General features: G+C 39.9%; 2 protein-coding genes across 14 annotated transcripts; both read right to left on the bottom strand.

The window, feature by feature from the left end:
• Window positions 1–39,624: 39,624 nt before the first annotated feature.
• On the bottom strand, window positions 39,625–41,092 carry LOC145806284 (uncharacterized). The gene is made up of 2 exons (XM_082902812.1): window positions 40,217–41,092; window positions 39,625–39,807 (listed from the first exon to the last, which is right to left on the bottom strand). The coding sequence occupies exons 1-2, from the start codon at window positions 41,090–41,092 to the stop codon at window positions 39,625–39,627; spliced, it is 1,059 nt and encodes a 352-aa protein (XP_082758938.1).
• PGM (phosphoglucomutase) lies at window positions 41,046–93,113 on the bottom strand. 13 transcript variants are annotated; one of them, XR_014336746.1, is made up of 24 exons: window positions 92,695–93,073; window positions 92,534–92,599; window positions 92,382–92,426; window positions 92,191–92,283; window positions 92,019–92,071; window positions 86,064–86,166; window positions 79,689–79,760; window positions 79,540–79,608; window positions 79,113–79,181; window positions 66,140–66,262; window positions 65,964–66,016; window positions 63,458–63,536; window positions 63,309–63,373; window positions 63,148–63,215; window positions 50,457–50,575; window positions 50,296–50,370; window positions 50,057–50,172; window positions 49,491–49,632; window positions 49,282–49,363; window positions 49,153–49,199; window positions 49,004–49,031; window positions 48,670–48,775; window positions 48,469–48,597; window positions 43,101–43,220 (listed from the first exon to the last, which is right to left on the bottom strand). XR_014336746.1 is itself a non-coding variant. In XM_028233598.2 (23 exons), the coding sequence occupies exons 1-23, from the start codon at window positions 92,920–92,922 to the stop codon at window positions 48,530–48,532; spliced, it is 2,019 nt and encodes a 672-aa protein (XP_028089399.2). In that variant the 5' UTR covers window positions 92,923–93,073; the 3' UTR covers window positions 48,240–48,529. The 13 variants fall into 13 exon arrangements, 3 of the variants coding, with proteins under 3 accessions (XP_028089399.2, XP_028089400.2, XP_082736936.1); XR_014336739.1 differs by having other exon boundaries at window positions 48,954–49,031; XR_014336738.1 differs by lacking the exon at window positions 43,101–43,220 and adding an exon at window positions 47,192–47,299 and having other exon boundaries at window positions 48,954–49,031.
• Window positions 93,114–144,179: the final 51,066 nt, after the last annotated feature.

Below are 144,179 nucleotides of genomic sequence, written 5' to 3' on the forward strand. Positions count from 1 at the left end.
TCAAATCGAGGAATCAGCAAGTCCAAGGTCTGGTGGTAGATTCTTATCTTTTCTTCTTTGACTTTCCAATCTCTTTTTGCTTGAGATACAACAAGGTTCGAGTCCCCGGTGACGTCCAACTGTTTTGCCCCTAGTTCCAAAACTGCTTCTAGTCCAGCAATACACAATTCATACTCTGCCTTATTTTTCGAGACTTTGAACCGGAGTTTGAATGCTAGAGGAATACGAGAATTATTGGGTGCTATCAGCAACACCCCTATCCCATACCCGTATTGGTTTGACGCTCCGTCAAAGTACATCGTCCAAAATTCTTCTTTGACATGTAGAATGGCCTCGTCTAGGAATAGGTACTCAACTGCTTCATCCCCTTCCACTGGGTGATCGGCTAGGAACTCTGCTACCGCTCTCCCCTTCACTGACTTGCGCGTCATATACTTCAGATCGAATTCGGAAAGCAGAAGCAACCAACGAGCTAGCCTACCCGTAAGTGTCGGTTTCTCGAAGAGATATTTGATGGGATCTAATCTTGAAACCAACATTACAGAGTGAGCTAACAGGTAGTGCCGCAGCTTCCTGGTAGCCCATTCCAAGGCTAAGCAAGCCTTTTCCAGCGGAGTGTAACGGGTCTCGTAATCCAGCATCTTCTTGCTTAGGTAGTAGATAGCTCTCTCCACTTTGTCCTCAGACTCCTGTGCGAGCATGCAGCCCATTGTAGTTTCAGTTACTGAAAGGTACAAAATCAACGGTTTCCCCGGCTTAGGCAGTGACAACGCGGGCGGGTCCTGTAAGTATTGCTTGATCTGTTCAAAAGCAGCTTGGCATCGGCCGTCCCATTAGAACTTCGTTCCTTTCTTCAGGAGACCAAAGAGTGGTTCACAAGTCAAGGTTAATTTAGCAATAAATCGTCTTATGAATTGCACTTTACCCAAAAAGCTTCGCACCTCTTTTTCAGTCCTCGGTGGTGGCATTTCTAAGATGGCCTTGATTTTGGAAGGGTCGACTTCGATACCTCTCTGTGTAATCAAGAACCCCAACATTTTCCCTGCTGTAACACCGAACGTACATTTCTGAGGATTCAACCGCAACCGATATTCCCTGATCCGTTGAAAGAATTTCTGCAAGGTGGTGTAGTGGCCCTCTCTTTCCTTGGACTTAACAATCATGTCGTCCACGTATACCTCAACCTCTATGTGGATCATGTCATGCAATATCATGGTCGCGGCCCGTTGATATGTAGCTCCAGCATTCTTCAGCCCAAACGGCATCACTTTATAACAGTAGGTCCCCCACGGGGTGGTAAAAGCAGTCTTCTCTCGATCTTCGGGTGCCACTACAATTTGGTTGTAGCCTGAAAAATCATCCATAAATGAGAGCAATGCATGCCCCGCTGTGAGGTCCACTAACTCATCGATATGCGGTAGAGGAAAGTCATCCTTCGGACTGGCTTTGTTCAAATCTTTGAAATCTACGCATACTCGAATCTTGTCATCCTTCTCCGGTACTGGAACTGTGTTGGACAACCAAGTTGGGTACTCAGATACCAGCAGGAACCCTGTATCAATTTGCTTGGTGACCTCTTCTTTGATCTTGATAGCCCAGTCGGGGTGGATCCTTCTGAGCTTCTGTTTGACAGGTCGGGCCTTTGGGTCAAGAGGGATCCGGTGCTGTACAATCTCAGGATCGATTCCAGGCATGTCTTCGTAGGACCACGCGAAAACATCTTTGAAATCTTTTAATAAAGTGACTAAGCGTTCGCGCTTCTCCGAAGACAGCATGGACCCGCTCTGGACCAGCCGTGGGTCCTTCTCAATACCAACATTAATTTGGATGATTTCGTCAACCAACAGTTTTACAAACCTCTCCTGCTCTTGTTCTAGCAAATATTTCAAAACCGGAGGAATTTTTTCCTCGCCGTTTTCATCGAAGTTTTGAAAGTCTGAATTAATCCAATAAATCAAGGGCACCGAAAAGTACTCAGAAACCACAGCCATTCCATTTTCATTAATCATTTCCAAGTCGCCTGATTCCTCTGTTACAACAGACTCAAAGGAAAAAGAAAAGGACGACCTAGACAGGACTGTGGCATCCGAGCTGTCACCCCCAGGAATATCGGACTTAGACTCAGACGAGCTGAAACCTGATTCCGACCCTACAGACTCGGTAGAATTAGATTCTGGCTCACTACCTGACCCGGTGCTGCTCGATAAAAAGCCTTCCTCGTACTGCCAGATGAGGGAAGGTGTAGTGGATGCATCCAAAATGTTTGAAAGTGGGCTCACAACCGTTTCATTCCCAATCATGGACACTGAGAGATCATCCCCCAAGCACTCATGTACAATCGAAGGATCTGAAAGTAGACTAGCCAGTGCTACCCCCATTTCAATCTCGGTGCTCTCGAAATCCACTTCCTTACACTGCTCAACCTCAGCTGATGGGTCTGTCTGCTCCTCGGCAACATCATCCCCGGACAATTTCAAGTCAAAGAAGATCTCAAATCCCCGCAGGCGCCTCTTCTCGGCACTCAACCATGGCTTTGGGAGGCCGCAGAATGAAAAGTCTTTCCCCCTCCCGGACAAAGCGTCCGTTCAGGGTACCCTGAATAGGTCGGTGCATCAACTCAAAATGCTTCCCTGCCTGCGTAGCTCTGGCTCTCCCAGCCATCTCCTTGCCTTTCCTCACCCAATCCTTTTTGGTGGGCAGATAACCCAGACCAAAGGTATGCGGGTTATGCGGCACTTCGACCGATACTGCAATGCCTTTCTGGCTGTTTTTTCCTAGTCCCATTCCAGGGATATGCTGAAGCTTATTCATGAGGTACACAGACTGTGCACTGACATGTAACCCCTCATCAACAGCTAAGATGTTCTGAACGACCCGGGCCTCGGCTAGGGTAAAACCTGATAGGAACACATCCTCCGTGCCATGCTCGATTTCCAAAACCGGTGTAGACACTTCTGGCGGTGGATGGATTGATAAATTCCCAAAAACTATAGCCACCCCCTTCCTGTGGGGGTATTTTAACATCTGATGCAGGGTGGAAGAGACTGCCTTTACCTGGTGCTGCCAAGGTCACCCCAGGAGTAGATTGAAGGTTGCGAGAACGTCCAAGACATGAAAGTCAATCTCATGTTGTCCTGGACCAACCTGAGTGTGAATCCTCACGGTCCCCATTGCCTCTCTACTTGTATTGTCATATGCCCGTATCACCTGGGCAGTTGGCTCAAAGTCCACGGGCTTCAACCCGATTGCATATGCTATCCTTGATGGGCACACGTTAATAGCGGATCCCGTGTCGACAAGAACTACCGGTATCCATTTGTTTCTACACTCCACAAAGATGTTGAGCGATTTGTTATGGTTTGCGCCCTCAGGCGGCAGTTCCTTGTCAGAAAAGGTTGACGTCGGGGAAGATCCTCCTGGAAAAACCAATCCTACCAGCTGCTCAGGCGTGGTGTCTATTCAGAGTTTGGCTTTGTCCATTGCAGATAAGGCAGCTTGTCTATGTACTCTTCAAGCCATCAGCAGTCCCCAGACGGAGATGTCTACTTGTATTTTCTTTAGCTGTTTTAGCATAGCCTCTTCTTCGAGTAGCTTTTCTTTCTTCTTGTCTGCCTCCCTGTCCTTCTCAGACGCCTCTGGTTGATCTAGGTGTGGGGGTTTGAAATATCACCCGCTCCTAGTCATGTGATCAACTTCGCCAATGTACCAGGTATCATCTGGCTGGTTACCCCCGTAGTCTTCATCTGTGTGGGCAAGACATAGATCATCATCTTCCCACCACATGCCATCGGCGGCCGATAGACACCTGTCCGGCTCCATCACAACTATTCTTGTGCTCACAGCACCTTCTGTTCTCGTGCCCGCAGCATGCTCTGCACCTATGCACACATCACGTTCTGTCCCCGCAGGGGCCTTGGCCTTTCTAACCCTCTTAGAATCTTCGATCCTTTCCCGCTCAAATTGCTTCAGCGCAGCTCGTTGTTCAACATCTCCTATATTCAAATTGCCCGGATCCTGCGCGAAATTCTTAACACCGGCGCTCTCCGGTGATGCATCCAGATTCTTGGCCCTTCCGGCCACAGTTGATGTCCCCGTCCTTAACGGACCTTGTTCTAGTTAAGGTTGTTCAAAAACATCCGGCTGGTCGTCAAGCCACCGAGTAGACTCCGCTGCCCTATCCGAATCAAACCTATTGACTGTCACGTCTGCCGAGTCTTGTTCGTTGAAGAATTGAAGGTTCGCGATGTCCTCCTCCAGATCTGCTAAGTCATCTAGCCCCTGATTGAGTCCATCCTCCCGGACTACACAAATCCCTGCCCCTACTGGCAATTCCACATTCGGCCTAGCCTGGCCTGCTAATGTAATGTAACTGCTCGGGTTATACATGATGCTTGCAGACCTCTCAGGCTCTGTATTTGCATTCTCATATGCCTCCGTAATGGACCCACTTTTATCTTCGACAGCTACCACCACCGTTTCAGGTTGGGTTTGGGAGATGTCCAACATGTACAAATCAGTGCTGTCAGGAATGAACACCTCCGACTTAGGTAGGTGAGAAGGGGTGATATATATACTAGGGTCGTATGGCACAACCCCAATTTGGATCATATTGATGCATTTGGGAGGTAGAGCTTGGTTATGTGGTGGGAGAGGGTTGGTTGTGACATTCGGTTTCTCCGGAGGCACGATCATCCTGTTGTCGACGAGATCCTGAATCTCGTGACACAATCTATAGCACCGATCGGTGTCATGACCATGTTGTTGGTGAAACGCACAGTACTTCACCGGGTTATGGGGGGGGGGGAAGTTTTTCTGGCAATGGCCACGACTCTAGGGGCTTCAAGTGCCCGTTTCTAATTAAAACCCCCAAAGATTTGGACAGGGGCATATATAGTGGAGTGAAGGTTCTTTAGCCTTTAGGTGCGTATCTGGTTGTTTGCGAGCTACTACCGGATGCACCAGTGAATGGCGTAGCTGCAAGGGCTCTTGGGGTAATGGTGGTGGTAACCATACTCACATCTGAAGATCTAGCAGCTACAGCACTGCTCGTGCCTGCATCCGTACTGCGGTTAAATGTTCTCTTGGGCTGTTCTCTCTCATTATCAATGAGGCCCTGCTTCATAGCGTCTGGAATCTACACCCCTATCTCATGTAAATCTGCAAAGGTAGAGAGGGAGAGAACGACCATCTTCTACATAAGCTTGGTCTGGAGGTTGCGCACAACCATTCGAATCTGATCTTTGTCAACAGGCCTGATGGTCATCATCGAGGCCTTGGCCCTCCACCGGGTCACAAAATCGGAGAAGCTCTCCTTCGGTTCTTGCCTGGTGGTCTCGAGATCACGAGTTGTGACCTCGATCTGTGTATTGTAGGAGTATTGAGCCATAAAGGCCTCGGCCATCTCCTCCCAGTTTCTCTTGACGGAATCTTCCAATCTTCTGCAATCTGGATAAGCCCATCGACCTCAATATATCTAAAAACAACCGTAGATGCACCATAGGATCCCCAGACCCGTCAAAGCGGTCGATGTGTGGCATTTTAAACCGATCTGGCAACGTCACGGCCGAGTCGGTATACTCATCCTCTATATCTGGAATGGACTTCACACCCTGGGATTTCTTGAACAGCTTTTCAAGCTTGCTCACTTTTAATGTTGTGGGGTCCACCTCAAACTCAAAGGGAGAATTTGGTAGGTTGGTAGGTATTTTGGATAGCTGGGGTAGGATTGGGGGCAGAGCCGGCCCCATCGGAATGTCCGTATCTCCCTGGACATTTGGTGTCTCCCCGGGTATTAGAACTCCTAGTGGGGGAGGAACTTGGTGTGAAGCAGATGCTCCGGTTTGCTGCTGTAACCTGGCGAGCAACTCTGCCTGTTAGGCCATGACCTTGGCCTGTTGTTTGGCAAATTCTGCTTAGTGGGTAGCATCCTACTGCATAGTTTTCATGCTTTTCTAGAGCTGACGCATCATCTCCTCCATTCCTGCCATGTTATGCTGATCTAGCTGAATAACTAGTATATCTATCCCTACAGTAGAAACTAAGACCTCAGCCTCACTGTCTACTAATGGGGTAAACCACTGATCTGGCAACCGCTGTACCGATACACTGCGTCCTCTTGACCTCTGTCTGGTAACCGGGGGTAAAGAAAGGAACACTGCTTGCCGTCTATTAGATCCCTAGATCGATTAAGCCTACGACCTCGGACCCAAAGTGCTTGGGGGATATCCGCCTGGTCGAAATCAATGATGCTAAACTACCTTGCAAAAAGATAAATAAAGCATAATAAGGAAATAATGAACAGAAAAACGGGCAGCATAACAGCTTAAATAAAGACAACACACAGTTGGCAAATATAAACTGAACGGACTGTTCTCAACCACTGATCATTGTTTCCAAACCACTGCCCCAAATTTGAATCTGATACCCACGGATATAACTGATTCTTAAAACACTGATGCCCGCAGGCCTGATACCTAGACTTGCAAACTGATACATGCAACCCTGTGGAGGCACACTCTAAAAAGCACATAGTAGGCAAGTGAGAGCCAAAACACCCCTATGGAGCGGTAGGGTTTTCCTGCCCTAGTTTCGTCAAGAACTAGGGTTTTACTACGCACGCAGCGGTTTCAAATAACCTACAATCGGGCAAGCAACCTGTCCTAGTTTGAATGGAATGGTCACTATGGATTCCGAATATGCACTAGGTCGAATGGTCAAAAAGGGTACCCCGGTAAAAATCGGGGTTTGTGTTCCCATCGTGGCAGAGCCCGTAACCGGTTAGCCTTATGGCACGCTTCTCAAAGTGAGCCTCCAGCAAACCGTTCAAGAATAGCAAATGGCAAACACGGTGTCCTAGGCGCACCAATGCAAATGTAATGCAAAGAGACACATAAGTGTAATCAAAACAAGATATCATGAGTTCGAGTCAAGTTCTCTAAATCTCCAACAGAGTCGGCAGAAATTGTAGACGCGCCCCGAGGGCTTCATGCTACTACAGTTTGGACTCAAATGTCACGGTTCTTAATCTAATCCCGCAAAGTGCAATGCGAGACTGATAAATCACCATAGAGTCCAAATCCGGCAAATCGTTTTGGAAAACTAATTTTTAGGAAAGAAGTGTCAAACATGGACTGGTTTGCCAGATACAGAGTCACCACCTAAATATTTTATTTTGGAAAATTTAGGAAACCCTGACTCGTTGCCTAAGGCCACGTGTCTGTCATCACCAAAGTTGCCTCGGCTCCGGAACTTGGGTACGATTACGGAAGGTCATCTGCGAGCACCCCTGCTCGCCCGATCAAAGATCGGCTACTACTAAACATGATATTTGTTTTTTGAAAACACATGCGTTCTTATTCCGGTTATTAGCCTAGAATTACTATGTGATGCGCACAACACAAAAGTATAGACTAGATCGCCAAAGTCGGAACACGACATTTCATGTTTGTTTATTTGAAAATGGTTTGATGGTGCTACTCGTAAGTAGGCTAAGATGTGGATTTGCCACCCTCAAGTGGGCTTAGAAAAAGATTTTGCCACTCTCAAGTGGGCTTAAAACACACATTTTGATGAATTGTTCCAATTCAAGTAATCTAACATTCACCCACAGGCATTCAGGCAATTATATCACATAAGCAATTAGCCTCATGGCAAGCATGCTATCATGGTAACACTCACACTCATGCAAGATGCTAAAGCAAAAGTACTTACCTAGTACTCCGAGCCAAAACAAGAAACTAGTTAGAAATCATGCATGATCCTAGTTCATATTAAGATGGCTAATGCAACACATGCAAAATGCAACTAGAATAGGCTCGGCTAATCTAAGAATGGCATGTGAAATGTGACAACTCGATACACGTATTCAAGTTGGAATTGAAATACTATGAAATTAGTATGATACGCCGAGCCCGATGCGAGCAATACGAATGACTGTATGCAAACATGCTAACATAAGTATGCTAATTGAAACATGACCTAAAACTATCCATCAAGAGCGGGTAAGTAAAAGGGAGAAAGACGTGGGGTTGGAAGACATTCACACACGCACGCACACTTATTACATATTCGCCCTCTCGACGGAGGGTCCGAATAAATAATACAAACCAAATGATTAATCAACTATCCTAGCTAATTAATTATTACAAACCCTTGATTAATTAACAAATTAATTACAAAAGGAGGCCACCGCAGCTCCACCTCGGAATGATTGAATGATGCATGCTCGATCGCCTCACTCGAAAACCCGTTGCCATGCCACATGTTGCCTCTGTTTGCACTGTTTTGCTCCTCTGAAAACTGCACAAGTCCCAAGGATGTTTCTGAACCACTCCCCAAGCACTGTGGGATGTCACCGGCCAAGAGATAGGACCACCGACCATTGGAAAATGGTTATTGACCAATTGTAAGGCTCTTGGCCAGATTTTGGTAGTCAGCCGGCTCTGAAGATGGCCGACCGGCCATATCTTCCTGCAGAATTCTGTTTTTGCTACAGCAGAGGACAGACAGTGCATGGCAAGGCATTTACAAGATAATGTGTGCACAACCACCTTCCCTATCATGCTATAAACTCAAGGGAGTATGGCTCTCGACCCTTGGACCACCAATCACGCATTTCAATGCGTGATGGCCCAAGGAGCCAAGTGTGCGAATTAATGTGGAATGAATGCAACAAAACACATGAATGCCTAGAACTCTATCATGTTGGATCAAGAGTGTCGGGGACCGAGGATTGAGGCACGTTTCATCACTTCGAGAACGAAATGTCCCTTGGTCCTCGTGTTTGGTTTGACACCCCAAGCCAAACACAATGCAATGCATGCAACCAAGTACAATGCAACATGGGAATGTAAGGCAATGTAATATGAGCATGCCAAGTGCAATGAGATACAACCTAACGTGCAAACAGCATGGCAATGCAACAAGTATGCAATACTACAATGCGACCTAGATATGGAAATACACAAAGTGATAGGCATGCAACAATGACACCAACCATAAGGATGCAACAACATGTAATGCGATAGGCATACAACAATACACAAATGCATGATCCATGGACTTACACTAAAGATGGATAGACCTCAGCCGTACCAAAAACAATAGCCAAAACACCCAAATTAAGGTACCAAAAAAAAGGGAGACATGCAAGCACATACATGGATCCTTAAGTTAGGCAATGATGCACAATCCTCAACCATGAGCAAAATGGGATAAACATGAGAACATGACAATGCAATGGGCTCTAAAATCATGTGAAGAATGATGCCAAATCATATACACAAGTGAAGCATAGCATGCTAATGGACTCAATGCCCAAAGCTAGTCAAGGGGCTCTCACCATGGCCATATCAACCAAGCCCCAAAGGGCCAAACTGACCTAAGACAGTCCTAGGGCAGGCCAAAACAAGGCTAGAACATGCATGGAATGAGGCCAAAATATGCTAAAAAAGATGGGCACAAACAAGGGACATGCAAGGCTACAAAGGGAGCATTACACTACGCCTATCACAACCAAACATGGCATGAATTATGCAATGAAAAACAGAGTTATAATATGTCAAAATAAGCCCCAAAACCCAATGAGATGGCATCCCAAAGACCTAATCATGGAGACGTACACAATGACCTAATCTTAAGGCACAAAACAACAACTCTTCAAAGCATTGAAAAGATGGAAAACATAAGTGTGTGGCTACACTACATGGACTGAAATTGTGATTTCAAATGATGCCAAATCATGAGAATAGTCAAAACAATGCATGCTAGCAACTTGGTGCATAAAGCTTAATAAGCTAGGATGAACTAAGGCTATACAAAGCAATGCATATATGATCAAATCAACACCAAAAAGAGCTTAAACATGGTGAAACATGACTAAAAGTTCCCTGGAGTTGAGCCGAAATATGCAAGCATGATGGTCCAAACGCAAGATACGTGTTAAGGCAATAAAAGGGATTACAAGGTAAGTACATGGGGCATGAAAGAGATCAACAAACCAACTTAAAACAAAGGTATATCATGCCAAAATAACACCAAATACTTGCTGAAATGGGGGCCAAAACATGCTAAGCAAACATGCTACTATGGTGAGCCAACAATGCAAGCAAATGAGACACAAAGGGAGGGGGTGTCTCTTCCCTATTCAAGACTTCAAAACCACTTCTCCACCAATAAAAATCCTCTGAATTTCAGTGGTAAGAAGGTCAAAACAAAAGGGTTTCAAAGCTCAAAAAGAAGGTCACAAAATGAGGCCAAACAAGGCCTAAGAGGGGGTAGACAACCCCCAAACCAAAAGTAACCTTAAACAAACATATTTAGCATACAAAATAGAAATTTTTTCAGTATTACACTAAGCTTAAAATAGTATGCAAGTATTGCTGAAAACTTAAGCAAAAATGGAGAATAAAACAGTAGTTTCTCACCCTTGAAGATCACTTCATGAACACCAACTCCAGCACCTCCTTCTGATCAAAACCAACTCAAAAATTTTGAAATCAACTCTTTAGCACCTCAGTAACTAAGGAATAGTGTACCACTAGGTGCTTGAGTGCAAAAATATGAACAAAAACACCCTTTAGAACACTATTACACACACAACTATAGAGAGAGAGGAGATATAGAGAGAGAGTGATATATATCTTCTATATCAGTTGGCTGAACCTCTGGAAAGGAAGGGAAGGCTCTCCTTTTATAGGAAGTCCAATTCAAAGCTTCCAAGAGAAACTAAGTGTTGGTTCAAATCCCACCATACACATGTATGGAGGGCAGAGTCTGTGCTCACCAGTTGGCACAGCTGGCATGCACAATACCTGAAAAAGGCAAAAGAAAGGCCTCGGCCAGAAAATGTGGCCAATCGACCAAAACAATGGCCGGCCGACCCAAATACAGTACCGATCGGCCAACACTTTTAGCCGATAGCAAGAAAATAAGGCCGGTGGCCTCAGGCCATGGCTGGTGGGTTAAAGGGATGGCCAGCAAGCCACTTCCTACCCTTAGGTGCAAAAACCACAAGTCCTTGGTCCACAACCAAGCACAAAACAGTCAAGTTGAGAGATCCTAAGGCAAGGCGCGCAGCCGAGACCTTCGGGAACTCAAAACGAACACGAGCATGGATGATCATCGAGTATTCAAACGATGACGTCCAAGTCTTAAGGATGGTAAAAATGGGGTGTCTACAAGGGCATAGTGTATCAACATTGTTTAAAGGTGCTTAGAGAGATAATCAATGCAAAGGAACTTCCTGCACAATACATACTCAAACGATGGACTAAAAAAGCAAGGACTGAAAGTGTGAAAGATAGGCACGGGTATGACGTCAAGGCCGATGTGAAACTACATCAAAGCGACCGATATAGGTCATTGATGAATATGTTTAGAGCAATAGCAAGTAGAGCCGCCGAAAGTGAAGAAACTTATCATTTGTCACTTGCAAAAGGTGAAGAACTGAGTGTCATGGTTGAAGACAAATTAAGTGTGCACACTTGTGGTCAAGTGGAGATCACCGAATTGAGAAATTCCTCAGCTAACACATGCCCACAAAGTGAAGAAGTAGATTGTCCAATCCAAGCCAAGGGACTGAAGAAAAGACAAGAAACTAGTAAAGGAAGAAGGAGGATCAAGGGCGGGATGGAAAAATCTATTGCAAAGAATAAAAGAATGCAATCTAATCAGATAATTACACAAAATTGTTGCATATGATTAAATGATATTTTGCATGTGTGTTGGGAAACTAATGAATTAAAGAAATTGGTCATTTGTAGGGTGATGCTTTTTGTACTCCCGAAAATCAATCTGAGCCTCGTACCACCATGGGTAATAATTGTATTAAGGTAATATTTACTTTGTGTGCAACCTTGTATTAATCTTGTTGGATTGGTTATTCTTGTAATCTGGTACGGTGATATTTATTATTTTGGTATTTTTTTATGCATGTAGGATGGTTCTTTTTGTGCTTCCCAAGGTCAATCTCAACCTTCTTCGGCCATTGGTAATCATTCAATACAGGTAAACATTTTGTGCTTCCCATGCTTTGAGTTAGTTGCTTATCACATATTTTTTATTATGAGAATTGTGTAATTTGGAAGTGATTTTTAGATTCTTCTTATAATATGAAATCATGGGTTTGTTCAGTTTTGTGTAGTATAAAATTTCATATTCTTTTTTCCATCTTACATGAATGGATGCTATACTGGTTTTAGTCAACATGCTTCAATGATGTTATCCAAATACCTTTTTCTTCTATTGGGGAAGAATGAGTTGAATCATCATACATTGTATACTTTACTGATGTTGTTTTACTTTCCTACATTGGTTGTATAGGGTGTTACTGTTTATACTCCCCAAGTTCAATCTCAACGTCCTTTGGCCATTAGTAATCATTCAATACAGGTAAATTGAACCTTTGACGTGCATAGACCTTAGGGAAATTGAACCTCATACGAAACCATTGTTTTACTTTATTAATGTTGTTTTACTTTCCTGCATTGGTTGTATAGGGTGTTATTGTTTATACTCCCCATGTTCAATCTCAACGTCCTTCGGCCATTGGTAATCATTCAATACAGGTAAATTGAACCTTTAATTGAACCTCATACGGAACCATTGTTTTACTTTCCTGCATTGGTTGTATAGGGTGTCACTGTTTATACTCACCAAGGTCAATCTCAACCTTCTTTCATCATGGGTAGTAATTATGTTGAGGTAATGATTCATATTGTGTGTTTTTTTTAAAATGAAAATGCATTAATGATTCACATATGCTTATTTGCTTTATGTTGGTTTATTTTAGGGTCATCCTCATGGTGTCTATAGTACTCAATCTCGACCTGTATGTCAATCTCAACCTCCCATGGTTCGCTCAAGTGTTCATCATGTCACGTATCCTACATATGATGTGAGTTATAATTGCTTACATACTTACTTTGAAATGGTAGTACACATTGTATCAATATTTTAATAAATTTAGCACTATTGCAGGGAAGTAACACGCCTCAGTTAATGCCTTCAGCCTATCCCAGTCAGACATCGTTTCAGGAGTTGCTTTGAGGCACTACAGTTCAACACTTTCCAGTCCAAATGTCACAAGCCTCACATAGTCCTGCTAATAGTCATGTACATGGACATCCTTGAACGAACGATGATGTTATTATATTTTTTAGATTTGGGTGTATTTTTTTATGTTGTTCAAATTTGGGTCATTATTGATGTTATTTTTTGCAATGAGAACAATGTTTGGAAAGGATATGTTTGGGAACAATGGAAACAATGTTTGCAATGGGAACGATGATGTTATTTTTTTATGATGTTATTTTTTGTGTTTTGATTATGCACTGTAATGGACAAGTTACACTTAGTTTCTATTTGATTAGACCCTGTAATGAACAAATTATGCTTATTTCCTGTTTTCATTACACCCTTTAATGGACAGATTATACTTATTTTTTATTTTGATTACACCCTGTAATGGATAGTTTGCACTTAGTTTCTATTTGATTACACCCTATAATGGACATATTACACTTATTTCCTGTTTTTATTACACCCTGTAATGGGCAGGTTGCCCTTAGTTTCTATTTGATTACACCCTGTAATGGACAGGTTACACTTATTTCCTGTTTTGATTACACCTTGTAATGGACAGATTACATTTATTTCCTATTTTGATTACACCCTGTAATGGACAGATGTTAGGAGAGGTTCAACATAACCACAACCATACAAAGTGAACAACATAACCGTACAAACTGATTACACAGATTACACAACTCTGCTGGACAAAATGAACAACTTAACCATATAACCATACAAAATTAACAAGTCCAGTTAACTATACAAAAAAAAAGTTTACAAACATAACCACATAACCATACAAACTGCCATCACCTCCCATGGGTCGCAAAGATTACAAAACTATTGCATTTTTATAACTAACACGATACCAATTACAAGCAAGATACACAACCCATAAATACGACACGAATTTTGATTTATGTATGTTTCCAACTTAAGCATCTTCGCCCTCATAAATTGAAGTTCTTCGCTTTGAAATCGAAGTTGTTCGGTCATAAGTCGAAGTTGTTGTTCGGTGACAATTGACATATTTTCCATTTGCACTACTCCTTCACCTTTAACTTGTGAATTTGTAGGCAAGCACCATCCAATAAAATCGCCGCAATTTTGACAACAATAAAATAATTTGTTTCTGTTTTGTTTCGTCTTCGAAATTCGAATAGTTGCTTTCTTATGACATTTAGGACAATTTATGTTGCAATACGTCAACTGATCTGAGGTACCTCCATTAACACTTGAACTTGACATCTGCAAAATTATACACCCAATTCATAGGTAAAATTATATACACATTCAACTTCAATCATATCATTCCTACATACTGCTATGTAAATTGGTCTATGTTACACATGATAGATTGATAAGCCTTTTATCTACTCTTGTTTCGATTATAGTTCCAACTCAAAACAAATTGCTTTATAAACAAATTGGTTTCGTTACATTCGCAACAGTTCATCTTCATGCATATGATTATAATGAACATCAAACAAAACAAATTTGAAAATCACCATAACCATAAATGTTAACAATTCCTGAGCGACTTTGAAAGCAAAAAAAGGGCCGATCAAAATCACATTGAAACAAGAAAGTTTCTAGTGGCAGCTCATCTTTTCGATTGAATGAGTCTTCAATGGATTTGAAATCAACAACATCTGATAAATTTTCTATGTATATATGTACATTCATATATACATACCATTCTGAGAGAGAAAAAAGAGAGAGATTTGAGTTTGAAAAATAGGGGTCTAAGTCTTGAATCATCTCTCCCTTCTTACACCATACAAAGTCCAAAGTCCAAATAGTTTTACTTGTATTGCAGTCCTATAAATATGTTGTTTTACATGCTCATTTAAGTAAACATATGGGCATGCTTCTTCAATAAGTTCATCTACAATTCAAAGTAAAACGAAACTTAGTTCAACTATTTAGTGGCTGATCTGTTCAAAGGAATCTGGCATACACCCAGATACTTACACCATACACCTAGATTTTCCAAACTTAGTTCAACTTATGAATGTCTTGTTTATTAGCTTTTTCCAAAGGAAGAAATTCTGTTCTCAAGTAATTCTGTTCTCACATTCACAAAACAGATGTCTGCAGCAATCCAGCATTCACACATGAAGAATATTTGAAGCCAATTAACTCATCACAAAGATTTTCCAAAGCTAATTCTATTCTGAACTAGAAGAATATTTGAGAATTAAATTTAAGAGAACCAAAGGGATTAAGGATCACATTCTATCACATTCACAAAACAGATGTAGGGATCTATCATTTGGAGTTAGTCAAATGAGAATTGGAATTATGCCAAGCAGATGTAGGGTGTTCTCTGTGTCCATTTTATTTGGCTAATGATCATCATCTGTTTTATATGGCATTACATGGAAAGTTTCAAACTTTAACATAATATTCTCTTTTCTAGTAAGTGTTTTCCTACATTTTCTCAGGAAACAAACAGAACAATAGAAACCAAACTATTCCAAATCTCTCCATTCAAAGAAATCGAGTACAAAAAGTTAAATACAATTCTCGTTTGACTAACTTCAAATTCAGAATGTGGCTGGTCTTTACACAAATTTACCTCATCACCCGCTCCTCGTCTCTCGCCGACTCTGTCTGTTAGTCTCTCATGCTCTAGTCGCCTCACCGCCGTCTGTCCTCTATCGCCTCTCCAATCGTCGCCTCGCCTCGCCTTGCCTTGCCTCCGTCGCCTCTCCGTTCATCGACTCAGACTCTCATCCAAATCATCGCCTCCGTCGGTCTCTCGTTCAAATTCGTCGCCTCTGTCGATCTATCTAGGGTTCAAAATAGGAACGGGGAAAGCAAAATAAGAAACGAAGGAGAAAGAAAAAAAATACAAAATGTCGTCGTTTTGTAGTGCGGCAGGGAGGGCCGCAGGCTTGTGCGGCCGAGGATCTAGACTCATAAATGGAACTTATATTAGACAACTTATCTAGTCTAACTCGTGCTTATCATTTTTTATTGGAGAGAATCCAACTCCTCTCTATATATATATATGGGTGTGAAAACCCAACTTATGTAAGAAGATTGCACCTAAATATGTGATAAGTTTTGAGACTAGACTATCTCTGGTCCATTATCAAACTAGATTGTTCAATCCGGCCAATTAGGCTAATTTTTTAGCTCCGTTTCAAAAATTTGAACCGTTCACATTTTAGGATTCATCGAATACATCATTCTTGTAAAAAATCAAGTCGATCAGATAACGGAAACTATGTGTTCGGATTAATTTTATATGAATCGTTTATTTTCTCACCGTCTATTTTTTTTCCTATAAAATTGATCCGAAAACATGATTTTCTTTACTGATTGACTTTATTTTTTGTAGGGATGATGTACTCAGTAAACTGTAAAATGTGAACGGTTCGAATAATCAAAATAAGACCCAAAAGTGAGCCCAATTGGCCTAACAGTACCTCTCCAGTTTGATTTGAGACTAGAAAGAAACCAAGCCCATAAATTTTTCTGTTTTTAATTTTTTTCAAAAACATATATTACCCATTAAAAAATGTAGGGTGAAATACAAAATAGTGGTACTTTTAAAAAAATAAATTACAAAATCATGAAAAGGTTTAAATTTTTAATTATTAATATTTATAAGATTTACCATTGATTTGTAATAGTTTTTAAAAATACCATTGATATGATATTTTCCAATATATATATATATTATATTAATGATTTTTTTTTTAAAACCACTAGACACAAAAATAATGATGTTGACATTAAGAAATATATGTGAAATCTCTTTTTCTTTGTCTAGTATTAAAAAATTTTAATTTAATTACTATTATTATATTTAAAAACACACATTTGTAAATAGAACAACAATGTACGTCACACACATGCGTGTGCACAAACCTAATTTATCTATTAACTTTGGGAATGTTTATGGAAAAATAAGTATGTGAACAGTTATTGGCATGAGATGGTGGTGAATGGTCAATGCATAGGTGTAGACATTTTATTTTGATCAGTGTTACCATTTGGGCCTTTTTTTTCCAAACATTTGATGCCCAAGTTAGAATGTGCTATCTTACGAATTCCTTATCAGGAGAGCCAGGTTCAAACTTTAATCCCAACTTTATACCCGGTTTGTTCAAACTATTTTAGACATTTTTAAAAACCTCTTTCAAAATATTTTTTTTGTCGTGTGGAGCCAAACATTTCTACAAAATTTCGTGACCTGCAGTTTCAAAATTCAAGTGTTATTTATTTATTTGTTTGTTTTTCAATAAATTGAGTAAGGACAAAGTGGAATGAGTGGAAGTGTAGACGTCCCCGAACGTCCCGGGAGGGAGAACCCCCGTTCTGTTCAATTAGGCTCACTACAGTTCAAGACTCTCAAATTGTCACGGTTCTTAATCTGATCTCACAATGTGCAATGTGAGATTGATAAATCACCAAAGAGTCCAAATTCGGCAAATCGTTTTGGAAAACAGATTTTTGTAAAGAAATGCCAAACATGGACTGCTTTGCCAGATATAGAGTCGCCACCTAAATATTTATTTTGGGGGAATTTAGGAAACCCTGACTCGTTGCCTAAGGCCACGTGTCCGTCATCACCAAAGTTGCCTCAGCTCGGGAACTTGGGTACGATTGGGGAAGGTCAGCTATGAGCACCCCCGCTCGCTCGATCAAAGATCGGTCTCTACTAACCATGATATCGAGTTTTGAAAACGTTATGTGGTCTTATTCCGGTTTATTAGCCTAGAATTACTATGTGATGCGCACAGCATAACAAGTATAAACTGAGTCGCCTGAATTGGGACAAAGCATTGCATATCCATTTGTTTGGAAATCAGTTTGAAATTTGCTACTCGCAAGTAGGCTAAAACATGGATTTCGACGAGTTGTTCCAACTCAAACAATCCAACCTTCACCCACAGGCATTCAGGCAATTATATCACATAAACAATTAGCCTCATGGCAAGCATGCTGTCATGGCAACACTCACACGCATGCAAGGATGCTAAAGCATAAGCACTTACCGAGCACTCCAAGCCAAAGCGCCAAGCATAAGCACTTACCATAGGGTCATCGTCATCTTCCCTATGGGGAAGAAGTAGAAGGAGTTGGTGGTGTCCCACCACCTCTTTACCAAAGCGCCAAGTAGGGACCGACTCACTTGCAATTGTGAGAGCCCTGAGAAAAATAAGTCGAAGCTTGCCTCATCGACCAACTCTCAAACTCTGGCAGAGAGCTCCTGGTACCAATCCCTCGCCGTCACCGTCCTATAGCCTTTCCAAGCAAGAGCATCATCCTCTGTTGAAAGAGGAATTTGTTAAAATGCATGGCAGGTGAAAGATTGTAATGCATGTCAAAGAAAGCAAAGTGCATAAAAGAAGCAAAGGTCCTTACCTTAAAGGCATCATGGGAAAGATGTAATGCATGCTCCCTCAAGAGAAAGTCCTCGGGCGCACCCCTAGCAAACTCTTCGAACGACAACATGCTATCGAAGCCATTGCGTGTGTGCATGGATGGTAAGTGGCTGGGTCGAAAGGCCTCACCCTCAACGGCGATAGCTCGGGCTCAAGCTTTGGAGGGTAGATCTCCTCCACGGCAATGTCAGTGGCAATGTCTCTTGCCGTTCCGTTCTCCTCCTCAATCATCGGTTCCCCCACACCCATAGCGGTTGGAAGCATCGGCACCTCGGGAGGGGCACCATTATGTGGGATATCGTTAGCCATAAAGAATATAGTGGGTGATAAGAGAAAAGCAAAAAATGAGGGAAATGGGCGAAAACACCAAAACCCAAACCCTAGGAGAGAGAGAAAAAAAGTGAAAAAAGTCAAAACTCGGAAAAGAGAACAAAAAACCAAGAAAAATTCGTGAGAATGAGCCAAAAACAATGAGAAACCCAAAAAACTCAACCAAATCAAAATCCAATCGTTTCAAAATGTAGAGGGCCAAATGGGTTTCTTGAAAAAAGTTTGCATGGGTCGTTGGGTAAAGCAAGTAGGATGAAAATCTAAAGAGAGAGAGAGAGGGAGGGGGTTTTCAAAAAGTGTGTATGTGAAATGAGGGCCCAAAGATGAGTTTTAAAGAGCCACAAGTTGAAAACCTGTAAATCCCCCCGACGTCGGCATGTTTGCCCCGCCGGCCAATATGTTGTATGGCCGACCCCTTTGTTTGGCCGGCCGGTTCTTCAAGTGGTCCTGATGTGTTTTTTGATGAGATCTTGCTTATTCTGTGCATATTTGATCCTATATCCATCTTAAAAGTAGAAGAATTTGGGTTTGGTTCAATTACAAAAAATTCTAAAATGTCATTCTAGATGCATCGTTCTAGGTCTCGCCACTTCTCTAAGGTATGAATGTGTCTCGACCTCGAGTTCGAAGCAAGTTTTATCCTCTTTTCAGTATGTGAGAACTTTTGACTATGAGTTGAAGATAGGAGTTTGAAAAAAAAAATAAAAAAGAAGAGAAAGATCTTCGGCAGAACAAGGTTGTTCATCGCCACTTCCCTCATGAGGTGTTTTCAAAACCACCGCTTTCTATTTATCTTTTCGATTATGTTGCATGAAACATGCATTGCATAGTATTTCGCATCAACTACAACAATTATATCACGTCATGTTGAATCCATGTGCATCGTGCCCATTCATCTCATTATGTTTATCCTTATCACTCGACGGTGGATTTGGCTAGTTGCATGCTTTAAGCTTGTTCATCCTTTCTATGCGAGGCATAGGTTGGCTTTTACTCCTCCTTTTCATATCTCTCTACGTGAGACGTAGTTTGGTTTTCACCTTTTCATCCCTCTCTATGTAAGACGTAGTTTGGTTTACACATTTTCATCCCTCTCTACGTGAGAGGTAGTTTGGTTTGCCCCTTTTCATCCCTCTGTATATGAGACGTAGTTTGGTTTGCACCTTTACCCTCTCTACATGAGACATAGTTTGGTTCGCATTTTCATTACTCTCTACGTGAGACGTAGTTTGTCTTGTTCCTTTCCTATTTACATGAGACGTAGTTTGGCTTGCATCTTTAATCCTCTCTACATGAGACGTAGTTAAGATTGCCTTTCTCACACCCACTCTACGTGAGATGTAGCTAGGACTACATCTTTCACCACCTCTCTACGTGAGACTTAGTTTGGTTCGCATCTTTCATTCCTCTCTATGTGAGACATAGTTAGGATTGCATTTTTCACAACCTCTCTGCATGAAACGTAATTTGGCTTGCATCATTCATCTACGTGAGATGTAGTTCGGTTTAAACCTTCTCTCTCTCTCTCTATGTATGAGATACAGGTAGATATGCCTGTTGGTTACACTATCTTTCCTCATTTCACGTGAAACGTGTTGGGAATTGTTGTTTGCTTACTCCTTTCATGCGAGACACAATTAGACCTGTTTTGCTTTAAGCTCGAGGCTTTTTTCATTCATATGATGTCATCTTATTGCATATGCTGTCATCTTGTTATTACTCATTGCATTGTCTTACATGATTATGGGTTTTCAAAATAATCGACTTCGCGAAGCGTGTAAGTCCAGCTTCTAAGTGTAGTCTTGAGCATATCATTTGCATCTTGCCCTTGAACTACACTAGTTTGATTCCTTGCAAAGGGATATGTAGACAACTTTCAAGTTCAACCAATTGCATTTGCATTTTGTTTGCTTGCCCAAGTCTTACAGCCTTGTCAAATAGGTCATCTTCGGGCTTTGACATTCACTCACGTCATTTCATGACTTCGAGCTTTGCTAAAGAGAGGCAATTGTCAACACCCCATTCTGACCACCCTTAAGACTTGGGCACCTCACTCTGAACGCTCGATGATGAAATGTTACGCTACGCAATCGTTTGAAACTTTGGCAAAATGATTCAGTTTCAAGCTTTAAAACCTAAACCTTGTACCCCCTTTGAAACAAAACCTTATTCTTTTCTAGCCTGACCACTAAGAGAAGAGATGGCCAAACAAATGGCCGGCATGCCATTTTTAGAGGGCCGGTTGTATAACCTCATGGTCGGCCGGCCATGTTTAGCATAGGCAAATATTTTACAGTAGCCAACTGTCCCCATGTGCATGCTTTACACCAACTATCTCTTTGTTGATATTTCCGACGTGAGAACATGTTTTTCTATAAATACAAGGCCCTCCCTCATGGTTTAGGGTTAGAAAATTTTGCCAAGAGCTATAACTTGTCCAACACACTTCCCTCATCTCTTGCAATATACATACACTATACATACATGTTCTAAGCTTAAACTTGAGGCTTTTGCTAAGATTCTTGAAGATAATTTCAGATCCTAGAGAGTGTTAAGCTTACGGTTTGCCAACCAAGAAGAGCATCCTCTCTTTAAAAGGGTAATCTTTAAACTCTTTAGCCATCTTTTCTCCCTCTTTTCTTGTATTTTTATACTAATTTCAGAGCTATTTTAAGCTTAAAAATGTGATTTAAAGTCATAAAAAGATGAAGGGTTAGCCACCATTCCTTAGGCCTTGTTCTATAGCTTGTTTCTTTGCCATTTTCTACTTTGTTTCTTTTAGTTTTGGCCACTATTTTTTGGAGTTTAGGGGCTGTTTAGTATGTTTATTTAATTTATGCTTTGAATATTATACTTGTGTTGTTGTAAGTCCTCATGGGTTTGGTGCATAGGGCATAGCTTCCAATCTATTTGAGTTGATAGTCTTTTCTTTCTCTTGTTTATAGCTTTCATATATATTTCATGTTTTTGTAATCACCCACTTTTCATTCATAATCTGCAACCTCCCTCATTTCTTTGTTTCTTTTGATTAAGAGTTGTATTTGTTTGTGTACTAATGTAGTGGTATTAGTTAGTTAAGACTAAATCTATAAAATTACCTAAAAACCCTCTGCACATATAGTATAACTACTGTATGCCCATGCCTGAAGGCACGGTATAAATAATGTTAGGATCAAAATGCAATTGTAATTTATACATATCATGTTGAAATTTGTGAAGTTTGTCATTTTTTGATAAAGATACTGAAAAAATTATATTGAAATATTTTTCTTCTTAGAGAACTTGTAACAATTTTACTTGTATTACTCGCTCTACAAAACTCAAATAAAATAACAACTCTCCCTAACCTTAATGCAAATTAAGAGACAAACATATAGTATTTATAATGTTCACCAATATTGCAAATCAAAATATAAGAGCAAGTAAAAAAAATTGTAAACACTGAACAAAATACAGAAATCAAAAATATTGTATACTTGTTAACGTTGTATAACAAAAAGAAAAAAAAAAGTACAAAATACCACATAAAGCACATCAGTAAGTGCTCTGCGATCTTAATAAATTAAATTGAAAATTAAACATCAACCAATGCATACTAGCCTGTACTCTACAATTCCGAACAAATCAAATATATAAAAAAAATTAAATATCAAAAAATGCACACCAGCCAATGCTCTGCAATCTAAAAATAAATAAAATTGAAATACACACCAGTTAGTACTATTGTTGCCAATCAAATTATAACTACATATGAAAAACAAACATTATATTGTCATACACTAAAAGAGTGGGTTAAAACTTTACAAAAAGTGGGTTAAAGTTTTCCAAAATATGTATGCTTTACAAAAGATGTGTCAATAATATATCTTCAAACATGTGTTTGCCCAAACTTCATCCTCATTACTTTCCAAAAAGTCTTTGTATCAACTTGTATGTATCCTCAATGAGGAACATGCACAACAATCTGGTAATTTGTGGAAACAAAAAAAATATAGATTAGTACATTTGTTGGGAATATATTTTACCTTGTTACATGTCTTTAACAATTTGTGTCATCTTCTCCACTTTTGCTTGTATTTTACCTTATTACATCCCCATCAAAGCAAGATGGTCGTATTTCTCCTTTTAAATTCCATAGATTTTTCGATCCAATTCTACAAAAATCCATATTTCCAATTATTATTAAATTGAAATTTTATAAAAGGTTACATAATCAATAGAAATAAGTCTAAATTGTTACCTTTTGATAAAACGTGATTTAATTTACATGGAACACTACAACAACATTTCAGGATAAACAATATTTGTAGAAGAATCCAAACTATCTTTAAGAAGGAGAATACTTATACGATCAAAGGATGTACATCTAGACAATGTCACATATAATTGCCTATGGCTAAACATTTGTATGCGCAAATCAACCCCAACAAATTTCACAGATTCTCCTTGAGATTTATTAATGGTCAAGGCATATGCTAATCGAACTGGAAATTGACGTCTTGTCATTTGGAAAGGCATTTTTGAAGAAGATGGTGTCAAAGATATCCTTGGTATGAATACCAAATTGCCAAACTTTTCTCTAGTTAAAATTTGAACTTCAATTATGCGAGTGTCGCACCTAGTAGCCATCAATCTTGTACCATTACATAGTCCATCTTTCGGTGCAATATTTCTTAACAATATTATAGGACAACCCACTTTTTACTCTAACTTAAAAGTTGGTAGCCCAGAAGGATCCAATGAATTTAAATATTCATTAGGATATCTATTTGTAATTGTAGGATCAATTTCATTATCTTCAGACATTTTATCTGCTACAACATAAGTATATAATCTCCTTGGAAAGATATTCAACGTAGTAGTATTAATGTCATTGACATCATCGTTACGCGCAGATAGAATTGTGCGTTCAGTTAAAAATGTTGGGGTCAACGTCTTTATCATATTCAACTGTGGGTAAACTATAGAGAGTAATTCATTCAAATCTTGACATTTGTGTATTGTTGGTGGAAGGTTAACGATTTCTTAAGGATTGGTCTCAATCTAAAAAAAGTGGAATCAATATAAAAAAAAAATTAAAAAATTAAAAAAAAAAGTGTAAACACAATTTTTTAATTTAAAATAATTTATATAATAAAGAAAAAGGTTAAAGTAGTGTTACCTTTATCAAGAAATTTACAGAGTTTGCATTTTCATGGTTTCCATGGTTCAAGCGTATATTCAAATCCAAAATTAAGATATGTATATGTTTCCATAAAACAGAGTGTCTTAATGATGAATTCACAATTTGCTCATGAACTCTTTTGGGTATAACTGGTGAAATTTGTCGAAAGTCTCCACCAAGAACAACAATAAAATCCCCAAATGGCTTTTCACTATCACAAATATCTCTCAATGTGCGATCAACCCCCTCAACATAATGTCTATGTTGTATAGGAACTTTATCCCAAATTGTGAGTTTTGTTTCTCTAAACAACTTAGCTTGTAATGAATATTGTTTGCTAAACCCACAAAGTGAGTTTTCCAAGACATCTAATGGCATGGAAAATGTTGAATGTGCAGTGCGACTTTTTACCAATAATAATGACGCAATTCCATGTGAAGCCATAGTAACAACGATATGTCCAAGGCTGCAACATTGTGAATGGACATTCATCTTCACTGGCAGCACAATATGCAAAAAAACCAGTAAGAGTTGACATTTGTGGACCAACTCTAGATTGAATCATTTCTAATGACTCTTCTGGATTAAAAACAACGCAATGCATTCTAGGTAAATGAAGTGACAATCGTACAATTGTTGGCATCTCTGCATGCAAATGATGAGCAAATATTCAGCTTCTAGAGGTCCAATATATCTTGCATCAAGATATTGTTAAATCTCATTTATCATTCCCAACACCATCGTTGTACGATCATAACTCTTGTAAATGTACTTATGTATATACTTGACACATCTCATTCCAACACAAACTTCTACATTTATATAACAGTTGAAAAGTTTAGAAAGATATGCATGTATGGTACGACATCCATGTTATCAACTTCTTGTCCCCTTACAGTATGTAATTGACCATTATTGCGATGACAATAGATAGGGTATCCATCTTGATCCATAATTGTTGTTTCGGTGAAAGCTCGAGGGCATCTCTTACTGCATCTATCATTTTCCATACATGGTGCTTGTGGATTTTGGGCACCACATGGTCCATATACCATACAACATTTGACAGTTTTAAAAAGTATAGGATCATCTTTTGGGTCTGAAAATTCTGTACAGACCAATTTGTCTGCTTGAGCACATGTCCGAATTTTGTCTGGACCCTTAAGAAATCAAAGTGCATGCATATAAGGGAGGCCTCATTTTTCAAATTCAATTGTAAAAACATGCACAACTTTATTTCCAAACATTTTATTTGTTTCTATCTCCTTCATCAACACTTTCTCTTCAACTTCAAAACACGTGCAATTAAATCAGTACGATCAATAGGTTTTTGATGTGGTAATAATACTGAAGTAATTGCTGGCCAATTAGGATTTGCAATCATGGTAAGACAAATATATGGGTGTCAGTTGTATAGGACTACCAGTAAATGAAGATGACACAACAAATCTTTGACCAATTTGACTAGGTCGCACATTTTAGTCTTAACTAACTAATGCTACTATACTAGTACACAAACAAATACATTTTATCTTATATCTCTAACCTAATACCACTATATTAATAATCTCTTTACTCAAACCTACCATACTCATAATTCTATTCAACCTAATCCGCCAAACAAACGAAACCTTATTAATGTTCTAAAGCCTTCTATCCTTATGCTGCTAAGTGTCCGTTCTATTAAATAAAATAAAATAAAAAAGTAACTAGATGGGAGATATGAGACTCAAACTTTGAATCGTCGATTAAATAAAAAATATTCTTATTACATAATTGATATAATATATAATAAATATTTTATTTTATTTTTATTTTTTTTAAATTGTACAAGTGTTATGTATACCACCGGTTGAAATGGAGTGAAAGTGGGGATAACTATGCTAACTTCATGGAGAAGTGATAGTTGTGAAATAATCTTTTTTTTTTTTTTTTTTTTTTTGCTCAAAGGAAAAATATGGGCACGTACTTGATGGTGGAACCTAACTCTGAATGCACAAAGGGAGAGAGGGAGAAGAGCGAGAGAGTGAGGGGGGGAGTCAACTCCACTTAATGATGTCATATCTCTAATGACAGAGAGAGAGAGAGAGGAGAGGAGAAGGGGAAAGAAGTCAACTCCACCTAATGATTCATATCTCTAATAAATCTGACTACTACTCATCTTTAAATCACTTTCTTTGTGGAATTGCTTTCAGTTCAAATGCTAAGAAAAATGCTAAAGCTCACTTGCACTAGGAGGCCTACAGATCGACCAGCCCTTGACTGAGAAAGAGAGAGCGATAAGAAATGCAAACTCAACTATTATTATGACAGAAACCTTGCATTTTTAATTGTTGATTTGATGTGAGCTATAAAATAATATTAATATTAATAATTATAACAAATTACACCATTCTTCCTAAGATTTAAAAAAATTATATAATAAATTTTATAATTTTAATATAATTAAAATCTATATTACATAAACTCAGGTATAGGAGTCAGTTGCAGATATATATTTAGAAGTTGAACTCATCAAATCATAAATTTAAAGGTACATGGGCTCAGCAAAAAATATCATATTTTTAATTAATATGTGAGATAAAATGATATTGTATATAACTTACAATGTCAAAAAAAAATATTTATATCAATTATACAATAATATGTTAATATAATAGCAGCATTATATATAATTATATAAGAAGTATCCATTGAAAGGTACTGACACATAATGTATACCCTCGTCCGAATGTTGGGTGTCCGATATAAATATTTAATTTATTTTTAAAAATTCATGTAATATAGATTAAAATTTTATTTTTGAGATCGCGACCCATTGCGGATCACTTTCTCACTGATTTAGTGAGATTAGTGTTAAGAGTATCTGGACTATTGATGTTTTTTCAAGATTGCTTGTATACGAAAACATAATTGGAAGAAATAAGGGTTGAGGTTTTGATCGCTCACACAGTAGTTGTACTTAAAGAAAATATCATCAGCAATCCAATTATGATTTGGGGGCTACATCAAGTGTCAATTAAATAATTAGGAATTGCCTCAACAAAAATGGATGGAATTGCACTATTTGGAAGGCAGTGGACTTAGCTTCCAAACAAACCTAGAAATGAGAGGACTCTTTATTCTTTCTTGAACTATATGATAAACAAATCTTCACCCTTCACATTATTTGCATTAGTTTTGATACTTTTAATTTATTAAAAAATTAGTATAATTAGATTAAAATTATGAGACTGTTTGCATTTTCCTTAAACTTAAAAAAAAAAAAAAAAAAAAAAAATTAGTGTAATATACCTCTCATATGCATATATATATATATAGAATTCAAATGCATACAAATTTAAAGTTGGTGTCTTATGAACAATACCTAGTAAATCCATATTTTTAATTTTGAACAATTTTTTGAATAATTTTTTTTTTTTAATACGCTGCGTTGCTAACAAAAATGTCACCCTTTGTAGAAATGATCATTAGAGAGGAGACAATCAATGGAGTTTAATATAATTTACTTAATACAAATTTAAACTTAGTGTATTGTGAACAACACCCTCATGAATTGGATCCATATTTTAAATTTTGAACAATTTTCTAAATAATTTTTTCTTAGTGTAGCATTGCTGACAAAGATGTCACCCCTTACCTAGGTACTTTTAACAATTTGTCAATTTGAAACGTATTTTCCACTTAATAATTCCTATAAATTGTGTATAGATCATGGAAGATTTTTTTTTCACTGTTTTTTTTTTCACTTAAGAAAATATAAATGAAAATTTTTTTCACTGTTTTTTTTTTCTTTTGTTTTTTTATTTATTTATTCACAAAACACTACTCAAATCCTAGATCTAAACAAAAGTTTGAATGAGACATCAAGTCAATAGAAAAATCAAAAATCAAAAAGCTAATATATATATATATATAGCAACAATACATGAAAAAATCTAGATTTACGGTATTCAATATGGGCAAGCAAAATAGAGGCAACTATCATGGTGATGGGATTATCACAAATTCACAATCTTATGTACAAAGAAAAAGGAAAAAAAGAAAGTGGGATTTTAAATTTCCAAAAATAGATCCCTTGGAGGTGAAAGAGCAAAGACAAGGTTGGAATGCCAAGCTAAAATTAGGAAGTGAATTGGTATATTGCTTCCATATATAGTTAATATTCTTTCATTATCCAACGTATACTTACATGGGTTAACTTCTTTTTTTCTTTTCTTTTTTTTCTTTTTCCATGAACGTAAATTATTAGATGGTGGGAGCTTTGTTGGAATTAGCAAGAAAATGGGCACACAGACAGTCCCCATTCATATTGGTTTTAGCTTTTACAAGTAAAAAAGGGGTCACTTTGTGATAGAGAAAGTGGCCTCAAAAGAAAATGTCATCTTCAACCAAAATGTCAAACTGGGTTGGCACCGGCCCCAAACAACACTACCTGTTGTTTCCATTGTAAGCAAACCACAATAAGTCTAACATTCCCTCTCCTAAAAAAAAATTAAAAAAAGGAGAGAAAATAATAATACTATGCTTGTAATGCACTTCTAATTGTGTGCAATGTGGTGAAGATTTCAAAATATGAAATTCTCAATACACAATCATGCCAAGGCTAATAGTGCATTGGAAGAAAATTACAAATTTTAAGAATAAAGAATCACATCCATGCCCCGCAACGGCTAAGGATTATTTGTTTTCAAAAATTTCTCTCTACTTCTAATACACTAGATGAGAAAATCTCAAAATATGGTATATCGATGTACAATTGTGAAACTAAGAATGCATTGGGAGAGAACAAGAATTTTAGAGACAGAATTTCATCTCATGTTTTATTACAATTAGTGATTCTCTCTCCCCAAAATCCCAAGATTAAACGACCGCAAGTCCATAATGTTAAGTTTTCACGAAAGAAAAGTGTAGCATATGCAAATCATTCAACTTTTATGAACAAGCTTCACCATATCGTACAAACAGAAACCCTAGGATTTCAGAAAAATTGTCCATAATTTAGCTATGAATTTTATTGTGAGGTTTTAGATTCAATTTTGTATAATGGAGCCCACACTTGACATAAATCTCCACCATCCAATGCTTACCTGGGTAAATAATTCCAGGACCCTAGCTACTATGATCATGCAAAACAAAAGGACAAAGGGTACTACAAGTGAGGCTCTTTTGTTTTATTTCAAATAGTTTCTCCAAAATTGTGACCAGTGAAGGTTTGGGAACTAAATTGAGTTCAAACATGAGTATCTTTTTGTACCGGCTTAGGCAGTGCATTGCATTCACATTTTTGAAAGGTGAGGAAAGAAAAAACAGAAACTTAAGCCAATCATAGCCATTTTTTTGATTTTCAAAATCACATTCGACACATCTGTTGACGAGGAGAGAAAGTGAGTGGATGAAATTGATGTCTAGTGAAGAAACATAAGTTAAAGTGGACCTTGAAAAACTGGTGTTGGAACTAATGTTGGAACAGCTTCCTCATGATATGATTTTGTAAAAGAAATGATGGAACCAACGGGTCTCGAAGATAGGTTGCATAAATCTTATCCTCTTCAGATATGTTTTAGTTAGAGTCTTGTGTACTGAATCGTCTTTTTTTTCTGATGATGACATCAGATCGTGTAAATAAATATCAACAAAAAGGAAACCATCAAAATTATTTTCAAACCAGAAATCATATGGAACAAACAATAATTCCCATTAATCACACGGGTTCTAGCATAAAACACGACAAGATCTTGTGGAGAAAAATTTAGCATTTGCAAGTCATCTTGAATTGATTAGCAGATCGCAGATGTTTATTCACAAACTGTTAATTGTCCCCATCACCATCACCTGTAAAACCACGAGCTTCTGTGGCGAGAAACATCAAAATCAGCTTATGATTGATTGATACTAGAATTTCCCACCATTTTTAAAATCAACCATTTTTTGGAGACCCCCACAACTCCCAAAAGGGATTGTGGGAGTCTTCAAAAAACAGGTGCCTCAACCATTTTTCTTTTAAAATTATGTATCAACACTTAAAATGAGAAGTTTTCATTCTAAACTAAGACCTCGTTTGGAAACAAACTTTTTTCGTAACTTTTTGGTTTTTTTGTTAAAATATGATGTAAAAAAAATTAACTTTTTAACTTTTTACGAAAAAATGTGCAAAAAGTAGAGAGAAGAAATCTTTGACTTTTTGGTATGAGTTGTTGACTTTTTGATTTTTTTTACTAAATTTTTAACTAAAAAAATCACTTGCCAAACGAGGCCTAAGCTAATAGCATGTTCTGGTTATCCGAGTAGCAGGGGCAAAGGCATTTTTACTTTTATTTTTTATTTTTTGACTCCGTTGGGGCAAAAATTTACCTAGAGATATAAACAGAATTTTTTTCATTTTTTGTTTTTAATTTAAAACAATGATACATTCCTCTAAATTAATGACCTTTAATGAGCTCTAATGACATGAAAAGTTAAAAATAAAAATAAAAAATAAACATAAGACACAAACATCACTATCAGAGTGAGACCCACACTCCATTAGAGTTATTAGAGCTCCTTTATTAAAGCTCCAAAACATTTTTGTTTAATTTATTACAATCTCGAAGTATTCCAAATCGATCAAAACAAATTAACATAAAACAACACAAAAGAGAGGGTGATGATGCAATTTTTGATGGTAGGACAGGTTGGACTGATCCACGCTCCTCAAGCCTAATGTCCGAATGACCAAGCCCACCAAAGAACCTGCACAAGAGTTCAACGGGGAACGGGGAGTCCCCCAGCGAACCCTCCGACGAGCAAGTTAGAGAGAGAGAGTGGAATATGTAAATAGATTAAAGATAGAAAAGCTTAACCTTCTTCTTGTCTTCAACGTTTGCTTATATCCTTTGGTAATCATTTCGTTGTCCCTTCCGACCTGTCACCTTGGCCAAAAGTCTATGCTGTAACTTACCTTGTTCAGGGTGAAAGCGTGCTGTCCCGACGGAGAGGTGTTGTCATAATAAATGCAGTGAGGGGTTGCATTAATGGCGATCTACAGTGGCAATAACTTTGCAGATCTTTGTCTGCTGATGTGGCTTGCCCTTTACCTGCCACGTGTCTGAATATCATTGGTCCTTCATGCCATGTTGACTTCCAGATGGTGCTGGGCCTTATCAGTTGGGTTATGTATTGGGCCCTAAGTGGTAGGCTTGGGTTGTTCATAGTGGGTTATGGTCTTTATGGGCTTACCCATGTCAGTAGTCCCCCATTCCCAAGTGCAGCTTTAATTCAACGAAGGGAATAATGAGAAAGATGAGGGTTGAAGGTCGAGGGAAAGGAATGACCGACCAGAAGTGGCCGAGTGGAGGGACCGACCGTGAGGAGGGCCGACCGCAAAGGGTGACCAAGTGGAGGGACCGATCATGAGGAGGGCCGACCGCGAAGGGTAGCCAAGTGGGGGGACCGATCATGAGGAGGGCCGATCGCGAAGGGTAGCCGAGTGGAGGAACCGACCATGAGGAGGGCCGACCGCGAAGAGTAGCCGAATGGAGGGACCGATCATGAGGAGGACCGACCGCGAAGGGTGAGGTGACGGGGTGCGGGGCTCCAGAGGCGGCGCGTCACGTGATGACTTGAAGTGGAAAAGACAAGGTAAGGGAAGGGGACAGTGAATCGTGGTCATACACGTGGCAGCATCTCGTGGTGGGCGAGGTTAGGCGTTGGGCCAGAAATGAAACAATAGGTCATTATAGAGTGTTGAAATGAGAGTTTTGGCGGTGTTTTGAAAATTTTTGAAACTGGCAAAATTTAATAGGGACCCTTGGAATACGGGCAAACCTTGGGCCTTTGGGATTATTCGCTTTACCTAACTTTGTGCAAAACAACAAAACATTCCAAACGTAAACTCCTTCGTTGTAACGATACGCCCCTGCAACACTTCTTGAATTTTCTTGCGCCTGCATCCGAAGCTATTCGAAGATATACGAGAGATGGCACAAGAGGAAACAACCACTGCAAGGGTTGATCCCCTAGGGGATGATGGCGCGGTTGACCTGGCGGAACAATATAGGAGGGAGAGGCAAGTGGAGAAGTCAGGGGAGCTGACGGGTTTACCTCGTCCGTTGACAATAATAGCGGCTCCGAAGCCAATTAGCCAGGCCGAGCCAGATCACTGGCATACGAAGGCTGACAAGTCAACCGTTACGGCGGAGGAATTTGAGGGTATGCGGAAAAAATACCAGGTGCCTGAACAAATAGAGTTAATGTTATCGACAGCAACGGAGAGGTCATCCGACGCCCGGCCAGGGGAGTTTGCCCTCTACGAGGAGGTGTTGAAGAGAGGGTTGAGGTTGTCGGTTCCACAGGTGGTAATGGATGTCCTCAATCGACTGGAAGTGGCGCTAGGCCAACTAATGCCCAACGCATGGAAGATTGTACTGGCCTATGCAAATGCATGGCCGAAGGCGAACGAGGGGGCGGCCATGACGGTGGACGAGTTTTTTGCCTGCTATAAGGCCTCGGGCCAGCAAGAAACTTGGGTCACTTTGCAGGCGGCGGCAGGAAGGGGTTTGGTGGCGGGGTTGCCGTCATCAATTAAGGGATGGAGGCCACGGTGGTTCTACGTATCCGCGAACGGCGGAGTTGGAGTACGCACGGTGTGGAGAGTACCCACCAAGTCTATGGAGCCGAAGCTGGGGGCGGCCGCGGGAGGAGAGGGTGAAGAAGGTGAAGGCATGGAGGGAGAAGGAGGGCGTCAGATGGGATGACCTCGTTCAGCCGTCAGCTTTGTTTGCCGCAGGATTGGGCCCTCAGCCGACCGGTGGGGATCTGGCACCGGCAGAGCTTGAGGCGAAAAAGAAAGCGCAAGAAGTGGAGGACCGTACCATTTTTGCCAAAGCTAATAAGTTCAAAGAAGTGCAATTAGGCCACCCACTAAAACCGATCGCAAGGGAAAGAATTCGACCACGCCCCAAGCCGCTGGGGGAAAAAGACTTGAGCAGTTTTGAGCCACGACCGCCCCCCGTTGATCCAGTGAAAGAAAGGGCAAACAATGAGGGGGAAGTTTTTGATGGTAGAACAGGTTGGACTAATCCACGCTCCTCAAGCCTAATGTACGAATGACCAAGCCCACTAGAGAACCTGCACAAGAGTTCAACGGGGAACGGGGAGTCACCCAGCGAACCCTCCGACGAGCAAGTTAGAGAGAGATAGTGGAATATGTAGATAGATTAAAGATAAAAAAGCTTAACCTTCTTCTTGTCTTCAACGTTTGCTTTTATCCTTTGGTAATCATTTCGTTGTCCCTTCCGACCTGTCACCTTGGCCAAAGTCTATGCTGTAGCTTACCTTGTTCAGGGTGAAGGCATGCTGTCCCAACGGAGAGGTGTTGTAGTAATAAATGCAGTGAGGGGCTGCATTAATGGCGATCTGCAGTGGCAATAACTTTGCAGATCTTTGTCTGCTGATGTGGCTTGCCCTTTACCTGCCACGTGTCTGAATATCATTGGTCCTTCATGCCATGTTGACTTCTAGATGGTGCTGGGCCTTATTAGTTGGGTTATGTATTGGGTCATAAGTGGTAGGCTTGGGTTGTTCATAGTGGGTTATGGTCTTTATGGGCCTACCCACGTTAGAGGGATAGAAATTTGAGACGGAAACAAAGAGTAAGGATAAACAAATAAATACAAAATACAAAATACAAAAACATTGTACAACTCCAACTGCCATCGCCACTAGAGGCAGAGGCACATGAGGACAAAAAGGGTCACCTGTCCCTTCAATTTTTGAAAATTATACTTTTAACCCTAATAATAATAAAAAGTTCAATTTAATCCTTTCAATTATGTTCTTAAAATTTAAATCATTTACCTTTTTTTCAAAAAAAAAAATTTAATTTGTTATTTTAAATGTTTAATTATTCTATTTTTTTTATAAATTTTATATTCCATAAATGCCATGTGTCACCAAATTTTTTGTTTGTTTTATACCACCTCTTGTATGAATACTCATAATTATCATTTGTTTAGTATAATTATTAAACAATCAATGACAACTAATAATACATTATCATGTAATTCAATGATAAAGAAAAAAGAAAAACAAAAAAACAAAACAAGTGATATATAGCAATCTCTTTGTCTTATTTATTCACATTCTCTTTTTTTTTTTTTTCATCTATTCCTATATACATCTCTTTTTGTATGTGCAACTTGATATAATTTTATTTTCATATTTTATGAGGCATGCGATTGTTTCTTGAACCATGTGATCATCCTACCTAAAATCAAATTTTAAAAAATGATTATGATTGGTTAACTCAAGCTTATATGTAAATATAACTTTTACATTCCAGTAATTTTTATTCTTACCACAAAAATTGGGTTAAGTTGGATTGTGATTTTTGTTAACACTTCAATTCAATAGTGCCCTCTCTGAGCCAAAATCATAACTCTACCATTGATCGCCACCATTCCCACTCACCACTCAACAACGCGCTACCACCCATGCCACTGTTGGACTGTTATCCACCACCCTCCAAGCTTCGATGAACCTTTCCAGTCTATCTCTATCCACTACAGCAACCTCCATCGCCATCTCTCTCTCTCTCTCTCTCTCTCTCTCTCTCTCTCTCTCAATTTTGTGTGAATGAGAATGCAATCGTGACCACAGAAGGTTAGCGATGATGGCTACCTACCCACCCTCATGATCATCATCACTACAACAGTGCTTGTGATCTTTCCAGATTCCATTCGACAACCTAGGTCCGAACCACCACCATTTGTTCAGTGGTCTACATCCAAACTACCACCATTTGTTCGGTGGTTTAAACCTAAAGCTCCACTGTTTTTCAGTATTAATTTTCCGAACCTAGCGCTACGATTTCAAATAAAGAGGAATCGAACATGATCATGGCGAGAGAAGGTCCTAAGGTAGTTGATAGGTGGCGACGACTTCAATGGCTGAGATTAGTGAAATGAGAGATTTGGGTGAAAGAAATGAGGTGGAAAGGATCACCAGTAGGAAAGGAAAAATGAGAGAAACTAGGGCAATGGGTCGTCGAATGAAGGGAGTCGTTGGTAAGGGTTGGGGGCTGAGGAAGGGTCTACAGTTAATGAGGGCGGTTGAGAAAGGGTTGTCGGTGAGAAAGGGGGCTGAGGAAGGGTTGCAAGTTAATGAGGGTGGTTAGGGAAGGGTTGCCAGTGAGAGAGAGGGGTTGCTAGAGGAAAAGCATGCAGGTAACGGTTCAAAGAGTATATTAGGGATTATGGTGAGAGTCCAAAGAAAAATGAGAAGTGGAGCAATTTTGGTGGTGGGGATGTAAAAAAATTATTGGAGTGCTATTAATAACACTCAAAATTTAAGAAAGAATAAAAATTTCAAGAAATAAAATGAGTGGGTGAATTTTGATTTATGCAAAAATAAAGCCTTTGATTGACAACTTTTTATTTATATTTATTTTTAACTATTATACATGCTTTCAAATTTAATGGGGCTAATAAGAAATAATTCTAAAAATTTAGTGGGAAATTTTTTAAATTTCATTGGGAGAAGTTTAAAAAGTAATCCTAAAAAGGTAATAAACATTAAAAAAAATTCAAATTCAGTGGGACCAACTGCCTCCATTTTCAAATAAAATAGAACATTTGGTTCATAAATCTAAATTTAGATTTTCTTTACTCAAAAATTCACTCTAAAATACATTGTCCATAAGGACAAGCTCCTATAAAATGACCAAACTACCCTAGTATACATATATACATCTTATACAGTGCAAAACTATCAAACCATCTATATTCTCTCTCTCTCTCTCTCTCTCTCTCTCTCTCTCTCTCTCTCTCTCTCTCTCTCTCTCTTCATCTCTAGCACCAACACCACCGCAGCAACACCACCGTTACCCTACCGTTGCCTCTTCCCCATCTTCTTCGTCTCTCTTCTCATCTTCTCTCTCTATCATGTGTTTTGTGGTTTGTGGAGTTAGGGTTTCAGCGACGATGTCTAACACTGCTCTAGCGAGTACCAACATCGAGCTGAGACTGAGCTGCATTTTCTGTGTCTCCAGATCAAGCTACGATCAGAGATCTTGTCAGACTTGTGCTACCAGATGCTCTTGGCACCACCAGATGCTCTTCCTTCTCCGTTACCGAGAAATCGTCCCCGATCTCAGCGGCTACGACGACACCGATGCTCCGCCTTCCACCACCAACTACATCGTCCTCTACATCATCGGTGATCTCGTCTCCCTCCTAGACGCCTTGGATCTCCACTAGATCTTCCTCATCGGTCACAAAACTTATCTTTACCGTTGCCGAAAACCTCTTCCATCTCGAATCTAACCACCACTAGGCTAGATTTCCCAAGAAAATATCATTCCTCTACGACGCTCTTGTACCTATCAACAAACATTTCGCTCTCGTTTTCTCACTGTCAAATCCAATCTCACAAATTTTTCAACAACCAAATATTTGCTAAGAAGTACTACTTTTCATGCGCAGCGATGGAGATGACTTGGATTATGCTAAGGATTGACTACTCGAGTCTCTTCTAGCTACTATTTGGTGTTTTCTCTTATGAAAATCACGAATGAAAGCCTCAAATTTAGCTTTTGTGCTTCAAATTTTCTTTTCAATTAATTTCTACATCAAAACACATATAGAGTTCGAGTAATTATCTACTTCGAAGCTAGTTCAAAGATCTTATCGTAAGAATTATTGAACAAACAGATAGAAAAATAATTTGAACAGATAGATAAAAAAATTGAATAAATTTTTTTTTTTTTTTGGACCAGCAATAAACTCTTTATTGATGATAACAAAACAAAATACATCTTGGTATGCATCAACAAAGAGGGAAGACAAGAGCAAAACACAACAGCACAAACCTCTCTCATCTCAACTAGGTTGGAGAGATACCCAACCAAAGAGGGAACAAGCAAAACAAAAACACAAAACAGAAGCTATTGAGACTAGAACAAAACCAAGCCATTGAGACTCCAACAACATCCATCCAGCAGCATCCAGTAGCAGCCACACTCCATTTTGTAATCCAGATAATCACACAGATCAGAGCAGAACAAAACAAATTAGCACTAATGCACAAAACAAATCAGCACAGACTCGGTCCATTGTTAAGCCCAAATAAGCACAAACCTCCCTTACACCAACAGCTGCCTTATTCCACAGAGAAGGATAACAAACTAGAGCATAGCACATGCCACCAGACTTGAGCCAAATCATTGAACCCTCATAACTGATACAAAACTTCACCAAGATTAGCCCAAATCAGCAGACCCACATACAGAGCTACAGACAGAACAGAAACCAAACCCACATAGCTACAATCCCACAAACCTACAGAACTGCAAACAAGCTCTAATATGTAAACAGAACAAATACAGAGCAAGGCCATAAACACCTGCTACTGCACACCGGGAGACATGGATGTCATTATAAATTGCAAGAAACCCTGCCATCTAAACAAGCTCTAATCTGCCAGATGTTGTAGATAAAGTCATTAATAGTAAATTGACAATCCTTAGAAGAGGCTTTCAACCAAATAGCTAGTCTAATAATTAATCAACTCTTGCAACTCCTCCATATCTGGCTGAACATTATTGAACAAACAATCATTCCGATGTTTCCAAATGGACCAGAGAGCAACAAAAGGGATAGCTTTCCATATCCTTCTTTTAGCTTTCATGAGGCAATTCCCAACCCACCAATGCAGTAAGCAGCCAACAGACCCAAGTACAGCCCATGTTATACCCTACCACTGCAATAAGCCAGTCCAAACCTTCCAAACCTGATGGCAAGTAATTAGAACATGTTCAACAGATTCTGCCTCAGATTTACCAAAAAACACACAGAGTGGATGCTCCCTCGCCTAGAACTCCCACCCTTTGAAGGAAAACAGAAGTTTTCAGTTTATGTTTCCAAGCTAACCACCCAAAAAATTGAACTTTAGGGGGGAGGTAATTAATCCACACCAATCTACTAGAACTCTCAAATACATCGAAACCCAATTCACAGTGCCTATATAAAGATGCAACAAAGGACTAACTTGTTTGGCATGGGAGCCACCTTGGTTTATCTTTTTCACTTGAACAAAGTGCAAGTGTTGCTCTCAACAGTTCAATAAGTCTGGATGCCTCCTCACCCTCCCACTGTAGCAACGGCCTTCTTAAACTGAGATCCCACATCTCAGATGTTCCTTTGTTATCAGCAAAGAACTTGAGGGAACCATTCTTAACAGTAGACAAAGAATAAAGTCTAGGAAAACCCTCTTTTAAACAGCAATCACCACACCATTTTTCCGGCCAAAATCTGACTCTGCACCCATTACCCACTTTAATATGAAGATTATCAAGAAAAAATTGTAGGAGGGTGTTTCTTTGCTTTGCCACAACTAGTATATTGCCCCATACCTTAGACCATCTTATGCCAACTATTTGATTTGGAATCCATGCTCCTATTTCAATTTTATATTTATTGCAAACCACTTTTTTCCATAGTGCCTCCTCTTCATTGGCAAATCTCCACCACCACTTCATTAATAGGCAAGCATTAACCTCTATGATTCTCCTAATTCCCAACCCAGCTTGACTAATGCTTTTAGTCACCTCTTTCCATTACACTAGATGGATCTTTCTTTTCAATTCTATGCACCCCCCCCCCCAAAACAGAAACGTAGCTTGTAATCGATCTATTTCCTTTGCAACACCTTCTAATAACTTGAAGAGTGATAGATAATACACAGGCAGACTAGACAGCACTGACTTAATTAGTGTCAGTATGCCAGCAAAGGAAAGAAGCCTCATTTTCCACCCAACAAGTCTGATTTTGATTTTGTCAATGACTGGTTTTCATACCTTCTTTCTGCTTGGAGAAGCACCCAATGGTAAACCAAGGAATTTCAGTGGCATACTCTGGGTTTTACAATTAAGCAAAATAGCAAAATCTTTGAGACAACTATCTGAAATTCCTACCCCACAAACCACACTCTTATGGAAGTTAATGTTAAGCCCTGAGACCATTTCAAAACATCATAAAATTCTTTTCAAATTCCTCACCTCCTGCACATCAGCTTCACAGAATAGTAGTGAACCATCAGCAAATTGTAGATGTGAAACAACCACCCCATTGACACCAATATAAATCCCTTTAATCAATCCCAACTCCCTAGCTCTGAGCAGTAGAATATTAAGGCCTTCAGCTGCCAAATTAAACAGAAAAGGCGAAAATGGATCACCCTGTCTGAGACCTTTTTGAAGGCTAAACTCTTTAGTTGGTGACCCATTCACGAGTACTGAAATTCTAACAGTTGAGATACACTCTTTCATCCAAGAAATCCATTTAGAACCAAAACCAAAATTGGCTAACATGGAAAACCAAAAACCCCAATTGATGGAGTCATAAGCTTTCTCAAAATCAAGTTTAACCAATAGTCCCTTCTTCTTGGCTTTCTTTTACCCATCCACAATTTCATTCGCAATCAAAACCCCATCCAAGATATTCCTTCCACCCAAAAAAGCTAATTGAGTTTCACTAATTACTTTAGGCAAAACTGCTTTTAGTTTACTTGCAAGAACCTTAGACAACAGCTTGTACATTGACCCAATCAAACTTATTGGCCTATATTCATTTAGATTGAGAGCATTGACCTTCTTAGGAATTAATGTGATGAAAGAGCTATTCATCCCAAAGCCAAACTACCCACACTGTAAAACTCCTTCATGAAAAGCATCACCTCTTCTTTAAACACCTTCCAATTCTTTTGAAAACACATGAAGTTGAAGCCATCTGGACCTGGCGCTTTGTTCCCATTAAATTCTTTTACTGCAGCCCATATCTCTTCCTCCGAGAATTCTGCTTCCAACTACAGGAAACCAGCACTACAACTGACACTCTTGAAGTCACCAATTAAAACAGGTTTGGTCCTCCATTCCTCTGAAAAATGTCTGTTAAAATGAGCCCATACTTCTTGCTTCACTTTCTCTGGCTCCTCAACCACCCTCTCTTCAACTAAAATAGAATTTAATGTGTTCCTATTCTGCTACTGCTGGCCATCACATGAAAAAACCTTGTGTTCCTGTCCCCTTTTAAGGCCCACTCCAATCTTGACTTTTGCAGCCATTCCCATTCCAACATTCTGCTGAGCCTCCACATTTCACTTCTTACCTCTCTTTTTAACTTCAACTCAGCTTCCAACAGGGGTCTATGTTCAGCCAATAGATCCAAAGAATGCAGCTGACTATCAGCCTTTTTAATTTTTTCTGAGGCATTACCAAACACTTTTTACTCCATGTCTTCAATGCTAACTTCAATGCATGTAATTTCCTATGCAATATGAAACCTGCTCTGCCATTTATTTGTGTCTCTTGCCAAACTTTCACCAAAAAGGATGCAAAATTAAGATGTAGCAGCCACGCATTTATGAACTTAAAGGGTTTGGATCCCCAATCCCTATCATCCTCCAAAAGTACTAAAGGGCAATGATCAGAGATAAGTCTAGGTGGTCCCCAAAGTTTGAGCTTGAATCTTTCTAACCACTTAGGACTAAGCAGGAATCTATCAATTTTACTCCATTTGTTTCCATCCATTGCAGTGCACCAAGTGAATTTCCTACCCATCATTTGTATCTCAGTCAACTCACATCTATCTATGAAATCATTGAAGTCTTTCATACCCCTATCCCTTCTTGAACAACCCACCCTATCATCCAAACTTCTAATTTCATTAAAATCACCACTTACACACCAAGGTGTAGGGAAAGCTGCTTTCAAATTTCCTATGCTTTCCCATAATCTCCCTCTCCTCACAGTATCATTAGGAGCATACACATTGATAACAACACATTCAAAAGAGTTGAAAACAGTACATGTGAGCAAAATGAAGCTTCTATTACTACAATAATTTGAGAGCTGAAACACCTTAGGATCCCAAATGCAAAGCAACCCCCCTGCCCGACCCTCAGCATCAACAGCCATGTACTCCATTTTATCTCTAGGCCACACACTTTTAACATCCACACTTGAAAGGCTTGCTTTTTTTGTTTCTTGAAATAGAGCCAACTCAATTTTCCTGTCTAACAAGAGCTTCCTAATTTTTCTCATCTTCTCAGGCCTACCAAAGCCTCTGATATTCCAGCTTAACCACGTCATAACAAGCAGTCTAATGCTCTTCAAACCCACCCAATGGGAACTAATTAAGCTGCCCCATCAGCCCCAACTCCAATTCTTTCTTCATCCAGCTCCTCCATCTGAACAATTTTTTTAAGTACTTCCTCATCGTGTCCCAAGAAGTCAATCCCCCAAACTGTTACCCAGAAGAAGTATGAGTTGAGCCTCATGAAGTTTTCCTTTGCAGCAACTAAGATTAGATTTACCTGAGGCAGACTTCAACACAGCAGCAGCTGCAGATCTAACGGCAACCCCTTTGTGGTTATTTTTACAAGATCCAGCCCCCCTCTGCCCTACTTTTCTAGCAAACCCAGAAAATCCACCAACTAGCATGAAATTTCTAGCATCCACTTTCCTTTTCCCTTTATTATTTCAAGACTTCATCTTATTAGAAATAGATTCACTAATGGATACACTAAGAGTATCACCTTCACCAGATTTAGAGTCCAGCACAATAAGCCCATGCTCATCCCACTCATTGGCCTGGCAAACATCAGGTCCAGAATATTGGATTGTACTTGGCCCATTGATCTGATTACTACTATGCTTATGGCCCAAGAGAACTTCCAAATTGATACCTATCTGGCCCTCGAAGACCCACTCAAGCTTCTCACAAAACCTGGTATATGGGTCTGACCATCTACTTTTAGAGTCTCATCATTACACCCCTGCTGCAAGCCTTCTTTTTCCTTCATCATTGTCTCTACCTCACGTGTGTCAGCCTCAATTGCTTTCCTAAGACTCTCTGCATTCTTGCTTTTGTCAACCACAGCTAATTTCCCAATGCAATCTTCAGACTCCTCAATTATTGAGATCTCCATCAAGCTACCAGCTGCTTTCACCTCACCTCCTTCCTCCTTCCTAGTTAGCAAATCCCCTTCAGCCAGCTCAATGTTAACTTCCACTTCATCATCCACCACATTTGCCAGGTCAGCTTCATATTCCTCTACTCTGGGAACATCCATGGGTTGCACCTCACCATTGACATTAGAGCTGACAAACTCGTCAACACCTTCTAATCTGTTGCATATGCAAGTTGCTTTTACCTCATTCACAATCTGCTCCACACAAACTCTTATAGGATACACTCTTCCTTTGCAATCCAGATTTACATTGGTATTTATCAGCTCCATAACTCTTGTGGCAATCTTTATCTTTCTACATCGAAAAGATGCTGCCTCACATGTATCTCCATCAAAATAAATCACCTCCCCCCATAATCTTCCAATCTTTCTGAAGGTATCTGTATTCTAAACATTGAGTGGCATTCCATAGCAACTCAAGCAAACAAACCTCTCGTGCTCAAGGTACAGATCTGTTGACCATTCCTTTATGTACTCACACCATTCTTAAAACTAGGTGACAAGCTTGCTTCTATTGCTTCTCATATCCTCCTTTGACTTGAAAGTGATCACAACATCATGACCTCCACCCTCTCTTACTAACACACCAGTCAATTCTTTTCATTTGAACTCTTCTTTGATTGTCAGAACAGAGAATATTGGTTTGAGCCTTAGAATGATGCTTTCATACAGCCATTCATTGCCTATCTCCTCCACATTGATAGTAATCTTATGTCTGTCGACTAAGTTCCCTCCCTTTAGAAACTCTGCAAACGATCTTTTATCAATGCCTTGGTTTCAACTTTTCATCATAGAGTTTACTATTACATTTTTCCCTTCAATCGTCCTCCTCATTGCAGGCTTCAACCATTTGTTTTCTCCATTGTCCTTCCCATACTCTGCATTTTTTACGGTTAGTTTTCTATCATCTACCCATAGCCTATTTGCTTTTTGTGTTGTTACATTGGCTGCAACATGACAATCAAAACGCACAAAGCCAAATCTGGTATTTGATGATCTCCTTCTCTTCTAAGGAATGAATACATCCCTAACCACTCCAAACTTAGTGAATAGCTCATGCAAACCTCTTGGATTCATTGCTTCAGGTATATTATCCACAAACAGAGTGAAGAGACCTAATCTTCTTCCATCAATCCTTACTCCTTGGTTCGTTGATCTTCCTCTCTGCTTCAGTACTGGGATCCACCCTCCTCGCTCTCTTTTGCCTTCTTCCATCTTCTTATGTATATAGGTCATATCTTCACCTTCTTAAAAAAATAAATAAATAAAATAAAAAATAAAATAAATAAAAAATTTTGAATAGATATTCAACAGATTTGAACATAAAGAAAATAAATTTCAATCAAAAAAAGTCAACAGATAAATTACGGAATAAAATTGGAATAAAATGTCTTTCAAAACAAATAAAATAACTTCTCACTAAATTATTTCACAAATGGTGAAGCTCTTACCAAAAAATAAAATATCTATTGGACTTAATGTCTTATACTCTCGTTTCCTTGACTTTCAACAATTTTCATACATTTTAGAGAAGCCAATCCTAGATAGACAACAATTTTGGTTTCATACATGATAATGTTTTTTTTTTTTTTTTTTCAGAAAATTCAACTGGCATATTAGAAAGGATGGAGCAAACAACACAGCATTGTTTGAAAATAAATTATTTTAATAAGTTTTTAATTTTTTACAAAAAGATATACAAAAAAAAAAAAAAATAGAGAAAGCGGTGCCACAACTTATGACCTTTCAATTTTTTTGACTAAAATATGTAATTTCCAAACAAGACAAATTTGTTAACAAGTTGTAGCCAAAAATTTCTTATGAGACATTAATTTTTATCGTACTTTCACTTTCACTTTCACTTTCACTTGGTTTGCCTCTGATATATATACTATATATAGTGTTTTAGTGATTTGAGGTTTGTCTAACCTTACAAGAAATATTGACCATAGATGATCTAAAAGTTCTCATAAAAATTAACTAACCAATTTACCTAATTGTTTCTTCTTCTACAAGGTCCGGTTTTATTTTTACTTTTATTTAATTGTCCTCAAAATTTCGTTTCTCTCTATTTATTTTTTTACAATTTTGGGTTTTATTTCTTACAAAAAATGATAGAGACCCCCTTTTTCCCTGACCTCCACAACTCCCACAGACACATGTCAGTGAATGATAGGAGGAAAAAAAAAACAAAACAAAACAAAACAAAAACAAAACAAAAAGCAAAAAGTTAGCTCAAAAAAAGGGAGATCTCAACCTTTTTTCTATTTCTTAACATTATCAAAAACTGTTCTTACTTTCATTGCTAAATATTGTTTTCGCTTAGACTCCATTGATGCTACAACCAGCTATTTTCCAGCACTTTTTTCTCCTGGGTAGAAAAACTTACCCAGATGACAACTACATACAAAAAGATTACAGTACCACAACCGGTCTATCAATATCTTATTTCACAATTCCTTAACAAAGTATCCGAGTTCTGTTTAACCTATATATTTCTTGCTCTACAAATGAGTACATATTCATATGTACATATATTAGCATCTCTAACGTGTAGATTAACAATATTTTCAAGAAATACAGTCGTTCATCACTACTAAACACTATCCAACAAAAATTCAGAATGTTAAAAATTGTACTAGCAAATTAATTAACACACACATAATTCGAAAATAATGCATATATATATATATATATATTCAAATGGCAGTTTCTCAAGGCATGTCCACCACTACTACTACTTTCATAGATGATCATCTGAAAAAATAATTTCCAACATACCAAAATAGTCAACAAAAGACAAGCATAGGTGGGGGAAGAGGGAAGAGGGAAGAGGGAAGAGGTGAGGGAACATGAAAGTTCAACAGCAGAGGCAACTAGCATGATGGTGGAGTGGTCACAATGTCATGCAGACAAAAGGTGGGGCAAATGAGTTCTCTCCAGGAACAAATCCCATGAAGCTGATAGATAGACCCAACAAGGTTGGATCTATAAGACTATTACAACTAAAGTTTAATAAAAAGCTGAGTAGTGTAGTGTGTCACATTTATGACAAACACAGTAGTTCCATCCTTTCTTTATCCACTAAAAGATTGCTTACTTTCTCTCCTGTCTCTACCATTATTTGTTGGGTGGTGGGTCTGGTAATGTGATTTTGATCTTGTTAAGAGATGGGGAGCAAAGACAATCTCAATTGATTTTGGTTTTGGATTTTTTTGGAGGGTGAAAGCGCCTTTGGTTTGAACTATGATGCCAAAATGGTTTCTAAAGTTTGATGGTCTTCTGGTAAAGAAATACCTCAACATCATGTTCTTTTCCTTTTCAGGGAAAATATAAACCCTACAATAATCTTCTTTATGTTTTCTGAGCAAAACAGTGGAGCCAATATATGTTCTCTTTGCTGGCAAAATACCATTATTTGAAACTTGTTGGATCTTGATTGGCTTAATAATGTCATTTTCAGGGATATATATATATATATATTGACAACTCTATGAAATATGCTTAATATTTTCGTCCTAAAAACTTAAGCAACTGACCCTTCTACATTGGGTATCACTTCTCTTGTACTTAATTCCAAATGCTTCACTTGTATATATATTTACAAATCTAGCTCCTTGTACAACTATTAAAACATGTAGGGTCTAATGGCATTAGACCAATTTGGCAACTAGTGAGCAGTATGTCATCTAATGGCAGCAAAACCATCATTTTTACATTGATATACATGTTACTAATGGTGGATGAGGCAAACTCTTACCAAGCATGATGCTTGGATTCGAGTCTCACTATTGCATGATGCAGCTTCCCCTTTCCCTATTCCTTCTTATGGCTTGGGAAAAAAATAATCTCCATGCACACCTCCAATACAAGGGCCAAAAAAACACAACAAACAAATTTGTGAGAGCTTGATATGCATTTTGGGCCCATACATTTAAAATATAAACTGTGGGCTTGGGGTATACTAGTAATCCTTGTCTGTTCTCCTCTCCACATGCAAGCAAGCTGGCTTCCTTTCTATTTTTATATTATTTTTTATTTCCTCGATAAAAATTGAAGTTAATTGCATTAAAAATATATTGGGGGCTCTTTCAGTTGGATAATACAGACTAGATGGCCAACTCCAGGAGCCACATGATGAACCAAAAGAAAACAAAACGCTTCAACATAATACTCAACAGCAATCTAACTATCAAGAATTGTGCAAATCAAAATTCTCACAACCTTCCCAATGTCTGGCCAATGTCAAGAATGCCTCCATACCCATCAAATCAAGTTAACCTTCCACAAGCAAGTCCTTTTCACATATGCAAAGAATTTTATCACAAGCTTTCTCATTTATAAGCAAATCATATTCATGACTATACCTTGAATCATCAAAACGTTAAATAACAAATTGCTCAAAAAATGGAGATCATGAAGCTTTCAAGAGGAACATACACAAAACCCTAATAGTTAGGCCTTGGTTTTTTTCTCCCAAAAAGCCAACACTTTACTAAAGGCAAGTTTGGCAACCTACTAAAATAGCCAAAAAGTTACTACCAAAAAGTTAACTATTCTCCCTACTTTTCTGTACATTTTTTTGCCAAAATCCAAAAAGCCAACTAAAATAGTTAGTTTCCAAAACAATCCTAAATCTTCACAAGCGTCTCTGGCAGCTTTGCTACAGACACACAAAATATATATATATATATATATATATATAACCCTACTACAGATACCACCATCCTTGCAAAGGCGGTGGCGGTAGCAGTAGCATGAGCAGAGTAGAAACATTTTCAAAAAAAAATAAAAAAATAAAAAAATTACAGAAAGTGTACAAAACTGTGCACTTTTTCTTGATTCCTAACTTTCACGTGTGTCTCTAGATGTCCTGTTGTGAAAAAAAAAAAAAGGAATGTAGTCTGATAAAAATAGACAATGTCATGTCATGGAAAAGTAAAACTTTCCAAGTCCTAGAGAGGTGAGTGATATTAATAGTTGGAAGCTTGAAGGACAAATATACAGTCTGCCAACTACTAATCTTGCATTTAAGTGCATGCTGCGCCAATATGTCACTTGGGGGGGGTGTTGGGACAAAGGCTTTATTGTTAGCCTTCACAAGGGGCGAAAAGAAAGAGGTACTATTGGACAAACTTTTCCAAAGTGAAGATGGTGGCCCTTCTTGTCCTAGTTGTACACTAGGCTTCCCACATATGGTGGTCGGGACTCACCATTGGACAATATTGATCATGGAGATATGATTAGCCAAAAGCGAACAGGTGAGGTGACCCTTAACCATTAGGAAATTGTCATCAGGCTCCAGCATACACAGGTGAGATATGTCCTACATGCAATATCATGGAGGGATCAGAACAAGAAGCATGATGATGAATTGTATTCTAGGATACATACCAGTGACAACCATCTCAATTCTAGTGTGTCTAGCTTCCAGGGTTTGAGCAATTATATTTTGGAAGTAAGTTCTAAAACTGAACGAAAGCTTTAAAAAGAAAATAGGCACAAACCGGGTACAAATCCAAGGCATGCTGAGATACAATCATCAAGCTCTGCCAACATCATGAACTCTGATGATGTAAACTCCCATTCCTAAATCTATAAACAACTTACATGCTCTCTATGATCTTAAATGTATACTGAACATCAAAGTTAGGATTCAAGACACCATTTATTAATTCCAATTATTTAGTCTGGTGAAACTTCAATTTTATTTGAGGAGAAAAGGGAGAAGCAATGAAATCACTACCCTTGATCTTGCTTGTTTCCTTGAAAGTAAAGAGTAGAGAAAATAATCTAGCAAAAGCTTCCCTAAGAGGAGGGTTAGCAACTGTAAACAGATAGCTTTAAGATACATGGGCGGTGAAAAACATTTTAGATGAGGCAATGAAAGCCTATTTGGAAGATGGAGATCAACGATGAGAACCCACAGTTCTAAGACAAATCAGCCAGTGCAGCAGGTCAGCTTCCAAGATATATTTCTCTGTGATGCCTAAATAAAATAGCAAATTTCTAGGCAGCTAGTGTCCAGTCAGTGAACAGTGTCAATTGAACCAGAGACTGCTGAACCAAAATATTAAAAAAAAAAAAAAGACCCAACAACTGTATAACCACAAAACATGCACTGCACAACTGGTCAAGAGCTTCAGTGCAGAATATAGGGATTTAATGACAATTGGCTTTGGCTTAGTATTTTATGTCAGAATTAGAGATACCAAGAGGTGAAGCAGAAGGTAAATCACCATTCAAATACTACACAACAAGAGAAATAGCATCAAAATTATTATGAAGACATGAAAATTTTATTTTCCAAATATAGATTACATATATTTTACATGGTGTGACCTATCATCCTGTGAGCGACTGCATATTATGCAATCTACACCAAACGAAAAAATATATAAACATAAGAAACCAAACCAAACCAAACCAAACCAAGCCTTAAGTCCCATCATATAAATATGAGAAACATGCAGGAGAAAAGATGGGATGCCCAACCTGCTTTCACATTATTACTAATGAAGCCTCATTGTGTGAGATTAACATCAGACACTCAAATTTATGTGATAACTGTAGGCTTCTCCCTTCCAGTGAAGTCCTTCAGCTTTGATAGAGACAGTGCCAGATCTAACACAATGACCAAGTAAACATTAAATATAATAACATAAGCAAGCTTATCAAAATGACAAATGAACCAACCTATTAATGGTTTTAGCGCAGTTTGGGCATCCATGTCGTGTTTAGAGACATCAGGCTCAAACTGTTCAATGTACATTCTAACAGTAGCACCAGCTGAACCAGTTCCCTGCAAATTCAAAACTTCATTATTTCTACCACAGTGGTTACATCATGTTCAAAATAAAAAAATGATAATAACAATATATAAAAAGTAGTAGCAGTAGTAGTAGTAGTTCAGTGTAAAAAGTAAAAAACAAAAAGGACAGCATGGAAAACAAAAGACAAATTAATCAATTTATGCATACCGATAAACGAAATATTATCCTTGATCCATCACTGAAAACAAACCGAACACCTTGCTTCGATGCCACACTTCCGTCTACCTGTGTGAATGTGTAAGATCTGAGTCAGAGCAATCCAGAGAGAAGTGTCTTGAGGCTTCATCTTGCTAAAGGAAACAACTACTTAAAAAGGATGATAATCATGTGAGGTGCTTCAACTTACAGGATCAGTATATGCGAAGTCATCTGCAAATTGAAGGACATAACATCCTGCAACAAACTCCCTCATTAACTTTTAAATATATAAAATGAAAGGTTGAGATAGATTCACAAAAACTGACTTCAAACTTACCATACTTATCACCTGGCTTGCTCTTAGAAACCAAATCTCTAAGATAATCTATCATTTTGTTCGCTCCTTCAGATTCACATTCCTGAATAGTGTCAGAATATGGTACAGGCAATGCAAAAATTCCAGTTTAGACTTTCAAGTTTCAAATAAATAACAAAGTTTCAGAATACTGCAAAACAATTCAAAATACATCATAGACTAAAGCTTACTTCATAATCATATCTGGAAAAGAAGTTTCTTCCATAAGAGGCCCAGTGCTCCTTTACAACATCAGAGACGGACACCAATTTCTCCCCAGGTTTTTTGTCCTTGTTTCGATATGCAATTATTGAAAGCCAAGCCAACACAGCCCTGTCAATTGGAAATGTTGAATCATTCCACAAGGATCATGAAAATTTACGAGAGACGATCTAGACATACGTTATAGAATGAAGAAAATAAATAGTTGGTTTGAAGAGTTTTATACCGCCTGCTGCCCAACCAAAAGTAAATCTAAGAATTTAAGTTGCAAGAGCCAAACGCCACGCCCCCCCCCCCCCCCCCCCAAAAAAAATATATATATATATATATATGTTAGCCTTGGAGGTGAGGTTCCCTTCTGAGCTAGAATCATATTAATCCCAGTTTCAAATTGACATTTGAACGATGTCATAGTGTTAATCCCAGTTTCAAATCGAAACGCGCAGACACCAAAAAATAAAAACCAATGTTGGACCAGAAGCAGTTTGCTAACACTGAAGAAAAAATAAAATTCCTATCAGACATAAATATATACCATATCCCATCCTTCTCACGAATGTGGTCAGAGCCTGTTCCAAAACTTTCTTCACCACAAATTGACAAATTTCCAGCATCCATAAGATTCCCAAAGAATTTCCAACCGGTAGGGACCTGAAACCAAAATGCTCATTTTTAGGAACGTACTTTGTCAGAACCTATAAATATAAGGCATCCTATTGTAAGTAAATTACTAATCTAACTCATCATAATAAATGAGTTCAGAAAGTGCTAAACCTCAAAAAAAGGAAGATTTAACTTCTGAGCAACACGATCAAGAGCACCACTTGTTGGCATTGATCGAGCTAAACCCTACAAAATTGGAAGGATGATAGTCCTTTCTGTGTTATAGGGGCAGAAAAAAAGTCAGGGGGAAAAAAAGGTAGCAAACTTCCTACTTTAGGGCCACTCCGAAAGTATGGAATATCTTCTTGAGCATTGGCTGCAATAATTGCAACAGAATCTGAAGGAGTGACAAAAAATGCATGACCAAGAATCATGTTTCTGTCACCATCACCTGGACAATGATAGAAATAATAACATTACATTTTGGTTTGACATAACCCATACGCGTATGCAACTGCCACTTCATAACACTACCAAATAAACATTTGCAATATATACATTATTATTAATATTTGAAACACTCAAAAGAGATATCAACATGTTGAACATATAAAGAATAAAAGCTATGAAGAATGGGTACTTCAACAAAAATGTTGTACCGGTACGAGGTACTTACCGGGTACAAGTACTTTGCATACGTGTCGGGTACACGAAATACGTACCCAATTTTTCTTTTCTCTTAATTTTTATTGTACCCTAGAGGTACCTATACCCAAGCCCATGTCTCAACCTGACAATATTTTCTTCTATACAGAGGTGAAGTTAATTTCATTAGAATTTTTCTTTCTTATGCTCAGCATGATTTTAAAATTAAGCTTTAGTTTATAATTTATTTAATATAATGACATGTAATTTTGATTTATACCTTACTTCTGACATTAAATGTGAATCGTAGGTTGGATCTTAACCAACTAAACTATTTAACTAATTTTTGCATTACTCCAAATTAAAAATAAATATCCTTTTACGAATGTACCAAGCCATAGTACTTGTATCCTACCTTTTTTTAAATTTTACCAAATTGACAGACCCGTATTGTTCCAATACCCATACCAATACCGTACATGTGCTTCATAGAATAAAAGTATTGAACTTAAAACACTTAATTCTTACTTGGACTCAATTCAAGGCTAGATATTACTGCTGAGTTTCTAATATGCCTGTGTAATCTATACACCAACAGTACAGCTTAATTCTACTCCCATAACCTTCTTCTCTATTTAAATACCTTATCAAATCTATAACATTAATATAAATTTTAGAATACAACACCAAGCTTATTTGCCTAAATACGAACCTCTAATGCGCACCTAAGTAGCACACACATGGACATGTGGCACGACATGGACACAGCATGGACAAGCTGACACGATTTTCAAAAAATGCAAGACATGATATATATCGGAGACGTAAAAAATTTATGTTTTTTTATAATTTATTATATATCAAATATATGAATAGTTTATCCAAAAGTAAAGAGAAAAAAAAAAAAAAAAAAAAAAAAAACCCAAAACAAAACAAAACAAAACAAAAAACAACATAACACTAACTAAAATTAAAAACAGGGTATATTCTATGACTTAACACCAATACATCATTCACATAACAATTGCATGCTAAAGAATGCAGAACAATCGTCAAATATTGAAATACACATGATATATTCATTTTATAAATGTTTCAAAATATATTTAGAGCGCACAAGTTACATTAAAAATAATGCACAACATTGTTACTATTAACGATTAAGTGTTGGTGTCTATGTTATCTATGACACACCATGACATCAACCCTATTCTATAATGTCATCCATGGCATCATCCCTATTTTATTATGTAATCCATGACATAAATCCTGATCTACTTTAGCTTATAAATAAGCTACTTCATCTCATTGTAAACACAATTCTACATATCAATAAAATCTTCTCTCTTCATTTATATATCTGACATGGTATTAGAGCCATATCTTCTTCCTCGAAGATTTCTTGTCCTTGTCCTTGTTTCTTTTCTTTTTTTTTCTTTTTTTTTAAAAAAATCAAATTTTGTAAAACATATATATATATATATATATATATTCAGCATGTTCGACTAGGGCCTATTTTAATTTTTACTCATTATTTGATTGGTTTTCTATTTTTCCTTATCTTTTGGAAAAATTGATGGTTTTTCTGGAAATCATTGATGAGAAGGCTTTCGGCTGGTTTTTTCTCTTCCTTCCTAGTCCTTGGAAGCTGACTAGTGCATCGTTGGCCTTTGTTGTCTGTGTTTTGCAGTTTTTGTGGGACTTCTCTCCTTGAATGACTGATTCGGCTCATATAGGTGTTGTCCCAACAATGTTTGCTTGGGTCTAGCTTTGTTTTTTGGGCTCTACGAGTAACATACTGGTCTTGAGTTCGTGTTTTTAGACTTGCTTTTGTTTGTTTGGATTGTCCCTGTTGTGTGGTTTTAATTTTCAATGGCTGAGGGTGAGAATAAGGATCCTTCGATCAATGAGGACTATGGGCAACATCATGTTGTGACTCTTAACGATAGTCCATCTCTTCAAATCAGTCCTATGAAACTTGATGGCACCAACTACCTGATTTGGCCCTGCTCTTGTAGTCTTGCTATTGCTGCTCGCCGATTTACTGGTTATATTACCAGTGATCTTCCTCAGCCTGCCTATGATGATCCTTTGCATACTCAATGGGTGTCTGAGAATTCTTTAGTTGACTTGGCTAATTAACTCTATGCAACCTACAATCAGTAGGTCTTTTCTTCCCTTGGATACTGCTTATAAGATTTGGACTGCTGCTTCCCAAATGTATTCTCAGCAGGGTAATGACACACAAACATATGAGTTAAGGAAGAAACTTCGAGGCTTGGATCAGAAGGATCGCTCAATCGTGGTGTACGATGCTAAATTAAGTAACTTGTGGCAGGAGCAAGATTATTATCAGAGTTTCTAGGCTGTTTGTTCCAAGGATGCAACTTTATTTCAGCAAACTGTGAAAAAGGAGCGTGTGTATGACTTCTTTGCTGGCCTTAATTTGGAGTATGATAAAATTCGTGTTCAAGTATTGGGTTGCTCTCCTTTCCCCACCTTACGCAAGGCTTATGCTCTTATTCAGCAAGAAGAAAGTCGGCGTAGTGCTATGATCCATCCCTCTATTCAGGATCAATCTGCTTTGGTTGTGGCTCCTACCACTCATGATCTTAAGCCTAGTTCAGTTCCGTTTGGTATTAAGGGTAACATAGGTGACAACGATCGTTTGAAGTGTGCTTATTATGGGAAAGACCGACATGATCGTGAGCATTGTTGGAAATTGAATGGTCGCCCTACTCAGGGTCGTAACCGAGGTAGTATAGCTCATCCATAAGCATGTGTCTGAGATTGCAACTAGTACTTCCTGTGAGCCCAGTACTCTTTCCTAGGATGAGTTATACACTCTCAGGCATTTGATGGCTTGACTTGATTCTCCATCTACCACAGTTCCTTCAACTTCTGCTTCTTCCAATTTTGCCCACACAGGTACCCCTGCTAGCGCTCTTAGTACATCCTCGTCACCTTCTTGGATTATTGATTCTGGTACTACCGACCACATGACAAGTGCCTCTAGTCTTTCCTCTACTTATTCTCCTTATTCTGAGTGAGATAAGGTTAGAGTGGCTTATGGCACTTTATCTTCTGTCTCCAGCAAGGGTTCAGTTCATTGCTCATCTTTATTTTTTCTTTCCTTTGTGCTTCATGTTCCTAATTTTTCTACAAACTTACTTCTGTTAGTAGCCTTACTGCTACCCTAAACTACTTAGTGACATTTTTTCCTACTCATTGTGTCTTTCAAGAACTGGCTGCGGGGAAAACGATTGATAGTGGTAATGCATATGGTGGATTGTACTTTTTGGATGTTGTTTCTCCTCCATTACCGTTGTCCAACACTCAGGCTCTTCAGTGCACTATTGGTTCTCCTCTTCCCCTCCTTCATCAATGACAGTCTCGTTTAGGTCATCCATCCTTTAGTATTTTAGAAGACTTTTTGCTTCATTAGTTCGAGATTGTTCTAGGAACACCTTTGTTTGTGATGCTTGTGAACTTGTTAAGTATGAATGTACTTGTTATCCTAAAGTTAATAAAAGAAATACCTTTCCTTTTATGCATGTTCATACTGATATGTGGGGCCTTCCCGCGTAGTGTCTACTTCTGGATATCGTTGGTTTGTCACTTTCATTGATTGTTATTCCTGTGTGACTTGGGTCTATCGTTTTCGAACTAAAAGTGAGCTTTTTTCTCTAGTTTTTGCATTTTTCATAAAATGGTACACAATCTCTTTAATGCTACCATTAAAATCCTTCGACGTAATAATGGGACTGAGTATGTTGATGGAGCTTTCCAAGCATACCTTGAGGAGCATGGCATTCTTTATCAAACTATTTGTGTTGGCAGTCCTAAGCAGAATGGAGTTGTTGAACGCAAGAATGGCCATCTTCTTGAAGTTGCTCGCTCCCTTTTGTTTACCATAAAAGTTCTAAGTCTTTTTGGGGTGGTGTTGTTCTTACTGCTGCTTATCTCATCAACCATATACCTTCCAGTGTCCTCAAATTCAAAATTCCTCTTGCACTTCTTCCTGTGGCTTATCCCATGTCTTCCCTTCCTCCTCGGGTTTTTGGGTGTGTTTGTTTTGTTCATTTGCAACCTCGTACTCGTGCAAAGCTTGATCCTAAAGCTATGCATTGTGCCTTTCTTGGCTATTCTAATACTTGGAAGGGTTACAAATGCTATGATCCTCACACTCGAAAAGTGTATGTCAGTATGGATGTCACCTTCCGTGAATCTAAGTCTTTTTTTACTTCTTCTCTGCCATCTCCTCTAGGGTAAAGCGTTATGGATGAGATTGCGGATGAGAAGATGTCATATCAGCATGAGCTATCTTTTTTCACTCCTAGTCAATGGGCTGTTATTTTTTGTAAGGGGGAGCCTGAGAGTGGTTTTGGTAGCTTGACATTGGGGGCCGTTTGGACAAGGTTGATTTTAAGACTTATTCACGACACCAGAAAGAGCAGCCATCCCTTGCGCCACCAAGTCAGTCATCATCCCTCATGCCGGTTCCAAATCCTATTTCCACTGATTATACAGGTAATGTATCTCATTCTATTTCTTCATCAATGGTTGACAATCCTGTTATTGATTATTTGAGTCTTCCTAGTGCTCTTAGAAAGGGGGTTAGGATTTGTACGCAACACCCTATTTCTAAATTTGTGTCCTATGATTCATTCTCTTATATATCGTGCTTTGGTTTCGTCTCTATCTTTTGCGTGTATCCCACAGAATTGGAAAGAAGCTGTTAATGATCCTAGGTGGAAAGGAGCTATGATAGAAGAGATGCAAGCCCTAAGTAAGAATAATACCTGGGAGTTAGTCTCTCTTCTAAGTGGGGGAAAAAAAAAATCAGTGGGATGTATATGGGTGTTCACCATTAATCAAAAGGCAGATGGAACAATCGAACGATACAAAGCAAGACTAATAGCCAAAGGATATATTTAGACATATAAAATGGATTATCAAGAAACCTTTGCTCCTGTAGCAAAGATGAATTCCATTCGAGCAATCCTTTCATGTGCAGCTAACCTAGGGTGGCCTTTGCAACAACTAGATGTAAGGAATGCCTTTCTTCATGGGGATTTAGAGTAAGAGGTTTATATGGATGTGCCACCAGGATTCTCCTCTCAGTCTACATTTGAGAAAGTCTACAAGTTGAAGAAAGCGTTATATGGTTTGAAACAGTCTCCTCGGGTTGAGGTTTAGGTATAAGCAAAGCAATGCAGATCATACCATATTTGTTAAACGCAATGAAAATAAGATAACTGTGCTTATTGTATATGTGGATGATATAGTTGTGACAGGGAATGATGAAGAGGATGTGACACATCTGAAGATGCAGTTGGCCAAGGAGTTTGAGATCAAAGATCTCGGCCCGTTGAGGTAGTTTCTTGAAATTGAAGTTGCCAGATTTGAAAAAGGCATCTTTCTTTTTCAAAGGAAGTACATTCTAGATCTTCTTGAAGAAATAGGCATGTTAGGCTATAAACCAATTGATTCACCTATTGAGGTTAACTATCATCTTGCAGTGGTGTTGGTAACTCGATGGAGAAGGAAAGGTACCAAAGTGCCTGTTTGGTGCAGTTTAAAAGTTGCTTATTTCAGCTTTCAGCTTAATTTAAGTTATTTTGATGTGTTTGGTTTAGCTTAACAATGCAGCTTATAGCTTTTTGTAAGTCAGAAATCAGCTTATGTTTATAGTTATAAGCTATAAGCTGTTAAGGCATAAGCTATAAGCATTTTTCCCACAGCTCTACCAAACAGGGCCAAAAACTTGTTGGACGGCTTATATACCTATCTCACACTCGTCCATATATTGCCTATGCAGTTGGGATAGTAAGGCAGTTAATGCATGATCCTCAACACATTTGGAGGTTGTATATCGCATTTTGAGGTATCTTAAATATGCCCCAGGAAAAGGGATTTTGTCTCCTAATCATGGACACTTAAGGTTGGAGGCATTTACTGATGCAAATTGGGCAAGTTCTGTAGATGACAGGAGGCCTACATCTGGTTACTGCGCTTTTGTAGGGGTTAATTTAGTAACTTGTCATATTAAGAAGCAGATAGTGATGTCCCGGTCTAGTGCAGAGGCAAAATACCAAGCTATGGCGCATGGTACTTGTGAACTCATGTGGCTTCAGTCTTTGTTGAGTGATTTAGGAATTGTTTGTGGTGATCCTATGACTCTGTACTGTGACAACAAAGCTACCATCAATATTGATGACAATCCTATTCAACATGATAGAACCAAGAATATTGAGGTTGACCGACATTTTATTAAGGAGAAATTGAATAAAGGTTTGATGTGTATGCCTTTTGTGAAGTCGGAAGATCAATTGGTTGATGTGTTTACCAAAGGTCGCAGTAGTAAGGTCTTTCATCCAATTTGTTGCAAGTTCAACATGAGAGATATATTTGTACCAATTTAAGGGGAAGTGTTAAGTGTTAGTGTCTATGTCATCCATGACACACCATGACATCAGCCCTATTCTAATGACATCCATGACATCAACCCTATTTTATGATGTAATCCATGACATAAGCCCTGATCTACTTTGTCTTATAAATAGGCTACTTCATCTCATTGTAAAACACAATTCTACATATTAATAAAATATTATTTCTCTTTTCTTCTTCTTCATCTATATATCTGACAGTTACTATGAAAAAATCCATCACAATGTTGTGTTTAGATTCAAAAAGTGTCTCCAAAACTGGCTGATGGTGACCCTTTGCGTACTCAATGGATTTCTGAGAATGCTTTGGATATGACTTAGTTGATTAACTCTATGCAGCCTACCATTAGTCAAAGCTTCCTCTTATTGGATACTGCTCAAAGGATGATCGAGAGCACAGGGTATGAGTTAAGGAAGAAGCTTCGGGGGATGGATCAGGAGGATAGATCATTCGTGATATACTATGCTAAGTCGAGTAGTTTGTGACAGGATCTATATTATTACCATAGTTTCTAGGCTGTGTTCAAAGGATGCCACTTTGTTTTAGCAAACCGTGAAGGAGTGTGTATATGACTTTCTTGCTAGCATTAATTTGGAGTATGACCACATTCACGTTCAGGTGTTGGATCGTTCACCTTTTCCCGCCTTACACAAAGCTTATGCTCATCCAGCAAGAGGAGAGTCGGCATAGTGCTATGGTCCATTCCTATTTTCAAGATCATTCTGCTTTGGTAGTTGCTCCTACCACTTGGGACACTAGGCCTAGTCCAGCTCAGTTTAGTAGTGAGGGTACACTAGTTAATTGAGATCGATTGGAAGTGTGAATATTATGGGAAAGATAGACATGATCGAGAGCACTGTTGGAAACTGAGTGGTCGTCCCACTTGGTGCTGTGGCCGTGGTAGTACTGCTCGTCCCCAAGAACATGTGTTTGAGATTGCTACTAGTACTTGTATGACCAGTACTCTTTCCTAAGATGAGTTACACATTCTCAGACATTTGATGGCTCAGCTTGATTCCCCACCTACCACAGTTCCTTCCACTTCCACTTCCACTTCTACGTCTTTCAATTTTGCACACATAAGTATTTCTGCTAGTGCCCTTAGTACATCCTCGTCAACTTCTAGGATTATTGATTCCAGTGCTACCGACCACATGACAGGTGCCTCTAGTCTTTTCCATTCTTGTGTTCCTTGTTCTAGCTGGGATAAGGTTAGAGTGGCTGATGGCATTTTATCCTCTATATTCAGCAAGGATTCAATTCATTGCTCCACTTTACTTTCTCTTTCTTCTATGCTTCATGTTCCTAATTTTTCAACTAACTTCCTTTCTGTTAATAGCCTCACTACTTCTCCAATTGCTCTGACAGTTTTCCCTACTCATTATGTCTATAAGGAAAACGATTGGCAGTGGTACAGTGCATGGTGGACTGTACTTTTTGGATGCCGTCCCTCTTATATTATCGTTGTCCTCCACCAGGCTCTTCAATGCACTACTGGCTCCTCTCTTTATCTCCTTCATCAGTTGCATCGTCGTTTAGGTCATCTTTCTTTTAGTATTTTAGAAAGGCTTTTTCCTTCATTAGTTCAAGAGTATCCTAGGAATAATTTTGTTTGTGATGCTTGTAAACTTGCTAAGCATAAACATTCTTGTTATCCTTCAATAAATAAAAGAAGTGTTTTTCCTTTTATGTTTGTTCATGTTGATGTGTGAGGGCCAAGGAAGCACGGGTGCAGGTACGAGTACCGTACAGGTATGAGTGTGGGTACGCCGATTCGGCAAAACTCAAAAAAAGTACGATACGGGTACGGCTGCTGTACGCCGATATTTTTTTTTTTTAAATATTATTATGGTTAAAGGATCTAACCTACAAATTAAAATTAAATATCAAAACTAAAAAAAAATAATACTCATTTTCCTATAATTTAAAACCATTAAGCGTTAAAAATAATATTTGTGAAATCTCTCACTTTGACATGTTATGCACTGTGAATTTGTGATCATAATTTATTTTTAAAATCTTTCTTTTTGCTCATCAATTTGCTATTTTTATAGGGTGAGACCAAAGAAATAACAGGAGACCAAAGAAAGAGTTAAAGTTAATTGTCAACAGCAAAGGAAAAAAAAAAATTCAAGTGGGGCAAGTTGTCAATTGCAATTTGTATAATACATAAAATTGTATCATTCCCAACCTCTACTAATCAACTAATAGGCCCCGTTTGTTTTGGGTTATAGCAAGGGGATTAGGATTACTAGTACCTTGGGATTAGTATATGGGGTGTTTGTTTTGAGAGATAGCCTTGGGACTATTAATACCTTGGGACTAACTAATACTTTGGTATTACTAATACCTTGTTTGTTTTGAGAGATAGGGAGGGTATTACTATTACCTTGGTATTACTAATACCCTTGGGGAGGGATTCATAGTGAGGAGGTAGAGATGGTATTAGAAAAATAGTGAGGGGATTAGAAATTTTTTTATTTTTTTTATTTTTTATATATTGGAAATTTTTTTTAAAATATAATTTTTAATTTTTTATATTTTTTTATTTGTTTTATTATTTTATATAAAAATAATTTAACAATTCCTCACTACTAATCCCCTCACTATCAATCCCCTCACTACTAATCCCCTCACTATCAATCCCCTCACTAACAATCCCCTCATTATTAATCCCCTCACTATCAATCCCCTCCATTCTATCTCTGAAAACAAACGACCCTCACTAACAATCCCCTCACTATTAATCCCCTCACTATCAATCCCCTCCATTCCATCTCTGGAAACAAACGGGGCCATACAGTATCAATTTTTAATGTTTTGTGCATAAACTTTAAAAGTTTGTTATGATTAAAGATTTTATAAAGAAATTCTAAGAGGATCTGAAGCAAAAGCATAATGCATAGTCATACACAGAACTACCCTTTATAGGCCTTCTTATTTTTTTTGGTTAAAATTGCTTTTTAAAAACATCAAAATCATTTGTTGATATGCTTATACAATTCATACAAACAGACAGGACAGCAGAGAAACATCAAAATTACTGATCTGCAAGGGCAGGAAAAAAAAAAAAAAAAAAAAATTGCCCTTGGCGTACCCATGGCATACCCACGCCGTACCTGAATGAACCAAACGTACCGGACCCTCTTTTGCCGTACCCGATACGCGTACCGCCGTACCGGTACGCGTACCCGCACCCGGTACTCATACGGCATTATTTTTGGAGTACCCGTACTTCATAGGTGAGGGCCTTTCCTTGTGGTGTCTTCTTCTAGGTATCGGTAGTTTGTTACTTTTATTAATTGTTATTCCTGTGTTACTTGGGTTTACATACTTCGAACTAAAAGCGAGGTCTTTTCTTGTTTTCGCCTTTTTCAGAAAATGGTGACCATTTTCTTTAATACTACTATCAAAATTCTTCGGAGTGATAATGGGACTGAGTATGTCGATGGTGATTTTCGGGCATATCTTGAAGGGTGACATTCTTTACCAAACTAGATGTGTTGGCGCTCAGCAGAATGGAGTTGGAGTTGCCAAACGCAAGAATAGTCATCTCTTTGAAGTTGCTCGTTCTCTCCTGTTTACCATGAATGTTCCTAAGACTTTGGAGATATGACGTTCTTACGGCTGTGTGTCTTATCAACCGTATGCCTTTTAGTGTCCTCCAGTTCCACATTCCTCTTGAACTTCTTCCTGTGGCTTATCTACTTCTTCCCTTCCTCCTCAAGTTTTTGAGTGTCGCTTGTTCATTTGCACTCTCATTCTTGTGGGAAGCTTGATCTTAAGGCTGTGCATTGTGCCTTTCTTGGATATTGTACAACTCAAAAGGGTTACAAATGTGATGATCCTCACACTTGTACAGTGTATGTTGGTATGGTTGTCACATTCCGTGAGTTTGAGTCCTTTTTTTCTTCTCCTCCATCATCTCTTTAGGAGGAGAGTATTACTGACAAGATTATAGATGAGATGCTGTCATATTAGCATGAGTTGTCCTTTTTCCTTCCTAGTCAACGAGCTGTTATTTGTGGTGAGGGGGAGCCTCAGAGTGCTATTGATGGTGAGCCTGATATTGGTGGCCGTTTGGACAAGGTTGATCATAAGACTTATTCACGGCGTCAGAAAGAGCAGACATCTTGTGTGCCACCAAGTCAATCATCGCCCCTTATGCTGATTCCAGATCCTATTTTGACTACTTCTACTGGTTATCTCTCCACCAATAGTTGACAATCTTGTTATTGATGATTTGAATATTCCTACTACTCTTAGACAAGGAGTTAGGGCTGGTACTCAACATCCCATTTCTAAATTTGTGTCATGTGATTCATTGTCTCTTGTATATTGTGCTCGTGTTTCGTCTCTGTCTTCGTCTTTAGATGTAGTAGTCATAACTGGATTGGAGCTCTTCCCTTTAGATGGGTGAGAAGTAGTAGTGGATTCACTAGTTAGGTCAGCTATAAGAACTCTACAATTTCAACCCAAAAAATCTTGCACGAATCATAAGAATGGAAAGAGGAATGAAATAGGCTAGAACAAGCAAAATCACATACAGACCACTATGGGAGCATAACAATCAAATTAATGGGTCATCTATGGACCCGAAAAATAAATTAAATACTGGAAAACGAACCTCTAATCAAAACAAGTACTAAACTGTGTTGAAGAAAGTAGAGGGAAAGAAACTTGGGGCAACAGAAGATGGGGCAGCCCTCTAACACTCATCCACAGGAGCCGAAATACACAAAAAGAGACTAGGACAGCCCTAAACTAGGCCAGACGGACCTTCGGCTAAAGCCGAAATAGCTCTGTGGGACCTTGGCTAGTTCTGACAGAGGCTTAGGGATTAGCGGTGCAGGATGGGTGGTGATAGGTGATGCTGGTTGGTGGCAGCAACTGTGTGGGTGACGATTTTTAGGGTTTTGCTTCTGATACCATGTAATTTAAGAGAATACAAAGCGTGGGTGATGATTATGATATCACCACCTTTTATATTAATCAATGAACTGTTACAAAAGGAAGTCCTAAGATACTGATTAAGGAATCACTTTTGATATTGATTGATAGATTGACTGATTAATCAATCACAATCTAATCTAAATAAGAAAATAAGGAAATATTTTAATAGTACATCAGATTTTATAGTATCTCAAGGGAACTTTGGGAAGAGGAATATTGTTCAAGAAAGGAGGAAAGTTAACACTAGAAGCCTATACAAATGCAAACTATGCAGGATCTATTGATGATAGAAGATCAACATTAGGCTATTGTACTTTCCTTGGAGGAAGCCTTATAACATGGAGAAGCAAGAAGCAAACTGTGGTTGCTAGATCAAGTGCAGAAGCTGAATTCACAGCAATGGCATTAGGAGTTCGTGAACTTCTGTGGCTGAAAATAATTTTAGAAGATCTCAAAGTCGCGTGGGAAGGACCTATGAAGCTTTATTGAGATAACAAGTCAACAATAAACATTGCACATAATCTTGTGCAACATGATCGAACCAAACACATTGAAGTTGACAAACACTTCATAAAAGAAAAGCTAGACAGTGGACTAATCTGCACACCGTTTGTATCACTAGGCGATCAAGTGCCTGATGTGCTAACTAAAGGGTTAAACGGTTCAATCTTTCGGACTATTGTTGGCAAGCTGAGAATGGATAATATCCACTCACCAGCTTAAGGGGGAGTGTCAAAGATAACCAGGTTAGATCTGTGTGTGATATGGCCAAGCTATGAATTTTTGAATTTGTATTTAGATTAGTCAAATCCCTGATTTATAGGGATTGTATTCTAAGAATCTCATTCCTGATTTGTCGGGATTAGCTAGCTATAATCTAATATAAATAGTATTTCCCTGTACATTTCTAATATATCAATAATATTCTCATTGTTTATCAGTTAAAAGCAAGTTCCAACTCATCTAACATACCATCACTTGCAGCTCCCAAATCAGGTCCATTCTCTCCATACATAATGTCAACCAAATCCTTGGCATAACTGTTTCACAAAACAAGTAAAGTGAATACTATTATGTAAATTTGTAATAATATGATATATCCCATCTACACACGGGGAATATCACTTTCTTACGTGAGATTTGGATCTGGATGACCATGCCCAAAATCTTCAAGAGGCACTCCATTTGAAATGGATTCCTACAGGTAAGTGCCAAATATCTACCTTAACAAACTTCAATTTACATTATGATTACTGCAACACTTTACAGAAGCAAAACATACTGGACTGGCTCCTAGCTTGTCCACAAAGATGGGTTTTGCGTAAGCACCCGTAACTGCATGCATCGCATCAAATATAAACCTGAAAGTAACATGAAATGCAAAATAATTCAGAATCTTACAATTCCGTACAAAATGGGACATAGAACTGGTTAATTATTAAATATGATACAAATAGTCCTATAAACTTTTTATACTTGTTACAGTTGTTAATCATGACACTGAAGCACCGAAAGTTTTTTTCTTTACGCTAAAAAAAAATAATGATAAGCAGAATTTTTTATTAAAAAGGGGGGGAGGGGGGGGGATTACGGAAAAAAAAAACCCCATGACACTTGTAACAAAATAAACCCTGAGTTTTCTATTTTGTCAATTTAAATCCTAATCTTTTTAGTTATTTTCAATCTAAACCATCTACCTTTTTTTGTTAAGTAAAACCGACAAAAAAAATAGTATATTAATCATTAAACTCAACTAAAAAGAGTATTTTAGACATTTTATATACATCTACATTGAATTTAGGGGCTGAAATATCATTTTTCCGTCGATTTTACTTAATGGAACTACTTGAATGGTTTAGATTGAAAACAAATCAAAAGATTATGGTTTAAATTGACAAAATTAAAAACTCAATGTTTATTTTGTTACAAGGGTCAAAATCCTGAGATTTTTTTTGTAATTTTCCCAAAAAAAAACAAAAAGAATTCTAACTGGAAATTCAGCACAGCAATAAATTCAAAAGAATTACAGTCCATGAATAAAATAAGTCACATGTTCTAAGACATTGTTTGGTTTTCAATACCTTCAAAAATCAACCTGATGCAATTTTAAGTGAACGTTGATGCAAATAAATTAATGCCATATACGAATGTTAAATGAGAAATGGCAACAAGGAGAAAGAAAACATAAGAGAAAAAACAAAAACAAAAACAGAAAACAGAAAACAGAAAACAAAAGCATGGAAAATGAATATGCAGATAAACCAAGCCATCAACTGTCTATGTTAAGACAGACATTTCACACTATTATCCTTGTGGTGCATTGGTTCGGACATACTTGCAAACAGTCATGTTTCCTTATTCATCAGCGTCCAACACAAGTTCAAGTAACAAGTTGCTCAGCGAAAATCAACAAGACAGAAAGGAAGTGGGTTGATTTACAGAGAATTACACAAACCATTACTTAAACTGTTAAACATATATTAGGGCTCTGGATATAGTGGCTTAGTATAACAAGATTTGCATATCTAACCACAGATAACTGGGAAATGTTTTAATCCATTTAGTTTAAATCACACTATTTCAGCTGGAGTCTGGTGAACTAGCAAATATGAAAACATACATTTGACTCGGAGGTGCTCATCGGCCCACAAAGCCCGCTCATAATTTAAAAGTTTGAGACTACAGTGTTGGCCCATAGGGCTGGGCTGTACATGTTTTTAAGCCCGGTTATAATTGTGGGCCAAGCTTTGGGAGGAGTGCTAGAAGCCTAGCCCAACCCAGCCACAAATTTTACATATATATAATGCATTTGTAAATATAAATATCTTGTACTATGATTTAGGTTATGTAACTTTATTTTTATTGTTTATAAATAAAAAGTACATATTACTAGTCTTGTAATGGGACTACAAGATAACCTTGAATTCATGAAGAGGCATCTAAGCCACAACAGCTACCATTTCTTTCACATCTAAAATGTGATAAAAACAGTTAATAAATAGATTTCAGGTTTTACAGAAAAATTTGGGTTTCTGAAAAAATAAATAAATAAATTATGCTGGTTTGGGAATTCATGTTCTAGTTCTAGGCCTGGCTTGGGCCACCGCAATTTTTGTTATTACCTAATGCAAGCACTGCCCGCATGTCCACCCTGAATCCAAACTGCAGCCCAAATATATAAACAAGCATTTTGTTGTCAAAAACACATGTTCATCAAAAAAATTTCTAACATGCCCATATCTATGAAAAAGTCAGTAAACAAGGGTTGAATTTCAGTCCCTGAAGTATGCGCTCTATGTCAATTTGGTTCCTAAAATACAAAATTTGTCTTTATTTGGTCACCAAACCTAATGCCATCTAAAATTAATAACAGAATCAGAGATTAAAATATACAAAATGGCCTCAATCGTTAATAAGAAAATGCCTAAAATACTGCTAATTCCGGGATTAATTTCGATAGCGTTAGCTTCAGCGACTAAAAAAAGATGCATCTTGTATTTTGGGCATCAAATTGACAGAATTGAAAGGTTGGGGCCAAAATGACATATAGAGCATACTTTAAGGACCAAAAGTGTATTATAATAAAAAAATATATATATATTTTTTTTTTCATAAGAAATCACATTACTGAAAAATATTGGGGATGGCATTGCAAAAAAGAAAAAGGAAAATATATATATAAATATTGGGAGGTGAGCAGAGGGAAGCAAAGAAGAAAAACTAAACAAATAAGAACTGATCAACAAATAAAGCTAGTTATGGCCACTCAAAGTACATGCATGTCATACCTGAAATCTGACCGTGAAACAAGACTTCTGATAAGTGAAAAATCAAATACATTCTGCACACAATCACGTACAGTTCATGTTTTACTTATCAAAAATAGAAAAGAAAAGATATATAGTAATTAATTTCCGATCAGTGTAACAAACACTAAAACTTCAAGAATGCACATTGTCCTCACCTCCATCAGCTCCAAGTAGTCGGAAACTGGATCAACTACTTCAACAATAAAGTTTCCATATTTTGTAACTCCTACACAAGAGAGGTCAACATCGGGGATTTCTGCCATCTTAATTTCAGATATCTGCAGTTAATTATAAGAGGTGTTACGTCACCATTTTTCCCCAAAAACTTAAACTGTTAGGAAGTAAACCCAACAATGTATACCAAGTTATTCAACACTATCCCTCATGTGCAACCCCGTCTTGCACGTGGAGAGACAAATAGAAAGAGAAGGAGGAGCCAAACGAGGACCAAATACCAAATGCCAATGAAGAGACTTGAACCCAAGACCTCTCTCAACCTAAGCTCTGATACCATGTTAAGTCACTAATTTTCCCAAAACCTTAAGTTGTTAGGAAATGCGCCGAACAATGTATATCAAGATATCCAACACCCTCCCTCACGTGCCCCCGTCTTGCTAGTAGAGTTGGATAACTTGATATACATTGTTGGGTCTATTTCCTAACAACTTAAGCTTTTCGATGAGTTGTCGATTAACAATCTAATATGGTATCATAGTAGGTTGCACGCGGAGAGAGTGTTGGACCCATTTCTTAACAACTTAAGCTTTTTAGATGAGTTGGTGATCAACATTTCAATAAGGAGCCAATAATTAGATTGCGATGTTTAGATAGGCACTACTTGATACTATCCAATTGCACTACAACATATTGACACAAAATATATGAGATACAGATTGCACAAGTGAACAAAAGACTTAACAAGGAAGAAAGAACAATCAACAATCAAAGAAACATCATTTCACATTGAACACGAAAAGCAATAAAATATGTTAATAATGAGTAAGGGTGGGGGAAAAAGAAAAAGAAAAAAAAAATTAGTAGAAGATGTCATTATCGAAAGATGAAAAAGTTACTTACAAAACCATGTGTGATGAAAATAAAGAAGGAACATAACAAAATCAGGAAGTGCTATGTGAACGTTTTAGTTAATTTGAAGTTCGATGATCATTAGCTACCAATGAAACACCGGATATAAGTGTTTGTAGCATGAATCTTTCAACATATCTAAAAACATTCTAATATCAGATTTCATTGTTTACATTCGTTTGAATCAACTAATCAACTATTAGTTACAACTTAGAAGACACTCAACCCGGAGAGCCAAATGTCTTAAATTGTTTTGTTAGCTGTTGTTCATTCTGCTTTGTTAGAACATGAGGACACTGTCCTCTAAAATATAGGGCAAACTTCACTTTACCCCCAGACGTTTGGAAATAACCACATAAACCTCACGTGATTTGTGGACTGAAGTGCACCGTTAAAAATTCCATCCAACTTAACAGCAAGTGTGAAACGCGTGACAGGCATAAAGGGTTATATGATCATTTTCAAAGTTCAAGGGAGTAAATCGCACATGGAAAGCATAGGGGGTTAAAGTGCACTTTACCTTCCAAACAAATGACGAAAATACAGGGATATTTTTGTCTTTTTATTAAATTGTCAATGGGTCCACAAATCATAAGGGGGTTATGTGGTCATTCCCAAACGTTAAGGGGGTAAACCGCACATGGCCCAAACCACAAAGGCTAAAGTGAAGTTTGCCCAAATACCTTGAAGAAAGAGAGGAAGAAGAGAGAAAGAAGAGGAAAGGGATTCCTCTCTGTTCATGTTTATGTGAGAGACCAAAATGTGCATAACAAGTTCTGCTCTCTGCTCTCTGTTTGTGTGCCTGAGTGAGACTAAAATGGGAGGGGAAAACGTAAAAGATAGAAGAGCTGCCCCTAATTTATGAAATTGTCCATCACTGTATAACTTCCATAGCATAAAAGGAAGGGAAAAATAGGAAGTGGAAAGTATGAACCATTTTACTGTAGCAAAATGGGACTGTCCTTTTTATATATAGTAGTACAGTTATCTTATATTTTAGATTCAATAGCACAAGCACTACAATTAACTTCTAGCATGAGCTTTGTGCGACCTTAAAGTTCAGCTAATCAAGCAACTCCAAGTTGAATAACTTCTCAACAGAGAAGCCAAAATAAAATGAAAACACAGTATAGGCCAAGCTAAAGTAAAAAGTACAATGTAATTTCTGTTTTGTTTGATCAACAAGATTTGGGTAGAAAAGGAAAAGGAAAAAAAAAGAAAATCATTGATCCTTGTTTGGTTACCATGGAAAACAAGAAAATTAAAATACAAGAAAAGTTTGGGAGAAATTTTTAGTTTCTTTTAGATATCACTCTTCTTCTCTTTTTCATGATTTCTTAGATGCCGTTTGGTAACGTTTACAGTTTACTATTTTTAGTTTATGGAAAATATTAAACATGTTTATATTTATTTTGAGTAAAAATAAAAAACATGTTTGATACACAAGTATTTCAAAATTCTATTTTGAAAACAAGTGAAAGAAGTGGCTGCGAGACGGTGGTCGAAGATTGTTGTTGGCCGTCGAAGGTGATTGCCACCAATAAGAGGTGGTTGGTGGTGGCCGAACGTGGTTGTCAGCTGTGGTAAGTGGCGGCCGACGGACTAAGATGGTCGCCAATTGGCCGCCTAAGGTGGTGACCAAAGGTGGTTACCGTTCATAGAAGGTGGTTGGTGGTGGCCGAAGATGGTTGGTGGAGGAGGTCATTGGCCATGGTGGCCAATGCTAGTGATGAGTGATGATCGAAAAAGGCGGGAGAGAGGTAGAAATGAAAATAATTAATTAATTAAACAAGTGAAACCAACTTTTTGTGGTAGTAAATTTTGTAAACTGTTTACAACTTTTTAAAAACGAAAATAGAAACCGAAAGCGTGATTACAGTTTCAAAAATTCTGGACCTCATCATTTCATAAAGTTAATTAATCTAAATGTTTTTAAAAGTAGGAGGGAAAACACGAAGGAAAAATGCTAAGAAGCATGGACACGGACACGTGACACGACATGAGTACGACACGGACACGCTGACACGTTAATTTTCAAAAAATATAGGACACGACACGTGAGGGACACGCTTGAAATATGTAATTTTATATATTTATTATATGTTATATATATGAATATATCATTAAAGAGATGATAAAAAATACAATATGATACTAATTCCTATAAATTTATATAGTTTTTGTTTTATTAGTATCTTAAGTTGTTTTGTTCAAACTTATAATTAATTTCACATATGTCTAATCGTTAGACACTTATATTTAAGCGATGGACACGTATGTCCTTCAAGTGTCCAAAGAGTGTCCAAGTCTTTAAAAAAATTTAAAAAATATGACACATTTTGAAGAGTGTCGGACACGTGTCCTGAGAGTGTCCAAAGAGTATCGGTGTCCGACACGGATACGACACGAATACGTCACCTTCTTAGAAGTGTCCGTGCTTCTTAGGAAAAATGGCTTTCTTTCTCATTCCTTTCCTCTCTTTTCCTTTACCAGTTCTAAGTTCCAAACCAAGCCCACTGTTCCAAACCAATTCATGACCTTTTCCTACTGTTCAAGCACTTACAAAGAGGTTCAATTAAATCTTCCCACCACAGCCTCTGTTTTAATTACCTCACTAAAGTGATTAAATTTCTTCCTGTCATGCTGACAGAGGCAGAATCTGTTGAATAAACAAACATGCATCTAGGATTTATCTTTGCTAAGGACTTCAGGATGTTTCTCCACAAGGCAAGATGTTTTGTGCAGGCATTCCTCTTACGATCGTAATCTCTTTCTTTTTCTTTTTTTTTTTTTTTTGATAAATAATCTAACTTTATTAGAAAAGCATCAAAATGATGCAAACAATACAAGGAAAAGAAAATGATCCACCACGGCCTAAACAAAACTAACCAAATCCTCCATAAAATTTACAAAAGCCAAAATATCAGAATCAACCAAACCCTTAACCCAACTATACAACACCATAAGAAGCCTACTTTCTAACCAAAGAATTGAATGACATGTATTCTGGAAAACTCACCTATTATGCTCCAAGCAAACCAGCCAAAGCAAACAATGAGAAGCAAGTAACCAAGCCTTCACCCTCGCCTCACCCCAACTTTGAAACACCCCCAACACCGACCCCAGCCACACCCAAACCAAACCAAACCAAATAAAGCGACAATTAGACTCCAAAGCCGAGACACAACTGGACAATGAACAAGCAAGTGATCCACCATCTCCACATCCTTACAGCACATACAACACCAATTTACCAACATATGCTGCCGTCAAATTAAATTATCAATAGTCAGAAAACGGCCCAAGGCAACAGTCCAAACGAAAAAAGCTACCTTAGACAGAGATCCCGCCATCCAAATATTCTTCCAAGGAAACATCACAGCATCTCCCCCTACAAGAGCCCCATAAAACGAGGACACCAAGAAAACCCCTTTAGATCTCAAACCCTCCCGCACCAAAGAATCCACTCCATCCCCCCCATGGTGCAACCCATATAGAAAACATAGAAGATGCATCAATTGGTCCAACTCCCAATCCTACATATCACGACTATGACAACCCAACCCGTACTATGTTTAATTATGCATATGATTAGATGTTTGATGTGAATTTGCAAATTCAAGTATGGAAAATATGTGAATTTGAAAAAATATCTATTGGAAGTAAGAATATCTGTTGCAATTGAAACATTGAATAGAAATTCAAGGCCGTAGAGGCACGATAAACAAAAACCGACTTCATAGCAATGATTAGCATGATTTTTAAAGCCTTTGGTGAGATTTTGAAAAATTATGATTCGTAATGAATAAATTAAGATTTTTGAGTTAATTTGTACATGTATAGCCTCTTTGTTCTTCATTTGTGGAAGAGGGCTCCAAAGTGTGAGTTAGAGAGAGAGGAAAAGGAGAAAGCTAGGTATTTCAAGGGAATCAAGGGGCAAACCATAGATTTGAGTTAAGGTATGAAAATTTATTTACAATCTCTGTCTCTAACTCATTTTTGACTAGAAATCATGAAGAGATTAGGAATTTTGGGCTAGGGTTTTGAGTTGTGTGGTGACTAGGGCTAAAGACATGAAATTGGACCTTAATCTCTACACCATTGTTTGATTTGAGTTTATTTTTATGATTAATCCATGAAACAAATCCTAGATGGTTCACATAAACAAGATTGGTGAGAAAATCATTCACGAATTTATGTATTTTGAACTTATGTATGGAGAACATGAAATTGTTGTCGATGAAAGATTGATATGTTTAATGAGGAATTACACTTGTATCATGCTTAGTTATCATGTTTTTGAATTGTGTTTACTTGGATTTGGGCATGGGCTTGGGATGAAAATATTTGCATCTTTGAGCCATTGTCGGACTACTTGAGTGAGCCCAGATCGTTCGTGCGGCCACGGGCTCCACACGAGCGCCCAAGATTTTTGCCTAAACCCACTCCTCCCTGTGCGCTCAAGCGACGGCCATTTCCGTACGTGCGGAGCCAGACCACTAGAGCGGCTGGAAGGGCCGCACTCAACAAGAAAAAAATTGTGTTTTCTTTGTCTTACTACCCTGACTTCCAGAATGCAGTCCCAACCATATTTTGAACCTTTTGGGAGTGAAATGATGCTTGAAAACTCATTAAAGAAGGTAGTGAATAGTGAAAGAAAAGAGCACAATTGAAGTAAACGATTTAACGAACGCATGTGTGAAATGTTTATGTAACACCGCGAGATCAAACACACTGTGAGTAGTAATATTGTACACTTATACTCTTTACTGCGTATCTTGAACCATAGATGGTGATTGGTGCCAACATTATGTATTGATTGGAAATGACGAAACTTCATTGATATTACATGACATGTGCTAAATGATTGGGCCCAAGACCGCTTGTTATATGATTGGGCCTGAGATCGCTTGATAAATGATTGGGCTTGAAGCCGCTTGTTATATGATTGGGCCCGAGGCCGTTTGGTTTATATGATTATGGACATTGTGATCATCTAGTTACACTGCTTTACTGTGCTATTACTCATTAAGCTTCGCTCACCCAATTTTATGTATGTACATGTAGGTGATCAACAGCATGGAGTACACCCCTAGAGTCAGCTTCAGGAACCTTTTTGTGACCCAAATGAGTCATGCCTCCAAATCGGAGTCTTATCTTGACTCACGCCACACCTTGACCTTATTTTGTTTTTGTTTTCATGGTCTTGGGTTATAATAACTATGTACAATTTTTCCTTTGGTTCTTATAATTTTTGTTGGGCATGTAAACGTATTAATGTGTTACGCGGTTATCTCTATGATCTTGCTCATGATTGGCACAACTCAATGGACTTCCTTTTATTATATGCTTCCGTTATGGCCCCATTAACATAAATATTTTGTATGATCGTTTGAGGGCTTCGGTAATCCACGGATTACTGGCCAGTTATGACCCAAACTTCTAGGAGCGGGTTCGGGTCATGACGTAATGGTATCAGAGCAATAGTTAATATCTCACACACGAGTCCATGTGAGCAATAAGTAGTCTAGAAAAGGTTTAATTGCATCCATATTGCGTTCATAATTAGGTATGACACAGGAATATGCATTTGTATATGTGGCTTATGTGCATACTATCTGTGAATGTTATAATGTATGTTCCTCTAGATCATGGTGAGAACAAGGGCGGAAGATGGGGAGGATTCAACCTCCACACGGCTTGATAGGATGGAAACAATGATTATGGACATGGTTGAGGCTTTAAGGCAACAACAACAACAACAGCAACAACAACAGCAACCACCACCGCCACCAATGCCTGTGCCACCACCTATAGCGCAAGACCACCAGGCCGACGACCGAACTATTGCTCTCACAGAAGAATTTAAGAAGATGAAACAGCCCTTGTTCAAAGAAGGAATTAACGCATTAAAGGCAGAGGCTTGGGTGCTTGGTATTGAGAAATTGTTTGAAGTCTCTCCATGCATGGAGGCACAGAAAGTCTTGCTAGCTGCTTTTACACTAAACGACGAGATGCGCCATTGGTGGATGCTTATTCGAGGAGAGCATCATGGGATGAATTGAGCTCAATTTTTGGAAATCTTCTATGAGAAGTACTTACCACAGAGTATCCGAGATAGGAAGGTGTCAGAGTTTGAAAACTTGAAGCAAGGGAACAAGACCGTAGCGGAGTATGAAGCGCAATTTACGGAATTAGCCCGTTTTGCACCGTACATGGTCGATACAGACTACAAGAAGGCGAGGAAATTTGAGGGAGGTCTCCGAGACTCCATTCTCAAAAAGATTAATGTATTGCAGGTGCAAAAATATGTGGATATATTGGATAAGGCCATCATAACAGAAGGTAACCAGGCCAACTGCAACTGATACCCAAAATGGAATGGCAAAAGGCATGGATTCAATATGCACAAAGGGTCAGCGTCCTCGCAAAATAAGATTGGGAACTTCCAACACAGCGGGGTCTAATTGTGATTCACCACCCACTTGCCCGGAATGTGGGAAGAAACATCGAGGGGTTTGCCATCAAGCATCAAGAGCTTGCTTTAAGTGTGGGAAGACGGGTCATATGATGTGAGATTGTCCTATGTTTGGGCAACAAAAAGGTAATAGGCCAACTGCTAGTTCAGTCGGTTCCACTCCTGCAACAAAGACCCCGGCAAAACCTACTACTTCGAGAGATAATGTTAGGCAAAGAAGAGTCTTTGCTCTTGTTCTGGGTGATGTCCAAAATTCAAATACTGTAGTTTCAAGTACGCTTTCTGTCAATGGCCAATCTGCTCATGTGCTACTTGATTCAGGTTCCACTCATTCCCTTGTTTCGAAAACCTTTGCTCCTAATTCAAATGGATCCATGGAACCCTTGAATTATGTGTTGTGCGTGTCTCTCCCATCGGGGGATTATATGTTATGTGCTTCTATATATCCTGCATGTGAGCTTTTACTTGGAGATATTTCATTATATGCTAATTTGATGCCTCTTGATATAGTGTACTTTGATATAATTTTGAGAATGGATTGGTTAGCTAAGTATCGTGCAACTATTGACTGTGTCTAAGCAAGTTGTTTTCCGCCCACCGGGTCAAGATGAGTTTACTTTCGTGAGACATGGGGTAGTCCCTCCACCCTATTTGATATCTGCTATGAAAGTTTGTAAACTACTTCAGAGGGTTGTAAGGGTATTTGTGTAGCATTTTGCATGCAGAGACAACTGAGATGGGTGTTGAAAATATTCAGATTGTTAGTGAGTTTCCGGATGTATTTCCCGAAGAATTGCCAAGGGACTTGACAAATCGTGACATTGAATTTGTCATTGATATCGTACCGGGTACTCAACCTATTTCCCAAAGCTCCATACATAATGTCTCCGGCAGAAATGAAGGAATTGAAAATACAGTTGCAAGAACTGCTTGACAAAGGGTTCATCCGACCAAGTACATCGCCATGGGGCACACCCGTTTTGTTTGTGAAAAAGAAGGATGAAACCCTTCGGTTATGTATTGATTACCGAGAACTTAATAAGATAACGGTGAAGAATAAATATCCTTTACCACGGATTGATAATTTGTTTGACCAATTACAAGGGGCACAAGGGTTTTCAAAAATTAACTTGAGATCCGGGTACCATCAGTTGAAAGTCAAAGCAGAGGATATTAAGAAGACCACCTTCCGAACCAGGTACGGCCATTACGAATTTTTAGTCATGCCATTTGGGGTTACGAATGCACCGGCAGCTTTTATGGATTTAATGAATCGGGTTTTCAAACCGTACTTGGATGAGGTGGTGGTGGTATTCATTGATAACATTCATATTTATTCAAAGAGTATGGAGGAACATGAAAGGCACTTGAGATTAGTTCTTCAGACACTTAGGGACGAGATTATATGCTAAATTGAAGAAATGTAAATTTTGGTTGAATGAAGTAGCGTTCTTGGGGCATGTAATTAACAAGTATGGTGTGGCTGTCAATCCGCAAAAGATAGAAGCCATTGTGAATTGGCCTGCTCCTATCAATGTTACGGAAGTACGTAGTTTTATGGATTTAGCCGGTTACTACCGAAGATTTGTTAAGGATTTCTCTAAGATTGCGGTGTCGCTTACCTAATTGACTCAAAAAGGTGTTCCATTTGAGTGGAAGGAACAAAGGGAGTCCGCTTTCCAAGAATTAAAGGCACGACTCACAACAGATGGCGATATGGCTTATGAGGAGAAACCCCTTCGAATCCTTGATCGGCAAGTCAAACAACTAAGGAACAAGACTATTCCAATGGTAAAGGTGGAATGGAAAGAACATCATGGAAGCGAAGCCACTTGAGAACGGAAAGAAGAAATGAGACAAAGATATTCGGAATTGTTTTCAACTTGAGGTAAACAAGTTTGGAGGACCAAACATCCTAAAAGGGGGAAAACTGTGATAACTCAACCTGTACTATGTTTAATTATGCATATGATTAGATGTTTGATGTGAATTTGCAAATTCAAGTGTGGAAAATATGTGAATTTGGAAAAATATCTGTTAAAAGTAAGAATACCTGTTGCAATTGAAACTTTGAACCGAAATTGAAGGTCGTAGAGGCGCGATAAACAAAAATCGACTTCATAGCAATGATTAGCATGATTTTTAGAGCCTTTGGTGAGGTTGAAAAATTATGATTCGTAATGAATAAATTAAGATTTTTGAGTTAATTTGTACATGTATAGCCTCTTCGTTCTTCATTTGTGGAAGAGGGCTCCAAAGTGTGAGTTAGAGAGAGAGGAAGAGGAGAAAGCTAGGTATTTCAAGGGGATCAAGGGGCAAACCATAGATTTGAGTTAAGGTATGAAAATTTATTTACAATCTCTGTCTCTAACTCATTTTTGACTAGAAATCATGAAGAGATTAGGAATTTTGGGCTAGGGTTTTGAGTTGTGTGGTGACTAGGGCTAAAGACATTAAATTAATCTCTACACCATTGTTTAATTTGAGTTTATTTTTATGATTGATCCATGAAACAAACCCTAGATGGTTCACATAAACAGGATTGGTGAGAAAATCATTCATGAATATATGTATTTTGAACTTATGTATGGAGACCATGAAATTGTTGTTGATGCAACATTGATATGTTTAATGAGAAATTACACTTATATCATGCTTAGTTATCATGTTTTTGAATTGTGTTTACATGGATTTGGACTTGGGCTTGGGCTTGGGCTTGGGCTTGGAATGAAAATATTTGCATCTTTGAGCCATTTTCGGACTGCTTAAGTGAGCCCAAACCGCTCTTGCGGCCACAGGCTCCGCATGAGGGCCCAAGATTTTTGCCTAAACCCACTCCTCCCTGTGTGCTCGAGCGGCGGCCATTTCCCTACGTGTAGAGCCAGACCACTCGAGCGGTTGGAAGGGCCGCACGTGCAGCCCAACAAGAAAAAAATTGTGCTTTCTTTGTCTTACTACCCCGACTTCTGGAATGCACTCCCAACCATATTTTGAACCTTTTGGGAGTGAAATGATGCTTGAAAACTCATTAAAGAAGGTAGTGAATAGTGAAAGAAAATAGCTCAATTGAAGCAAACGATTCAACGAATGTACATGTGAAATGTTTATGTAGGTCGTGTGGCGGAAGAGACACCGCGAGATCAAACACACTGTGAGTAGTAATATTGTACATTTATACTCTTTGTTGCGTTGGTGCCAACATTAGGTATTGATTGGAAATGACAAAACTTCATTAATATTACATGACATGTGCTAAATGATTGGGTTCGAGGCAGCTTGTCATATGATTAGGCCTGAGGCCGCTTGATAAATGATTAGACCCGAAGCCGCTTGTTATATGCTTGAGCCCGAGGCCGCTTGATTTATATGATTATGGACATCGTGATCATCTACGTACACTGCTTTACTGTATTATTATTCATTGAGCTTCGCTCATCCAATTTTATCTATGCACATGTAGGTGATCAACAGCATAGAGTACACCCCTAGAGTCAGCTTCAGGAGCCTTTTTGTGACCCAATTGAGTTATGCCTCCGAATCAGAGTCTTGTCTTTACTCATGCCACACTTTGACCTTATTTTGTTTTTGTTTTCATGGTCTTGGATTATAATCACCATGTACAATTTTTCCTTTGGTTCTTATAATTTTTGTTGGGCATGTAAACGTCTTAATATGTTACGTAGTTATCTCTATGATCTTGCTCATGATTGGCACAGCTCAATGGACTCCCTTTTATTATACGCTTACGTTATGGCCCCATTAACATAAATATTTTGTATGATCGTTTGAGGCCTTCGATAATCCACGGATTACTGGTCGGTTATAACCCAAACTTTTAGCGGCGGATTCAGGGTCATGACAACGACGAAGGTGAACATTCCAAATAGTTGACTGCCCTTGCCTCACCCTAACTGAAGCAACCAACTCCTCCTCATCTACTACAATAGCATATATCAGTGGAAACATGCACACCAAAGACCTTCACTACACCACCTATCCTGCCAAAACCGGACCCGATCCCCCACCCCCACTTTAAACCGAACCCTATCCCAAATATCCTTCCTCCCCAACCAAACCCCCTTCTAAAGACTACAGCCATGAGATTGACCCACCCTGTTCAAACACCAACCCCCTATCCATCCCATACTTAGCCACCATACCCTCCACAATCACTCCCTTTCCTCCACAAAACGCCACAACCATTTCCCCGAAAGAGCCTGATTGAACACCACCAACCTCCTCACACCCAAACCTCCCTCTCCTTAGGATTACAAATCCTCTCCCAAGCCACCAAATGATAATGAAACCCCCCCCACCCACCCACCCACACCGATCCACAAGAAGTAACGTTGCAATTTCTCCACCTCTATGCCACCACCACAGGAATCACATGCACCGATATAAAATACATCGGAACACTGGCAAGGACACCCTTAATCAGAGTAATCCACCCCCTTTAGACAAGTACTGACGCTTCCACCCCGCTAACTGTCATTGCACTCTACCCCCACCACTCCATTCCAAACCCTTGTCTCCTTGAAAGTAATCCCCTAAAGGAAATCCCAAATAAGACACTAGTAACATAGCCACCTTACAGCCCAAACCAGCTGCCAACACCGGGAGTTGTACCACCTCACCCACTGGAATCAACTCTGACTTTGCCAAATTAACCCGAAGCCCCGACACCGCCTCGAAGCACAACACCACACCACAGATTACCAATCTGAACGGCATCCGCATCACAAAAAATCAACGCATCATCGACGTAGAAGAGATGAGAGAGAGACCACCAGAGAATCAGGTCCCACCCTCACCTCAAAGCCCGATAACAAACCTCCTTGGACCGCTCTAGACAACAACCAACTCAACGCCTCTATAACCAAAATAAACAATAATGGAGACAAAAGGATCAACCTGCCGTAAACCTCTCCAAGTAGGAAAGAAACTCGCCGGCATCCCATTAAGACCAACATCCGCGCAATAGAAATATAAAACTAAATCCATTGCCTCCACCTCTCCCCAAAACCTATCATCTCTAGCACATAGAGCAAAAATTTCCAATTTACATTGTCATAGGCCTTCTTAATATTCAACTTACAGATCAACCCTTCATTTCCTTGCCAAATCCGCGAATCCACACACTCATTAGCCACAAACCCAGCATCCAAAATCTGTCGACCACCCACAAAAACATTATGTGACTCTGACACCACTCCCTCTAGAACACCCCGAAGTCTATTGGAGAAAACTTTAGCCAATAACTTATAAATACTACCCACAAATCGTCCGATGCATAGAATTGTCAGAAGAAGTGAATACCAATTCACAACTCCAAACAGCCTTGACAGAGATGTCCTTGTACAAATTCAATTATAACTTCCACGTCCCATATAGTCAATGATACGTATGCAAAACCTCGTCACAATCATCATAACACTAAATTCAGAATTTTTACAACTTATTTCTTCACCCCTTCCAAAAGCAAGCAGCAACTAACGATATTCAACAACATGCAAACCAGATAACAGTAATTTCCAAGCACACATATTGGAGCAGATACATACAGAAAGTGTGTTTCCATAAATCTTGTCAGTGATGGATTCAGGTGCCGGTTGCCCACTGCTGTAGTTAAACTGTAAAATGAACAATGGAAAAAATAGCATGTATCAGAAAACATTGAGCAAGTTGCAAATATTATATATTAATATCTACCATTTTGTGCAGAAAGTTAATTCATTTCCACATAAACAATATACAGATTTTAGAATCCTTTGCACTGATATACATGGATTTTCCTCAAAACAGTACACTAACTGTTTTAGTTGAAATCATAAATAGCAGTGATTATAAAATCATCTAAACGTGACTCTGCATAAAAGGTGGATTAGATCCAACCAAGAGTTATTTTTTAGTAGGATATTTTTTCATATGGCCCCCGGTACAGGAAAATGTTCAAATCCTAGTCTAAGAGTATGAGCATTAAGAATTCACCTTGATACCCCAATCATATTCTGGCCCACCAGGATTATGACTTGCACTCATTATGAAACCACCATTGGCCTGTGAAAAGAGATAAGAAAATGGTAACTAAAAGGGTCAGACATAGGTCCCCAATAATAAAAGCAAATAGACATGTTCACCTTTCTCTTCCGTATTACAGCAGAAACAGCCGGTGTGGACATAATACCTTCTCTGCAACAATGAGATTCCATCTTTAGTTTCCCTACCAAACCCTCATCAAAGTCAAAAATTGTAACTGAAGTCGCAAATTGCTTGCATGAATGTAGACAATCGAGTAATAGTTAAATGGTTATTGAAAACAAGAGATTTCAGAATGGACAATATAATTCTCCACCAGAACATGAGAGACTTCATATACTAAAAATAAAATGAAACATTTGGAAATTTATGAAATTTAAAGAGGCTCGACTAAACTTCTAACCACACCAAAACCTTAAAAGTTGCATGTGTTCTAACGAAACAATCGTAATAATATCAGGGTGGTCTTTCTGCTGGTATCTTCCATTTCTCAACAATTACATGAACCAATAAAATCAACAAGTGAACATAAACAAACCAATCCATTTGTTTTTGTATGGCGAACAAATACATTTAACCTGTTGCATTAAGTAAATAAGGGAAAGAAACTCATAAAGGCATGGAACCCCTAATCTATAGTGGAATCTCGCTTTACTGACTGTGTTAGTTTGCATACATTTAATACATTGTACTATTACACATTTGAATACCATCAAATTGAAGAGAATTGCAAAATCTATGAGATACATGAATTTTATTTTATTTTTTTAATAATCGGGTATTTTAGAAAACCCCAACTAATCCCAAGACCCACGCAAAGCACCCCTCCACGCAGGTTAGGTAAATCTCGGGCTATGCCCGCGAGCATGGCCCCAAAGGAATTGATAGCACTCAATGGAATTGAACCTATGCATCATGAGGCACCAAGGGCCTATAAGATTTCTGAATGAATTCATATACTCAATTGTGAATAATTACAAAGAATACAACTGATTAAATAGCTTCCCAATCCTAATACAAAAGAGGAAATAACCTATACACAATTCCTAGAATATCTCAGAATATATACACAATATATATTACCATATATACATAGACACATTAATACTTTCACACCCCCGCTCAAACTCAAAGTGTGATAGCAGACAACACTGAGAGTTTGTCAAGAAGAAACCGAAATAGTGATGTGAGTCTTGGTAAAGAAGTCAACAAGTTGCAAAGTTGAAGAGACAAAGGGAAGCGAGCTAGAGCCAAACTGTAGATGTTGACGAACGAAATGACAATCAATCTCAATATGCTTTGTCCGTTCATGAAAGACAGTGTTATGAGCAATATAAATAGCACTTTGGTTATCACAATATAGAGAGGTCGGAGAGGACTAAGGAATGCCCAAATCAGACAAAAGACAACGAAGCCAAACAATCTCAGTAGTAGCATGAGTCATAACACGACACTCAGTTTCGGCAGTAGTGTGAGCAACAATAATTTGTTTCTTGCTTTTCCAAGAGATCAAGGAATCGCCAAGAAGCATACAAAGACCAGAAATGGACTTGCAATCATTAATATCACCAACCCAATCAGAATCAATACCAAGTCCAAAGAGAAAGTAGAAGACAACAATAAACCCTGAAACGTAATACCCCAAAAATAGCAAAGAATCCGAACCAAAGCAGCTCAAAATGTAGAATGAGGAGCAAAAACGAACATGCTAACCACATGAACAGCATAGGCAAGATCAGGGCAAAGAACCATCAAGTAGACTAAGCAACTCACAAGCTCTCGATATAAAGTAGGATCATCCAGAGGGATGCCACTAGTAATGTTAAGCTTCACATTAAACTCAATTGGGGTATCAGAAATCTTAATGTCAGTAAGACTGGCACGGTGAATAACCTCATTTGCATACTTGGCCTGATACAGAAAATAGCCTTTTGGAGAAGAGGCAACCTCAATACCAAGAAAATACCGTAATGGACTTAGATCCTTCATTTCGAAAGTGTGGAAAAGATACTGCTTGACCTGAGAGATAGCAGAATAGTTAGAGCCAGTAATGATCATATCATCCACATACAGTAACAAGGCAACAAAACCAACAAAGGTGTGAAGGAGAAATAAAGCAGAATCTTAGTCACAAGGATGAAACCCCAACTGAGTAATAGTTCTATAAAAGCAAACATACTAAGCACGAAGAGATTGTTTCAGACCATACAGAGCAAGCCGAAGACTATACACATGCCCAGAAGAATGAAGAAGACCAGGGAGAGGATGAATGTAGACCTCCTCAGCGAGATGGCCATTAAGAAAAGCAATGACAAATAGCAGCAACAGAAATCAAATTATGAGCAGTAGTCATCTTGGCAACAGGGCAAAGGTCTCCTTATAATTAATACCATACTCCGGTGAGAAACCTTTGGCAACCAGGTGAGCTTTGTAATACTCGAGAGAACTATCAGAATGAGTCTTAACTTTATAGACCCATTTGCAAGCAACTAGATTCTTGCTAACCGGCAAAGGAACCAACTCCCAAGTGGCAATCTTTTGCAATGCAAACAACTCATCATCCATAACTCAAACCCAATTAAGATCCTAGCAGGCCTCCTTGTAAGCCTAGGGTTCTAAAAAAGAGTGAATAGTTGACAAAAAAAGAGCAGTATAAAGGAGAAAAACATATTTTAGCGAAACCAAATTTGACTACTTGTTTACAATTGCGAATGGGATACTTACAGATAGCAAGATCAGAGTCGTCAAAAGTAGGAGGGAGAGCCTTGTGATGAGAATAAACTAACACAGGAAGAAGAGGGAGAGGAGAAGAATAAAAGGGAACAAACTCATAAGGGACAGTAGAGAGGGACTCAGCAGGAAGGGTAGTAAGAGAAAAAGAGGAAAAAAGCTTATGGGGAATAGTAGAGATGCACTCATCAGGAGGCACCTCAGAAGGAAACAGATTAATGTGAACCAAATTCTCTTTGAAAATCTGAGTAGTAATATGAGGAAGTTGAAAGTAGGACAGATACTCGAAAAATGAAACATGGCAAGAGACATAAAGGCGACGGGAAATAGGTTCGTAACAGCGATAACCTTTCTGAGTGAGATTGTAGCCGAAAAAGACACACAGGACAAACCGGGTACTAAGTTTGGTCCCATCTTTACGGGAAAGAATGACAAAACAAGAGACCCAAACAAACGAAGGATGGAGTAATTGAGAAGTTGAGAAAACAAAATCTCACAAGGAAAAGGGGAGTAGGCATATGGTTAAGAAGAAAAGCAGCAGTAAGAACGGCTTCACTCCACAATAGAGCCAAAACAAAGTCAAAGTGAAAAAGAGACCTAGTTATCTCATGGAGATGACGGTGTTTATGCTCTGCTCGACCATTTCGGACGGGCGTATCAGTACAAGAAGTTTAGTAAATGGTATCCAAATTAGCCAAATACTTACATAACTCTATTTTAAAATATTCCCCACCCATGTCAGTGTAAGTTTCTAAATAAATCCTGTATATTCAAAATTGTGTCATAATACAAAGAATATATCTGATTGCATAGTAAACCTAACCCTAAGACTAAAAAGTAGACACTGCAATATATATACACTTAAAGCACTACCATATATATACACCTAACCTAATATTCTCACACCCCTGCTCAAACTCAAGGTGTTGTAACAGAAAAACTGAAAGTTTGCCAAGAAACAACTGAAATCGATCAGCGATGTGAGTCCTAGTAAAAAAGTCAGCAAGTTGCAGAGCTTAAGGGACAAAAGGAAGCGAGATAGAGCCAGACTGCAGATACTGACGGACAAAGTGACAATCAATCTTAATGCGCTTTATTCGCTCATGGAAAACAGTGTTATGGGCAATCTAAATAGCACTACGATTATCACAAGAGAGGAAGGTTGGAAAAGATTGAAGGACGCCTAAGTCAGAGAGAAGACAACGAAGCCAGACAACTTTAGTAGTAACACGAGCCATAGCGAGGTACTCAGCTTCGGCAGTAGAACGAGCAACAACAGTTTGTTTTTTGCTATTCCAAGAAATAAAGGAATTGCCAAGAAACATACAAAAATCAGAAGTGAACTTACGATCTGTAACATCACCAACCCAATCAGCATCAGCATAGGCGACTAAAGCCAAGGAAGAAGTAGAGGACAACAACAATCCTTAGAAGATAGTACCGCGAAGATAGTGAATAATCCAAACCAAAACAACCCAATGGGCAGAACGAGGAGCAGAAATGAACTGACTAACCAGATGAATAGCATAGGCAAGATCAGGATGAGTAATCGTCAGATAGACTAAACAACCCATGAACTCCAGATATAAAGTAGGATCACATTAAGCTCAATGGGGATATCAGCAATCTCAGTGTCAGTAAGACTAGCACGGTGAACAAAGCATACTTGGCCTGAGACAGAAAATAGACCTGAGATAAAAAGTAGCCATTGGGAGAAGAAGTTACCTCAATACCAAGAAAGTACCGCAATGGGCCCAAATCCTTCATTTCGAAGGTGCGTAAGAGATACTGCTTGACCTCAGACATAACAGAAGAATCAGAGCCAATAATAATCATATCATCCACATACAGTAACAAGGCAATAAACCCAGTAGAAGTGTGGAGAAGAAACAAAGCAGAGTCTTGGGCAGAAAGATGAAACCCAAGCTCAATAACAACAGTTTGAAAGCGATCATACCAAGCACGAGAAAATTGCTTCAGACCATACAGAGCACGCCGAAGACGACAAACTTGTCTAGAAGAATAGTGAAGGCCAGGGAGAGGACACATGTAAACCTCCTCAGTGAGATAACTATTAAGAAAAGCATTCTTAACATCCATCTGATAAAGAGGGCAATGACGAACAGCAGCGACAGATATCAAAGCACGGACAGTAGTCATTTTGGCAATAGGGGCAAAGGTCTCCTCATAATCAATACCATACTCCTGGGAAAAACCCTTGGCAACCAAGCGAGTCTTGTAGCACTCAAGAGAACCATCAGAATGAGTCTTGACTTTGTAGACCCATTTGCAACCAACCAGATTCTTACCTGCAAGAAAAGGAACCAACTCCCAAGTACTAGCTTTCTACAAAGCAGACAACTCATCCTCCGTAGCTTGAATCCAATGAGGATCCTGACAGGCCTCCTTGTAAGACTGAGGTTCTGAAAAAGAGTATAGTAGACAAAAATGTACAGCATGAATGAGAAAAACATGTTTTAGCATAACCAAGTTTGACTACTTGTTTACAAATGCGAAGGGGATACTTACAGATAGCAAAATCAGAGTTATCAGAAGCATAAATATCAGGAACAGGAGCAGAGACAACTGATGGAGGGAGAGCCTTGCGACGATAATAGACTAACACCGAAGGAGAAGGAGACGAAACAGGAGCAAGAGCAAGTGGGAAAGGAGGAGGAGAGGAGGGAACAGACTCATGGAGGTCAGTAGAGAGGGGCTCATTAAGAGGGGGTGGTACAAGAAGAAGAGGGAATAAGCTCATGGAAACAACAGAGATGTACTCATCAAGAGGGATCTCAGAAGGCAATGGATCAATATAAACTAAATCCTCTATGAAAAGTAAGGCTATGAGAGGAGGAAGCTGTAAGTAAGGTAGACGTTCGAGAAACGCAACATAACGAGAGACATAAAGGCAGGAAATAGGGTCATAACAGCAATAACTTTTCTAAGTGAGACTATAACCCAAAAAGACACATAGGATAGACTAGGCACTAAGTTTGGTCCTATCTTTATGGGGTAAAATGACAAAACAAGCAGACACAAACACACAAATGAAGAAGTAATTAGGAAGTTAAGAAAATAGAGCCTCATAAGAAGACCGACCAGAAAGGAAGGGGTAGGCATACGGTTAAGAAAAAAAGCAACAATAAGAACTGCCTCACCTCAAAACAGAGCTAGAACGGAGGCAGAGAGGAGAGACCTAACTGTCTTAAGGAGATGACAGTGTTTACGGTTAGTTCGACCATTTTGGGCAGGTGTATCAGTATAGGCAGTTTGGTGAATGGTACCCAAATTAGTCAAATATTCACAAAACTCAGTTTGAAAGTATTCCCCGCCCAAGTCAGACCTCAACAATTTGATAGTAGACCCAAACTGTGTAGTGACCATAGATTGGAAAGTACAGTATATCTAGTAGAAGCCAGACTTATGAGTCATAAATAAACCGAAGTGTAACAGGTGTAGTCATCAACAAATGAAACATAGTAAGCAGAACCCTCTTTAGTGAGAATAGAAGAAAGACCCCAAACAACAGCATGAACTAAAGAAAACAGTGTAGCAGATATAGAGGTACTTTTACGGAAAGGTAAGGCCGTCATTTTGGCAAGTTTACACCCCCAATACTCGGTAAGTGGACTAGGAAAATTTTTACCCAATATACCTGACTGAGCTAAAGACCGTAAGCGGTTAGCAGGCAAATGCCTAATCTGAAATGCCAAAAATAGAAAAAACTTGACAAAGAATCTAACCAAAAAGAGGAAAAAGCAGTCGAAGAGATAGTCGTAGGCTCTCCACCACATAGAAGTCTCTAACTTTACGACTAGTCCCAATCTGCTGCTTGGACATTCGATCCTGCAAAGAACAGACAGAAAAAGAAAAGATAACATCAAAATCGGAGGTATCAAGCTGACTGATTGATAATAAACTGACAGATAACTGAGAAACATAAAGGACAAATAGATTAGAAATAGCAGACATAGCAGACGGTAAAACAGACCCAACAGATGTAACAGACATACCAGACCCATTAGCAGCATTAATAATAATAGGAAACACAGGGGAGTACAATTTTGAAGGAGAGATGGGGAGTCTTATGATGAGAGGCACCAAAGTCAAAAATCCAGACAGACGAAGAAATACCTAAAAAAGACCCAAGCAAACCTGAATGAAGAAAGGAAACAATGGAGACAGATGGGAATGATTGGAAGGTAGACAATATATCCTAAAGCTGACTAATTTGAGCACTCAAGGAAGCTAAGTCAAGATCAGGAGCTGGAGCAGATGCAACATAAGCAACAGGAGGAGCCCAAAATTGGTTCTGAGACTGCTGAGTAGAGGCAGGCAAACAGCCCTTCTTGGGACAGTGATACTTCCAATGACCCCTCTAATGGAAGACGGCACACTCATCAGAAGCCAAAAACATCATAAACAGAAAGCTTAGGGGTTCAAACTGTAATTACCCACAACCAAAACTAAATGGGTTAAATTGTAATAAGCAACAAATTATCCAAAGAACCAATAAACTGAAAAGGTCCTGAACAAAAGATATAATAACCAAGTGGGGTCAAAATATAATAACCAGAATTTTGGCCTAGAGACCACAAATATTCTCAAGTCAAATGAAAGCACCAAACTAGAAGCACCAGAGGGAGGCTAAACACAACTATCCTAAGCAGTGTTATTAAAGGCGATAGGCGCACCAAGGCGCCAAGGTCTCCAGGGGCCTAGGCTCAAGGCGCAAGGTAAGGCACAGGCTTCACCGAAGTAAGGCGCACCTTGTACGGAAAAATATATATATATATATAATTTATATAATTAAATAATTTAGGGTTTAATATAAACAAAATGAAATGTTAAACATTTACTATTTTTTGGAGATTAGGAATTAGGGCTAATTTTTCTTCTATCATTGATTTGGGGATGAATGCCCAATGTATTGGTATCTATAATAAGGGTAAGGATCTTCTGTAGCTGCACCATATTAAATTAATGGTTAGATTTTAAACAAAACTAATTAAAGCAACAATAAAAAAAACCCTCAAGAAGCAAGCCTTGGCCAGTCAAGTGCCTTGTCACAGTCTCCTAGCCTAGAGCACTACAAGGCGCAAACCTTGGGCCAAGACGGGACTTGGGTCTAGACGCACGCCTAGATGAGCCTTAACGAAGTCGCCAAGCCTAGAACACTATAAGGCACAAAGCTTGGGCCTGGATGGGACTTGGGCCTAAGCGCACCTTTAATAACACTGATCCTAAGTCAAAGGAAGCACCGAAGCAAAGAACTAGAGGGAGACTGAAGTTGATCGAAAGAAACAAGGCAACTACCACGATCGTGATTCCGGAGAGAGAGGTCGCGACCATGGCTGCTATTTCAGAGGGAGGTCACGTCTGACAGCCACGAACCAGAGGCTAAAACAAAGGGGTTGATTTGAACTCAGATGAGGACTTGAGCCAGAGAACTCGATCAAGCCAGAGATCAAAACCAGAGATGATTTCGAACCAGAGGGAGAGAACTTCAAACCGAACTTCAAATCAAAGGTAGAACCTTGAACCAGAGGAAACTTCAAATCAAGCAGAGGTGAGAACTAGCGTTTCGGACACGGCTCTAATACCATGTAAGTTTTTGAATAAATTTGTATATTCAAAATTGTATACTAATACAAAGAATACATCTGATTATATAGTAAACCTAACCCTAAGACTAAAAAGGAAACACTACCATGGTCAAATATTCTCACATGGCCAAGTGACTAAAAAGAAAACAAAGCTATATATGCATAGATGAACGAATGTTCTCACATGGCCAAGTGACTAACCACTAAGCCAACACCTTGGGGTTATGAGATACATGAATTGACAATTCTTCCTTTTTTTCCACATTTAGGCCTCGTTTGGGAACAGGCTAATTTAGTAACTTTTTGGCTATTTGGCTAAAAAGGTAGGTAAAAAAAACTTGTATGTTTGGGATGACTTTTTGGCTAATTACGAAAAGATGTGCAAAAAGTAGAGAGAAAAGAGAATCTTTGACTTTTTGGTATGGGTTGTTGGCTTTTTGGCTAATTTAGTAACTTTTTGGCTAATTGGCTAAAATAGTCTCTTGCCAAACGAGGCCTTATTCTTTAAGTTCTATGCCAACAAGAAGTAGACAATTTTCATATTCAAGGATTGGTGTTAAACCATCACTAATCAACTTTTATAGAAAATGCAAACACCCACCAACAATTAATAAAATTTAGGTTTTTGTATTTTTTCAAAATTAATATTGGAAGTATCTGTATGACCACCACCACATGGTAGGCCTCATAGGTGCCACATCATATTCGAGTTAGACAAAAGGATGTCCTAGTGGCAAGCCAACCGGGCACCACATCACCTCCAGATTGGTTAGCAAGGTTATGGGCTTGACCTAAGCCCATAATCCACCAAGTATTGTAGTCTAGTCATTTAATGCGATCAATGCCTTAATCTCGAGCCACAATGCCATGGCATGTGCCTAAACATGGGACACCCTATGGAATGTCCTAGGGCACCACTTAGTTGGGCTAAGGATCCCAAGTTGGCCATGCCATCTCCACTCGGATGTGAGATGGTTTGGCATCCCATTGGATTGGCCAAGTGATCCTCCACTAAGCCCTGATCCCCTTACACATTGTTCTTTTACCTATTGGTAGACAGTCAATACATCTCCATCACCACGTTGATAGGCTATTCTGAGAGCAGGACACATAAGTCTCCTCTCGAGATCATTGGAGGTATGTGGCTTAAAGTCTAGATTTAAGTGACTGTCAACGTGGCTCGGCCCACCTCTTCAGAGTAGCTCTAGCTTAACCACTCTTAGAGAGAGAGGGAGAGAGTCCTTAACCAAGATGTGCGATATTGCATAGCACATATCACGCCTAAAATTGAAAGGCCTCTTATGCAACTCTCAATGCTTATCATATCATACCTACCATTGCAGCTCTTATTATACGACCCATGAGGTCTAATCTTCCAAGTTATCGAACTAAGGAGGTTGAGCCACTTATCCAAAGGTGAGCTAGCTTCCATGGCTTGGCCACCACCCTATATAAGGAGGCTCTCATACATATGCCAAGGCATTCCTAATCATCTTCTCCATCTTTGGTAAGAACGAGAACTCTCCTCCACCCTCCTCTCTCTCACCTAAGGCTGCTAAAGCCCTCATGTCCTCAATCTACAATGGTTTCTTCCAATCTTAATCCCCGCCATCTTCCCATAGGGTCCAATCCAGGCACTTCACCATATATTGTCCACGACTACATAATATTAACATTGTATTAAAATAATTCAGAAAATAAATAAATAAATAAACTCATTATAGAGCCACTTAGGGTCTATTTGGTAATATTTATATTACAGTTTTTTTGCATATATTTACGAAATTTTTGAAAACTGTGAACAAAAACTCATTTGATTTTTGTTTTCATTTTCAAAAAGTTGTAAATAGTTTAAACACAAAAAAGTTGGCTTCTTTTGTTTAATTATTATTTTTTTTTTTTTTTTATTTCTTCCTCTTTTTGCCACCTTTCTGACCCATTGCTTATCACTACCAATTACTATTGCCAATGACCTCCTCCGCCAACCACCTGCCTCAGTTGCCAACCACCTCACACCAACAATAATCACCTTCAGCCACCACCTCTTGTTCAAAACAACCTTAGGCGGCTGACCAGCCACCATCAACAAACACCTCCGACCACCATCTCCAACCATCGGCAACCACCTCTAGCCACCACCAACCACGTGCCATTGGTGGCAACCACCTTCGGCCACCATTTGCAATTATCGACAACCACCACCTCTATTCACTTGTTTTCAAAACAAAACTTTAAAATATTTGTGTACCAAACATGTTCTTTTTTTTCTTGCCACCTTAATGACTCATCCTACATTTTTCAACCTGACAGGATAAACTGCAGGGAAGTTTGGAAATTTCATGTATACTAATACTACAATCTTTGCAAGAGTTGGTGGGTGAACATGTAGGGCATGGGGCTGTAAATGTTGTACTTATTCGAAATTTCTCGAAATTAGGTTGCAGAAGCCCATTGGATCTAGGGGAAACGGGTGGTGTTTGAAAATTCCAAACATCCATCTTGGGTTACAGCTATAGACACGACTAGTGAAGATGTTGTAGTATGGCATAGCTATTTCTGTACAGATATATTCAAAGGGTTTCAAGTGACAAACTGTAATATATTTGGGAAGCTCCCTTTATCATTTGGTTGTAAAAATCTTGGAACTCACAATAATCCATAGTTGTTTGTTTGATTTCTCTATTTAGACTATCTTTTTCTTTTGACTGTAGAATTTGTACATCTCTTATAGATTTTAGATTTTACTTTTCCAAATATAAGATGATCTAATATTTGATAGTGTATCACCAAAAAAAAACAGATAATCTGATATTTTATCAATAACCTGAAACTGCATAATACTATCAGCATACTTCAATATTGCCTTTAGTCTATCATGTTACACTGGACTGAAAAAGCTTTATTATCAAGACAATTGTTCATTGGTTCTTGAACAAGAAATCCAATTATACAATCATTTTTAACAAAGAATCTAACAGACTGTAAGTGCCATATATCAAACTCCATTTTGCAGTTACACATTACTTTAGCTCCTGTTTGACATTAGTTTAGTTCCTGAAGTCAAAGAGATTTGAACATACAAATGTACAGGCTTGCAGTTTCTATAAATAAATCTTCTGCCAATGATTGCACTGTCCAATCAGCAGACTTAAAGTTGCCCCAGTGCCTCCAGTATTTGGGCGCTAATCAAGGAGAACCCTGGTAGACAGGCAAAGAAACCTAACAGTGTGTCATCTGGGGACCCAATTCCTTCTCCAAACTCTTGCCCTGGCTGCTTTAGCATTGAGCCCATAGTCCCAGAAAGTTCTAAGAAATTTTCTAGAGAATTCTTTAATAAAATCAACAGCAACCCAACATGCTCCCACTATCATCAAAGCAGTCCAGTCCAAAATTATCAAAATTATTTCTCAGAATCCATGGACTTGTTTATCAATCCAACAGCACCAACATAGATTCCCCTGACATCACTTTCACTGCACTTCTTTAAAGTAGTTTCCTCTAACACTACATCATATATTATGCCCCACCTATCAAAGCTGTAAACATGAGCATCCTTTCAATATGATGCAGGCCCCTTGTCTAACTTTGACCATGGGAAGACAAATTTAATCAGATCGCAACTTCAGTCATTGGCACTGATGAATAGGTATAAGTTTACCTCAATGACAACAGTGATGTTTGTAACGCTACTTCACTCTGCACGGATAGCAAGAGACACTCTTATGTTTGACAATGCTTTAGTAAAATTTCCACAAGATGCTTTGCCTTCTACATTTGTTTTGTAAAGAACATATTGTTCCAAATTCACTTCTGCATTTACAATCATATTCTTTCTTCTTCTTCTTTTCCCATTTGAGAATGAAGTACAAACCCCAAAACTAACAAATAATTACGGCATTATATATGCAAATGTGTGTCAAAGAGAAAAGAAAACGCAAGGAAAAGAAAGTATTAGCATTTAGCACCGACATTGTGCATACCTTATCAAAGTCATAACAATCTCAGAAACAAAGCAAATGAAGCATGGCATTCATCCTACAGTAAATAGCTAAAGAGTTTAATAACATCTTGTAACTCAGACAGCTAACTCACTTGCCAACAAATATTTTGCCGACTCCATTTCCAGCTGCAATTTTAATTATTATCTGGAATTCCATCAAAGCAACATTAAAAAAAGAATCAGAGGAATTACCTCTTCAGCTAAAAAGTTCAAAATAGATTGAACTTGTGGCATTATGGAAATGCAAAAAAAAAAAAATCTCACCTGGGCAGCTTCTCGGTTAAAATATCGACCATCACCTCCTAACACCAACAACCCACTATTGTAATCCTCGGGAGGCAAGGAATTAAACAATGCCTTCATATTCATAAAAACTAATCAGTAACAGTGACAAGGCACTAAACCCTAAAATACAGAAAGAAATCTTAGGACTGCAAAAACGTCCAAATTGGAACCTGAATCCAATTGGCAAGGTAGTTTTCTTCCATAAACACTTTAACCTAACAACAAACACAATAAAATCAATCCACATCCAATAGAAATCCACACCACAGCAAAAGCAAAGGAAACAAGTAAAACAGGATGAGCAGACAAGGAGAAAATTTACCTTCTTTCGAAGACCACTTGTTCCAGTTTTTTGGCCTTCGATTGGCTTTGTTGGAACTGATTTAATCTGATGATCAAGAATCCAATTCCAAACTAGTGCGTGAGTGATATATAAATGTATACATATGTGTGTGTGCGTATGAGACAGTGCGAGAGAGAGACCTTGATGCCTTGAGAGTCGGTTACTGTGGCGGAAGGAGAAGGAGAAGCAGAAGAAGCTTTGACGGCGAGAGAAGAGGGGTTATGAGAGGAGAGATTGGGGGGAAGAGAGGAGGAAGAGAGGGGAGAGAGAGATCTGAAAGGATGATGAGAGAGAGTGGCATTTGTGGATGGAATGAGTTTGGGGGTTGATAGAAAGGCGGTGGTGCCTGCTTGTACTGAGAACGCCATGGAGATATGTTCACTGACTCAGATCAGAGACGTAGTAGCTCTGCTGCCTGAAACGAGAGAGAAAGAGAGTGCGTTTTCTGTTCGTGTGTCTGTATTGGTGACTCGGGGAAAGATCCAATGCAACGCAATGTCACTGCAATTTCAAAATCCCATCGCTGCCATATGTCCGTGCAAACACTTATCTACACTTCACGTGATCTCTTGAACGTCGAGTTTTTTTTTTTTTTTTTTAACATTTTAAAAAATCAAATTATTTAAAAAAAAATTAGAAAAAATTATTCACTTTTTAAATTATTTATCAAACTAGTTTACTTTTCGAAAAATATAAGTTGAAAGTGTGAGTTTAGAATAAAATTATATGTTTAAAATGTTATTTTATATTAACATAACTTACTAGTGTGTAGATATTAATATGCAATTATATGTTTAAGATATAATTTCACTATAAAATCATATTTTAAATATGTAATTTTAAAAAGTGAATTAATTTGATAAATAATTTGAAGGGTTACTTATTAGTTTAATTTTTTAAAATATTCATAAATAAATAAAAAAAACTCCGTGAACATTTTCTTTTTTTTTTCTTGTTTGGACTGACACTGTTTAAGTCTGTAAGTATTTATTAAAAAATTAAATTAATTTAATAATTGTAATATTTTTATTTTATTTGGTTTATATTTAAAAATAAATAAAAATTATTTATTTATTTTTTAAGATAAATGTGATAAAATAAAGATTCTACCATTGTTAGAGTAATCTAACTTTTTTTAGATAATGTACACAAAGAGTCTGAAAAAATAAACTGTTTGGATTATCAAAATATGACCCATGATAGACCCCACAAGTCCAGACAACGCCTTTCCAATTCAGATGAAGATAAGAGAAAGTCTCTCCCTTTCTAAGTTATTTTCAATACATTTCCACCATTCTAAAATCGGGATTGTTGGCCCAAAAAAAATTGATTATCAATTCGTACATTTTGACTCTCACAAAATTAGTGTATTTGTACGATTCTCATGAGAAAGATTATGGTACACACTATTTGTACCATATTCACCTTATTACTACATTAGAAAATCGCATAATTCCACACTCTCAGTCATAACAAAAAAATGAAAAATAAAAAAAGCCATAACCAAACACAAATGAGGCATAATCCAAAATCTCAAAATAATATCATAACTAAACCAAAAAAAAATTATCATAACTAAAGAAGAAAATGACGTACTAAGGGTGGATATGGTAAGGGAGGTGTTAATAGAATTTTCCGATTTTGACAACTAAGATAATCAATATGTATAGATTCATAAATAAGAAGTTAAAGTAATATTTGATAATAGTTGAGAGAATGTTTGTATAATTAACCTAATATTTTGTGAAAACTCAACTTGCATGATTTTATTCCATACTAGCGATAAGTTTAAATACAACAATTTTATCTTTTAGAAAAAAACACACCTTTTATTTTGTATAAAATACGATTTGATGATTGATGAAAACCTTTTAGCAATTTTGGATGGTTTCGTTAACAGTTATTGAATGTGATAATTTTTGCAATATGAGTTATTATTGAGGGGAAAATTTTGACAATTTACATCAAATTAGGTGTAAATTTTGTATAATATAAAATAGATTAAGTGTCATAACCCGACCCTGTCATGCCATCAAAAATAAGACATAATCATCTACTTATAAAATCCATAAAGCATAATAGAAATGTTGCATATTACATTCATTAGAGTATTCTTTACAAAAGATATCAAACAAATAAATACTCTACGGGCTTACAATTTTCTTGCTTACAACAAAAGAATCCTAACTCTATACATAGAAAGCCCTAGGCTTAAATATACATTTAACATCAAAACGAATAACAAAAAGGAGTCTTCAACTCCAAAACTTCCCAAGCTAAGATCTCGAAGGCGGCATATCACCTATATCTAAAAAATGGTGTCCCAAGTAGGGTGAGCCAAAACCCAGTAGAGATATCCTAAACAACACATGAGAATTAACTAACACATTAGCATCCGATAAATGTGCAACACTTGAAAACCAACTTACACTCTTTTCATAACCAATCAACATTAACATTCATATTTCAATTCACTTCCTTTTTATTTATCGAAATCAATTCATTAACATGGTTCATTTTTATCCAAACAATTTAAAATGAGACTACAACTCATATCTTCAACATTTCAATCATCAACATCATTCAAATGTATATAAGATTTTGGGACTTTCATCCTGGATACTTGTAGACACCCCATTTTTGACCGTCCTCAAGACTTGAACGTCACCGTTTAAACACTCGATGATCATCCATGTTCGTGTTCGTCTGGAGTTCTCGGAGGTCTCGGCCACGCGCCTTGCCTCAAGACCTCTCGACTTGCCTGTTTTGTGTTTGGTTTTGCACCAAACACTTGTGTTTTGCTTTTGAGGAGCAGGGAATGGCTTGTTGGCCATCCCCACATCTCACCGGCCACGGCTTGAGGCCACCGACCATTGTTTTGTTGCCATCGGCCAAATGTTTGGTTGGTCGGCAATATGTTTGGTTGGTCGACCATTTATTTGGTCAATTTGACATTTTTGGCTGGCCGACCACTGTGCATCTGCTTTTGACAGATATTTTGTGTCAGCTGTGCTAGCTGGCACCCACTTTGCACCCCCTCTATATACGTGTATGGAGGGATTTCACTCTTGCTTAGCTTGTTTTATAAGCTTTGCAAGAGTGATCCTCTATAAAGGGAGGCCTTCTCCTCTCTCCTCAAGGGTTACAAAAAAGAGTTCCAGAGGTCTGAATTAGGGTTAGGTCTTGTATATCTATCTATCTCTATATCTCCCTCTCTTTTGCTCTTTGTGTGTGTATTAAGGTGTTTTGTTCATAGTTTTGCACACAAACACCTAGAGTTACACTTTTCTTTTAGCTACTGAGGTACTAAGGAGTGATTTTCAGAGTTCTTGAGTTGATCTAAGCTTGGAGAAGGGGCTGGAGTGGTCCTTGTGAAGAAGGTCTTCAAGGGTAAGAACTTTACCCTTTTATTCCCCATTTTTGCATAGGCTTTTAGCCATCCTTACATCATTTTTTAAGCTTAACTTATAACATATAAAAGTTCTGATTTTAAGTGCTTAAAATAGTTGTTTAAAGTTGTTTTGGTGTTTGGGGTTGTATGACCCCTCTTAGGCCTTGTTTGGCCCCCATTTTGTGCTATTTTGGTGAGCTTCGGGACCACCTTGTTTGGGCCTCCTCACCACTAAAATCCAGAGGGATTTTAGTGGTGGGGATGGTGCTTTGAGGTCCTAAGAAGGAGAGGGCCATCCCCTCTCCTTGTTGCCTTCAAAAGTTGTCATTTTAGCCTCATGTGTGAGCACCATTGTTGAGTTCATGCTGGCCATGTCTTAGCTAGTATTTGTACTTATTTTGCCATAATATAGCACTATTTTAAGTTGGTTTAGACACACCATGCTTGCTTTGCATACTTGTCTTGTAATGCCATGAATTGCCTTAACATGATTTGTGCTTTGAGTCTTGTTTCTAGTATGTTTTTGGCCTAGCTTTGTGAAGATTTTATGCATGTCTTAGTATGCTTAAGGTCTGTTTGGAGTTTTTTTGGCCATCCATGACATGCTTTGCATAGCCACCTTGCATTTTGGCTTGTTAGACTTGGGTGTGTGAGTGTTGAGCATGCATTACTTTGCTTGTTTCAGTGGTTTGGCACCACTTATAACATCATTTCAGTCCTTGTGGTATGCTTGTATGCTTGCATTTGATGCTCTTTTAATGCTTCAAGAGGTTGGTATCTTATGCTCCATGTTTGAACCCTTTTGCATGCCTTTAGACTTAGGCCATTTAGATGCCATCTAGGTGTGCCTTTGACCTTGTTTTGATCTGCCTTGGGGTGGTTTTGAGTCCTCATGGCCCTTTGGGACTTACTTCATATAGCTATGGTTTAAGCCCCTTGGCTTACCTTGAGTTTTGGATATAGTTGCATGCCTGGCTTGCATTGATAGGTTGATTTGGCATCATTCCTCATGTGTTTTCAGAGCTTGCTATGCTTGCCATTAGTCCATGTTTATCCTCTTTTAAGTGTGCTTAAAAGTTGCTTCTTTATGCTTAAGAGTTGGGCCATGTGTGCATGCATGTTTGTATGGGTTTTGGCCTTCATTTCCTTAGCATTTGGCCACTGTTTTGGGCCTAGTAGAGAGCTGTCCACCTTGGTGTAAGTCCATCATTCGCATGTTGTTGCATGCTCGCCTTGTGTGTTGTTGCACACTTGGCCTATCGCATGTGTTGCATGCTTGAAACACATTGCATTTAGCATGTTTTCTTCCTTTTGTCTTGGTTGCTTAACATGTTACGTGTCTTGCATGTTTGCATGTTCGCATTGCATATTGCATGCTTGTTGGCTTGCACATGTTGTTACATGCCTTGCATGTTTGTTTGTTTAGGTTGTGTGCTTAATACACATTACTTGCTTTCATGCTCATGATTGCATACTTAGCTCACATGTCTAGATTGCATTGCATTGAGCATACATGCCTTGTCTCTTGATCAAGTGATAGAGGTTGGGCCTTATGTGTTTATTTGGTTTGCATTTCATTTGACATCAAAATGCATAACTTGGCATCTTTGGCCATCACGCATTGAAATGCGCGATTGGTGGCCCGAGGGTCGAGGACCATCCTCCTTTGAGTCATGAACATGATAAGGAGGGTGTTTGTGCAAACATTTGCTTGAAATGCATTGTCATGCCATGTTTGCCCTCTGCTGCTGCCAAAACAGGATTCTGCAAATAAATATGGCCGGTCGACCAATGATGGATGGCCAAGAGCTGAATATTTGCTCGATGACCCTTCTATCATGGTCGGTGATGTTTGCCCTTGGTCGGTGATGCTCCACAGTGTTCAAAGAGTGTTCCTTGGGACTTGTGCAATTTTCAAAAGAGCAGAGCAGGGTAAACAGAGCCAGCTTGTGCATGGTGACGGATTTCCGAGCAAACCCGAGCACGCATGCATTGGACCCTCTACCCGAGGCTGTTTTATTGCTTTCTTAGCTTAGTTAATTTGCTTAACTAGTTAAGTGGTCTGTAATAATTAATTAGCTTGTAGGTTAATTAATTTGTATTATTCTTTTGGTCCCTCCGAGCGAGGGCGAATATGTAATAAGTGTGGGTGTGTGTGTGCATGCCTTCCAACCCCCATTTCTTTCTCCCTTTTACTTACCTGCTTTTGATGGTTAGTACTAGGGCATATTTAATTTAGCATACCTTATGCTATGCATGCGTGCATTCATTCATCAGTATTGCATGCACCGGGCTCGGCGCATCATGCTAACTGCATAGTATTTCAAATCTAACTTGAATACATGTTACTTGTTGCATTTCACATGCCATCCTAGGATTAGCCAAGCCTATTCTAGATTGCATTTTGCCTGTGATGCATTAGCCATTTAACATGGACTTGGATCATACGTTTGATTGCTAACATGTTCTTTGTCTTGGCTCGGAGTACGCAGTAAGTATTTATGCTTTAGCATCTCGCATGAGTGTGAATGTTAACATGACAGCATATTTATCATGTGGCTATGTGCTTATGTGATATTACTGCCTAAATGCCTGTGGGTGAAGGTTGGATTGCTTGAGTTGGAACAACTCGTTGAAATCCGTATTTTAGCCTACTTGCAAGTAGCAAATTTTAAACCATTTTCCGAACAAACGGATATGCAATGCTTTGTTCCAAATTAGGCGATCTAGTCTATACTTTTGTGTTGTACGCATCACATAGTAAGATTAGCTAATTAATCGGAATAAGAACACATAACGTTTTCAAAACTAGATATCATAGTTAGTAGAGGCTGATCTTCGGATCGGGCGAACAGGGGTGCTCATAGCTGACCTTCCCCAATCGTAGCCAAGTTCCCGAGCCGAGGCAACTTTGGTAATGACGGACACGTGGCCTTAGGCAAACGAGTCAGGGTTTTCTAAATTCCCCCATAAAAAATATTTAGGTGGCGAGTCAGGGCGTTCGGGGGACATCTACAGTTTCTAGCGACTCTACTGGGGAGTTTAGAGAGCTTGACTCGAACTCGTGATATCTTATTTTAACTACACTTATGTGTTTCTTTGCATTGTATGTGCATTGGTGCACCTAGGACACCGTGTTTTCCATTTGCTATTCCTGAGCGGTTAGCTTGAGGCTGTGTGCCATAAGGTTCACCGGTTACGGGCTCTGCCAGTATGGGAATACAAACCCCGGTCTTAACGAGGCACCCTTTTGACCATTCGACTTAGTGCATATTCGAAATCCATAGTGACCATTCCAAGCTAAGACAGGTTGCTACCCGATTATAGGTTGTTTGAAACCGCTGTGTGCGTAGTGAAACACTAGCACCTGACAAAATAGGACAAGGAAACCCTACCCCAACATAGGGTGTTTTGGCTCTCATTTACTTGCTATGTGCTTTTAGAGTGTATCTCTACAGGGAATGCGCATGTTAGTTTGCAAGTTCGAATACTAGGCCCAAGGGCATCAGTATCAGTGTTTTTGAGAATCAGTTTTATCTGCGGGTATTCGATTCAGTTTTGGGGCAGTGATTTTGGGGAACAGTGATCAGTAGTAGAGTACAGTTATTCAGCTATGCCTGTGTCTGTTCCGTTTCGGTTGAAATGCTGCTTGTTTTCCCTTTCAGTTCAGAGATTTTGGTTCAGAGATTTGGTGTTCTCCTTCGCTGAGGCAAGGCAGACGTCTGATCCGTCAATCACCGGTTGCATAATCTCCGTTCAAGTCCAGCGGACTTATGATGACCCAAAGTTCAGAGGAAATCATGGTTATGGCAGCCGCATTAGACCAAGGAACCGTCTTGGGGGATGAGGTCAATGTTGAAGTACCACATCCACCCAGGTCGCCTGCCGCGCGCCCGATCTGGGAACCCCAGATGTTTCAAGCTCATGAACCCACCACGTTTGAATTGATGGGAATGATTGGTGACCTTCAGAGGTCTGTGGCTGATCTCGCTTACGGAATGTCAGCTCCGCCACCAAATGCACCATATGCCGGGAATTTTGCACCGCAGGAGCCCCTGCTACTGGGGCGAATTGTGATCGAGCTCAACCAACCTAAGGTTGTTTCAAGCTATAGCAATGACGTGTCAACAACAACCGGGTTTCGCTCTGATATAGCAACCCAAACCCTCGATCAAGCTGAGGCTAGAGGCAAGAATAAGATGAAGGCAGACGCTGATCCCAATGAACAACTGTTGTGGGCAGTCGAGGCTTTGAAAGCCGGAGGGATGAATAAGCAGCAAGTATTTGCAGTCATGACTAAAGCTGTGGATGATGCTTTCCCCACTCCAGTCGAGGGCAGTTCAAGCTAGGTAGAAAATCGGGATAGGCCCCGTCATGCCAGAACAGTTCCTTCTGCTCCCAACCCTGTACCTGGGAAAGATTAGAAAGCCAAGGCAGTTCCTGCCGACCCTTTCGCTAGTGCGTCTAGCAAGAATCCTCAGACTTCGAAGTACTTGCCTCGAGGGCGCAGAGTCTTTCATGCCCTCTACATGCCTTTGTCTAGGGCATTTCAAATTTTGGCTAAAAAGGGGCATCTTAAACCCCTCGAGCCTCGACCTCTCCTGAAGAATCTTCCTCTCACACATGATGCTGCCTTGTACTGTGCGTACCACCAGCAAACCGGTCACAGCACCGACGGTTGTTTCCGCCTTCGCCACGAAGTGCAAGATTTGATTGATAATGAGGTCATCCTCCCACCCACCTCAGCAAAGTCTGTCACCGCTGAATTGTTGGATTTCGAGGATACTGCAAGTATGTGATCAGGGGTTGGACCACCTGAGGGCGGCGCTCGGTGTATTTCAGATGTGGTGTTTGGCACGTACTGTTGGGAGCATTTGCGAATGCAGTTTAGTAACTTTTGGCTTGGGTGTCGAGCCGGTTCTTTGTTTTTGTTTTGAGTCTGTCTCTTTGTCCTGAGTCAGTCTTTTTGCTTAAGGGTCTGTCTTGTTGTGTCGAGTCAGTCCCATTGTATAGAAATCAGGTGATTCCAGGGTTGTTGCCTCGGATATCATTTTTTTGTTTTGTAATTATCCTTTTGCTTTCTTTTGAGTCTGTCTCTGCTGTGGAGCCAGTTGCAACCAGGAAATCTGAATGAAACAGCTGCGGCGATCATGTTTCCGTGCTTATTGCTACTTTGAGCTAGTTGTGCCAGAGCATTTAAATAAAACAGCGGAGCATCTCACTTACTCTTCTGCACCTCGAATTCATTGCATTGACCTAAGTTTTTCAAAACTTTTTTAACATTGTGGTGATGAAAACGAAAACGAAGGAATTCCTCGGGATTTACAAAACTTTGATCAAATTGAGAGAAAGAGAGGCATGCTAAGCTCTTAATGATTGAAATCATGTTTTTTAACGTGAGTACTGACAAGGACCCTGGCTTGATCCAGATTGGTTCCGCACTATCTTTAGCGCGAACGATTTGTCGCTTTCTTAAAAAAATTTCAAAAAAACAAAATGTGTTGCGCAGTCCTGCGAAGACCTGTGTGGAATCGCTCTTGAGATTGTGCAGCTTAGGATAGCTCTCAGCCTCAAGACTTGAGCCGTTGCTTTCAAACCTTGGACCTTAGTTTAGAATGTTCAACGGTCAACTACAACATGAGGCCTGCGTGGCCAAATTTGAAGCAGCCCTCGAACAAGAGGCCAAGAAAGTCAAATCAAGAAGATCAGACCTCATCAGAAGAGGCTTGCGAAGCTAGAACAGAAGCACCCCTCGAACTAGGGGCAAAAATGTCCGATGTGCTCGAAGAGCCGAAGATGGATCCTTCTGCAAGTCAATACAACAGCCAACCTCCTAGATACGGATGGCTTCGAGATCCTAAAACCATTTGGCATGGACTTGTTACACTTTTACCCTTTGAGAGGCTCGCTGGGCCGAAAACCCGGAAGGGCGATCGATGCAAAAGTTAGAGCAAGAAAAAAAAAGAAAAGAAAAGAATACAAAAAAAAAATGCAAAAAAAAAAAAGAGAATGAAAAGATTTCAAAAAAAAAGAAAAAAAAAGGGAATTGAAAAGAAAAGAAGAATAAAGCTCGCAAGGTTGAAAACCCGCAAAGGGCGGCCTTGGCAAAAGTTAGAGCCTAAAAAGTGAGGGTTAATACACGAGTGTACCTTAACTGGAACTACGTAAGGCTTGATTCCCATGTTTGGGATACGTAGGCAACTTCATTCTGAAGTCCAGCCACAAACACTTCTAAATCAAGTGTGTTCATGTAATGGTTTTGATCATCCTTGCCTTTTCTGAATCCGATAGTTCAGTTGTGACACAATCGGAACTACGTAAGGCTTGATTCCCATGTTTGGGATACGTAGGCAACTTCATCCGGAAGTCCAGCCCCACGCACTTTCAAAGTGACTGTGTCCATATATTGGTTTTGACCATCTTCGTCTTCTCTGTATCTGAGAGTTCTGTTGCGATCATCACTAATGAGGACTGACTACAGTATGCTGTGGCGTTATCCAGACAAGGGGCAACTTTCCGTTGCCATGAGTCGCTATCCAAACCAGGGGGCAACTTTCCGTTGCCGTGCTGTGCCCCTTTGGAACAAGGGGCAATTTTCCATTGCCTCCGATCCGAGGTTGTGCATCTCGAGAGTAAGTTCCGTGTTCGTTGAGCAGTGACCGTTTGCAAAAATAGTTTTTGAGATTTTTTTTTTTACTGAGGTTGACTATTTTCTTGAAAATTATTCCATCTTTTCCAAAACTTGACCATTTTCTTGGACCCAAAAAAGGAAAATTTTCAGTGCTCATAGCCTGACTTGCATGATTTTCAAATCAAAAATCGAACAAGTATGTTAATCTAACTCTCATTTTGGTCAAAATTGTTTTAGTAGAAAATAAAAAAAAATGGTCAAAATGATGAACTAAGGGCCACAGTTGAGTCAGGCTTCCTGTCTTTCCCCCATTGCCAGCATACTTGCCAGAAAGGGCACAACTGAAGCAAACAATAAAGGGCTGAAAGCTCTCTCACCCTCCGAGCAACGAGGTATCAAGCCAAGTGCGAAGCATGAGTTGGAATGGATCAAGATACTCCACTCCCACATCCGGAGCATCGACTAGAAGTCGCTGGAAAAAGTAGCTGCGAGCTAACAGTGTTGGGTATGAACCCACAACCTCTTGTTTATCCATCAACCACCCAGGGGAGGGATGAAAAATGAGAGATTAAAGAATAGAGAGATGTGCATTGAGAGAAAAAGTGAGAAAAGGGCTTTTTCAAAAAAATAGAGCCTGGGGGCCGAGTGATGTGAGAATCACAAATAAGAAAGGGTGGGAAATAATACCCGGAGAAACTGGCTCCTCGCAAACTAAGAGGTCTCTTGTCTTTTATAACACGTCTGTGTGTCATGCCTTTTGTTTTGATTGTCTCGATTCTTGTCTTGAGTCGTCTCGAGTGTTACTCGATTTGTTTAGGTTAAGTGCCTTTTTGTTTTCTCTGTTGAGTCCTTTTCCGCTGTGTTCAGTCGTAGGCGCAATACCCGGTTGAAAACCCTTTCCCCAAATCGTTTTGTGCTCAGAGTGCTGTGTCATTCCCCACATTTGTGCAAAACATGATTTGGTTCTTTCATAAAACTGCAGGGTCCACCCCCGATAAGTGTGAACAGAAAAACCTAGACCTATCTGAAGCTTTTGGGTTCCGGATTGCGAAGCAAGAAATTTTGGAGCATCTGAGTGTGTTTCAACTTCTGCAGAGTTCAGAATGAACCGTGTATTCAGAATGAGCAATATGCTGCTGTGGGCTATGAGTTCAGAATGAGCAGAGTTCAGAATGAGCAGTGTTCATAATAGGCTGTGTGTTCAGAATGAGCAGTGGGTTGTATGAGTTGTTTTGTCATTAGCTGGCTCACTACCTGGTCATTACAATACAAGTGTTTGATTTTTAGACAAAAGATCAATCTCATTTACATTGTTGTGTAATATGATGCGATGCGATGTGATGTATGAAATACAAAAATGTAACACTTTTTCAGGCAAAAAGTTTGTTTCATTTCATCATCTTTTCAAGTATAAAGTTTCGAAGAAAATAAAACCTGTCTGCGGCAATATAAGGTACTCAAGCTACCAGCAAAAAGAAAAAGTAAAACAAAAAGAAGAAAAGCAGCAAAAATCTGGATCAGCATCGATCATCTCAGGCCTGAGAGTCTGTCCTCGTCCTCTTCTTGGACGAAGGTCCAGGAGTGTCATCGCCACCTCCATAGTCTGAGCTCAAGTCCGAGTCATCTCCGGTCTCCTCCTCAGATGCCTCCGCATCCGTCTTTGCCTCGGACTCGTCATCATCTGGGATCGGTGCTCGATAGCTACTCCCAACATGAGTACACCTCACTTTGGTACGGTGGAATGTTGTGCCACCTCGCCCTTCTCCTCGTGCAGGAACAGAAGGCCCAGCTGGAGCACCTCCTGCAGTAGGAATCTGGAATGGAGGCTGAAAAGCACAAATGGCAAACACATCAGTATGCTACGCAAAAGCAGAGTATGAATGCTGTGAGCAGTGTATCAGTACAGAATGTAGTGTATGGGTACAGTGTATGAATACAGAATGCAGTGACTGAGTGCAGTGTATAAATGCCGTGAGGGCCGTGTATCAAGTGCTGTGTTGATAAGTGCGATACGTTAGATTGTGTAAAGTTTGAGTCGGTGGTCAGAAAGACTTACCGGGATACTGTAAAGGGCCAGCAAGTCTAAGCTCCGCTGGAGCATCCCCATCATGGAGGCATTCAACTCCAGGGACTGGCGAGTGTACTCGGAGGAAGCCTGCAAAAGTGTTAGAAGTATCAGTATTCTGCAGAATATCAAGAGAAATGAAATGAAAGGACTGTACAAAATGTAATAGTACATACCGGGGACAAGTCGTAGAAACTGACTAGCTCGTGATCAGCCAGGGGAGGAGCAATGGGGATCTAATAAGTCTCTCCACTCTGCCCTCTATATGTCATCATCGTGGGCAACGCCGGCCATCCAGCTCCCTACCCTCTCCGAGGCCTACCCCTGCCACGGGCCCGAGCCATCCTAGGTGTTCCTGCCCTTACTCCCGCTCCCGCTCCAGTAGCTGGTGCTGCAGGCCTCTCTCTCTCAGCTCAACAGCCACTGCTCAGAGGCCGCATGATATAGGTCTAGACGTACTCCGTGTAGTCACCCTCGCCCCTGAAGCCCTCCGCATCCCAGCTGATCGTATAAGTGGCCATCTCTTGTGGGGTGTATCTCTCAGTGTCCCTCATGTGGGTAGGAGTTTGACTCGGGGCTATCTGTTCTAGTAAACCTAAGGTCTGGCACAGGAAGCGCTCGCCCAGGTACCAAGCCCGACAGACCGGGCCCTCCAACAGAATCCTGAATCGGGCAGTCTCCTCAGCACCAGCATACTGCTCCCGAACTGCGGCTGGCAATGGAGCCCAAGGCTGCCAGGTGATCTGTAAATGATATGCAGTTTGTTATCTATTGTTATCGAAAGAATAATGTAAAGCAAAGCTTAAATGAACTGCAAATTCTAAAATACCTCTGCGGCGGTAATGGTATCAAAGTAGCGATGGAAGAATATGAATGTCTCCCGTGGTCTCCTCACACATCTCACATCGAAGCGTCGAGAGAATGGAATGCCAAAGGGGGTCTCCTCGTCCAGCACTGGGGCAAGCCTCGGGAAGTAGGCATACACCCACAACTACAGGGTGCAATAGAGCAAGTATCAGTATGCTTATCAAATAAAGCAGAATGCAGACGAAGCAGAATGCAGAATAAAGCTGAAATTGCAGAACCGTGTATTGTGTAGTGTATTGTGCAGAGTGTATAGTGTGTGCAGTATATAGTCAGTGTAAAGCAAATTGCATGTTTGCAGTATGTGCGATGTATAGTCAGTTGGCATTAGATTGTGCAGTATGTGAAGTATTGTGCAGTATACAGTTAGTGTAAAGCAGATTATATGTGTGCCATGTGTGCAGTATACAGTAAGCGTGAGGTAGACCGCAGTGTGTGCAATGTACAGAGTACAGAAAATATAAAGCAGAAATGTAAAACAGAAAAGAAGATGTACCTCCCAAGCCCGCCAGTAGCCTCCGAGCAACTATCTGCTGAGGCGAGAGGATGAACTCATGTAGCCGTACAGTGTGGCCAAGCCTACGCCACCCCAGTCATAGCGGCGGATCCGCGTGACGTCCACTAAAGCGCTCAGCAGACAGAGGGGCACAGTGTTCGCCCGGTCGGCGAAGAGGGTCGTCCCCAGCAAGAACATAAGGAAGCCGCGTGCATACTGCTCCGCCTCCTCAGCTAAGGCTGGCTGAATCTTGAAGTGGTCCTCGAACCACGAATACCTGACAAATCCTGGATGGGCAAGAGGCGGTAGGTCGCCAAGCAAGTACATCTGAGCGGTCTCCTACTCGGCCATGTCTGTATCGAAGGGGATCGGATCACCCCCTACCCCGATGCCGGTGAGCATCGAGAAGTCAAAGGGAGTCATCGTTATGTCTCCCATGGCAGAAAAGTGGAAGGAATCGGTAGTGTCCCACTACCTCTCCACCAGAGCAGCAAGAAGAGGCCTGCTCGCAGTAAGGCGCGACAGTCCCCTACAGAAAGTGCCGAAGCCGGCCTGATCAACAATATGGCGGACCACGTCCGGTAGCTCCATATACCATCCTCTGGCGGCAACATTCCCATACCCCCGGAAGGCATGGGAATCCCCCTGTATTAAACAGCAAACAGTTGTGAAGCAATATTAAATGTACAGTATTGAAGAACAGTCAAAATTGATGCAAATACAGCATGTGTGCACGTTTTCAGATTCAAACAGATATCGAATGTCGGTGTGCTCGAAGTGAACTGCAGCATATGATGTGTCAGTGTGTCTGATTGGTTTAGTGAAAACACAGCGTGCGTGCACGTTTTCAGGTTCAAACAGATATCGGGTATCAGTGTGCTCACAGATGAATTATAGTGTGTAATATATCGATGTATCCGGGCTAAGCAGTTAAAGAACAAAATCAACTATTGCAGTTATGTTCTACATTGCGAAAAATAAAACAGAGGGAAGACTATACCTCAGAAGCACCGTAAGACAGATGTGACTCTGGCTCGCGCAGAAGAAGCTCTCGTGGCATGCCCCTATCAAAAGTCCTGAACTAGCGAAGACCATTAGGAGGTAGCACGTGAATCATCGGCCTGTAGGCCGCCGGATCGAATGGTCGGATGTGAAGAGGCAAGAGCTCGGCCTCTGGGTCCGCATCCATCTTCGGGGGAGCCCCACCGCTTGGAATATCGTTTGCCATCTCAAGGGTAGCGTGAAAATGGCCAGAAATGTGAAAACTGGGCGAGAATATAAAAAGTCAACTAAAAAAGTCAACTAAAAAAGTCAACCCCGAGAGGGTGAAAAATGGCCGGAAAGGTCGGGGTGCGGAAAAGGCACAAAGATCAAGGAACACTCAAGGGAAACAAACCCCGAGTGGTGGAAATCGAGAAAGAGACACCGAAACAAAGATTTGTTCGGTTCAAAATGTTCAAAACACGAAGGAGTTCGCAAATCGAACGATGAAACGGGCTCAAAAACCAAGGAAAGACGGGGATAGAAGATTGGGAAATAACCTAGAGAGAGAACGGGCTATTTTTCGACCAAGAGGAAAGTGAAAATATAGGGCTAGAAGCCCTATATTTAAAGACCCGTGCCGAATTGACAAAATTGCCCCGATTCAGGCATATTTGGCCGGTCGGCCAAATATTTGGCCGATGGCATTGTTTTGTGGCCGATGGATGGTTGGTGACCTCCCCCGGTGAGTCTCCTACACCTTTGTTTGGGTCTTTTATGTGGTTTGGGGCCTCTATTGCTTAACACAGTGCAAGAAAATGCATTTCCGAAGCTTAACCGGTCTCTGTGCTGTGTCTTCTGTGCGTAGCACTCGAATACGTGCAAGGTGTATCCTTTTTGTATCCTTTTGTCTCTTGAGAGACTCGAAAATTGCTTTACATACGATACGTTACAACGTTTTGTAGTGAACGCGCGTTGAGTTATACGTCATTTCACTCGCATTGTCATGCTTATCATACTTGCATTGTTATGGATTTTAATAGCGGTCTAGGAGACCTTAAATCCTCTGAAGGTGCAAGTCCTATGGTGTTTGTCGTGCCCGAACGACTCTTGGTGGGTTTTATCTTAGGTTGCATTGTCATGCACGCCACTCTCGCATTGTTATGCACACACCTTGTGCATTGTAGCACACGCCATACTTGCATTGTTATGCATCTTCTTCAGGCCGCATCGTCATGCGCACCTTACATGCATTGTCGTGTATCTTCATTACCTCGCATTGTCATGCGCAGTTCATTTGCATTGTCATGCATTTCAAAAAAAAAAACAAAACAAAAAAAACATGCATTATCATGCACATTTCATTTGCATTTAAAAAAAAAAACAAACAAAAACAAACATGCATTGTCATGCATTCACTGTAAATAGTGCATATGTCATGCATCACTGTAAATATTGCATTGACATGCATTTCATTGTAAATATTACATTCCATTGCATATTGTATATATTGCATTGTAGCTTGCATGCATTCACTGCATCACCCCCATCTACGGCTTGCGCCTTTCTATGTTGAGCCAGGTCTGGTATGTGCCCGTACTCTTTACATTGAAGCACAGTTATGATATTATGTGTACGCACCTAGTGTTGTGGGTGACGGCACCGTTTTTGTGTTAAACGTGGTTTGTATGTGTCCATGCCTTTCCTAGGCAAGATACGGTTCGGCCGCAGGCCTTATCCATTGTAAATATTACATTGCATATTGTATATATTGCATTGTAGCTTGCGTGCATTCATTGCATCACCTCCATCTATCACTTGCGCCTTCCCATGTTAAGCTTGGTCTGGTATGTGCCCATACTTCTCGCGTTGAAGCACGGTTATGATATTATGTGTACGCACCTAGTGTTGAGGGTGATGGCACCGTTTCTATGTTAAACGTGGTTTGTTTGTGTCCATGCCTTTCCTAGGCAAGATATGTTTTGGTCGCGCGCCATATCCATTTCATTCATTGCATTGTAGTGTAGTGTTTTGGATCCAGCATTTAGGATCATAGTCTTTCCTCAGTGGGTCATTCCCCACTTATATCATCCCACCCAATTACTTGTATCTTGTGTTCCGTCTACACACTCATAGTTCTGCATGTATACGTGCCTATTCCACTGCTGGTATTGTGGTTTGAGGGTGTCGGCACCTTTTCTATGGTAGATGGACTTTGCATCTCCATTATCTTTATGATATTTGTGTGGTTTTGAACTACTTATGGTTTGATCATGTTTCAATTGCATTGCATATCATTTGCATTGTTTATATATAGTTTTGTATATATTGCATTATCATTTTGTATCCATTCCGCATTGTTATGCGTTGTCACACATAGGTTGCATTGTCATGCACTCCTTCACTTGCGTTGTTATGCAGCTTAGATTGCATTGTTATGCATGTTGCTAATAATATCGTACCTGTTAAGTTTCTCTTTCAGGCACGATATTGTATGTACGGTTCATTTGAAGCTGGTGCAACCAGACGAGCCACACAGGTATTGTATTCTCCGTGTGAGACGTATCGAAAATTGAATAATTCTCTTACATCCTTTCTGCATTGTAATGTGGCTTGATTCTTGCTTAAAACTGTTGCATGTTATGCTTCGTTACAGCTTTCTTTGCATGATCATGAGTTATGTTCAGCTTCTTGCATTGTCAGTTGCATTTTGTCCCCGCCTTCGAGCGCATATCTTTATTGTCTTGCATGTTTGTCTAAGTCTTCGGCCTTGTCAAAAATGGGTCGTCTTTGGGCTTTGACACTCACTCCCGTCATTGTTATGACTTTCGAGTTCTATCAAAGAGGGGCAACTGTAGACACCCCATTTTTGACCGTCCTCAAGACTTGGATGTCACCGTTTGAACACTCGGTGATCATCCATGTTCGTGTTCGTCTGGAGTTCTCGGAGGTCTCGGCTAGACACCTTGCCTCAAGACCTCTTGACTTGCCTGTTTTGTGTTTGGTTTTGCACCAAACACTTGTGTTTTGCTTTTGAGGGCAGGGAATGGCTTGTTGGCCATCCCCACATCTCACCAGCCATGGCTTGAGGCCACCGGCCATTGTTTTGTTGCCATCGGCCAAATGTTTGGTCGGTCGGCAATATGTTTGGTCGGTCGACCATTTATTTGGTCAATTTGGCATTTTTGGCTGGCCGACCACTGTGCATCTGCTTTTGACAGATATTTTGTGCCAGCTGTGCTAACTGGCACCCACTTTGCACCGCCTCTATACACGTGTCTGGAGGGATTTCACTCTTGCTTAGCTTGTTTTGTAAACTTTGCAAGAGTGATCCTCTATAAAGAGAGGCCTTCTCCTCCCTCCTCAAGGGTTACAAAAAGGAGTTCCAGAGGTCTGAATTAGGGTTAGGTCTTGTGTATCTATCTATCTCTATATCTCCCTCTCTTTTGCTCTTTATGTGTGTATTAAGGTGTTTTGTTCATACTTTTGCACACAAACACTTAGAGTTACACTTTTCCTTTAGCTACTGAGGTACTAAGGAGTGATTTTCAGAGTTCTTGAGTTGATCTAAGCTTGGAGAAGGGGCTGGAGTGCTCCTTGTGAAGAAGGTCTTCAAGGGTAAGAACTTTACCCTTTTTTTCCCCATTTTTGCATAGGCTTTTAGCCATCCTTGCATCATTTTTTAAGCTTAACGTATAACATATAAAAGTTCTGATTTTAAGTGCTTAAAATAGTTGTTTAAGGTTGTTTTGGTGTTTGGGGTTGTATGACCCCTCTTAGGCCTTGTTTAGCCCCTATTTTGTGCTATTTTGGTGAGCTCCTGGACCACCTTGTTTGGGCCTCCTCACCACTGAAATCCAGAGGGATTTCAGTGGTAGGGATGGTGCTTTGAGGTCCTAAGAAGGAGAGGGCCATCCCCTCTCCTTGTTGCCTTCAAAAGTTGTCATTTTAGCTTTATGTGTGAGCACCATTGTTAAGTTTATGCTGGCCATGTCTTAGCTAGTATTTGTGCTTATTTTGCCATGATATAGCACTGTTTTAAGTTGGTTTAGACACACCATGCTTGCTTTGCATACTTGTCTTGTAACGCCATGAATTGCCTTAACATGCTTTGTGCTTTGAGCCTTGTTTCTAGCATGTTTTTGGCCTAGCTTTGTGAAGCTTTTATGCATGTCTTAGTATGCTTAAGGTCTGTTTGGAGTTGTTTTGGCCATCCATGACATGCTTTGCATAGCCACCTTGCATTTTGGCTTGTTAGCCTTGGGTGTGTGAGTGGTAAGCATGCATTACTTTGCTTGTTTCAGTGGTTTGGCACCACTTATAACATCATTTCAGTCCTTGTGGTATGCTTGTATGCTTGCTTTTGATGCTCTTTTAATGCTTCAAGAGGTTGGTATCTTATGCTCCATGTTTGAACCCTTTTGCATGCCTTTAGACTTAGGCCATTTAGATGCCATCTAGGTGTGCCTTTGACCTTGTTTTGATCTGCCTTGGGGTGGTTTTGAGTCCCCATGGCCCTTTGGTACTTGCTTCATATAGCTATGGTTTAAGCCCCTTGGCTTACCTTGAGTTTTGGACATGATAAAGAGGGTGTTTGTGCAAACATTTGCTTGAAATGCATTGCCATGCTATGTTTGCCCTCTGCTGCTGTCAAAATAGGATTCTGCAGATAAATATGGCCGGTCGACTACATAAAGTGCCGGTCGACCAATGACGGATGGCCGAGAGCTGAATATTTGGTCGATGACCCTTCTACCATGGTCGGTGATGCTCCACAGTGTTCAAAGAGTGTTCCTTGGGACTTGTGCAATTTTCAGAAGGGCAGAGCAGGGTAAACAGAGCCAGCTTGTGCATGGTGACGGATTTTCGAGCAAACCCGAGCATGCATGCATTGGACCCTCTTCCCGAGGCTATTTTATTGCTTTCTTAGCTTAGTTAATTTGCTTAACTAGTTAAGTGGTCTGTAATAATTAATTAGCTTGTAGGTTAATTAATTTGTATTATTTTTTGGTCCTTCCAAGTGAGGGCGAATGTGTAATAAGTGTGGGTGTGTGTGTGCATATCTTGCAACCCCCATTTCTTTCTCCCTTTTACTTACCTGCTTTTGATGGTTAATACTAGGGCATATTTAATTTTGCATACCTTATGCTATGCATGCGTGCATTCATTCATCAGTATTGCATGCACCAGGCTCGGCGCATCATGCTAACTGCATAGTATGTCAAATCTAACTTGAATACATGTTACTTGTTACATTTTACATGCCATCCTAGGATTAGCCGAGCCTATTCTAGATTGCATTTTGCCTGTGATGCATTAGCCATTTAACATGGACTTGGATCATACGCTTGATTGCTAACATGTTCTTTGTCTTGGCTCGGAGTACGTTGTAAGTATTTATGCTTTAGCATCTTGCATGAGTGTGAATGTTAACATGACAGCATGTTTACCATGTGGCTATGTGCTTATGTGATATTACTGCCTGAATGCCTGTGGGTGAAGGTTGGATTGCTTGAGTTGGAATAACTCGTTGAAATCTGTATTTTAGCCTACTTGCGAGTTGCAAATTTCAAACCATTTTCCGAACAAACGGATATGCCATGCTTTGTTCCAAATTAGGCGATCTAGTCTATACTTTTGTGTTGTGCGCATCACATAGTAAGATTAGCTAATTAATTGGAATAAGAACACATAACATTTTCAAAACTAGATATCATGGTTAGTAGAGGCCGATCTTCGGATCGGGCGAGTAGGGGTGCTCATAGCTGACCTTCCCCAATCGTACCCAAGTTCCCGTGCCGAGGCAGCTTTCGTAATGATGGACACGTGGCCTTAGGTAGACGCGTCAGGGTTTCCTAAATTCCCCCATAAAAAATATTTAGGTGGCGACTCTGTATCTGGCAAAGCAGCCCATGTTTGGCACTTCTTTCTAAAAATCTGTTTTCACAAAACGATTTGCCAGATTTGGACTCTTTAGTTCAGATTTAGAACCATGACAATTTGAGTCCGAACTGTAGCGAGCCCAAATGAACGAAACGGGATTCCCTTCTGGGGCATTCGGGGGACGTCCACAACACTCCGGCCAACTTAATTATCAATGGAATCCATCCCCTATCTCCTCCCAAACAATGGAGTTCATCCACTTTCTCCTCCCAAACAAAGATACATATGCAATGTATTTAAACACGTTGTTATATACAATGACCAATTAAATCACATATTCAATGCGTTAATCCAACCGTCATAATCAATGACGTAATCCAATTGATCAATTTCAATTTACCTAATCATCATGCAGGTTCTACAACAATCATGGCTATCCTCTACCGATAGCCCAAAACAGTTATTTCCAAACAGATAAATAAATCTATCAAACAGATAGATTATTAACTTTTCCATAGGTGAGTGATTTATCAATCCAACTACACCATTTAATCACAATTTCCCCCAATTTCATAATTCCCAAACCAATTTCATATTTCCACATTGGTTTCATTATTTAAACAAATAATTTATATAATGCAAATTAGGGCATCCTCCTCGTTTTCTCAAATGATGCTCCCAAGGCCAAATTTCACCCATACTACACAAATAACCCATTTTCAAGACCTCACATACACATATGGAGTCCAAAGTAGAAACCCCTCTTTTAAAATTTTCAAACTCAAACACCACTTCACCCAAACTTCTCAAAATCCCACCATTTATACAAAATGACCAATATCTATGTTAAAACCCATATAGGAGAGTAGAACATCCCTACCTCAAGAAGAGAAGATGAACCAAGCAAGAGATCGACTCCAAAGATGACGAAACCAACTTCTACTCGGATGAAAATGGAGATCTTGAAGAGCTCGATCTTTTTATCAAAAGAATGAGGGTGAGGAGATCACTAGATCTAGGTCAAAATGTAGAGAGAGAGAGAGAGAGAGAGTATTTTAGAGAGAGAGGCTCTCAACTTAGGGTTTCAAAAAGTTTTAGAGAGAGAAAGGACAGAAAAGTGATTTAAAATGTCACTTTCGCGATCTGATATACACACAGTCCGCTCGAGCGGAAAGTTTGACGCTCGAGCGGAGAATTTGACGCTCGAGCGTCGAACACATAAATTAGACCCGCTCGAGTGCAATAAAGGCTGCTTGAGCGCCAAGGCACAACAGCAAAGCACTACCCACTCGAGCGTAAAATACACTCACCCAGTGTTTTACAGACTTCAGACAATCACTCGAGCTCCAGAGGGGCCGCTCGAGTTCAGACCCGCTCGAGCGTAAGAAACTCTGCTCGAGCGTGAAAAACACTTCTGTAGTATTTTTTGCAGACGCATAAAGTATTGAAAGATTATAAACCCCACTCGAGTGGAAGACCAAAATTCTGGGCAACAAGGTTCTTGACCAACAACCAACCACCCTGTTCTGAACACGCCCAAGACATTCCAAGGTTCAAATTCAAAGGGTAAGAAGAAGAAAAGACATAAACAACAACATTAAACCACAAGACCTGAGTCCAAAATACCATAAAGGTTGAGTTAGAAACCGAGGTCGCTATAGACCCTCTTATATGCGTTACATGTTTTTTAGCTACCTGAATACTTACTTATTCAATGTGTAATTCCATGCAGAGTTACATGTGTGAATTATTTGATCATGTTTTTCTATCTGTTGATTATTGGAACACATTTGTCAAAATTAAGATGTTAACTTGGAAATTTAAAGCCGTAGAGGCGCGATAAACTGAAATTGAGTATGTGAACATGCTAGTGGGAATTTTCATAGCCATTTGGGACATTTAATTGAAAATTTATTTTGTCTGATTCACTAAGGCTCGTTTGGCAAGTCTAGAAGCTAAAGACCTATATGTGTTATATAAGTCCCTTTTTGAACTCATCTCTTTATATATAATGAGTGGAAATTCTAGAGAGCACCTAAGAGGGAGAGAAAGAAGAGAAAAAGAAAGGGAGAAGAAAGAGGGCAACAAGATTTGGAGATTGAAGAACTCGTTTGGAGAAATTGAAGAATCCAACTTAAAATAAGTATATATCATTAGTTAACTCTTAATTTCCCTTCAATTTGTTTGAATTAAGCTTTGAATTGAAGTATCCTCCCTCCATGACAACTAGGGTTATGATTGTGAATAATTGAATCTCATAAATGACCATGTGCCTCTTGAGTGTGTATGATGGGAAACTTAATCACTTGATCTCTCTATGTTTTGCCTAATCTCACTCTTTTGTATGTTTGAATTCATATAATGAATAGCTAGGCATTTGAATATGTATATCTACATAGTGAGAGTGAGGGAATCATGGGAATTTTGAGGTGTAAAGGCCAAGGAGCTAGAATTACATGTTTATATGTTATATGCTATGTTTTTAGTGTATATCTACCTTGATTTTGGCTATGTGGCTACCCCTCGTGAACTTAGAATTGTTGAAGCTTCGGACAGGAAAACAGGGTAAACGACTGCACGTGCGGCGCCCATGGCCGCACATGCGGAAGACACAATCGCACGTGCGGGGCTCACAGCTGCACGTGCGAAAAACAGGGCTGAAGAGTAGGACTACACTACTAAAAAGGCATGTGCGGCGCACCTGCCCGCATGTGCGGAGAGGACTTCTGTACGTGCGGCCCAAACTGGAAAAATTCTGAAACTTTCTTTCGCTCTTTTCAACCCTCTGAATATGTTATTATGTCCATTCGATGTTCCCATAATGTATTTAATTACATGAAACGTAATGAATCAAATAATTGAGAATTGAAAGGAAACTAAGAATAGTGATGTGCTTACAATTTATGTGCTATGTGTAGGGCATCCGCAGGAGGGAATCAACATTCACCCACATCACTGTGAGTGTTAGTAGCGTAATATCATGCTCTATTCACGTTTTGTGTTGGTATATGTTATTTGAGATCTTATGAACTTTTGTGAGAACTTTATGTTATATGCAATATGTCTGATATATGTTTGAACTTTGACATGTGAGATATGGACCCCAGGTCGTTCTGTTTGCTAATACGGTGGGCCTAAGGCCATTTTGTTAACATGATGGGCCTAAGGCCGTTCTGTATTTTGTTGGGCCTCAGGCCGTTTCGCTACTATAATAAGCCTAAGGACGTTTTGTACTACGATGGGCCTAAGGTCGTTCTGTATTATGATGGGCATAAGGCCGTTCTGTAGTCTATTGGGCCTAAGGTCGTTTTGTATTTTGTGGGCCCGAGGCCGTTCAGAAAGGAAAAAACGAGTGACATTATAATTTGTGAATATGCACTGTTAACCCATGTTCGTACTTTTAATTTGTTTGTACTATTATCATTTACTGAGCCTTGCTCACTCTATTTTCCTGAATGTTTTGTAGGTAACTAGCTTGCGGGTCAACCCTAGGTTAGCCCAGAAGCCTGTAGCTGAACTCGTTTTGCTGAGTCACCCGAAGTGACTCTTTTGTTATATTTTGAAAAATCCCTATGATAACATGTTTTGTCGTAATTTTTGGGGAACGACAGATATGTATATAGATATTGTTAACACTTAACTATCGAGTTGATCCCCTTTTTACATTTCGTAATGTGAATGGTACATGGAATGTTATGTATGTATGGTAATGCAACATGATCGTGGCATTTAGACACAGCTCAATGAATGTTTATTCTTCTATTATTTTGCTTCTGTTCAGGCCCCAAGATTGAGTAACATTTAAAACAACTAAGTTAAGGCCTCGAGTTAGGCCGATCATGTCCAAACTTTTAGGGCAGGTTTGGGTCGTGACATTGAGTCCCATAGAAATTTGTTAACTCTTTAAATCTTGTAGAATATTTTTATTAGCAACTGTAATCCTACAATTTATAGATTTTATATATTGATATTATTCCTATTTTTAAAATAGGTACATTTCCTTTAATTGTTGGAGATAATAGTTTTCATTTTTGGAGAGATATAGAGTAAGATCTAACAAATTTATTAATAATTTAATGGGGATCTTGATTATTTTTCATTGTCATCCTTGTTGAAGTTGTACGGACACAGAATTTTTCCCGCACGTGAACTCCTCATAATCAAGTTAAAGTTCTTGTGAACAACGTCGAATCACCTGAAACTCAAAAGAACAATAAGCACACTGACGTGTGTGTGCTGGAAAACCCCTTCAATGCCTACATTAGAATTAGGATTAATATTAGGGAAAAATTCTCAAGAGTATTCGAAGGTTTCGAATTGCATTACCTTTCTCTAGATGAACTCTGAGGCTTTTGTATCTTCCAACAAAATAGAGTCCTAGTAGGGCTATAATTCCAATTGATAACATCAACCCACTATGAGTCTATCTCTTAAGGATAAAGCCCCATCCTTAAGCACCCTGACCATATAGGTCTCTATGAAACTTATTTGCTTCTAAGTTGACAACCGGGCCAAGCAAACCATCTTCCCGGTTGTTCTCTGTTTGTTCAGCTAGTTAGTCAATCCTTACTCATTTTGGCCCTAAGGCTACCAAGTTCTGGACTAAGGCTTCGCATCCTACTTCACCTAAGCTAGGTCCATTGACCTAGCATAATTCTATCTGGTCAAATATCTTCATTAAATCGCATAAGCCTAGCTCGAGCTAACACTTGAGCAACATGCTAAGTATGTGGGCTACTTTTGCCCGATCCAACACTTGTGGTATGCTTTAAATGTGTGGAATGACTTGACCTTGCTAGGTCGCCAGAGCTGGGCCTTGATGGGCTTTGACTGGTCCACTAGTTCGGTGGAAATCTCCCTCTCACAAGTATTTAGAAGTTGTTTCAATTTTATAGTTTCTTTCTGATCGGAGTTTATATTTTCGAGAATTGAGATAGTTTTGATTTTCCTTGAACATCTCTTCTTTAAAAAAAAAATTTGGTTGTAGGAAAGGTTTTTTTTTTTTTTTGGGAGGGGGGGGGAGGCTACTACTATAGAGCAATTTGCATCATTCGGAATCAACGATTTGAAAGTTGCATTATGTTAATAACATGATATGCTTTAGTTTGTTAGAAAAATATGTAAATTGGATTTTTGTGTGATATTGTAAATACCATGAATTTGGGTGTCCAATTTTTTATGATTTTGGATTTTGAGAATATAGTTTTTGTAGGTGCTTATAGTCACAATATGATTGGATTTGAATCGTTCAGACACTAAACTAGGGTCGACCAGGCACTCCTTCAATACCACCTTTAGGCAAATAAAAAACAGAGAAAAAACTGCACATTCTTTGGTCGCAAGTCGCCTCTAGGCAAAATTGTAACACTTGGTTTTGAAAACAAAGTCTGGCATAATTAATCACCTAATTTAACTAAGCAAGATGGGCAGATACTGCCTACAAGTAAACTCACCCCGCGCTAGATACTGCCTACAAGTAAACTCACCCTGCGCTATAGCCGAATTTTGGGCATATTATAACATCTAGATGATGTGACAATGATGTTGGTTGCGGAAAAAGAACTTCCTTGGAACAACATTGATTATTGCCCCTTTATCATCCTATTCATCATAGAAAGACGCCTCCACTTCCCGATCGAACCCTAGTGACCGAGTTTTAATGGCAAACCAAGCTATGCCTACACAACTGTCCAACAACGTCTACTAGATACTTAAGGGAGTGGCCAAGCTAAACCGGCTACTAGATATAAACCTTGGGTTAGCCGAGGTATTTAACCAATACTCCTTAACCCACAATAGTAAAGGCAGCATGTATTACCTTAAAATCAAAAAGAATCGGGAACATTGTAACAAACCTGACCTGTGATTAGCCTATGATCCATGATTAAGAATGTCTAATGAGTAATTAAGAGGAAATTCTTAGTTAATTGCATGTGTTTTGTGTTAATTGTGCTTATATCTATCTAACGTAGGAATATCTGTCTAAATTTCTTTTTCAATATGCGAATTGAAGGCTTTATTGGCGTTTGAACACGAAATTGCCTAGGTATACATGTTAGGGGTGTTCGCGGTTCGGTTTTAGACGATTTGCGGATTGGTTTGGACCCACCCGCATATATGCGGTTTGGGAAAAATTCAACCCACAATCGTCTACAGTGTGGGTTGCGGTTTGTGGTTTATGCAGATAGGGTAAGATGTGCAGGCAGTTTGCGGATTGAACTTTTTTCTTGCAAAATTTATTTTGGAGGCTTTTTTTTGCCATTTTGTAAATATTTATTTAGGGCCCTTTTCTCTAATTTTCTAAAATGCTCTAACATTAATAATTAATGAATTAAAACTTATAAAATTAAACACACAACAAAATCAATTCCTAACACAAATAAATCATTCAAAATCCTAAACTTTTAAATCAAATCATAAACTAAAACAAGCACGTTTTTCAGAATCTTAAACTAGATCATCAATCCCATTCGTTATGTTAGCTCCAAGGTTATTCATCTTTAAAATTCTATTGATTTCGATCATGAACAAATATTTTGAACTTATTTTGTTATTTAAAGTTTTCAAAATAAAAATTGTGTTTCATGATTCTAGAAGTTATATGATTCTAAAGTATTATTTTTCAATCGTTTTTGGGCCCTTAAAACATGAGCATCAAAACTTGGTTGCAAAACTCTATCCATACTTAAAACAGGTCTAAGGGTCGACACCAAGATAGCAAGGGTCGACACCAGAATGAAGCTCAAAATGCGCAAGTGTTCTAGCTGCAAGGGTTGACACCAAGATAGTAAGGGACGACACCAAATTTCAGAATACAATTCAGCAGTAAGGGTCGACACCACGAAGCACAAGGGTCGACACTAAATTTCATAATGCAATTTAGTAGCAAGGGTTGACAACAAGAAGCACAAGGGTCGACACTAAATTTTAGAATGCATTTCAGCAGCAAAGGTTGACACCAAGGATGATAAGGGTTGACACCGGAAACATTTGAGACTCAACGCAGAGAAGAGAGAGAAGCAAAGGGTCGACACCCAATCTGAAGGGGTCGACACCTGCAAATCTGGGTTTAAAAAATCCCACTCGCCAAATCAGATCCAAATTGTTGTAGATCATTTCTCAGCCACTTCTTTAGATTTCTGTACAGAATACATCATATTTTTTGACCAATGAGCAGATCCTCTGGCACCATATCTTCTCCAAGAAGTTGACTTATGAGGTTGAGCATTAAATAACAAGCTTATGCATTTAATGAATCCTCTCTTACCAAGACCTGCCTACAGTCTGCCTTCTTCTTGTTCTAATCAAACACAGCAGGAGCAAATCCCTCACGATCTTGTCCAACGGATAGGAGATTCAAATCTCTTCTCTCTCTCTAATAGCTATAAGCTATTAATATTATAAATATGGAGGTCTCCTTGTTCATTCAATACGCTACTTTAATACAATAAGCCTACTACATTCAAGAGCAATCAAGAGCTTTTAATATACTCCATTTGTACTTTTATTTTCATAAATGAGTGAGTCTTAAATTACTTGAGAGCTTACACTTTCATATCCATCTTTTGTGAGAGAACATTTATAAAAGAGGAAAGTTGTACCTCTTATTCCTATTCCTTATTTTTTGAGTGACACACTTGTAAAGTGAGGCATTTAGTTGAGAGAATCTCAACAGATTGAAGTAAGTCCTTGTAAAAATCCACAGGCTAGGTGGAGCTTGGTGGTGTATCTATTCATAGTGAAGAAATTCTCAAGAAGGTGTCTTAAGGAGTAGACGTAGGCTGGTGAGCCGAACCACTATAAATCCTTGTGTCAGGCTCTTCTTTCCTTTCCTTTGTTTTCTGTGCATTCATTTATTGTCATCTGCCTTTAAATACTTAGTCTTTGCAAATTTATTATCATCTGGATTCACAAGTGCAATATGTAACAGAAAAAATGAATGAGAGTCTAGATCTAGGAAATCTTAGAAAAATCCATTAATTACAAGAGATGCCAAAAATGGACTGCATTATTAGATTTCAGAATCACCACCTGATATTTTTGGAAAAATTAGGAAACCGGTGACTCATGCCAAAGGCCACTTATCCATCACAACCAAAGTGTCTCGATTTAGGAACTTAGGTATGAGAGGGGAATGTCATAAATTGAGCACCCTACTCACCCGATCAAAGATTGGCCTCTACTAAGTCATGAGTGAATCTTATAGACATTATATGCTCATATTCTGATTTATTAATGATGCTAATAATACTATGTGAAGCAAACAAGTATAGACCACGCCATTTACTTTAGAATGCTTTAATCTTATGCGATTTTTGAAAGAGTTTTAAATATGTGCAACTTAATGGAAAAATGAGCTCATAGATACAACAGTCAAAGTCATTCCAAATTAAGTAAAAATAGTCTCCATCCATAGGCATTTGTAGAATTATTTCAAGTAAGCAAGTAGTCTCATGATAATATGCTCGACATGGTAACATAAAAACACACATGATATGCTAAAGCAAAAAATCCTCACCTTGTACTCATCCATGGCACACAAAAGAAAAGAAAATAATTAAAAAAATGCATGATCTTAAAAATACATATGACTAATGCAACACATACCAAATGCAACTACTATATTCGGCTATTAACATGACATGTGAATCAACTTAAAGTATGAGGTAGCGCTCATAATCAAGTAGGAAATGATAACAACGTCAAGTATGATGAGCCGAACCTTAATGCATGCAAAAATGGATACCAAGCATGGAAATAACAAAGGAAAACATGATGCTTTATACCACTGCGACAAGCGTAAATAAAAAGGAGAAAGAAATGGAGGTTGGAAGACATACATCAAGTGTTACAAATCTGTCGTCTTTACAAAAGGGTTTGAATGACCTAATTAACTAATTATTACATCTCCAAATGAATTAACTAATTATTACATATAAAAATTTCGAAGTGGCTGTGCGACAAATATAGAATCTGAAATCACACATGGCCGGCCGGCCAAATGATTGTACGGTGGGCCAAATTAATTTATCTGTTACTCCTTGTGTGGTCAGGCTAGAAAATAGGGTTTTGATCAAAACGAGTACAAGGTCTAGATTTGGAGCTTGAATTCAAATTCCTTTGCTGAAGATTCAAAAGATTGCATAGCGTAACGTTTCATCATTGGGTGTTCTGAATGAAGCACCCAAGTCTTACTGACGGTCAAAATGGGATGTCTACAGGTACGCTCGGGACACCTACAATCGGGGGTCTTCTTAGTCATTACTTCCATCTATTTATAGTCTCTCTTCGGCCCTTTCAAAGTAGTTGGGTTGATTCTTCTTAGCATGATCTCCTTTTCTTTAGCTACTTCTTAGGGCCACTCCTTTATTTAAGTGTGCATAATTGCTTGTAACTGCTCATTGAATAACTTCTCCCTCACGTGCCTTCTTTGTGTGATTTAAGAGTTTCGCTAGTTGAAATCTTGCACTTGTGGCTCACGTGAGTATCTCACAAAGGTAGAGAATGATTTGCCGATCAAAAAAAAAAAAAAAAAGAAGGTAGAGAATGATTTGTTGTATTTGTGTGTTGCCCATTGCTCGCCATGTGTCAGCCTCTAATTATAGGTTTAAATATGGAGCCAACAAGAGTATAAAGTGTAAATTTTTATTTTGCAACTAAAAAAAAAGTGTAATAAAACCAAATTATTAAAAGAACAATGTAAAAATTTATCTACGCTAATCTTGCCCAGTACTATTGAAAATAAAAGAAATAATCAATCTTATAGATATTGTAATGGAAGCTTTAATCAAGCATAATATAATTATTCTACAATAGAATTAGAATTATTGGCCATAATTAAATGAATTATAAATTTTTTTAATGCTCAAAGCCATTTTTAATAGGGGGCACTTGTTTATAAATCACTCTTCACCTACTTATATTTCACTTAATCTAAATTATTTTTTTATGTTCCCATAAGTTCTATGGATGACATAGTTACCAAAATACCCTTAATAATAATATTCACATTGTCAGTGTGATCGTTCTGTGATGTGAATATTTACACTATAAAATATGAATGTTCACATCACTAAGTTACTAACTGTTTAAAAAATGTATGTAAGAGTAAAATTATCCATAAAATACCTTAAACATGAGAATTAGAATTTGGTGGATCAAATGCCCAAGAGTCATACTACAAATTCAGACTTAACTATCTAGAAATTACTCAGAATTATTATCTTGTGGTTCAAATTAATTATACACATGGATGTCACACTACACAAATTCAATCACAATCGCACAATTTCTTTCGGAGTAAATTCGAGGTAGTTAAGGTGGGGTACATAGAATCATTCGATGTCCAAATAATATGACTTATTGAAATACAAGAATATATTATGAACTAATTGGGATACAAGTACTTGAAAAATGATTTCCTAATAAATCTCCCTTTTTAATCAAAATGGTTGTAAAGGACTGTTAGGTTGTATAAATAACAATTTATCTAACTCTCAAACTTGTAGATGGCGACTTAGAAACACTTCTAAAAGAAACTTAAGAAATGATGAACTTGGTAACACACGACAACACTACTATCATAAGAAAATGACAAATAATTGAGGAGATATTCTGCGAACGTGTTCATTAAAATTACCCACTTAGTCACTCTAACCCTATTCAATCTAGAAACCCTGATAGTAATTTATCAATTTCCTTGTGATGTACAGAATAAAATAAAAGTGTATAGTGTGGGGGCATATTTTGTGAATGACAACATGTAGCCAAGGTGACACCGAAGTGTTAGGTGAGGTGCCACGTGTCTTGGTCATGACGCCGAGGTGATTTTGGCTAGGCCGAGGTTATTTGTGGAGATACCGGAATCCGAGATGAATGGATAAGGGACAAGAGTCCTGGAATGGGAGAGGACCTCAATCTGGATAAAGATAAGATTCTTAGAGAGTTTATCTCTATCTGGATAGAAGTCCAGGATAAGCATTGAGCCAGAGTCCATTGAAGCTAGGCTTTTACAGGGATCAGGTCAGTGTTGGCTATAAAAGTAAGGCACCCTCGTGGGTCTAAGGTACGTTTTTGGTATTCTGGCTTGTGAGTTAAGCACTATTTGCTATCTTTGAGAGATAAACTTAGTACTGACTTGATCGTTGAAGAGCCCCTAGGTGGACGAACCACCGTCGAAGTCTTATCTTGCTGTGACAGGTTGTTTGGGCGTAATCTATTCTGCTTGTGTTTTCCAGCTGAGTTCCTTGTTTAGCAGTGTGGTCGGAAATCAGCACCTATAATTTGGCACCGTTCGTGGAAATTGAAAGGAGAACAGATAGCCAATGACGAGCAGAAAGAGAAGATCGGGGACGACGTCCCAAGTGGGAGTGGTAAACATGCTGAACCTAACGTGGAGGAGGATAACTGTAATGAAAAACCCTGAGAGTAGAATCCAAGATAAAAGGAGATCGGCCAAGAGGGAGACGTTCCAAAGAAGGCAGGTCGAGGCGAGTATTACAACGAGAGCGACCTCCAGGTATGGAAAGACAGATGCCTGAGGAGGGATGGCGAGATAAAGAGGATGGCAAACAAATTGGCAGACCTCCAATCGGTTGTCAATTTCGTGATGCAGAACAACATCATGCAGCCACCGTTCCCATTGGAGGACACGCTGATTCCACCGGCCAAGAATGATGCCTAGAAAGGGGGGCAGAAAGCAATCCCCACAGTCCCGCAACATAACAAGGCAAGGGAGCTTTCGCATCGACCTTCACGGGAGGTCGGGTGTGGAGAATCGATGAGAGTGGAGTCTCAGAGGACACATCGTGCCAAAGAAACCTACGTAAAAGACCATCAGCATATTCAAGGGAAGGAGCTTTGTTTTGACACGATGAATGAAGGGAGGTCCAAGAGGACTCATAACGACACAAGGAGCAGTGCACCAAAGAGGCTGAAATCTGTTGACAGCCGAGCTCCTAGACGGACTGAGGGGGATTTGAGGGATTACTTGCAGAGGAAGCAAAAGATGCCAAGGTAATATCTCCAGTCAAGCTGAGACCGCTGTTCTCTATAGAATTGGACAAGTTTGAGGCCCCAAAAAGGTTCCACAAGCCAAGATTCTAGATATACGACGATAAGTCTAATCCCAACTTTTATGTCAGCTTATATTTGAACTCGATGGCACTGTATACTGGGAACAAGCCATTGTTCTGCAAGGTGTTCCCCTCGTCCTTTGAGGAAATCGCATTAGATTGGTTTCACAAGTTACCGAAAGGAACTGTGAAAAGTTGGAAAGGCCTGGCCGAGATGTTTGTGGCCAAGTTTGTTACAAACAAACTGCAGCCGTTGAGGGTAGACTCCCTGATGGCTTTGAGAATTGGTGCAGATGAAAGCCTCAAGGCTTATACCAAAAGGTATTATGAGGTGTTTAACCGAATACCTGGGTGCAATTAAGAGGTGGCGGTCGTATCTTTTAAGAATGGCTTGAACGATGATTGTCTGCTTCGAAAGTCACTGGCAAAGACACTGCCCAAAAAATATGGAGGAACTTATGACGTGAATCGAGAAATATGCGAGAGTAGAGGAAGACACGCTAGGGACAAAGGTGTCAAAGCAAGAGAAGAGGAACGACTTGCCGAAGTGAGGCCGAGGTAATATCAATTTTAATAGACAAAAAACAGGACTAAAGGCTGCATAGGCAGTCACCACAGTGTTCTGGATCTCGATTTACAAAGTCCTGGAAAGAATCAGGAATCAGGCTTACTATAGAGCACTAGAAAAGATCCCTGGCGAATTTATGAGAAGAAGCTTGGGAAAGCACTGTGCCTACCACAATGAGGATGTGCATCTGACTCAGGAGTGCAGAGCCCTAAAGACACATCTGGAAGATCTGGTAAGATAAGGTCACTTAAGGGACCTAGTAGATGAGGCCAGGACAAGGAAAGAGCAAGCAAGGCTACCTTAGGCACCAGCAGCACCACCTCCACCTGCACCACAACCGCAAGTAGATGGACCTCGAGTGATAAATGTGATTCACTCGAAGGTCAATGAGAACGAGGTACGCGGGGAGACTCAGAGGGTGAAGCACTTAAAGCATGTGTATCAGGTCTAGCAAAAGAGGCCTAGGGCAGACGAGTACCAGGGACCAATGGTGTCCTTTACTGAAGCAGACCTAGACATAATGCAGTATCCAGATAATGATGCTCTGGTAATATCCCTTAAGATTGGAGAGTGCCAGGTAAAGTGCATTCTGGTTGACCAAGGAAATGCTTGTGACATCATGTATGTCAGATGTTACTGTAGACACCCCATTTTTGACCGTCCTCAAGACTTGGACGTCATCGTTTGAACACTCGGTGATCATCCATGTTCGTGTTCGTTTTGAGTTCTCGGAGGCCTCGGCCACGCGTCTTGCCTCAAGACCTCTCGACTTGCCTGTTTTGTTTGTGTTTTGCTTTTGAGGGGCAGAGAGTGGCTTGTGGGCCATCCCTACACCTCACCAACCATGGCTTGAGGCCACTGGCCATTGTTTTGTTGCCATCGCCCATATGTTTGGTCGGTCGGCACTCTTTGTGGTCAGTCGACCATGTATTTTGCCAACTTGTCATTTTTGGCTGGCCGATCACTGTGCATCTGCTTTTGCAGATATTTTTATGCCAACTGTGCTAGCTGGCATACACTTTGCCCCTGTATGGAGGGATTTCACTCTTGCTTGGCTTGTTTTGTAAGCTTTGCAAGAGTGATCCTCTATAAGAGGAGGGCTTCTCCTCCCTCCTCAAGGGTTACAAAAAAGTTCTAGAGAGCTTTGAGATTAGGGTTTGCATAGTGTATCTATCTATCTCTATATCTCCCTCTCTTGTTGCCTTTGTGTGTGTATAAGTGTGTTTGTGTCTTACTTTTGTGCATAAACACCTAGTGTTACACCTTACCTTGGTTGCTGAGGAGCCATTAGGTTGTTCTTGAAGTTTTGAGCTGGTTTTGAGCTAAGGAAAGCAGCTGGAGTGCTGTTCTTAAAGGGGTCTACAAGGGTAAGAACTTTACCTTTAAATACCCCATTTTTGCATAGTCTTTTTACCTACCTTGCATCTATTTTTGAGCTTAGTATATAACATATAAAAGTCCCGTTTTTACTTGCTTAAAATAGTTGTTTAAGGTTGTTTTGGTGTTTGGGGTTGTTTGACCCATCATAGGCCTTGTTTGGCCCCCATTTTGTGCTATTTTGGTGAGCCCCGGGACCACTTTGTTTGGGCCTCCACACCACTGAAATCTTGAGGGATTTCAGTGGTGGGGATGGTGCTTTAAGGTCCTAAGAAAGGGGAGGGCCATCCCCTCTCCTTGTTGCCTTCAATATTGGCCATTTTAGCCTCATGTGTGAGCATCTTTTTAAGACCATATTGGCCATGTCTTAGTGGGTATTAGGTAGTATTTTTCCATGTTTACCTCTGTTTTAAGTTGGTTTGGACACACCATGCTTGCTTTGCATAATTGTCTTGTAATGCCATGAAATTGCCTTAACATGTGCCTAGCATTTAGACCATCATGCTTACTTGTTTTGGCTTAGCTTTGTGAAGCTTTTGTGCATGTTTTCGTATGCCTAAGGTCTGTTTGTGGTTGTTTTGGCCATCCATGACATGCCTTGTATAGCCACCTTGCATTTTGGCTTGTTAGCCTTGGGTGTGTGAGTGTTAAGCATGCATTGCTTGCATCATTTCAGTGGTTTGGAACCACTTACCATGTCATTTCAGTCCTTGTGGGATGCTTGTATGCTTGCATTTGATGCCCCTTTAATGCTTTAAGAGGTTTGTGTGTTATGCTCCATGTTTGGTCCATCTTGCATGCCTTTAGATTTAGGCCATTTAGATGCCATCTAGGTGTGCCCTTGACCTTGTTTTGGTCTGCCTTGGGGTGGTTTTGAGTCCCCTTGGCCCTTTGAGGCTTGGTTGGCATGGCCATGGTTTAAGCCCCTTGGCTTGCCTTGAGTTTTGGACATTATTGCATGTTATGCTTGTCTTGTTAAGTTGGTTTGGCGCCCTTTTCTAACATGATTTTTAGAGCTTTATATGTATGCTATTTGCCCTTGTTTATCCCTTTTAAGTGTGCTTAAAAGTTGCTCCATTATGCCTAAGTGTTGGACCATGTTGGCATGCATGTTTGTATGTGTTTTGGCCCTCATTTCCTTGGCATTTGGCCACTGATTTTGGCATGCTTGAGCGCTACCCATGTTAGCGTAAGTCCATCCCACCATGTTATTGCATACATGCCTTGCATGTTGTTGCATGCTTGCTCCATTTTACCTTGTGTCGCATGCCATGTGTAATGGCATCTTGTTGCATTGCTTGAGCTACATGACATGTTGTTGCATGATTAGGTTGTAATACATTTGGCATGTATTCCTTTTTTTTAGCCACTTAACATGTTGTCACATGTTTGTGTGTTGTCCATGTTGCATGTTTGCATTGCTTGCCCTCATGTTCATAGTGCATACTTAGCTCGCATGCCTAGGTTGTATTATATCTTGCACGCATGCCTTGCCTCTTGAATCACCATGATAGACGTTGGATCTTTATGTGTTTGTTCGGTTTGCATTACATTTGAAATCAAAATGCACAACTTGGCCTCTTTGGCCATCACGCATTGGAATGCGTGATTGGTGGTCCGAGGGCCGAGTGCCAAACTCCTTTGAGTCATGAACATGATAAGGAGGGTATTGGTGCATACATTTTCTTGAAATGCATTGTGCCATGCCATGTTTTGCCCTTTGCTGCTGTCAAAACAGGTTTCTGCAGACAAATTTGGCCGGTCGACTGAATATAGTGCCGATCGACCAATTATGGATGGCCGAGAGCTCAATAAATGGTCGATGACCATTACCTTATGGCCGATGGTGTTCCCCCTTGGCCGGTGACCCTCCACAGTGTTCAGAGAGTGTTCTTTGGGAGTGGTGCAATTTTTAGAGGAGCAGAGGCGGGAAAACAGAGGTAGCTTGTGCATGGCATTAGATTTCCGGGCGAAGCCAATCTGAGCATGCGTGCATCCCTCTTCCCGGGGCCCTTTACTTCTTTCAGTAGCTTAATTGATTCGTTAATTAGTTAAGTGTTGTATAATTTAATTAATTAGCTTGTATGTTAATTAATTTATATTATTCTTTTGGCCCCTCCAAGCGAGGGCGAATTTGTAATAAGCGTGGGTGCATGAGTGCATATCTTCCAACCCCCACTTCTTTCTCCCTTTTACTTACCTGCTTTTGATGGTTAGTGTTAGGGCATATTTAATTTAGCATACCTCATGCTATGCATGCGTGCATTCATTCATCGGTATTGCACGCACCGGGCTCGGCGCATCATGCTAACTGCATAGTATTTCAAATCTAACTTGAATACATGCTATCTGTGCATTTCACTTACCATCCTAGGATTAGCCGAGCCTATTCAAGTTGCATTTTGTATGCAATGCATTAGCCACTTAACATGGACTTGGATTATACATTGATTGCTAACAAATTCTTTGTTTTGGCTCAGAGTACTCGGTAAGCTTTTTATGCTTTAGCATCTCGTATGAGTGTGAATGTTAACATGACAGCATGTTTACCATGTGGCTATATGCTTATGTGATATAAACTGCTTGAATGCCTGTGGGTGAAGGTTGGATTGTTTGAGTTGGAACAACTCATTGAAATCCGTGTTTTAGCCTACTCGAGAGTAGCAAATTTCAAACCATTTTCCAAAAGAACGGATATGCGATGCTTTGTTCCAAATTAGGCGATCTAGTCCATACTTTTGGGCTGTGCGCATCATACAGTAAGATTAGCTAACTAATCAGAATAAGAACACATAACGTTTTCAAAACTAGATATCATGGTTAGTAGAGGCCGATCTTCGGATCGGGCCAGAGGGGGTGCTCATAGTTGACCTTTCCCAATCGTACCCAAGTTCCCGAGCCGAGGCAACTTTGGTGATGACGGACACGTGGCCTTAGGCAACGAGTCAGGGTTTCCTAAATTCTCTCAAAATAAAATATTTAGGTGGCGACTCTGTATCTGGCAAAGCAGTCCATGTTTGGCACTTCTTTACAAAAATCTATTTTCCAAAACGATTTGCCGGATTTGGACTCTTTGGTTCAGATTAAGAACCGTGACAATTTGAGTCCGAACTGTAGTGAGCCCCAGAATGAGCAAAATGGGACTCATACTCCCGGGGTGTTCGGGGACGTCTACTGTTTCTAGCGACTCTGCTGGGGACTTTAGAGAGCTTGACTTGAACTCATGATATTTTGTTTTGATTACACTCATGCGTTTCTTTGCATTACATGTGCATTGGTGCGCTTAGGACACCGTGTTTGCTATCTGCTATTCTTGAACAGTTTGCCGGAGGCTTACTTTGTTAAGCATGCCATAAGGCTGACCAGTTACGAGCTCTGCCACGATGGGAACACAAACCCCGGTTGTTGCCGGGGCACCCTTTTGACCATTCGACCTAGTGCATGTTCGGAAACCATAGTGACCATTCCAAGCTAGGACAGCTTGCTCACTCGATTATAGGTTGTTTGAAACTGCTGCGTGCGTAGCGAAACCCTAGCTCCTGACAAAATAGGACAGGAAAACCCTACCGCAACATAGGGGTGTTTTGGCTCTCATTTACTTACTATGTGCTTTTAGAGTGTATCTCTATAGGGAATGCGCATGCCAGTTTGCAAGTTCGAATACCAGGCCCGAGGGTATCAGTATCAGTGCTTTTGAGAATCAGTTATATCTGCAGGTATCCAATTCAGTTTTGGGGTAGTGATTTTGGGGAACACTGATCAGTAGTAGAGTACAGTTATTCAGCTACGCCTGTGTCTGTTCTGTTTGGGCTGAAATGCTGCTTGTTTTCCCTTTTCAAGGTTCAGAGATTTGGGTTCAGAGATTTGGTGTTCTCCTTCGTTGAGACAAGGCAGATGTCTCATCCGTCAGTCACCGTTCAGTTCAGCGAACTTATGATGACCCAAGGTTCAGAGGAAATTATGGTTATGGCAGCCGCATTAGACCAAGGAATCATCTTACAGGATGAGGCCAATGTTGATGTACCACATCCACCCAGGTCGCCTATTGCGCACCCGATCTGGACACCCCAGTTGTATCAAGCTCGTGAGCCCACCGCGTTCGAGTTGATGGGAATGATTGGTGACCTCAAGAGGTCTGTGATTGATCTCGCCTACGGAATGTCGGCTTTGCCACCAGCCCCATCATATGTCGGGAATTTAGTACCACAAGAGCCCCCGCTACTAGGGCGAATTGTGATCGAGCTCAGCCAACCTAAGGTTGTTTCAAGCTATACCAATGACGTGTCAACAACAACCGGGTTTCACTCTGATATAGCAACCCAAACCCTCGATCAAGCTGAGGCTAGAGGCAAGAATAAGATGAAGGCAGACGCTGATCCCAATGAACAACTGCTGTGGGCAGTCGAGGCTTTGAAAGCCGGTGGGATAAATAAGCAGCAAGTATTCGCAGTCATGACTAAAGTTGTAGATGATACTTTCCCCACTCCAACCGAGGGCAGTTCAAGCCAGGCGAAAAATTGGGATAGGCCCCGTCATGCCAGAACAGTGCCTTCCACTCCCAACCCTGCACTAGAAAAAGATCAGAAAGCCAAGGCAGTGCCTGCCGACCCTTTCGCTAGTGCGTCTAGCAAAAACCCTCAGACTTCGAAGTACCTGCCTCGAGGGCGCAAAGTCTTTCACGCCCTCTACATGCCTTTGTCTAGGGCATTTCAAATTTTGGCTAAAAAGGGGCATCTTAAACCCCTTGAACCTCGACCTCTCTCGAAGAATCTCCCTCTTACATATGATGCTGCCTTGTACTGTGCATACTACCAGTAAACCGGTCACAGCGCCGACGGTTATTTTTGCCTTCGCTATGAAGTGCAAGATTTGATCGACAATGAGGTCATCCTCCTACCTACCTCAGCAAAGTCTGTCACCACTGAGTTGTTGGACTTCGAGGATACTGCAAGTATGTGATCAGGGATTGGAACACCTGCGGGCGGCGCTCGGTGTATTTTAGATGTGGCGTTTGGCACGCACTGTCGGGAGCATTTGCGAATGCAGTTTTGTAATTTCTGGCTTGGGTTTTGAGTCAGTTCTTTGTTTTGTTTTGGATCTGTCTCATTGTTTTGAGTCAGTCTTTTTGCTTAAGGGTTTGTCTTGTTGTGTCGAGTCAGTCCCACTGTATAGAAATCAGGTGATTCCAGGGTTGTTGCCTCGGATATCATTATTTTGTTTTGTAATTATCCTTTTTCTTTCTTTTGAGTCTGTCTCTGCTGTGGAGCCAGTTGCAACTAGGAAATTTGAATGAAACGGCTGCGGCTATCATGTTTTCGTGCTTATTACTACTTTGAGCTAGTTGTGCCAGAGCATTTGAATGAAACGGCAGAGCATTTCACTTACTCTTTTGCACCTCAAATTCATTACATTGACCTAAGTTTTTCAAAACTTTTTTAACACTGTGGTGATGAAGACGTAGAGGAAGGAATTCCTCGGGATTTGTAAAACTTTGATAATTTGAGAGAAAGAGAGGCGTGCTAAGCCCTTAATGATTGAAATCATGTTTGTCAACGTGAGTACTGAGAAGGACCCTAGTTTGATCCAAATTGGTTCCGCACTATCTTTAGCGCGAACGATTTATCGCTTTCTTAAAAATTTTTCAAAAAAACAAAATGTTTTGCGCAGTCCTGCGAAGACCTGTGTGGAATCGCTCTTGAGATTGTGCACCTTAGGATCGCTCTCAGCCTCAAGACTTGAGCCGTTGCTTTCAAACCTTGGACCTTAGTTTAGAATGTTCAATGGTCAACTACAACATGAGGCCTGCGTGGCCAAATTTGAAGCAGCCCTCGAACAAGAGGCCAAGAAAGTCAAATCAAGAAGATCAGACTTCATCAGAAGAGGCTTGCGAAGCTAGAACAGAAGCACCCCTCGAACTAGGGGCAAAAATGTCCGATGTGTTCAAAGAGCCGAAGATGGATCCTTCTGCAAGTCAATACAACAGCCAACCTCCTAGATACGGATGGCTTCGAGATCCTAAAACCATTTGGCATGGACTTGTTACACTTTTACCCTTTGACATGTTCGCTAGGCTGAAAACCCGGAAGGGTGACCCGGGCAAAAGTTTGAGCAAGAGATAAATACAAAAAAAAGAAGGAAAAGAAAAAAAAAGGAAGAGAAAGAAAAAATGCAAAAGAAAGAAAAGTTGAAAAAAGAAAAAGGAATGAAAAAATACAAAAAAGAATGGAAAAGAAAAGAAAAACAAAGCTCGCAAGGTTGAAAACCCAGAAAGGCGGCCTTGGCAAAAGTTAGAGCGTAAAAAAGTGAGGGTTAATACACAAGTGTACGTTACCGGAACTACGTAAGGCTTGATTCCTATGTTTGGGATACGTAGGCAACTTCATCCTGAAGTCCAGCCACCAACACTTTTAAAGTGACTGTGTCCATATATTGGTTTTGACCATCTTCGTCTTCTCTTTATCCGAGAGTTCGGTTGTGATCATCACTAATGAGGACTGTTTACAGTCTGCTGCGGCGTTATCCAGACAAGGGGCAACTTTTCGTTGCCATGAGTCGCCATTCAAACAAGGGGCAACTTTCCGTTGCCATGTAGCTCTCTTCAAGCAAGGGGAAATTTTCCTTCGGATTCGAGGTTGTGCAACTCGAGAGTAAGTTTCATGCTCGTTGAGCATTCCCTGTTTGCCAAAACGGTTTTTGAGAATTTTTTTTACTGAGGTTGACTATTCTCTTGAAAATTATCCATTTTTTTCCAAAACTAGACCATTTTCTTGGACCCAAAAAAGGAAAATTTTCAGTGCTCATAGCTTGACTTGCACGATTTTAAATCAGAAAATCGAACAAGCATGTTAATCTAATCTAACACTCATTTCGGTCAAAATTGTTTTAATAGAAAACCAAAACAAAAAATGGTCAAAATGATGAACTAGAGGCACAGTTGAATCAGGCTCCCTGTCTTTCCCCCATCGCCAGCATACTTGTCAAAAAGGGCACAACTGAAGCTGTCATTAAAGGGCTGAAAGCTCTCTTAACCTCCGAGCAACGAGGTATCGAGCCAAGTGCGAAGCACGAACCGGAATGGATCAAGATACGCCACTCCCTTATCAAGAACATCGACGAGACGTCACCGGAGGAAATAGCCGTGAGCTAATAATGTTGGGCATGAACCCACAACCTCTTGTTTATCCATCAACCACCCTGGGGAGGGACGAAAAATGAGAGGTTGAAGAATAGAGAGGTGTGCGATGAGAGAAAAGTGAGCAAAAGGGTTTTGAGAGAAAAACCGAGCCTGAGGGCCGAGTGATGTGAGAATCACAAATGAGAAGAGGGTGGGGAACAATACCCGGAGAAATTGGCTCCTCGTGATCTGAGAAGTCTCTCGTTTTTATAACGCGTCTGTGTGTCGTGTCTTTTGTTTTGTTTACCTTAACTCTTGTTTTGGGTCTGTTCCGAGCGTGTCTCGTTGTGTTTAGGTTGTATACCTTTGGTTGAGTCGTAGTATGCTGTGTTCAGTCGTAGGTTCAATACCCGGTAGAAAACCCTCTCCTCAAATCGTTTTGTGCTCAGAGTGCTGTGCCATTCCCCAGATCTGTGCAAAACATAATTTGGTTCTTTCATAAAACTGCAGGGCCCACCCCCGATAAGTGTGAACAAAAAAACTTGGACCTATCTGAGGCTTTGGGTTCCAGATTGCGGAGCAAGAAATTTTGAAGCATCTAAGTGTGTTTCAACTTCTGCAGAGTTCAGAATGAACCAGGTATCTAGAATGGGTAATATGCTGCTGTGGGCTATGAGTTCCAAATGAGCAGTGCTCAGAATGGGCTGTGTGTTCAGGATAAGCAGTGCGTTGTATGAACTGTGTGTATAGGCTGTATGCAGAGTAAACCAAGCACTGTGTTATGGGCTGTGTGTTCATAATGAGCAGTAGGTTGTATGAGTTGTTTGGTCATTAGCTGGTTCACTACCTGGTTATTACAATACAAGTGTTTGATCTTCAGACAAAAGATCAATCTCATTTACATTGAGGTGTAATATGATGCAATGCTATGCAATGTACGAAATGTACCAATGTAACACTTTTTTCAGACAAAAAGTTTGTTTCATTTCACCATTTTTCAAGTACATAGCTTTGGAGAAAACAAAACCTGCCTGCGGCAGTACAAGGTACTCAAGCTACCAGCAAAAAAAAGAAAAGTACAAACAAAAGAAGAAAAGTAACAAAAGTCTGGATCAGCATCGATCATCTCAGGCCTACGGGTCTATCCTCGTCCTCTTCCTGGATGAAGGTCCAGGAGCATCGTCATCAGCACCGTCGTCTGAGCCCAAGCCATCTTCGGTCTCCTCCTCGGGCGACTCTGCCTTCGTCTTTGTGTCGGCCCCGACTCGTCATCATCGGGAACTGGTGCTTGAGAGCTACTCTCAACATGAGTGCGCCCTGCCTCGGTGCATAGATGTACTATGCCTCCTCGCCCTCCTCCTCGAGCAGGAACCGAAGGTCCAGCTGGAGCACCTCCTGTGGCCGACATCTGGAATGGAGGCTGAAAAGCACAAATGGCAAACGCATCAGTATGCTACGCAAAACAGAGTATGATACTGTGAGGAGTATATCAGTATAGAATGCAGTATATGAGTACAGTGTATGAATGTCACGAGCAGTGTATGAATATCGAATGCAGTGATTGAGTGCAGTGTATGAATGCCGTGAGTAATGCTGTGAACAGTCTATGGGTTACAGTGTATCAGATGCCGTGAGGGGCTGTATATCAAGTGTTGTGTTGATAGTGCGATACATCAGATTATGTGAAACAGTTTATGTAACGTTTGAGACTTTGGTCAGAAAAGCGTATCGGGATACTGTAAATGGCCAGCAGGTCGAAGCTCCGCTGTAGCATCCCCATCATGGAGGCGTTCAACTCCAAGGACTGGCGCGTATACTCGGAAGAAGCCTACAAAAGTGTTAGAAGTATCAGTATTCTGCGGAATATCAAAGAGAAATGAAGTGAAATGACTGTATAAAATGCAGTAGTACATACCAGAGGCAAGTCATAGAAACCGACTAGCTCATGATCAGCCGGAGGGGAGCAAAGGGGATTTGACACATCTCCTCACTCTGCCCTCTGTATGTCATCATCGCAGGCAACGTCGGCCATCTAACTCCCCGCCCTCTCTGAGGCCTACTCCTACCACGGGCCCGAGCCATCCTAGGTGCTCCTGCTCCCGCTCCCGCCCCCGCCCTAGCTGCCGGTGCCACAGGCCTCTCTCTCTCAGCTCGACGGCCACTACTCAGAGGCCGCATGATATAGGTCTGGACGTACTCCGTGTAGCCGCCCTCGCCCCTGAAGCCCTCCGTACCCCAGCCGATTGTATAAGTGGCCATCTCCCGTGGGGTGTATCTCTCTGTCTGCCTCATGGTCGTAGGAGGTGGACCCGGAGCTATCTGCTTTAGTAAACCTAAGGTCTGACACAGGAAGCGCTCGCCCAGGTACCAAGCCCGACAGACCGGGCCCTCTAGCAAGATCCTGAACCGGGCAGTCTCCTGAGCGCCCTCATACCGCTTCGAACCGCAGCTGGCAATGGAGCCCAAGGCTGCCAGGTGATCTGTAAACAATATGCAGTTTGTTATCTAGTGTTATTGAAAATTCAATGCAAAGCGAAGCTGGAATAAACTCTAAAGTTGAACATACCTCTGTGGCGGTGATAGTGTCGAAGTAGCGGCGGAAGAATATGAACGACTCCCGGGGTCTCTGCACGCATCTCACATCAAAGCAGCGGGAGAAAGGAACGCCGAGAGGGGTCTCCTCGTCGGGTACTGAGGCAAGCCTCGGGAAGTAGGCGTAGACCCACAACTGCAGAGCAAATATCAGTGTGCTTATCAGATAAAGCAGAATGCAGAATAAAGCAGAAATGGCAGAACAGTGTATTGTGCAGAGTGTACAATGTGCGCAGTATACAGTCAGTGTAAAGCATTGCATGTTTACAATGTGTGCAGTGTACAGTTAGTTGGCAGCAGATTGTGCAGTATGTGAAGTATTGTGCAGTATACAGTGAGTGTAAAGCAGATTATATGTGTGCCGTGTGTGCAATATATGAAGTGTGATGTGCAGCGTGTGCGGTGTACAGAGTACAGATAATGTAGAGCAAAAATGTAAAACAGAGAAAGAAGATGTACCTCCCAAGCCCGCTAGTAGCCTCCGAGCAGCTGTCCGCTGAGGCGAGAGGATGAACTCATGTAGCCGTATAGGGCGGCCAAGCCGGCACCGCCCCAGTCGTAAAGGCGAATCCGTGTGACGTCCACTAAAGTGCTCAGCAGACAGAGGGGTACGGTGTTCGTCCGGTTGGGGAAGAGGGTCGTCCCCAGCAAGAACATATGAAAGCCGCGTGCATACTGCTCCGCCTCCTCCTGAGCCATCGACGCCTCCTCAGCTAAGGCTGGCTGAATCCTGAAGTGGTCCTCGAACCACGAATATCTGACAAATCCTGGATGGACAAGAGGCGGTAGGTTGCCAAGCAAGTACATCTGAGCGGCCTCCCACTCATCCATGTCTGCATCAAAGGGGATCGGATCACCCCTATCTCGATGTCGGTGAGCATCGAGAAGTCGAAGAGAGTCATCGTCATGTCTCCCGTGGCAGAGAAGTGGAAGAAATCGGTGGTGTCCCACCACCTCTCCACCAGAGCGGCAAGCAAAGGCCTGCTCGCAGTAAGGCGCGATAGTCCCCTGCAGAAAGTGCCAAAGCCGGCTTGATCAACAATATGGCGAACCGCGTCCGGTAGCTCCATATACCATCTACGGGCCATGACATTCCCATACCCTCAGAAGGCATGGGAATCCCCTGTGGTCAAAACAAACAGTTGCAAAGCAATATTCAATATACAGTTTTGAAGAGCATTCAAAATTGGTAACAATACAGCGTGTGTGCACGTTTTCAGATTCAAACAGATATCGGGTGCCGGTGTGCTCGAGGTGAACTACAGCATATGATGTATTAGTGTGTTCAAGTGGTTCAATACAAATATAGCGTGTGTGCACGTTTTCAGGTTCAAATAGATATCGGGTGCCAGTGTGCTCGAAGTGAACTACAACATATGATGCGTCAGTGTTTTCGAGGTGGTTCAGGGCAGATGTAGTGTGTGTGCACATGTTCAGATTCAAACAGACATCGGGTGCAGGTGGACTCACAGATGAACTACAATGTGTAATATATCAGTGTATCCGGGCTAAGCAGTTAAAGAACAGAATCAACTATTGCAGTTATGTTCTACATTGAGGAAAATAAAACAGAGGGAAGGCTGTACCTCAGAAGCGCCGTAAAACAGATGTGACTCTGGCTCGCGTAGAAGAAGCTCTCGTGGCACGCCCTTATCAAAAGTCCTGAACTGGCGAAGACCGTCAGGGGGTAGCACGTGAATCGCCGGCCTGTAGGTCACCGGGTCGAACGGTCGAACACTGAGAGGCAAGAGCTCGGCCTCGGGGTCGATCTCCTGCTCTGGAGGAGTCCCGCCTTGTGGAATGTCATCCGCCATGCTGAGCAGGGTACGAAAATGGCCGGAAGAGTGAAGCCGGGCAAGAATATGAAAAGTCAACCGAAAAAGTCAACCCCGGGAGGGTGAAAAATGGCCGGAAAAGTCGGGGTATGGAAAAGGCATGAAGACCAAGGAAAACTTGGGGGAAACAAACCCCAAGTGGTGGAAATCGAGAAAAGTACACCGAAATGGAGATTTGTTCGGGTCAAAGTATTCGAAACACGAAGGAGTTCGCGAATCAAACGACGAAACGGGCTCTAAAACGCGACAAAAACATGGATCGAAGGTTGAAAAAACACATAGAGGGAGAGGGAAAAAAATTTCGAGCAAGTGGAAGTGAACAAAATAGGGTTTAAATCCCTATTTTAAAAGACCTGTGCCAAAATGTCCAAACTGCCCCGATTCAGGCATATTTGGCCGGTCGGCCAACTATTTGGCCGGTCGGCCAACTATTTGGCCGATATACTTTTTTTAGTGGCCAACGGATGGCCGGTGACCTCCTCCGATGTCCGGTGAACCTTCTACACCTTTTTTTGGGTCTTTGATGTGATTTGGGGCTTCCATTGCTCAACACAGTGCAAGAGAGTGCATTTCTGAAGCTCAACCGAACTCCGTTTTGACCCCCGGACCGTGTTTTCTGTGCGTAGCACTCGAATACGTGCGCGGCGTATCCTTTTTGTATCCCTTTTTCTCTTGAGAGATTCGAAAGTTGCCCCACGTGCATACGTTACAACGCTTTGTCGTAAATGCGCGTTGAGTTATACGTCATTCCACTCGCATTGTCATGCGCATGCCATACTTGCATTAGTATACATCTTCTTTATGTCGCATTGTCATGCGCACTTCACATGCATTGTCATGCATTTCGAGCGACTCGCGTCGTCACACATTCGAGTTCACATGCATTGTCATGCATTTCGAGCGACTCGTGTCGTCACACATTCAAGTTCACATGCATTGTCATGCATTTCAAGAGAAACGCGCATTCAAGGTCATGTGCATTGTCATGCCTTTCAAAAGACACGCGTTTTCGTGCATTCAAGATCACATGCATCATCATGCACTTTTCATGCATTTCAAAAAAAGAGAGCAAAGAAAAAAAATATATATACATGCATCATCATGCACTTTTCATACGTTTTCAAAAAAAAAAAAAAAAAACTTTGCATATGTGATGCATCATTGTATATATTGCATATGTCATGCATCATTGTATACATTGCATATGTCGTGCATCATTGTAAACATTGCATATGTCCTACATCATTGTATATATTGCATATGTCATGCATCATTGTATACATTGCATACGTCATGCATCATTGTATATATTGCATACATCATGCATCATTGTATATATTGCTTTGTCTTGCATCATTGTAAATAGTGCATATGTCATGCATCCCTTGTATATAGTGCATATTGCATGCATTCACTGTAAATGTTGCATTTACATACATTCCATTGCATATTGTAAATATTGCATTGTAGCTTGCATGCATTCACTGCATCACATCCATCTACGGCTTGCATTAAGCACTAACCCAAGAATAACATTACTTATAGTTTTATTTTATTTTATCCTAATTATGACATCTATGGTCTCATTACTGTGCTGGAGGGGGAGGCCTAACGGCCGTAGCCAACAGGCAAATTTGTTCCTGGATTTGCAGCTGGAGTTGCTTAATCTGGCGATTAGTTTCTTCTAATTGCTGGAGACCCCAAGGGTCATTAGGCCAAATAGATAAAAAGTTTCTTAAAAAATTATTTCTTCTTTCAATAAGAAAAGCTAATATATCATTTAAGATAACAAGAGTATAAATAGTCATGCATAGTTATGATATTATGTGTACGCGCCGATTCCGCTGCTGGTATTGTGGTTTGAGGGTGACGACACCGTTTCTGTGTTAGACGCGGTTTGTATGTGTTCATGCCTTTCCTAGGCAAGATACGGTTTGGCCGTAGGCCATATCCGCTGTATCCATTGCATATTGTAAATATTGCATTGTAGCTTTCATGCATTCATTGCATCATCTCCATCCACGGCTTGCGCCTTTCCATGTTGAGTTTGGTCTGGTATGTGCCCATATTTTTCACAACGAAGCACAGTTATGATATTACGTGTACGTGCCTATTCCACTGCTGGTATTGTGGTTTGAGGGTGACGGCACCGTTTTTGTGTTAGACGCGGTTTGTATGTGTCCATGCCTTTCCTAGGCAAGATACGGTTTGGCCGTAGGCCTTATCCATTGTATATATTACATTATAGTGTAATTTGTTGCGTCCAGCATTTAGGATCATGGTCTTTCCTCAGCAGAGCATGCCTCACTTATGTCATTCCACCCAATTACTTGTTCTTGTGTTCGTCTACATCACTTATATTTCTGCATGTGTATGCGCCTATTCCACTGCTGGTATTGTGGTTTGAGGGTTGCGCCACCTTTTCTATGGTAGACGGACTTTGTATCTCCATCATCCTTATGACATTTGTGTGGTTTTGAACCGCTTATGGTTTGATTATGCTTCAAACGCATTGCATATCATTTGCATTGTTTTTACATTGTTTTGTAATTTTGCATATCATTTGCATATCATCGCACTGTTTTGTGCACCTTGCTCGCATTTCGCATGCATTTCAATTGCACTATTTTGCGCATCGCGCTATCTTGTGCACCTCATTCACACTTGTTAGTGCATTGCGTTGTCACACAGCTTTCGATTGCATTGTTGTGCATGTTACTAACAATATTGTACCTGTTAAGTTTCTCTCTTTTACAGGTGCGATATTGTATGTACGATTCATTTGAGGCTGGTGCCACCAAACGAACCGGACAGGTATTGTATTCTCTGCGTGAAACGCAGCGAGAATTACATAATTCTCTTACATCCTTTCTGCATTGTAGTGTAGTTGGATTTATGTTAGATTGCTTAAACTGTTGCATTTATTGCATGTATATGCTTCGTTACGGCTTTCTTTGCATGATCATAAGTTATGCTCGGCTTCTTGCATTGTTAGTTGCATTTTGCCCCTGCCTTCGGGCGCATATCTTTATTGTCTTGTATGCTTTGTCTAAGTCTTCGGCCTAGTCAAAAATGGGTCGTCTCTAGGCTTTGACACTCACTCCCGTCTTTGTTATGACTTTTGAGTTCTGTCAAAGAGGGGCAATTGTAGACACCCCATTTTTGACCGTCCTCAAGACTTGGACGTCACCGTTTGAACACTCGGTGATCATCCATGTTCGTGTTCGTCTTGAGTTCTCGGAGGTCTCAGCCACGCGCCTTGCCTCAAGACCTCTCGACTTGCCTGTTTTGTGTTTGGTTTTGCACCAAACACTTGTGTTTTGCTTTTGAGGGGCAGAGAGTGGCTTGTGGGCCACCCCCACACCTCACCGGCCATGGCTTGAGGCCACTGGCCATTATTTTGTTGCCATCGGCCATATGTTTGGTCGGTCGGCACTCTTTGTGGTCGGTCGACCATGTATTTTGCCAACTTGTCATTTTTGGCTGGCCGATCACTGTGCATCTGCTTTTGCAGATATTTTTATGCCAACTGTGCTAGCTGGCATACACTTTGCCCCCCTTCATACACGTGTATGGAGGGATTTCACTCTTGCTTAGCTTGTTTTGTAAGCTTTGCAAGAGTGATCCTCTATAAGAGGAGGGCTTCTCCTCCCTCCTCAAGGGTTACAAAAAAGTTCTAGAGAGCTCTGAGATTAGGGTTTGCATAGTGTATCTATCTATCTCTATATCTCCCTCTATTTGTGCCTTTGTGTATGTATAAGTGTGTTTGTGTCTTACTTTTGTGCATAAACACCTAGTGTTACACCTTACCTTGGTTGCTGAGGAGCCATTAGGTTGTTCTTGAAGTTTTGAGCTGGTTTTGAGCTAAGGAAAGCAGTTGGAGTGCTGTTCTTAAAGGGGTCTACAAGGGTAAGAACTTTACCTTTAAATACCTCATTTTTGCATAGTCTTTTTGCCTACCTTGCATCTTTTTTTGAGCTTAGTGTATAACATATAAAAGTCTTGTTTCTACTTGCTTAAAATAGTTGTTTAAGGTTGTTTTCGTGTTTGGGGTTGTTTGACCCCTCATAGGCCTTGTTTGGCCCCCATTTTGTGCTATTTTGGTGAGCTTCGAAACCACCTTGTTTGGGCCTCCTCACCACTGAAATCTTGAGGGATTTCAGTGGTGGGGATGGTGCTTTAAGGTCCTAAGAAAGGGGAGGGCCATCCCCTCTCCTTGTTGCCTTCAATATTGGCCATTTTAGCCTCATGTGTGAGCATCTTTTTAAGACCATGTTGGCCATGTCTTAGTGGGTATTAGGTAGTATTTTTCCATGTTTTACCTCTGTTTTATGTTGGTTTGGACACACCGTGCTTGCTTTGCATACTTGTCATGAAATTGCCTTAACATGTGCCTAGCATTTAGACCATTATGCTTACTTGTTTTGGCATAGCTTTGTGAAGCTTTTGTGCATGTTTTAGTATGCCTAAGGTCTGTTTGTGGTTGTTTTGGCCATCCATGACATGCCTTGTATAGCCACCTTGCATTTTGGCTTGTTAGCCTTAGGTGTGTGAGTGTTGAGCATGCATTGCTTGCATCATTTCAGTGGTTTGGAACCACTTACCATGTCATTTCAGTCCTTGTGGCATGCTTGTATGCCTGCATTTGATGCCCCTTTAATGCTTTAAGAGGTTTGTGTGTTATGCTCCATGTTTGGTCCATCTTGCATGCCTTTAGATTTAGGCCATTTAGATGCCATCTAGGTGTGCCCTTGACCTTGTTTTGGTCTGCCTTGGGGTGGTTTTGAGTCCCCTTGGCCCTTTGAGGCTTGGTTGGCATGGTCATGGTTTAAGCCCCTTGGCTTGCCTTGAGTTTTGGACATTATTGCATGTTATGCTTGTCTTGTTAAGTTGGTTTGGCGCCCTTTTCTAACATGATTTTCAGAGCTTCATATGTATGCTATTTGCCCTTGTTTATCCCTGTCAAGTGTGCTTAAAAGTTGCTCCATTATGCCTAAGTGTTGGACCATGGCATGCATGTTTGTATGTATTTTGGCCCTCATTTCCTTGGCATTTGGCCACTGATTTTGGCATGCTTGAGCGCTACCCATGTTAGCGTAAGTCCATCCCACCATGTTATTGCATGCATGCCTTGCATATTGTCGCATGCTTGCTCCATTTTACCTTGTGTCGCATGCCATGTGTAATTGCATCTTGTTGCATTGCTTGAGCTACATGACATGTTGTTGCATGATTAGGTTGTAATACATTTGGCATGTATTCCTTTTTTTTAGCCACTTAACATGTTGTCACATGTTTGTGTGTTGTCCATGTTGCATGTTTGCATTGCTTGCCCTCATGTTCATAGTGCATACTTAGTTCGCATGCCTAGGTTGTTTTGCATCTTGCACGCATGCCTTGCCTCTTGAATCACCATGATAGAGGTTGGATCTTTATGTGTTTGTTCGGTTTGCATTACATTTGAAATCAAAATGCAGAACTTGGCGTCTTTGGCCATCATGCATTGGAATGCGCGATTGGTGGTCCGAGGGCCGAGTGTCAAACTCTTTTGAGTCATGAACATGATGATGAGGGTATTGGTGCATACATTTGCTTGAAATGCATTGCCATGCCATGTTTTGCCCTCTGCTGCTGTCAAAACAGGTTTCTGCAGACAAATTTGGCCGGTCGACTGAATATAGTGTCGATCGACCAATTATGGATGGCCGAGAGCTCAATAAATGGTCGATGACCATTACCTTATGGCCGGTGGTG

The sequence above is a fragment of the Camellia sinensis genome, chromosome 1 (assembly GCF_055761805.1).
Source record: "Camellia sinensis isolate YWXY chromosome 1, ASM5576180v1, whole genome shotgun sequence".
In the NCBI taxonomy this organism is placed as follows: Eukaryota; Viridiplantae; Streptophyta; class Magnoliopsida; order Ericales; family Theaceae; genus Camellia; species Camellia sinensis.

Excerpts from the sequence above, each read along its gene's own strand:
- LOC145806284 (XM_082902812.1), bottom strand. The coding sequence starts at position 41,092 with ATGACGTGGTTAAGCTGGAATATCAGAGGCTTTGGTAGGCCTGAGAAG. Across the intron at positions 39,808-40,216 it reads CATGGAGTAAAAAGTGTTTG|TTGGAAGCAGAATTCTCGGA; the intron begins GTAATGCCTCAG and ends GGTTTCCTGTAG.
- PGM (XM_028233598.2), bottom strand. The coding sequence starts at position 92,922 with ATGGCGTTCTCAGTACAAGCAGGCACCACCGCCTTTCTATCAACCCCC. Across the intron at positions 79,182-79,539 it reads AATATGATTGGGGTATCAAG|TTTAACTACAGCAGTGGGCA; the intron begins GTGAATTCTTAA and ends TTCATTTTACAG. Across the intron at positions 48,776-48,953 it reads GGATAATATTTCGTTTATCG|GGAACTGGTTCAGCTGGTGC; the intron begins GTATGCATAAAT and ends TTGAATTTGCAG.